Source organism: Podarcis tiliguerta, assembly GCF_965153285.1.
Source record: "Podarcis tiliguerta genome assembly, chromosome: 2".
NCBI lineage: Eukaryota > Metazoa > Chordata > Lepidosauria > Squamata > Lacertidae > Podarcis > Podarcis tiliguerta.
The window spans coordinates 118,894,918-119,036,798 of NC_139535.1; the positions used below are offsets into that span (position 1 = coordinate 118,894,918).

General features: G+C 45.6%; 3 protein-coding genes and 4 long non-coding RNA genes across 19 annotated transcripts; 3 read left to right on the forward strand and 4 right to left on the reverse strand.

Annotated features, from left to right (window-relative positions):
• The first annotated feature begins 8,943 nt into the window (after nt 1-8,943).
• LOC310671954 lies at nt 8,944-11,412 on the forward strand. The gene is made up of 2 exons (XR_014508313.1): nt 8,944-9,167; nt 9,535-11,412. It is a non-coding gene; the product is annotated as an uncharacterized lncRNA (long non-coding RNA).
• On the reverse strand, nt 11,132-27,505 carry LOC310671906 (gametocyte-specific factor 1-like). Of its 3 annotated transcripts, none has more exons than XR_014508272.1 (8): nt 27,272-27,392; nt 24,662-24,737; nt 23,555-23,655; nt 18,848-18,974; nt 18,031-18,114; nt 17,648-17,711; nt 15,324-15,540; nt 11,132-15,265 (listed from the first exon to the last, which is right to left on the reverse strand). XR_014508272.1 is itself a non-coding variant. In XM_083428347.1 (8 exons), the coding sequence occupies exons 1-8, from the start codon at nt 27,281-27,283 to the stop codon at nt 11,518-11,520; spliced, it is 573 nt and encodes a 190-aa protein (XP_083284473.1). In that variant the 5' UTR covers nt 27,284-27,505; the 3' UTR covers nt 11,132-11,517. The 3 variants fall into 3 exon arrangements, 2 of the variants coding, with proteins under 2 accessions (XP_083284473.1, XP_083284474.1); XM_083428347.1 differs by having other exon boundaries at nt 11,132-11,531; nt 15,446-15,540; nt 27,272-27,505; XM_083428348.1 differs by having other exon boundaries at nt 13,116-13,138; nt 15,446-15,540.
• A 10,981-nt stretch (nt 27,506-38,486) lies between these two features.
• LOC310671911 (gametocyte-specific factor 1-like) lies at nt 38,487-70,753 on the reverse strand. Of its 7 annotated transcripts, none has more exons than XM_083428363.1 (8): nt 70,619-70,753; nt 66,603-66,718; nt 48,357-48,483; nt 46,620-46,746; nt 44,615-44,701; nt 43,298-43,340; nt 39,210-39,264; nt 38,487-38,703 (listed from the first exon to the last, which is right to left on the reverse strand). In XM_083428363.1, the coding sequence occupies exons 2-7, from the start codon at nt 66,635-66,637 to the stop codon at nt 39,243-39,245; spliced, it is 441 nt and encodes a 146-aa protein (XP_083284489.1). In that variant the 5' UTR covers nt 66,638-66,718; nt 70,619-70,753; the 3' UTR covers nt 38,487-38,703; nt 39,210-39,242. The 7 variants fall into 7 exon arrangements, with proteins under 7 accessions (XP_083284489.1, XP_083284485.1, XP_083284488.1 ...); XM_083428359.1 differs by lacking the exon at nt 39,210-39,264 and having other exon boundaries at nt 38,487-38,605; nt 38,636-38,703; nt 70,517-70,753; XM_083428362.1 differs by having other exon boundaries at nt 70,517-70,753.
• Nucleotides 43,348-47,777, forward strand: LOC310671957. 2 transcript variants are annotated; one of them, XR_014508316.1, is made up of 2 exons: nt 43,348-44,014; nt 47,456-47,777. It is a non-coding gene; the product is annotated as an uncharacterized lncRNA (long non-coding RNA). The 2 variants fall into 2 exon arrangements; XR_014508317.1 differs by lacking the exon at nt 43,348-44,014 and adding an exon at nt 46,761-46,975.
• Nucleotides 52,725-121,295, forward strand: NCKAP1L (NCK associated protein 1 like). 4 transcript variants are annotated; one of them, XM_083428192.1, is made up of 31 exons: nt 52,725-52,856; nt 61,259-61,369; nt 61,996-62,088; nt 64,535-64,591; nt 67,432-67,574; nt 68,697-68,787; nt 70,749-70,886; nt 71,997-72,045; nt 72,444-72,600; nt 73,376-73,432; nt 75,058-75,154; nt 76,555-76,664; nt 77,732-77,864; nt 78,928-79,009; nt 79,850-79,908; nt 82,559-82,704; nt 84,989-85,121; nt 85,950-86,069; nt 88,305-88,444; nt 90,151-90,282; nt 91,516-91,734; nt 92,172-92,302; nt 93,184-93,281; nt 94,211-94,304; nt 94,698-94,780; nt 94,998-95,078; nt 104,425-104,518; nt 107,797-107,913; nt 108,615-108,724; nt 112,482-112,571; nt 119,950-121,295. In XM_083428192.1, the coding sequence occupies exons 2-31, from the start codon at nt 61,265-61,267 to the stop codon at nt 120,073-120,075; spliced, it is 3,285 nt and encodes a 1,094-aa protein (XP_083284318.1). In that variant the 5' UTR covers nt 52,725-52,856; nt 61,259-61,264; the 3' UTR covers nt 120,076-121,295. The 4 variants fall into 4 exon arrangements, with proteins under 4 accessions (XP_083284318.1, XP_083284320.1, XP_083284319.1 ...); XM_083428194.1 differs by lacking the exon at nt 52,725-52,856 and adding an exon at nt 53,776-53,798; XM_083428193.1 differs by lacking the exon at nt 52,725-52,856 and adding an exon at nt 53,878-53,988.
• On the reverse strand, nt 72,479-75,079 carry LOC310671942. The gene is made up of 3 exons (XR_014508300.1): nt 74,949-75,079; nt 72,980-73,159; nt 72,479-72,609 (listed from the first exon to the last, which is right to left on the reverse strand). It is a non-coding gene; the product is annotated as an uncharacterized lncRNA (long non-coding RNA).
• LOC310671927 lies at nt 75,805-78,963 on the reverse strand. Its single transcript, XR_014508279.1, has 3 exons — nt 78,898-78,963; nt 77,736-77,873; nt 75,805-76,252 (listed from the first exon to the last, which is right to left on the reverse strand). It is a non-coding gene; the product is annotated as an uncharacterized lncRNA (long non-coding RNA).
• Nucleotides 121,296-141,881: the final 20,586 nt, after the last annotated feature.

Sequence of the window (141,881 nt, forward strand, 5' to 3'; positions counted from 1 at the left end):
ACAAAATGCACTGACCTTGTGCCTGCCATTCTTTTCCACCCTAAACTGCTGCGCTGGATTGTTGTGGGAAGAAAATAGGGAAGGGACCACACAGGCTGCCTTGAGCCTTACGGAGGAAACGTGGGAGAAGCACATAATGAATAAAGCATGTGGAAATGTTAGCTCCAAAAATATAAATACCCACCCCATTCCCGTGTACTAATAGTGAAATCAGCCCCTAAGTGTGGATCTCTGTATGTAGCCAAAACAGCAACATCCATGCACAAAAGACAGGTACCACTAGGCTTGGAGGAACACCCAGGTTTGCAGATTGTGGTTAAAAAACACCGGGGGGGGGGGGAACCCTACCGAGGGAAGGATCCCCACCATAGCAGTCCAGTGAGGAATGAGTATGTTCAGTGGTCACTGAATGCCGACTGAGGAGGTAGACAGAAAATGGAATGGAATATCCTTGGAAGGGCTTGGCTGGCCTCAAATGACCTCTATATTAGATATAGCAATGTTGCTCCTTCTTCTTTGTTGATCACCCATCGCTGAGTTAAGACTGTCTTCCATGAATATCCACACATCCTTCTACAATGGGGACATAGGTTTCTAGGTAGGAACTGATCACGGTGCGGATCTGCAAACATGCCTTCCTCTCAGCTCCTTTTCCCTTTCGTACAATGTATTTACGGTAATATTATGTCTGCATAGTGCAGCTCTTAAGGGAAAACGGAGTGGAGGTGGCTGGGGAAACATTTATCCCACTGTGGCTCCCTAATGCCAACTGACCTCTCTGACTCACTGATGGCAGGAGCAGCAGAAATGCTCCCAGAAGATCAGCTCAGTTTCGCGGCCAAACACAAGATGTATCCGTCTGCCAAAGGCAGCAACACATGAAAATGCTCCTTGCAATAGCACCAATTGTTCAAGGGTACTCCAGATGCAGCTCCCAGCATCCACAGTGATAGAAGAGGAGCATCAGCAGAGCAGAGACACCCCCCCCCCAATGCCAACTGATTATTCTTTGTTGAAATCAAAGCACAATTCTTAAATACTTTGGAGGAGGAGGGCAGTGCCACTACCAAGGAAAAGGCTCTTTGCAAAAACAGGGTGGAATTATTCTGCTGCTGAAACCCTGCTCACCCACCCCAGCCAGTCTTTCTTAGATGCCTGGGTGAAGGAAACAGGGAAGCAGGAAAGGGAATCAAAGAACAGATCCAGAAAGGTAGGGTTGCCATATTTTGAAGAGCAAAAAAGAGGATGCTATGATGACTCTCATAGCGCAATTCAAAGTGTTGGTGCTGACCTTTAAAGCCCTAAATGGCCTCAGCCCAGTAGACCTGAAGGAGCGTCTCCACCTCCATCTTTCAACCTGGACACTCAGGTCCTCCTCCGAGGGTCTTCTGCTGTTTCCCTCACTGTGAGAAGGGAAGTTACAGGGAACCAGGCAGAGGGCCTTCTCGGTAGTGGTGCTCTCCCTGTGGAATGGCCTCAGATGTCAAGGAAATGAACAACTATCTGACTTTTAGAAGACATCTGAAGGCAGCCCTGTTTAGGGAAGTTTTTAATGTTTGATGATTGATTGTGTTTTTAATATTCTGTTGGGAGCTGCCCAGAGTAGCTGGGGAATCTCAGCCAGATGGGTGGGGTATAAATAATATATTATTATTATTATTATTATTATTATTATTATTATTATTATTCCCCTACTATACATAGGCTATAAAAGCTGTGATATATTACTGAGGGGGGCAGGAGAAGAGAAGAGGAAAGCAAGTCTTCAGCCACTTGTTATGGCTATGTCTCATCCAGAAAGTACAGCCAAAGACATTTAGGTAAAGTTAAATAATCCACCCAGACAGAGATTTTACCCCTGAAAAAGAGAATGTGTCCTGGGAAAAGAGGACACATGGCAACCCCACTTAGGACTCTGTGGCTGTTCCCATCTCATCTTTCATCACACCTCCCTGCACCAACTGAGAGAAAGAGAAGTGCCCAGTGCAGCTGCTGTGCCTCAGGTCTGTTGCAGAATGTTAGCAGGTGGATGTACCAGCTCAGAAAGCTACAAGCTCCAATCTCTCTCCATGTGCTACATTACTGAAGACTTCAAAGTGAGACTGTGACAAACAGCTGTTTCAGAAACATGCATATCATTCAGGTATATGCCTAAAAGTCAGAAATGGCTGCCAGCATGATTTGCTATGCAATCCTATTTATGGACACTCAAAAGCAGAAGTCAGTCCCAGGAAGTTCAATACAATTTACTGATAGGGGGACACGGGTGGCACTGTGGTCTAAACCAGAGCCTAGGACTTGCCCATCAGAAGGCCGGCTGTTCAAATCCCCGCGATGGGGTGAGCTCGTGTTGTTCGGTCCCTGCTCCTGCCAACCTAGCAGTTCGAAAACACGTCAAGGTGCAAGTAGATAAATAGGTACCAGTCCGGTAGGAAGGTAAACAGCGTTTCCGTGCACTGCTCTGGTTCACCAGAAGCGGCTTAGTCATGCTGGTCACATGACCCGGAAGCTGTCTGTGGACAAATGCCGGCTTTCTCGGCCTATGGAGCGAGATGAGCGTGCAACCCCAGAGTTGTCCGCGACTGGACATAATGGTCAGGGGTATGTTGTAAACAAAATTGCCCTTTTCCCTTACGGGGTATCCAAGAGCCCATATAGAGTCCTTACACAGGTTCCCTATTGGTAGGAGAAAATAACAGAGGCCAACCAGAGAATATTGAGAAGCAAAGCAGCTAGCAAGCCTGATCTTTATTGATCTTTTGCAACAGGGTCCTCACAGGTACCTTTACCTTTAAGCAATGCATAGGATTGAAGTCGTGATGCATTATTGTTTTTTTGGGGGGGGGCAATGTTAATTTGTTTTAATATTTTTTCAGTAACACTGATCCATGAGATTGTAAAAATGGGAAAGAAAATCTTGAGGCAATCAAACAATTTATTATCATCACCACTATTTCCCACTGGATTTAACATTTCCAGAATATCTGATTGGGCATTAGTTGTAAGAGGGATTCTGATAGTTAACGTAATTCATCCAACATTTGCTTTTATTTCTCCTTATGCGCCAGACTAAAAATGTCACTGAAGTCTGCAAGCCAATATTCCATAACCTTCTCACCAGCTGTCCAAAAATACAGTCCCTTCTTTCTCCATTTAGAAGAGCTTCCCTTCTGGCTATTAATCCAGTTCTAAACTTTGTTTCCAGAAAAACTCAACACAACTATTGGGAGCTCAAATAGAAGTTGAACTTTCCCCCAATATTTGTTCATTGTGGGATGTGCCTACGATATGCAAGACAATTATCAGCCCTGTTTCTGTGTGATCATGGTTCTCACCTTGACAGGCAACCACTATTATTGATGGTTATTTTATAAACTGGGAGAAATTGAGGTGAAGTCATAGCCATACGCGCAGGACCACACACGAGGCCAGTAACTCTGCAGACTTGAGATGGAGTCTGGAAGTCTGCCAGACGACAAGGACAGACATTTCAAGAAAGGAGGTGATGGTTCTTCCTTTGTGTTATTGCTGAACTTTTCTTCATTTAAATGTACACTGGGCTGGGCTCTCATTATTTATCTAGAGGATTTATATCCCACCTTTCAGTCAAATGACCTTCAATGTCGATTAGAATGGATTATAATAATTCTGGAAACCAAGTCTTATGAGGAATGCTTGAGAGAGCTGAGTATGTTTAGCCTGGATAAGAGGCGATTGAGAGGAGAGCCATCTTCAAAGGGCTGCCACTTGGGGGTGGGAAGCAAGCTTGTTTTCTGCTGCTCGGAAGGCTAGGAACCAATGGATTTCAGTCACAAGAAAGGAGATTCTGCCTAAGCATCAGGAAGAGCTTTCTGACAGTAAGAGCTGTTTGACAGTGGAACGCTCTCTGTCGGGAGGTGGTGGACTCTCCTTCCTTTTTTAAAAAAATAATTTTTATTAACCGACCAATCAAATCAAATCAAATCAAATCACATCACATAAGTTCCGAATTACAAAGCCGAATTATATATTTTTTTGTTGGGGGGAACCATATTTCAAGTTCCAAAGGGGATTCCAATCATCTTCTTGCTGCTGCGTTAATATCCATAAAGGTAAAGGTAAAGGTACCCCTGCCCGTAGAGGCCAGTCTTGCCAGACTCTAGGGTTGTGCGCTCATCTCACTCTAAAGGCCGGGAGCCTTTATCCATAAATCTGTCCAAATAATGTTCACAATTCTATCCAATCCTATCTTGCTGTTCTCACGTCTCATCTTGTTCGTATATTTTTCTTTTTTTCTTTATGATCTCTTCTGATAATCTCCTTAAGCAGGTAAACACCAGTTATAATCCTGTGTGAATTTTCCGTTCGTCCAATCATCATGTCGAGATGGTATCCATATATCATCACTTTCATAAATAAAAGCACTCTTTCCATCATCAGTCTCGCTATTCTGTCGCCTTCTTTAGTCCCTCTGAGGAGGCTCACCCACGGTATGAAAACAAAACTATTCCTCCTCCCAGACATGAGTCTTTCAACAGAACTTGCCAAAATGGCGACACAATTTTTTGCTGCGTCATTCCAAAGCTCTTATACTTTCCACGGTCTCCTTAAAACATGCTTTGGTTAGAAAATTATCTCCACACAGTCTTAAATCCTCAGCTTAAGTCATTTAAACGGCATTTCTGACTTGTGACTTGGGGGGGGGGTCTTGGTTAATCACATGGTGGACTCTCCTTCCTTGGAGGTTTTAAAGCAGAGCCTGGATGGCCACCTGAGATTCCTGCATCCCAAGGGGTTGGACTAGATGACCCTTGGGGTCCCTTCCAATTCCACAGTTCTATGAGTCTGTCATAGTGTCTTTGGACTCATTGGCACGAAAAAACAGCTCCTTTTCCCTTATGGGATATCCAGGAGCCCGTATGTAGTCTTCCTATCGGTAGGAGAAAATAACAGAGGCCCACCAGAGAATATTGAGAAGCAAAACAGCTAATAAGCCTGATCTTTATTAAACTGTTGCAACAGGGTTCCCTGCTTACCCCACGCAGGGAGGGAGGGAGAAGAACCCCGAACAACAGTGCATAAGCCCTTATATAGACTTTTGAAACTGCCCACCCTGTAGCTCAAGACCACCCCCCAAAACATCATACATACATCACCGAAGGAGGTGGGCTACAGCAGAAATACACCAAAGGGGGTGGTCTACAACAGAAATCCTGTTTTGTCAGGATACCTGATCATGGTCACTGACTGCTCCACCTGGGTTGCCTGGCCATTCCCTTTGAGATGCTAAATACTTAGTTCCTGAATCCAAGTCCCAGCTCACCCTATTCATACACAAATACGCCCTTAAGATAGGATTTGAGCAAAGAGACAATAGGCTTTCCCATTTCCTTCCTCACTGCAGAGGAATATCTGAGGTCACTGGGAGAGTCAAAATGGCTTCAGGATTGCTCTCTTGTACTATTTCAAACACATGGTTTATATACTTATGTATGCATTGGCCTTGTACATTTATGAACATTTATTTTATATTTGGGACCTTAGAATTCTTATAACAAGTGGAAAATAAGAGCAAGTTTACGGTACCTCATTGCTCAGAAACAGTACGTTTTGCACCATTATCCTTCACTGCCAATAAGCAGGCTTTCTAAAATAATAATAATAATGGAAAATTGGAAAAGGGGCAAAATATTTCAAAGGGTAATTCCCCCCCCCCACACACACACCGTGGGTTGGCTGCGGCTGCTTTCTTGGCGCTGCTCCACTTCCAGCAGAATGGCCTTCATTGTAAACATGACCTTCAAACTAAACATCCAAAGACTTACACCCGATCCCACCAGGTGCTTGGGAAGAAGTGTGAATTCCTCCTGTGCAATTACCTCATGCTGTTTGGCATGGCAAGGTGTGCGAGAGAGTGTAAGAAACTGTCAGTCACATCCCACAGGTGAGACCTGTAAACATGCAGAACCACCAGTATTAAAGCAGCGTCATCTGGTGAAGTCATGGCCAAAGCATCTGTGCCGGGGGATTCACCGGCCGGGGGTGGGAGGGGGGACACTGCAAATAGGAGGCCGTGATGTTCCAGAAACTGCCAGTAGTCAAGGCCTGGCTACAGTCTGCTTAATGCTTTTTATACCCAACTCCCCTTGGAGGAAAGGCTGCAACATTTGGGGGCTTAAATCTAGAGAAAAGGTGATGAGAGGACGACATGATTTAGGTGTATAAAACTGTGCAAAATGTGGAGAAAATGGACAGGAACTTTTTCTCCCTGTCTCATGACTCAAGGACATCCAACAAAGGTGAATGTGGGAAGGTTCAGGGCAGACAGAGGCCCTTTTTCATGCAGCATGTGGTTGAGCTATGGTGGCTACTAACCCAAGAAGTGGTGGCGGCTATCATTATAATAATAATACCTTTATTGTCAATGTACAACCTGTGTAAAATGAAATTAACCAAGCCTCCCCACCCCCATTGCACTCTGTGTGCTTGTTGCACAACACACCAACCCTGAAAGTCAGTTGCACTATATTATTTTCCGTTCAGCAGGATGGCTCCAAAAGAGAGTGGGACCAATTCATGGGAGATAAGGCCATCGCTAGCTATGAGCCACAATGGCTGTGTTCTGCCTCCGCTGTCAGAGTGCTGCTGGGCTCAGGCCTTCCCACAGGCAGCTGACTGGCCCTGCTGAGAGCAAATGTTAAACATGACCTCCGTTTATGGGCTGCTCATTTCTGGAAGCCGTCAATGAGTTTTGGAGCATGTTATGTTAAACAAACATCCTGTATGTACTATACAAATATGGAAGCCTCATTAAGTGCAATAAACTTTTAGTTAAACCAGAATAACATGTTCCAGTATCACATACCCACCAAGTGTCCCAATTTTCCAGGGACAGACCCAGAATTATGGAAGACACCCCGGCTTCTGATTTGATCCCGGATTCCCCCCCCCCCAGTGCAGCCGAGCTCAGGGAGGAACCTGAGCCAGGGATGGTCCTGAGCGACGGCTGGCGGCTGCGAGGGAGCCCCCCGCTGCCTTTCCCTGGTCTCTCCTTGGCTGCCACCGCCGGCCTCCTCCCTTGGGCAACTCGCAGCAGCTGCTAGAGAGCAGGCAAGGGGTAGGAAATGCTCTGCAGGGGGATGGCAAAAAATGTGGGGGGATCAAGGAGGGTCAGTGGGGGGGGGAGTGAGAAATTTTCATCTGAGGAATGTTGGGGAAAATGGCAACCAAAACATGTGGACTGTAGGTGACTCTATGTTCAAAAATAATAACCAGCAACATTGTATCTGGGGGGCTTATCTTTCTCTGTCTGAAATCATGCATGGTCAGAATCTATAATACTTTGAACAAAAGCACCCAGACTTAAACGTTTTTTCTTTCTTTCCCAATGAACTCCTTAACTAACTAACTAACTAACTAACTAACTAACTAACTAACTGACTAACCACTTCTGCTGCCTGAAGTGACTTTTATCTAGTACAAGGTAAACACAACAGAAAGTCAATCACATTGTAGGGGCCAAGAAAGGGGAGCTAAAGATAACAAAAAGATTAGCACATCCTACTTTATGCAAACAGGAGAGGGTTTTGCATTGAAAAAGCAGGCCAACTCCCTCAGAAATTGTCACAACATTCCTCTTGAATGCTTCCCGGCAAATTACAAGCATTTCTAAGTGGAATTTCTTAGAGAGGCTTTGAAGGAGGCTCTTGCAATCTGATTTGTCTCAGAAATCACAACCAAACTCCGGACTGGCAGTTACAAAACTGTGGCAAAGAGCAGTGCGGCAAACTGAGGTCACATCTACACCATGCATTTAAAGCACAGTATTTATTTATGAATCTATAAGCCACACTTTCATAAAAATATACCTTTGCAACATGCAAAGATAAGATCAACCAAGATTTCATAAAAGCTGCATTAATACCAACAATGAATTCTAACTGGCTCTACCGCTTTAACAGTCAACCCCCCCCCCCCCCCCCACCGAGAATCCTGGAAACTGTAGTCTATCCCTCACAGGGACTTTCCATTCCTAGACAGCATTCCAAGGTTCCTTAGGGGAAGCCATACACTTTAAATGTATGGTCTAGATGTGGCCTGAATGCACTGAGCAAGCAAAGGAGGGTTGCTTTGCAGGTTAAGATTTCATTCTAACCACCAAGGATATTGGTGAAATCTGTATGCGTATAAAGGTGCCAAAGCACACACCTGCCTTAAAGACAAAACACAGAATGTCTCTGGAAGTCCCTGTGGTCTTTCCAGACATCTAAGCCTCTCCCTGTGTGACATGTTCACTTTGGAGTGCTCCACATAGCTGCTCTGGTAGCACTAAAGGAATTCCAAGTGAATACAGACAGCTACTGCTGACCTCTCTTTGATCAGGTCAACGTCTATCTAAGAAAAGCCACAGATTCAACTTTAAAAGACCATGCTCTTCATCAGCTTGATGAGCAGCTCTGCACTACATCAAAACCTTGCAACTATTTAACACACCAACAGATTCGGAAGGGCCCATTAACTACAAACCCCAACATCTGGGATCCTCTCCAAACCTGTGCCAAACTGTTGCAGTTGTTTTGTAACTTTTTGCAGTGAGACCCCCCCACGCTTTGCAGCACCCAACAAACGGGGTCCGTACTTAACATTAACTCTGAACCCCAAAATATGGGGTCCCCTCTGATGTAGAAAAAACCTGCTCTTTATGGGGTATCCAAGAGCCCATACAGAGTCCTTAAGTGGGTTCCCTATCAGAAGGAGAAAATAACAGAGGCCAACCACAGAATATTGAGAAGCCGCCCATGGCGGGCTGCTTCCTGGGAGGGTGGGGGGAGGGAGCTGTGCTGCTTTGCCAGCAGCCTTCCTCCCTTCTCTCTTCCTTTTGACAGCTCAGAGAGGCTCCCCCCCCCCAGAAGCAGCCCGTGAGTGGGGGGCAATGGTGCACTGCCCGCCCGTGACTCCCAAGCCTCCCCTCAGCTGTCAAAACAAAGGGGGAAGGTCGCTGGCAAGGTGGTGCAGCTCTGCCCCTTCCCCCGACAGCTCAGGGTAGGATTGGGAGTCGCAGGCGGGTGGCACGCTGAATATCACCCCCCTCAGTGATGACACCCAGGGCGGACCCTTCCTCCACCCCTGGCAACAGGGTCCACACTCACCACATGCAGGAAGGAAGAGGAACCCAGAACAACGGTAAGGTAAAGTAAAGGTAAAGGTACCACTGCCCGTACGGGCCAGTCGTGTCCGACTCTAGGGGTGTGCGCTCATCTCACTTAAGAGGCCGGAAGCCAGCGCTGTCCGAAGACACTTCCGAGTCACGTGGCCAGCGTGACGAAGCTGCAGCTGGCGAGCCAGCACAGCACACGGAAACGCTGTTTACCTTCCCACTATAAAGCGGTACCTATTTATCTACTTGCACTTAGGGGTGCTTTCGAACTCCTAGGTGGGCAGGAGCTGGGACCGAAAGACGGGCGCTCACCCCGCCGCGGGGATTCAAACCGCCGACCATACGATCGGCAAGTCCTAGGCGCTGAGGTTTTACCCACAGCGCCACCCAACGGTAAGCAAGCCCTTATATAGACTTTTGAAACTGCCCACCCTGTAGCTCAAGACCATCCCCCAAAACATCATACATACATCACAGAAGGAGGCGGGCTACAGCAGAAATACATCACTACACAGAAATCCTGTCTGGCAGGATACTGATAATGGTCACTTGATTGCTTTACCTGGGCAGCCTGGCCATTCCTTTTGAGGTGCTAAATGCTTAGTTCCTGAATCCAGGTCACAGGCTCACCCTGTTCATACACAAATACTCCCTTAAGACAGGTAAGCACAAGACAATGGAGAGGCTTTCCCATTTCCTTCCTCCTTGCACAGAAACATTTGGGAGAGTCAAAATGGTTTCAGGATTGCTCTCCTGCACCATTTCAGACATGTGGTTTATATACTTATCTATGTGTTTGCCTTGTAAATTTATGAACATTTAATGTATATGAGACCTTAAATTGTTATAACACCGCCAAACCTGTGTCAAACTTTTTTGCTGCAAAAAATCTGCCAAGCTTTGGCACCAGTCTGGAAAGGATTCCAAATTTGGGGGTTTGTAGTTAATTTTCCTGATTTGGACCTAGTAAGAGCATCTCAACTCCTTCATCCAAGTAATTTATAAAGTCGTGGAACAACAGGAAAACACCTCTCATTTTTTTCGCGTTCATCTTTGGTCTGTCCCCCCCAGCTGATAAAATCAATTAAAGACAACAACTTGGAATAGCTGTGCAATTTCCCAGATGCAGGGGATACAACAATACTCTGCTTGGTATTGATTGCTCTAGCTTCCTTCTCTATGGTTTGTCTCTCCTCTCACTTTTAGCATTCCCCAACAGCGACAGTGTTAAGAGGTCTGGGAGCCAAGCTGCCATTCTATGTCTGACTTGTAGCTGAACAATAATTGGGGGCTGCTGAACTGTTCCTGTCTGGAGGCACATGCTGCTCTTTTTGTCCCTCCCCCACCTCACAATTTCCCTTTCCCAAACAAACAGCTAAACCTACTACAGGCTGTCAAGATATAATGGGCTGGAAGCTTGAATGACGACCCATTTAGGTACCAAGCAAACAGAGGGTGCCTGGGCAAGATGCCCTCGGTGGGCTTACCACCTTCCCACCTCTGTTGCTCGCTGGTTGGCCCATTTTCTCTGGCCGTTAGTGCTGCTTGCTTCTGTGACTCCCTGCCTGCTCACTCAGGGGAGGGAAGAAGCACTTACAACAAGGAAGAACATGAGGGTCAGGAGGCACCGTGGGTTGGCAGCCCTCCTCTCTCTGCTAAGGCTCCACATCACCAACTCCCCAAAGTGCCAGTCCTGGAAACATTTGAAAGAGGGCTATAGGATACCACCCTGCGGGGCAGTCAGAGCAGGACTTTGGGGCAAAGGTCTGTCCAGGGCCCAACTCAGAAAAATGAACAAGAGGGTCTTCCCAATGCAGCAGGGCCTGCTTGCCAAATTTTGAATTTTAACGAAGCAATACATGTTAACACTAAAATAAAAGTGGGGGCAGTCCAAACTCTAAAATGTCCTAATAGCAACACTGATCCCACTAGCCTTTACCAGTTTTCAGAGTAAGCGGTCTTTCTTGAATTAGAGATCAATGAGGCAACAACATATTATTAACAAGCATTCTTTTAATAATTGCTGCTTTTAAATTATTTACAGCCAGTTTCTTTTTGCAGAAACGCAGTCAGAAAAAAGGGATAAATTTAACTATTCAACAGAAATCAAAGTAACCATTTCCTCAGGATCTAGAATTACCACGCCAACAGAAAAAAAATCTACAAAGGTAGCTGGGAAGTATTTTGGGGCTTAAACTTGACAACGCAACTGTTTGGGGTGAATGTTTAAATTCTCCAAATAAACCTCTAATTTTTATTCAGCAACTAAACATGCCCCTTCTATTGAAGTAACCCTGACTGAAGGAACTATCTGTGGCCAAACTGTGTATTTGCCAAAATTCTTGATAATTCATTGGAAGGGACAGCTTCTGCCACAGTCCTCAATTTGCGGCATCTGCAATTAAATAAAAAGCAAGCAATTTTAGGCCCTAAAATAGAAGCCATGATAATCCACGCACAATGTGTCAGGCAAAATGGCTTTGTGATCCCACTAACATAAAGGCCATTATCTCAAAACAGCACCACCAATCCTTCCCATAGTTTATTTGCTCACAGAGATATGAAGGGTGGGCAAAAATATCACAACAGGTTAAACACTCAAATTGCAAGCAAACAGAATCTGTACCACTCTTTGTTGATATGCATTACAAGAAAACAGAGTTTATACCTTCTTACAGCCATATGAGGAGCTGGGGAAGCTGGGGAAGGGTTTTGCTGTTTACTTGAACAAAATGAGCTGTCACACTCTTCCTGTATTTAACTTCAGGCAAAGAATGCATTCTCTGAGTTCTTGCTAAACTGAAATTGCAGTAGCAGTTCTGGAGTAATTCAAGAAAAGAGCCATATGATGGTAGCAAGGCTATCAAACTGAGACAGGTACTAAACAACATGTGAGGAGTGAAATCCAGTGGCAAATTCATCTTCTTGGGTCAAAAACAAGCACATCACAATATATTTAACTGCTTTATCTCTGAGCACCAATGATTTATCCTGAACAAGGTATTCAGACTACCTAAATGACCATTTACAAAGTTGGGATTCTGAAAGTTTGATATTGAATTACTGAATTTTCCACTGTGTTTGAGGTATCTTCCTTTCAAAGCCATCTATTTTAAGAGATTTAACTCTGCCAATCACTCATCAAGCTTAGAGTATCAGCAGGCCAATGGGATTTATCAGTGCAGAGTAGAGGTTATTGATATTTTCCATCCTCTGAATCTGGGACCAAGTTGACAATCCTCTGAACACATGGAAATCTTTATTATTTCCATCCTTCAAGAAAATGCAGAATTAGTGACAGCCAAAAGTTGACAATAGCTTAGAGGTTTAAAATTTTATATAATGTACTCTACAGTACTGAGTTTTGCTTTCCTAAAGAATGTGGACAAAATGTGTTACAAACACGAGTTCTGCTAGGCAATTCTTTTCTAGATGATTAAATTTTATGAACTGAAAAAGGGGAAAAGGAGAAAAAGAAGGGATGTTTGAATTGCTGTTCTAAAAACAGTGTGCCTAATGGGGCATTTTAAAATGCAGAACTACTCTAGTCTAAGGTACTTTCAACTGCACCATGACTCAACCCAGCTGCTTATGTTATCTCCTTGATTAACTTAAGACTACATTAATGCCTCTCACTTCCTTTCACTTAACTTGGCTCCACACAACCAGAGCAGAAGGTGATTTGTGTGCACACACCACAAGACAAGCTAAAGGGCACTTTGCAGAATTTGAAACTAGTTATACAAATGTGGAGAGGTTTTAAGAGGTCTTATGAATCAACAAGTAGGTCAGGCTGGCTCTGATTTCACCTTTACCCAGCTTCAGATCAGAGGTGTCTCCCTCTAGTCTTTCTGTATGTTTTAAAAGCCACTTCTCACCCTCAGGAAGGTAGTCCAAGGAAAACTGTTTCCTATTTATGCCAAGCTCCTGCTCCTTTCTCTGACCACACCTGCATATACCTCAAATATTTGCTCATAGCATTTCCCAGTTCTTCCTATAAAGCTATTGTCAAGAAAGATGGGATAATTTCATATTAGAAAGCAGAACTCATGTTCTTCCACCTCTTCATTGCCATAATCCCCTCCAGGTGGACATGGAAAGGATTGTGTCCCTTAAATGAAGCGTGTTCAGAATTAGTCATTGGCCTGGGGCAAATAAAAAATATTTCCAGGCTCCATTGTTATCAGCTGCTCCAACAGAGTCGAAGGAAAAAGGCAAGGAAGCATTAAAGAAGCTGCAACATGGAGTTCCATCTCTCAATAACCTAGAGTGACAAATTTAGAGAGGGCACACCTCTAAATTTCAAATTAAAACCTTTGGGCAGCTGCAGATCCTTCCTATCCCCTTAGCCTTAAGGAAAAGCTTAGATTAAGTAGAGCAGGAGTACTTAACTCCCACATTTTTTATTATAAAAAGTGAATGTACCCCCAGAGGTATTTTTAACATGAATGTTGCTGAGCAACTTAAAAAGTAGTAGCCTATTCATATTTGCCAGCTGGCTGCATTTCCAGCCTGCAATTTGTTTATTTTCGCCAGCCTGTTTTATTACTTATGTAAGCTGGATAGATGGGAGTGCTCTGCTTCTTAGGGCCAATAGCTTTTGACATTAGCAAGACTGGGTTTCAAGTGCAGTACTGCAGATTCTCTTGGGTAGTTCAACACTCTGGACCGTAATGGTAATTAGCACCAGGGGAGCTGCCAACACCTGGAGGGCCACACTTCCCCATCCCTGTCTTCATCAGGCAAAATGGGGCCAGGGAAGGGAGGAGGAACTAAGCATTTTTTCTTTATTTCAGCTGAAGGCAACCATGTTGGGGAAGGCTAGAGTGCATGATAATTAAAGGGTAATGTATCCATATTACGTGATAGCCATTTTTTCAAAGCAGGAAGTCTTGCATAAGGAATTATTATAGATAGATGTACACACACACACACAAGAATTAATTTCTCTGTTTTTTTCTGTCATTTATGGAGCACTGCCTCTACTCTCACCTCTACTCTCAGCACAGAGAGGGCACAGCTGGGGAAAGCTCACTAGTCACTGCAGAAAGCTACAGCATGTTGCCACCAATTTAGTTACTGCAGCTGTTAGCATAGGAGCTGCCACCATATTTATTAGTCCTGCATGAAAAATAGTACATTCACACATATCGTATTTTTCGCTCTGTAAGACACACTTTTCCCCTACTAAAAAGTAGCCCTCTTGCTGTTCTGGCTTCTGGGATTCAGAATATTTTTTTTCTTGTTTTCCTCCTCCAAAAACTAGGTGCGTCTTATGGTCTGGTGGATCTTATAGAGCGAAAAATACGGTATTCCATGGGAAGAAGCTGAAGTCCGGAAACAGAAGAATGGAAAGACCTTCACACTTCTCCTTGTATCCACAACCCTTAAGAGGGAAGGGGCATTTTGTCACCACAGGGATAGGACAAGGGGTGGGGGAGAGGAATGCTGAGCTGCTCAGCCACTTCACCCGGGAAGGGGACAAAAATAATTCCATGCAAACACATTCCTGGTTGTTACTGCACATGAGATCTAAAGAGGAGACTTTGTAAACCTAATGCAGCTGTTCACCACAAAGCTGCCACTGAATTTAGCAGGAGGGGATACTGAAAACCCCCACAACTGTTTTGGGCTCACTTAAATACCAGATACTATTTATGCTCCCAGACGGGCTTCTTCCAAAGCACTCCTAAACTTGTATTTCAAGGCAGCTGCTTGTCAGGAGGCAGAGGCAAACAGTGCCCTCTCTTGTCCAGTTTGACTAGCAAAACTAAAACTCTTCATTCAACATTCCCATTCATATATACAATCAATGGGCAAAAAGCAGCTGAACTAACAGGGGCCACGCCATGGTGCTGTCTTAGTTATGTGTGAACCTGGCCTCATGGTTTGTCTTACCCAAAACTCACAAGCCTGTGTTCTGTTTCTTCTATGACATCACTTGCTGCTTGACTGGGGGAGATAAGCCTGATTTTAGATTTAACACTAAGCCAGGGTGGGAAACCTCAGACCACTCTCCAGACCACTCTGGCCCTCAGAATTCTTCCCTTCATTGACCCTGCTTTGCACCTGGAGTGATTTTGCCAGGCTGGAATATGATACTGAGCTGTGATGATGCCTCTTGCTTGTCTGCATGGAAGACAGAGAGGGTGTGCAAGGGGGTATAGAAAGTAGCTTACTGTACTACGGTCAAATTTACATCTATTGCTCTGGCTCCACCCACCTAGCAAGAGTCAAGGGGCCACACTAAAGTGGCAGGGGACCTCATGGTCCAATGTAGACTATGGATACAGTTCCAGCATCACTTACTGTTCTTCCATGGTAGTACATGTGGCAGGGACCTTGGAGCTCGTAGTCCTGAAGCTAGCTGGTTCTTAAGTCCCACGGCTGGGCTTGATCCAGAACTGTGGGGCAGGGGAGGGGAAGGAATGAAAAATTAATGTGGGGCCTTTTCACTCTTCAGGCTAAGATAAAGTGCAGTAAACAAAGTAAAAGCTCTGGTCACTGAAATAACAAGGTTTAAAACAGTGAAAAGCAACTTGTTAATTAGTCTTGAAACACATTCATGCTGAGTGTTTGTTATGTGCTTAAAAGGGACAAAGATAAAAACCATTTGCTGCTTATCTCCAGTTAATACAATGGAAGCAGCCAATTTATAAGGCTGAGACAGACCAGATATTACTCCTGGTTTTCCACCTTTAAACTGTGATTATACTTTGCAGGTGACAATATTATTTCCAACTCTGAGCACTAATAGTCTACAGATTCCCAGTTGCTAAAAGGATTATTTGTGATGGGTCATGACAAACTAAACATGTTGCCAGGAGTTTTTTTTATACAGCTGCCTGGCAGTAGGTCTTTTAGCACTGCAACTGAAACAATGCTAGGGAGGAGATACATGGAACCGCCTACCTACCACAGTCCATTATGACTAGGGACTGTCAGACTCAGAAGATGGAGAGTAATGCCACTATAAGGTACTGGATCTACAACATAATGCAGTTCTCATGCCAAGGAGGAGCATCCCCCAAGGCTCATTGCTAGGAAACAGTAGAAAGTTTTCCCAGGGATCGAAAAATTGTCTGACAGTGGTTATCAAGCAAGACTTCTGGTTGTTGTTAGGACTGCTCTCTCAAAAGGTGCAGTGTCTTGTCTCAGAGACTATACTCCCATGGGTCCAAATTGGGGGTGTTGTTCCAGCAATTGTGCTGCGCTTCTGTGGTGATTGGAGTGCAGCACCAAAAACAAGGACCAGTCCCCAGCTCAAAGCTGTAGAGGGGGGCAGATCATCCCTAGTGGGGCTTGTTAGCTGAATCCCACCCTGGATTCCAATCTGTCTCAAGTAGCTGCTTTAGCTAGGAGTGCTTATGTCCAAGCTTAGGTTAGTTCACTAGCTGTGGCTGTTCCTGGGTCAATATAGCATGGCCTCAGCAGTCCATGTTCCAATGCCCTCTCGCTTGGACAGTTGGTGCTCAGAGGGCATTGCCCTCTGAGCACCAACAGTGTGATTGGAAGGCAGCTATTGTAACACTAATTGGATTGGAGGGTGAGGATTCCTGGGAGTTTATAACTCACCCACTGGGAAGAACCTTGAGGCTACGTCATGGCTCACTGCAAGTTCCTGGTTGGATTTGGTTCCTGCTATGCAATTGTGCTGCTTGTGAGTGTGCATGACGTCCAGAAGCTTCCACAGTAATCCAGTTTGCTATACAGTGGTACTTCGGGTTACAACGCTTCAGGTTACATACGCTTCAGGTTACAGAATCCACTAACCCAGAAATAGTACCTTGGGTTAAGAACATTGCTTCAGGATGACAACAGAAATCGTGCAGTGGCGGCGCGAGGCCCCATTAGCTAAAGTGGTGCTTCGGGTTAAGAACAGTTTCAGGTTAAGAACGGACCTTTGGAACAAATTAAGTACGTAACCAGAGGTACCACTGTAATCCAGTATTCCCCAATCCAGTATTCCTGGCACCCCCCAGAAACTTTGGACTACAACTCCCATCTGACCCAGGTTGGGGAAGGTTGAACTGTGTGTGTGAGTGTTTGGGGGACAGGGGCAGACAGCAAGAAAAGCTTACATGAAACAAGCCTCAGTATCATGAGAGCTGTCATCCTGCCAACCCACACAATGGAGAAAAGACAAGCTTGTCCTTCCTGAGTAGTGAAAGAAATCACTATCATTTGTGCCTCCAAAAAAGGAGAGAAGCCATCCTGCACAGAGCAAGAGGAGTGCAACTTACTGTTAGGTTGTACTGCACACTGCCATTCTCAATATAGAAAAAGAGACACAACACTCATCAAAACTCTCCCTCATGTGTTAGACCTATGCAAAGATCTGAAGGAGGCATATCCCCCACAAGCGTAAGCAAAAGCTTACATTGTTCATGATAACTCCCCAAATAATTTTTTTAAAAAAGAATTACTTCTCTGTCCACAACAAACAAGAGCAAAGGAAGGAAAAGATGAAGATGACCTTCATCTTCGCAGTGCCGGATAACCCAACTTTACCTGCTTGCCTCACCATGGTGGCTTGTGCCCCAAATGAAGACAGAGTTCGATTGGCCTGCTACGTCTGTCAAGTAAAACAAAAATATTACTGAAGCCACATATGAGAAGAATGGAATAAACACCAGACTTTACTAAGGAGAATACAACTGATGCAGTTCTGCCTTAGCAAACACAGCCATTTAATAAAGTAATTTACCTCAAGTTGTACAACATATCATTTTCTTCCCAGACCAGGTGATGGAAAATAATGGCTCGGGCAGAACAGGTGTTTGAAAAAAGCATTCCTTCTTACTAAGATCATTACAGTTTCAGGAGGGGACAGACCCTTGGTCTTGCAGATGTTCTAGCAAAGTATCAGAAGTATCAGAAACACAGAGTCTCACCTCTGTCCCAGTCTTCTTCGCATGGAGGAGATTGCCAGGAGCTTACCACACTAACCTCTCTTCTGCGGCTATCCCCATGGATTGCTAAAGGAAAGAAGTTTATTTGTGAGAAAAAGCATTGTATGAAGTGCCTAACGCAGTGCTGGGCACCAAGCCTGCCTTTTCTAGAACAGCACAGCCCTTCCTTGGCTATGGGTGTGACAGAAAAATGGACTTAATTTCCTAATGCCCTCATCTTAATCTGCCCAATTCTTTAATGACCAAGCACAGGTAACATTTTTGTAAACTGAGCAGCAAAGCTGTGGTGGGCAGCAGGAGTCTAACAAGAGGTCGGCCAGAATTATGCCTGTGCTGTCCCTGTAATTACAAGTTTTCTTCATGGCTGTGATTAGGGGTTTGAACCCATCTTTGTGTTCAAAGCTGTCCAAGCTGTATTGGTTATTTTATATCTTGTCCATCTTTGCATAGCCAAACTTACCTGCTGGAGAAGAGACCTCAAACATCTAGTGAACAGGAGGCGTGAGTTACCCACAATTTTTATGACCCTGGCCCTTCTTGTCTTGTATTAACTCAAATGCCAAGTAGGTTTCATCTTAATGTGAGTAATTTTTGATACAATATTCAACAATAAAAGTCACTAGCCTGATGAAGCCAGGTGCTGGAAAAACTACCACGCTCAGCAAGAAAAAAAAAATATTCTATCCATACTACTTCAAATCACAATCAAACAGGCACCACAAACATTCAAAAAGGAATTATAGAAGACTGAGAGCAATCCTAGCTGCCAGCCATTAATTTATACTGAAAAATTTCTTACCAATGTCTTGCTCAATGCACCTTTTGTCATCACAGCTTGATATGTGTTGACTGATCTCTTCTCTGGGCACCTGATGACGGGCATTAAATGGGCATGTGACCAGTTGCTGCACTTTATCAGGATGGTTCTAGAAAACAAAGACATGGCTATCTTATTTTAAAGCTATGGAATACAAAACTATCAAACTGTATACTGTACATATATTTCAGACCACCCTGATTATGTGCATGGCAAAAGTTATTAGCTGTAGAACAAGTACACAACACACCAACAGGCTCACAAACATGCAAATCAACTAGGAAATCAGGAGTTCTGTCCCAGCACCTTGAATTCTTGATTTGTGTATGCATGCTGTGAAAGGTCAGTGGTGTTTTTTCCCCCATGAAGTGTTAATTATTTTATTGTAAAGAGATTAAACAATCTGGCTAGCTGGGTATCAGTTCACCAATGCCTTAACTAACAGCATACAGTGGTACCTCAGGTTAAGTACTTAATTCGTTCTGGAAGTCTGTACTTAACCTGAAACTGTTCTTAACCTGAAGCACCACTTTAGCTAATGGGGCCTCGTGCTGCCGCCAGAGCCCGATTTCTGTTCTTATCCTGAAGCGAAGTTCTTAACCTGAAGCACTATTTCTGGGTTAGTGGAGTCTGTAACCTGAAGCGTATGTAACCTGAAGCATATGTAACCCGAGGTACCACTGTATATGTTACTTAAAGACAGCAGCATGGTCCATTGCAGTTTTTCTCTTCACAAAGCAGGTGGCTTTGTCTAGCTTGTAAGCAAGGGCTTCCCCTGGAGGAATGGGGTGGGAGAAGAGCCTGCTTTCAGGCAAAGTTAGAAACAAGGGCTTTTTCAGAAAAAGAGTCAGGAAGAGTTGCTTAGACATGCAAGCACTCTCATGGTTAGTCTGCTGGGCTGGGTTTGGACATTCAAAGAAAACACTGCTTTGTATTATGCACAAACCAGGCCTTTATGGCTGAGAAATATCTACCTTTCCACTGGGCCTGACCAAAACGTCCTTCACAGAATCACAGAACTGTATAGTTGGAACAGATGCTGAAGATCATCTAGTCCAAAACCCCTGCAATGCAGGAATCTTGATTAAAGCATTTATGACAGTTGGCCATACAATCTCTGCTTAAAATCCTCCAAGGATGGAGAGTCCACCTTGCAATTGGAAGGTTTATATATCCTAATACCAAGTATTGTATTTTTATTTTATAAATATTTTATTGGATTTTACAATAAGTATAAAACAACAAAAAGTAGAACACAACACAACAAAAAATAGAAAAATACAATGACATAACATATAAACACAAAGCAACAAAAAAAAAATAAGAGAGAAAAATAGAAAAAATAAAAACAATCTTTATCCTCATTATATTCTTAGCATTAACTTGTGTCTCCGACCTCCCCAGACCTTCCTTCTCTGTATTCCACATCATATATTCTATCAGCAAATTCCTTCCCTCTGTCTTAATTTAATTTTGTCATAATTTTAATATCTTAATATAATCACATTTCCTTATATCTTAAAATATTTAATCTTTCTTAATCTTTAAACTTTTTACTAATAACCTTTTGCATTCAATCTGATGTCATCAGACATTCATTATCTTATAGTGTTTCTGTAAGTAGTCTTTAAATTTCCTCCAATCTTCCTTCACCGTCTCTTCTCCCTGGTCTCTGATTCTGCCGGTCATTTCTGCCAATTCCATATAGTCGATGACTTTCATCTGCCATTCTTCCAGCGTGGGTAGTTCCTGTGTCTTCCAATACTGTGCGATGAGTATTCTTGCTGCTGTTGTAGCGTACATAAAGAATGTCCTATCCTTCTTATGTACCTGTTGGTTGACCATACCCAGGAGAAAGGCCTCTGGTTTCTTCGGGAAGGTGTATTTAAACACTTTTTTCAGTTCATTATAAATCATCTCCCAGAAGGTCTTAATCCTTGGGCACGTCCACCAAAGGTGAAAGAATGTACCTTCAGTTTTTTTACATTTCCAGCATTTATTATCGGGCAAGTGATAAATTTTTGCTAGCTTGACTGGTGTCATGTACCATCTGTATATCATTTTCATAATATTCTCTCTTAAGGCATTACATGCCGTAAATTTCATACCAGTGGTCCATAACCGTTCCCAGTCCGCTAGCATTATATTATGCCCAACATCTTATGCCCACTTAATCATTACTGATTTCACTTCCTCATCCTGTGTATTCCATTTCAACAGCAAATTATACATTCTTGACAAAATCTTAGTTTTGGGTTCTAACAGTTCTGTTTCCAATTTTGATTTTTCCATCTGGAAACCAATTTTTCTGTCCAATTTGTATGCCTCCATTGTCTGATGGTAATGAAGCCAATCACGAACTCTGCTTTTTAATTTGTCAAAGCTCTGCAATTTCAGTTTATCTCCATCTTGTTCTAAAATCTCCCAATATTTTGGCCAATTGGCCTCCATATTGGGTCTTTTTAAAGCTTTGGCTTCCATTGGAGACAACCACCTTGGGGTCTTATTTTCAAGTAAGTCTTTATATCTAGTCCATACATTAAACAATGCTTTCCTGACAATGTGAATCTTAAACATTCTGTGCACTTTAACTTTATCATACCATAAGTATGCATGCCAACCAAACACATTATTAAATCCTTCTAAATCCAGTATATCTGTATTTTCAAGAAGTAGCCATTCCTTCAGCCAGCAACAAGCTGCTGCTTCATAATAAAGTTTTAAGTTTGGCAGGGCAAAGCCTCCTCTTTCCTTTGCATTGGTTAATAATTTAAATTTTATTCTTGGCTTTTTGCCCTGCCAGACAAATCTAGATATATCTTCCTGCCACTTCTTGAAACAGTCGGTTTTATCAATAATTTGCAATGTCTGGAATAGAAACAACATTCTTGGCAATACATTCATTTTTATCACAGCAATACGACCCAATAGTGAGAGTTTCAAATTAGACCATATTTCTAAATCTTTTTTTATCTCCATCCAACATTTATCATAATTGTCTTTATATAAATTCCCATTCTTTGCGGTCATAGTAATTCCCAAATATTTTACTTTTTTCACCACTGTCAAGCCTGTCTCATTCTGAAACCTTTCTTTCTCAATTTCTGTTAAGTTCTTTTCCAAGACCTTTGTCTTTGTCTTATTCAATTTAAAACCCGCCAATCGACCAAACTCCTGAATCAGTTCCAAAACTCTTTTCACACTAGATTCTGGCTCCTGTAATGTGAAAACTAGGTCATCTGCAAATGCTCTTAATTTATATTGTTTAGCTCCGACCTGTACCTAATACCAAGTATTGTAGGGCTAACATTTCTCTACCCATTATGTAGTTCTGGAGATAAATTGAAAAAAATGAGCATCAGGTCAGATGGCTGGTGTGCACTTAATTGGAGGGAGGTTTCACTTTATCTCCACACTGTCTTTTTTTTTAATGTCCTTTAGTTGATAAAATTCATCTCACACAAACTGCAAAGAGTAACAGCACTGACACATCCCAAGCGTCAACAAGCGTATAGACACAGGTGATCCAGCTGACACAGTATACACAGTATGACTTCCAAAAAGCTTTTCAACAAAGCTTTCAAAGACTCATGAGTCCGCTTAGCTCAATCAGAAACTGGTTAGATAACAGGAAGCAGAGAGGAGGAATAAATGGACATTTCTTCCAAAAGAGGAATGTGGAAAGCAGAAGTGCCCCAAGTAGGGCTGGATGATATCTGGTTTTCCAATGTTGTAAAACCATATTTACTCGAGTCTAATGTGCCATTGAATCTAATGCGCACCTTAATTTTTGCAATGTAATTTGGCCAAAAAAGGTGAGAAGTAGATTTGAGTAAATATGGCGTATCACCAGCTACCCATTGAAATACAGTGGTACCTCAGGTTACATACGCTTCAGGTTACAGACTCCGCTAACGCAGAAATAGTGCTTCAGGTTAAGAACTATCCCTCAGGATGAGAACAGAAATCATGCTCCGGCGGCACAGCAGCAGCGAGAGGCCCCATTAGCTAAAGTGGTGCTTCAGGTTAAGAACAGTTTCAGGTTAAGTGAACCTGATGTACCACTCTACAGTGATGCATCATGATGTCTGAAATAACCCTGAAAAAGGTTGAAAAAGTGGTTGAGCTGTGGAGGGAGGGAGGGACCAGGAAGAAGGGGAGGTGGCTGCCCACTTGCTTGGGCGAAGGAGCTCCTGCCCACTCCCTCCACAGCCCAGCCCTGGCCCTGGCAGAGGGAGCCTGAGAAAGTGCTCTGTCTTCTCCTTGCCTCCACAGCCCAGCCCTGGCCCTGGCAGAGGGAGCCTGAGAAAGTGCTCTGTCTTCTCCTTGCCTGCACATCTGAGCAAGTGGGGTGGGCTGCCTCTTTCCAGGGGTGTAGCAAGCCCTGCTGGCACCTGGGGTGTGTGTGCGTGTGCATGCTAGGGTGCGGGGCACACTGTGGGGCGGGGTGCACGCCAGAGCTACTGTGTCCCGGGGGCGCCTGAGAGGAACGCGGCTGGCATGCACAGGCCCAGTACTACCTGAAAAAGCAGTGTGGGGTTTGCTGCCGGAGCAGCTGTGTCCCTCCCGGACACCCTCCAGCTAGATTGGCTATTGGCCTGATTCAGCAAGCTCTTATGTTCTTAAGTCAACTATAAAGCCACAAGATACAGGCTCGACACAGTCAATAATAGAATCTACATTTCCTACCTTACGACACTTGACAAGGTGGTAGGGGAACCTACATGCCCTGATTTTATGATTCTTGTCATATGGACACTGCATTAGTTTATCAGGATCTGAAGGATCAACTAGAAAAAAACAAAGATGGAAGCATGCTTTGTGGTCTAAAAGATGTATCACAGTTAAAAAGTGGGAACACACTAATATATTGAAATTAATCAGATAACTGAAAAAAGCTATTGGTTCTCAGTATTCCATAACCGCAGAATTACTTCAGGTTTAGTGGCTAAATATACCCACTTGTAAGATTTAGGTGATTAGGGTACTAAACAAAGAAAATGTAGTCAGTGGTGCAAGACTGCTGCAAATGTTAATGAGCACATTTATGAAATAAAGCACAAGTTCCAAGGAACTGAATCCCTGAAGCTACTCAATTAGGCAGTCCAATTAAAAGAATTCTTCAAGGAAATTGAAGAGGTATGGCTACATTTTCCCCAATGGACTCATAAGACAAGTGGGTCTTGGTTTGAGTGCCTTTGTATTAAGACTTTGCTACAGAGCATCATATTACAGATTTAGCAGGTTCCTCTGTGCTTTTACTTCAGAAAACATGAAAATCCTATTTCTGGTCTTCACAGTTATGAAAGAAACCCACATGGAGTTTGGCAATAGTCTTACATTTGTCAAAACCAGAAGGGGTGGAGAAGCCTCTTAGTAGGTCTGGAGTTGGTCTGTTAGTCATCAGGTGTAAACTGCTTTCCTTTCCTTCTATATCATTATTACCAGCAATATGCTCTATGAACTAAATCTCACCGGTGGCCGAAGTGCTCCCCTCCAGCCTCCGTGGAACCCAGTGCTGAATCTCCCCAGCTGCACTGAGAAATAACTAACTACCAAATCTAGTAATAAAACATGCTCATAACATATTGTATATTGCTAAGTAAATGTATGCTGTGCTTAAGTATAAATCATTTATCTAACGACAGAGTTTTGTATGGATCACAATGTTTTATTGCCTCATTTTCTCCTCTAGTGAGCTTCACAGCTGAATATTTGAAACAGTCTCCCACACAGAGTCAAAACTGTGGAATGGTTATCAGCACAAAAATAAGAAAGAAAAAAATTGGTACTTGCCATAGTTGTCTTCCATCTCCAGATTAGAGAAGCTATGGTAACTATGCTGCTGAGCCTCCGAGATATAATATCTGCCCTAAAGACCAGAACCCAGAAGGTAACAAAAACCAATTCGGTTAAAAGCAAACTCAGTCATACAGAGATTAGATGTACATAAACTAGTCTCATATATATGGAGCAGTTATTCCCCCTCAATTTCCCCTCTCGATTCTAAAAGCTCATGAATGACTGTACCAAAAAGCAAACGTATAATCTCCTACCTGCATACACACTTTTATAGCACATTCCCATCAGAGACACAAAAGCACCTGGCTAATGCTACGAAAAAACAGGGGAAACTTAAAAAACAACAACATACACCTTATTGCTTTATTGAGTTTTCATAATGGGTAATACAGAAACCCAATAATGAACCCCGTCTTCCCTACAAATAACAAAAATAATTAGTATTTCCTTCCTAATGGGCTTACTTGTTTTTCTTCACTTTGCACAAAAGCTGCTATTTTTGAGGCAATTATTTTAAACAGTTTTATACTTTTGCCAAAGCTGGCATTACAGGCCACCAGTCTTCCCTAAAATAACGGGATTTTTAGATTTCCTGTGTAATAATAATTTAAATGCTGCCTACCTGGCTGGGCTACTCCAGGCACTCTGAGCAGCTTCCAAAGAATTACAACACAGTAAGATATTAAAAATTAATTAAAACGTTTTAAAATTTCCCTATTCATGGCTGCCTTCAGATGTCTTCTAAAAGTCAGATAGTGGTTTGTTTCCTTAACACCTGATGGGAGGTCATTGCACAGGGCAGGTGCAACCACTGGGAAGGCTGTGTTTATTTGTGTATATGAGGGCTTGTGTACACATCAGATTTCACCTTGTTTCTCCCCATCACACCACCATCTGTTTTTCAATCCAGTGGAGTTTGCAATGGGGACATGACGGTGTAGGGCTGTAGCAATGGAAGACACAGAAGACCCACTTCCTAGGAGCTAAACGTGTTTGAAACAAAAACAAAAAACCCCCAAAACTGCAGCTTTTGTAAAGCTTCCCTACCTGGTAGCAAGTCTTACTTGTCATGCAATAATATGATCAACTACTACAAAAGACAGCTTAAATGCGGTGGGTGTTTACACTGAATGCACAGCCAATGTCTGCAGCACACTTACCAAGATTGGGTTGCAAATTCAGTTAGTGCGGAAAACCTCACTTTCATACCACTTTCATGAACAGACACTTCTCACCCACATGGTTTAACAATTAAGCCATATGAACAAGGAGTATAGAAAAGTGCAACTCTTCTGTGTTCTGCAATTTTTCAGGGTGGGGACAGCAAGTGGGATGCTTATGTAAAGTATAGATTTTCTAGCAACCTTAAAGGTAAACCTTAGGCCTCAGCAAAGAAGGTACCGTAGATGCTGGCATATTAGGCGACTGGGCGTATAAGACGACCCCCAAACTTTTGCTGTTAAATTATAGTTTGGCCACCCGCCAAGCGCTCAGTGACAGAACAACAGGGCTGAGCTGGTGCTGCCCAGGGCGGGGAGAAGGAGGCAGCAGAGCTCTCTGCGTCCCCCGCCACCCTGGAGGCGAGCGAAGGGTAAGGACGAGCGGGAGGCAGAGATGGAAGAGGAAGACTGTGGGCACAGCGTAGGGGCCAGGAGCTGGCAGCCATGATCATGCCAGCATGGGGGAGAGAAGGCACAAAGTTAGGGAATGCCCAGGAATGGGCAACAAACAACTCCTGCCTTTAGGCTGCGGGGGTTCAGCACCTTTGCATTTTGTTTCCGCAGGCAGATGGACACATACACAAAATCAGGATTCCATAAATAGGTGTGGAAAGAAAGGCAGGCAGACCTATTCCCACCCCCAGGATCTATCCCATATTGAGATGGCCTCCTTGCACAGCTGTTTCCTGTCCCCAGTGTGCAAGGGTGCCAAGCGCCGCCAGGGGGAGAGCGTGCACCCCTCCGCTGCCTCTGCCGTCGCAGCAGCAGCACCCGAGGCAAGGTGTTTGGTGCGTGGAACTCTCTCCCTCCCCCCGGGAATCCGGTGGTCCCCATGGTGGCAGGGCGGATGAGCCCTGGATGAAGCCGTGCACCACCTCACCGCGGGAAGGGGAGGTTGCTGCAGTTGCTGCTGCTTCGGAAGGCGGCTCTTACCATCCTTCTGCCCGTCGCTGTTCCAAGCCAGCCGCCGCCACCACCTGCCACAACCATACCCAGCATATAAGACGATCCCCGACTTTGGAGAAGATTTTCTGGGGTTCAAAAGTCGTCTAATATGCGGGAATCTACGGTAACATCCTACTGGAGAATGTGTGAGTCGTCACACATTGTGCTCAAGTTCCTCAACTCATTAAGCCCAATACAACTAGCACTGTGGAAAGTCTGGACATCTAAATATAAGTGGCATTGGAATGTGCACATTTTTAATGATCATCAAAACCAAAATGCTAGTACCAAAGATTTTTAAGCTACCTCAGTTATGTAAACTCAACATACAACTTAGAGAAAGCTGGAAAATTTGATCAAAGAGGAACTAAGCTGCCAAAGTCCTGCTCTGCCCTGGCAGAATAATCACCAATATTCTTTAAAACTGTTTAAAATATACCTTGTGACTCATTGTTGGTCTCTGTTTTCTTCTCAGTCTGAATTCGGAGTATTATTCTATTCCTAGCACAGCTGGGACGATCAGGAACAGCAAGAAAAGAACCAAACATGTACGTTCATCTATTAACTTTTTAAAAACTGACAATGAACAGAGGGAGAACCCAGTTTGAGGCACACAATTTCTGTTTCTATTCAAGACCATTATTACAGGTGTGTTGCTGAACTACAACTCCTAACAGCCTGATCAAGTATGGGCAATGGCCAGGGTAATAGGAAGGCCTAAGAGCCCATTCCTAGGGTAGGGGCTGAGATCCCTTTGTACCAATAAAATCTTTGAGGGGGCTGGGACCCACAAAGTTGAAGAACATACCTATTCATATGGGGTGCGCGCGCCACGTCATGTGATTGTTTATGCAGAGTCCCAATATTTTATTCAAGTAGGCATCCCAGTCTGGAGGACCCAATGTTGCGCAGTCTTTTTTTTTTTTTACTTTATCACGTCCTGACAAGAATCCTGTGTGATCTATATAGCAACTTAAAACATAAGATACTTGCTGGATTCGCCCCTGCCTGGAAAAGTCTTGCACATTACAGAAGTTCACTTCGATTTTTTTTTGAAACGTTTGAGGTATCACCACAGCTTATTCTAGAGTTAGCAACTACAGTGGTACCTCGGGTTAAGTACTTAATTCGTTCCAGAGGTCCGTTCTTAACCTGAAACTGTTCTTAACTTGAGGCACCACTTTACCTAATGGGGCCTCCCGCTGCCGCTGCGCCGCCGGTGTAGCACGATTTCTGTTCTCATCATGAGGTAAAGTTCTTAACCCGAGGTAATATTTCTGAGTCTGTAACCTGAAGCGTCTGTAACCTGAGGTACCACTGTACAGAAATTCTACCCGGCCCTTTTAGCGCCCTTGCACCTCTTTGCAGGGTCTCCCTCCCAAGCCCCCCCCCCCCCCCCGGCCTGCAGGCCTCGGAAGAGGCGCCTTACCCGCCTCTGGGAAATGGCGCTCTCCGCCCAGGCGCGCGCCTCCTCTCCCGCGCCTCTCCCGCCCCACCGCGCGTGCGCACTCGCTTCTCTGCCTTCGGCCGCTGCCTTCGAACGCGCGCCTCGCGGCGCCAGCTGGGCTCCGCCCCCCCCCGGCGTAAGGGGGCGCCGGAGGCGAAGGGAGCCTTGGAGCGGGCTGCTCCCGCTGATGCCCAGAAGGGGTGTTAGGTGAGCAGGGCTAGTTGTTCAGTTAGCTGTTGGGCTTAAATCCTTTCTGCTGAGGCAATTTTACAAATTTAAAATACTTAAATGATACAGAGTTAGCCCAGGGGTGGGGAAGGAAAGGAGACCACCAGATTAGCATTTTTCTAATATTTTGGTTAGGGAGGCAACCTAAGATTTGTCTCGGGTATAACTTGACCAGCCTTGGGTGCAAAATGTGCCTGGCTGGCCTTCATTTGCACTCGAGACTCCATAGCAGGGGTATGGCCAAGAGTGTGGGTGAAGAGGAGCATTTTAGGAACATGGTCAAGGGATCCAGAAAACAGAAGTAAGTTGGGTCAGTCTGGGAATACAGGCAAAAGGTTTAAAAAATGGAGCATAATGGAGACTGAAAAGGAGGTAAGGTCACTCCTAGGAGTCCAAGTGGGGTGATCTGAATGTGTCGAGTGAGGCATAAAGACATTTTCCTGAGGATATGGACAAGGGTGTCAAGGGTTTGTTGGAACAGCCTTACACATGTTTATCAGGAATAAATTGCATTGAAGACTTAGAATTCTCAGGAAACGGGCATAGAATTGTTCTGTAAGTGGAGAAAAGCCTTGGCCATAAGTAAAATGTAAGAGCCACACATATATAGAAGAGTTCTTTTGTACAGTACACTTCTTGGAACAGCTGCCTCTGTCTTCTCACCTGCACCTTTTTTTCTTTAAACTTCTGTGTGTGTGAAGCTGTCTTTTTAGTTTACTGCATGCCCATTCTCTGATTGCTTTGTATAAGAGTATCCTTGCCTCCCATTTGTTTCAGACACGTCAAAATGCCCGATCCATTTTAAAGCTGTAGTAATCACAGTAAAATTGCTTGCACTGTTACTCAATGGCCCGTAAATATCATTAACTCACATCTCAAATAGATAGAATTTTCAATCAAAGACTCGATAGAGCTTTTCAAGAGAACAGCTCTAACTCAGCCTTCATTCATTACTTTCATTTATTGTGAGGAGGGGCTGTTGGTGTGTAAACTGTTCTGTTTGGTCCTTTGAAAACCTGTCAGTTGAAGGTGAAACTAGCTCAGACACAGTTCACAAGTCTTTGCCTCCATTAAAATAAGTGGCTTATTTCCTGCTCCTTTTTAGGCTAGTCTCCATCAGTAGAAACTAGCTACAATGATGTAACCATACATTCTATTCAGAATTCTAGCTGTCAGGTCCCACGATTATTATTATTGTAGTGGAGTATTGTGCGTTTGACAGCTTCATTGCACAAAAGACATTCAATGGGTGAATGTTTTACAGGTCCCTTCATCTCAGTATTGGCAAAACAGCTGCTCTTGAATTTTTGCCTGCTTTGCTGCTGTTGAACAACCTTTCTAGAGGAAAGAGTAGTAACCATAGTGCCAACATTAGATGACTTGGTAAAATACTCATTTTTGGCGGATTTTACACAGCTGGGGGGGGCAGGTTCGGGTGAGCAGTGAAGGCATAGGCGAGTGATTGAGTGAGATAGGGTTGCCAAGCTTCAAACAGTGAAACTACAGACAGAAAAGTTGTTGAGCTTTTATTAGTTTTCCCCAAAGTTAGAATAACAGAATCTGAGAGTTGGAAAGGGATCTAGTCCAACCCCCTGCAATGCAGGAATCTTTGCTAAAGCATCTGTGACAGATGGCCATCCAACTCTGATTGAAAACCCCCAAGGAAGGAGTCCACCAGCTTCCGAGGGAGTCTGTTTTACTGTCATTTCACAGCTCTCGCCATCGCAAAGTTCTTCGTGATGTTTAGTCAGAATCTCCTTTCCTGTAACTTGAATCCATGGGTTCGGATCCTGCCCTCAAGAGCAGGAGAAAACAAGCATGCTCCCTCCTCCATGTGACAGCCCTTAAGATGTTTGAAGATGGCTGTCATATCTCCTCTCAGTCTCTTCTTTCCCAGGCTAAACATACCCAGCTCTTTCAACCGTTCCTCATAAGGATTAGTTTCCAGACCCTTGATCATTTTGTTTGCCCTCCTCCGCACATCTTCCAGCTTGTCAACATTCATCATAAATTGTGGTGCCCAGAATTGGACATAGTATTCCAAGTGTGGTCTGACGAAGGCAGAATAGAGTGGTACTATGACTTCCCTTGATCTGGACACTATACTTCTGTTGATGCAGCCTAGAATAGCATTAGTTTTTTTGCTGCTGCATCGCACTCTTTTTGAGCAAAATTGCTTTTTAAAAATACGGTTTTTGATCTATTTTTATGGGGAAATGGTATAAGCAGCACTACCTACATGGACTGCCATACGCTTGGATTTTTCCGGACATTTTCCTGATTTCCACCCAGACACTGCTGCCAACTGTGGTATTCCGGATATATCCGGGAAAATCTGGATGTATGGCAACCTTAAGTGAGATGTAAATAAGCAGGGGTTGGCAAAGTGGTTGCCAAGTAGGCAAGCTGAGGGAGCAGGGGTGGCAGCCCCTAGTTTGGAAAAAACCAAACAAAATGCCATGCATCATTCCTTGGCCTGTCTTTGCACTTTGTACCTTACGTAAGGATAAGGAGCAATCTCTTTTTTGTGGTAACACCTGTGCTGTGGAACATCTCATCTCTTAAGTATGCTAACTGACCAGAGGAGGCAAGAATGAAACTGATGGCTTGCTCTGCCATCTGTACATTAGGCCAGGCTTGCTAATTAGGCCATAAGGTGCCACAATCCTCATTTGATGGCTTTTGCTGCAAGAGAGTAAGATGGCTGCCCTTTGGGAAAACCTCTGCTTTTGTGGTTCTGGGCTTTCAAGTGCTCTGTGCTGTAACGGTCCTGGAGAGGAGCTGCTTTGCAGCCCCTAGCCTAGGCTGTAGGCTGTAGGATGTGCCTTCTGGCCCTGAGTCTTCACAAAAGAAACAGGTCATGAGGAGATATGCCTAATAATTGAAGCCTGGATCATGCTTACCTAATTATATCCATGTTTTCTCACCTTAGGGTTTGTTGCCATCTCCTAAAATAATAGATATAGCAAAGTCTAAAGAATGTGAAAAACAAAACTAGGTGAAAACATTTAGTCCTGGGTTTCCTAAGGAAAAGAGCATTGGCCCTGGCCAAGTTTCACTGTATGTAAAATAAGGATTAGGTTAAGGCTGCATGTTACTGACTAATGTCTATTGTAAAGACCATGGAGGGTTTTCTATTTATTTTGAGCTGAAATAGTATTTAATGTGTTAAAGATCCATGTTGTTCCCACAGCAACCCTATGTCAGGTTTCTAGCCTGTGTCCGGAGATACATTTTATGCCTTTAAATTATGTGATGGTAGGGACTAGGGAGACAAGACAACCATCTGTTCTGGGTAAAACAAGGGCTGCCAACATGGTGCCTGGGGGCATACAGAGGCCTTTCCTTGCACCCCAGGGTCTCCTAAAATCAAGCTTGAAAGAATCATTTTAGCCAATAAAATAGGGGTGCAATGTGTAATTGTGTGTGCGATGTCCATGCCAGTTTCTTCAGTTTGCAAATGCTCAGAGGTCCAAAAATGCTGGCTTCCCTGGCTAGGAAGTCTCCAGTTTATCCTGCACAAGTGGTGAAATTCCTTGTGCCCTGCTGCACAAAAAAACTTAAATGCACAGTGCAGATACCTGGATAAAAACTCTTAATTATATGAGAAACTGCTATTATATCTAGTGCTCACATCTGATAGCAAGGATGCAAAATGGTGGCTACTAAAGGCTACTTAATGAATTCATGGCTTTGCTGGAAGTTGAAGCTTGCCTTCTTTAGGCAAAAATGATTGGGAAAATAATTTTGCTGAAAAGGCAATAGACTACCCAGCTGCAAAAGAGGAAGACTCTTACACTTTTTATAATTTGTATGACAGAAGTAGCACCTGCTGAAATCCCCTTTGACACAACTATAGCAAAGGTGTAAGAGCCGCCTCTCTTGCATCTCGCTACCCTTGCTGGTTGTTTACAACCACACAAGCGGTACAATTTGTTGTTTAGTCGTTTAGTTGTGTCCGACTCTTCGTGACCCCATGGACCAGAGCACGCTAGGCACTCCTGTCTTCCACTGCCTCCCGCAGTTTGGTCAAACTCATGCTGGTAGCTTCGAGACCAATGTCCCACCATCTCGTCCTCTGTCGTCCCCTTCTCCTTGTGCCCTCCATCTTTCCCAACATCAGGGTCTTTTCCAGGGAGTCTTCTCTTCTCATGGGGTGGCCAAAGTATTGAAGCCTCAGCTTCAGGATCTGTCCTTCCAGGGAGCACTTAGGGCTGATTTCCTTCAGAATGAATGCGTTTGATCTTCTTGCAGTCCATAGGACTCTCAAGAGTCTCCTCCAGCACCATAATTCAAAAGCATCAATTCTTCGGCGATCAGCCTTCTTTATGGTCCAGCTCTCACTTCCATACATCACTACTGGGAAAACCATAGCTTTTGCCATACGGACCTTTGTTGGCAAGGTGATGTCTCTACTTTTTAAGATGCTGTCTAGGTTTGTCATTGCTTTTCTCACAATACAATACAATACAAGCGGTACAATAGCCACCCCATAAACATTATGAGCGGAATTCAACTAATGAGTCCTGTTAGTAGAAGCCCTGTGCAAGGGCTTTTGCTGGCACATTGAGGCTTCCTTCCACGCCTCGTGAAATTGGCTCTGAGGGGGTCAGGAGAGTCCCCAGAACAGCAGGCAGGGGAAGGATGTTTCCATCTGGTAAGCTGAAATGCCTGTCCGGAGAGAAAAATTGCCTTAGGGTGGTGTTGAGTGCCTTTCTATATTTCAGATTTCTTAAGGTGCTGTTACCAATGAAGGAGCGTGTGAGAGATGTTTAATCTGAGCAGAAATACAGCCATGAGATTTGGTCATTGGAGGGTAGGTAAGAAAATGAGGTACTTCAGCAGCCCTAAAAAAAGTGAAAATGCTTTTGCTGTTCTGGAGCTATTGTTTTGACCTTCTCAAGGTTACAGATAAATCCCCTGAGCAAATGAAAAGATCGGCCGTGGAGAGTGAATTGCTCTCTTGCTGTGGTGCACTTTCTCTCAGGCTTGTGTTGCAATTCAATAAAATCTGAAACAGGGGGAAAGAACCTTGACAGGCGTATGTCAAAGTAAAATTACAGGGGGGTTGCTGTCTGCATTCAGTAATTTTCCTCTTTTCCACTTCACTGGTTTTAAGAATGCTCACTCTCTCTTGCAGAGAGCCTGCTGGTGGTGCAATTTAAAAATGCAAATGCCTCATAGACAGGAGGACTTTGTAAGAAGAATCACATTTAAACAAAAGTCTTTTACTTTAGAGAGTTGTTGTATTAGATTGACCACTCACATTTGATTAATCAATGACAAACAGTTTCCTCTGGCCACATGGTGGGAGTGTTGTCTAGAGGTTTGGCAGATTCTCACCCAGTTTCTAAATTCTCAGATAGCCAAGAACTGGACGCAAGACCTAACACAATTTTGGATGGGAAGTAGTTGGGACTTGCAGCTAAAAAGGCAGCTTGGAACAAGCTGCTGGGATTTTTGTTGTGCTTTTGAGTCTAAAAAAGTGACTGGTTCAAAGACAAAAGCGTGATGTTAGAAGGTAGTTTTTATGTGATAAATGGAAGCAGCAACAGCAGCAGAATTGGGGCTGTAGGTGCGATGGGGGTGTGACAGGGAAGAATTTGGTGGCTGAGTCTGGTGAAAGTCTTCTGTTCTCAAGATTGAATGGGTGAATTTAGACTTAATTAATTCTTAATTAAGAGTATGTTCATGTTAGCGGCTTAGATGCATCAAAGTCACATACTCCCACAGTGCATTTCATGCTGTCTTTGCATGGTGGGGAATGTCTTCATCTAACACAAATGAACTTTTTGATCCTTCCCCCTGCAACCATCCCAACTTCTATTGTTACCTGCTCATGTGTGTTCACCTGGGCATGTGCTGCAGCTGTCTCAAACATTTGTGAAGTGAATACAGTTTAATGTTACATTGAGGCTGGTTTGAGAAATGGCAGTATTGGTCAAATTATAGGATCAATATGGATAACGGCTAAAGTTGTGTGAATGTAGCTTCCAAAACTAGCACTGGGCACAGAGTAGGTGGTAATGTGAACATATCTGAAGTCCTACTGAATACAGTACATACAATCTCTCCTAAACATCTTCATTTCAACACGAATATTTCGAATGAGTTAAAAGCTAAATAATTCTAAGCACTCATCCTCAATGCAGTTTAATGTGGATTTGAAGCTGCTAGTCTTTTTGCAGCACCCATATGACACCCTCATCCGATTGACAGTCTGCACTTCCCTCCTCATTAAATTCAGGTTTTACTGATCCACAAATAATCATGTAAGGGAAGAAAATCCAATATAAAATTGCATGTTACATGACTGTGGATGCACGGAAGCAAATTGTGTGGGTGACTCCCCGCCCCCCATGTGGTGACATTTTTCTGGGTGCCTTCTGAGTGTAATATCCCCTATTTCTATTTTGTTTCCATCAGCCCAAAAGAAAGGATGCAGCCTGCCCTTTTCTCACCTGCTGTTGCTGAAGGTACATTCTTACTATTTTTATTTGTAAAGCATCTATTTTGTGCAGAACTTCTTTTTCACAAAACAGTTGTATTGAAAATTAAAATTTGCCCTTGCAAGTGCAGCAGGCAGGAAAGGAAGCAGCAGGTTTTTGACTGCCTTAAGGCCCAAATACATGCCCACAATGGACCTCAGGTTTCCTGGTTTGAGGTATACATAGCTTTAAAGGTTTTTTACTGTGCAAATCTGGTATATGAACAGGTAAACAAATGCCTATGCACATAATGGACTTTGGGTTTCTGGAACGTATGTTGAGCAGGAAAGTACTTTTACTAAAGCCTGCCCCTTTCTCCCCCAAGCAGTGGCCAGATTTCATGAGGCCACAGGTACACACACACACAGTTTGTGTCCTTTGGAGAACAGAAGACATGTCTGAGACTGGCGTGCTTTAAGAAATAGGGTTTAGTCACCTATTTACAGTCTGCATGGATGGAGTCCATAGGGACGCGGGTGGCGCTGTGGGTAAAAGCCTCAGCGCCTAGGACTTGCCGATCGAAGGTCGGCAGTTCGAATCCCCGCGGCGGGGTGCGCTCCCGTTGTTCGGTCCCAGCGCCTGCCAACCTAGCAGTTCGAAAGCACCCCTGGGTGCAAGTAGATAAATAGGGACCGCTTACTAGCGGGAAGGTAAACGGCGTTTCCGTGTGCGGCTCTGGCTCGCCAGAGCAGCGATGTCACGCTGGCCACGTGACCCGGAAGTGTCTTCGGACAGCGCTGGCCCTTGGCCTCTTTGAGTGAGATGGGCGCACAACCCTAGAGTCTGTCAAGACTGGCCCGTACGGGCAGGGGTACCTTTACCTTATGGATGGAGTCCAGATCTTACAGAATGGCTCACAGAAGTGCAGGGAACTTTCCTCCAAAATGGATCTCCCCCTTACTTCCTCCTTCTTCTGTCCAGAAACCCTTGTTTCAAATCTCCCTTTTCCTGTCCCTCAAACATAGTTACCCCAGCAACCTTTGTGACATCTGACTCCCCAGGCCAAAGAATCCTTCTATGGCCCATCAACACCTTTTTGTAATGCTAACAGGTCTGCTCTTCCCCTAAGCAGCCAGGCTGGTTTGCATACAGCAGCCCAGGAATATCCTGAATTCCCTGTCTGACACAGTTTTGTACTTTAATCCATATCACAATCAACAAAATCCTAGTATTTATTCGGTCTTAGTGTTTAGGTGGATCCCCCCTATTTCTATAACACCATTCATTGAGGGGTGAAGAACAAATGCATCCCATAATGCACTGCAGTGGGATATTGGGAAACATATTTTGGTGGCGCACAGTTGAAGGCACTCGTGTGTGAAGGTCCACAAGCATGCACACTGAAACAGTGACCCATGCACACATTAATGTCTCAGCGTGGACACAGCTTCAGTTGCAAAGCACTTCATCACTACCAGGATCCAGTGGTCCTTTCTCTTACATTATCTTGGGATGGAGATTGGGGATGAGCATTGTGTGCGCTATTTAGGTTTTCAGGGTGAAGAAATTTCATACACTTGCTTCCTCTGTTTTTCTAAGGGACAGCACAAATTGGTGCCCTTACAAGTTCCACTTGTCTCAATCAGATACCACCTCCCAACTTCATTACACCTTCATCATCAGCTAAATTATCCAGACAGATGTCTCCCTTATCCTCTTGTGGTTAGCACCTCAGTGTTTGTGTTATGAAAAAGGTTAGTTATACAGACCCAAGCTTTTCATCTGCGATCACCCATCATGGCTGGATTAGATTAACAGAAACATATTGGGAGGAATTCAGTGTTGCACTAACACAAATTTTCCATTAGCACAAGCATTTTTGCTTGCCTGACAAAATGATCCCCCCTTTCCCCTTATCTGGACCCCCAGAAGTGATTTGGAAAGCAAGTCTTATTAAGCTAGCAGGTTCGGTGCTGGTTCCTGCTAGTGCAACTACTTAGCTGAATCTGATCCATTGTATATTCCAGGGCTGCTTGCCCCATGTATGTCTTTCCTTTGGTCCTTACGCAGCTTGTCATGACAGTCTGACTCTTTCTAGATACCAAGAATTTAAAGGTACTAGGTCACTGCAAACTATCACAGATCTCTAAAATGTGTCTTGGCTTACTCTTGATTGCACATAATGAAAGAGGCAGGAGTTCTCTAGCCTGCCTCAAGCAATTCTTGCAAATCTTTTAGGCAAGACATGTCCAACCCGTGGATCCTGATTGATCAGTCGATCAGGGGGTTGATCTTGCCCAAGGCACCCCGAGCACAGCACGCTCCTCAGGAAGCAGAAAGACAGCGGCTCCAAAGCACAAAAAGAGCTCTGCAGCCCAGCTGGTTTGAGGAGAGAGGCAGGATCGGCATCGCCTGCCCACCTGCACCCATCCCTGCCCCTTCGGGGGAAGCAGCCAGCGCCCACCTGCCCACCCTGTACCCATACCTGCACCCATTGGGAGCAGCTGGTGGTGTGCACCCGCCCACCCTACACCCATCCCTGGGTGATAGATCACTGCCAGTTTTTATATTGGATCGTAGATCACACCCTACTTGTTGGACATGCCTGTTTTAGGTCATTCTCATACTGCTTCCTGCTGTTGGGGATTACCACTTTGAGAATTCATTCCACTTTGTGAAATACATAGACCTCTATTGGAAAGTGAGTGATCAGAAGGTCGCAGTTCGAATCCCCACGATGGGGTGAGCTCCCGTTGCTCAATCCCTGCTCCTGCCAACCTAGCAGTTCGAAAGCACGTCAAAGTGCAAGTAGATAAATAGGTACCGCTCCGGTGGGAAGGTAAGCGGCGTTTCCGTGCGCTGCTCTGGTTCGCCAGAAGCGGCTTAGTCATGCTGGCCACATGACCAGCTGTACGCCGGCTCCCTCGGCCAGTAAAGCAAGATGAGCGCAGCAACCCCAGAGTCGGTCATGACTGGACCTAATGGTCAGGGGTCCCTTTACCTTTACCTAAGTAAGGGAGTGCCAGAATAATGTGGCATATTGGTTAGAGTATGGGTAGGCAAACTAAGGCCCTGGGGGCCAGATCCAGCCCAATCACCTTGTAAATTCGGCCCGCGGATGGTCTGGGAATCAGCATGTTTTCACATGAATAGAAGGTGTCCCTTTGTTTAAAATGCATCTCTGGGTTGTTTGTGGGGCCTGCCTGGTGTTTTTACATGAGTAGAAGGTGTGCTTTTATTTAAAATCCATCCCTGGGTTATTTGTGGGGCATAGGAATTCGTTCATCCCCCCGCCCCAATTTAGTCTGGCCCCCCACAAGGTCTGAGGGACAGTGGACCGGCCCCCTGCTGAAAAAGTTTGCTGACCCCTGGGTTAAAGTGTTGAACTTAAGACCAGTGAGAAAAGTTCAAATCTCATGCATATATGAAGCTCACTAGATGGCCTTGGGCCAGTCACTCCAAATATCATGGAGCCATTGTGAGGATAAAAGGACCATGCTTGCATGCTTAGCCACTTGGAGGAAGAGAATAAGGGGGAAATTGCAGGCAACTGGATTTATAGAAATTTTATTGGAAAAGTATTTTTAAAAGCATTTCTGCGTTTTAAAAAAGTTTTGTATTCTGTTGCTCCTTCTGGAGAATCCCTGTGGTGATCTTGCAGTGACATTTTGAGTATTTTTTTGCCATTGGTAGCCTGACAGAGTAGATTAGGATGGTCCCCAAACCTTTGCAGTAGATCTCCAGAGCTGATAAAATATAGGAGAGCCTCTGGAGAGAAGGACAAAAAAAAATATTTCATAAAATGTAATTGTAAGCACCTCAAAATGGTTCACAACAAGAATAAAGTCACATCATTAAAAGCAGTTAACAGCTATTTAAAACATTCAAATAATAATTAAAATCAGTGATAAGCTAAAAACAGATCAAAGCACCTTGCAAACATTCCACCTAGCTGGGTAGGCTTATCTGAACAAAAAACTGCAGATCAAAGCAGTTGATTAGGCACATATGGGATGAGACGATCTCACAAGTAAGCTGGTTATAGTACCCAAAGACATTCTCGAATCCATGTAGCATCAGTTGTGCCAAGTTTGATGAAGTTGGAAGGGAGAAGGGGCCCATAAGAGCAAGATATTAATACAAGGATTTCTCATCCGGGCACAGCAAGGGCTAATCAACTGTTCTCACTCTCCAAATTGAACAGGTTTAACACTCCAGAAGATGAGTTCCTCAAAGTTTTACTTGTTTTCTACTGTACTTAAAAAAATACTTACAGTTCAAAAAAGGAAAAAGGAAGATGTAAATTTCTAGCTCCTCTCACCAGAGTAGCTATATTAAAGAAAAAGAAAATGAAAGGACATACCCATTATAAACAAATCCTGCAGCTTTCAAAGAGGACTTTTCTTTATTTAGCTGACCAAACAGGTGTACTTAGCTCAAGGCAAGGGTGGCTAACACTTGGTCTGGATACCAGATCAGCCGCTGCCCCTGCAAATATTTCTGCAGTGGCAGCAAGAAAAAAGGTTGACACAGCTCTGTTGGGAATGCTAATTGTTTCCTCCTTGGTAATCAGATTTTCCTATTTGATGGTCATGGAGGGACAATAAACTCCATCCTGATCTGTCATGGCCTGGTTGGACTCAGAGGAATGGTGTGAGGCACCAGCTGGGGAACCCCCTAAGGGAGGAAGGCTCAGAGCCCAGGGTTTTGGTGGTGGGACAATGAGTGGTCAGGTGAAGAAGACTGGAAGTGGTGGTGTCGGAAGCTGAAGAGGTAACAGGCTCTAGTGAGCAGGGAGAGTCTGTGGCAGAGAGAAGTCCAGAAGCAGGAGAGGAGTGAGGCCAAGAGGCAGAGATGAGTCAGGCTGGTGAGGAAGCCAGGGTGCCTCCACCTCCTGCTGCAACAAGCTCCCCTCCCCCCTGGTTTCCCAGATCAGTTCTCTTCCACCACCACTTCCTCCCCCCCCCCCAAAGCTGCCATGACCACCCGGGTTTAGGGTTGCTTGGGGGAAGACCAATCAATAAACCCCAATTATCAGGAGATTCCAGGGTTGGAGCCAAGAATTCATTCTTCACCACCAGGATCCTCTGTTAATCCCCATATATTCCAAGTGTCTCAGGCACTACATTCAGATCAAGGCAAATCCCCCCAAATACCCACCCCATAATGCAGGCATCATAAAAGAATAAATCTGCCTTACCTAATCTTAATACTTTACCACCATCCCCCCCCCCCCCGAGAAACAGCTAAGGAGTCCAACTCCAAATATCAGAGAAGCAAACGAAAGCAGTAGGAGTTAGCAAGGGGGCTTGATGGATTGAGGCAAATGGGTTTTTTATCCTTCTGGGGCCTGGCAGCACCGTTGTCTCAGGCCAGCCACTCCTTAGCTGTAACCAGTGCTTTTTCTTCTTCTAAAAAAAGATGTTTAGGGGTACTCTCATTTTGACTCAAGAAAACCACCATTTTATAGTTCAAATTGGGAAAAATAAATACAATAAATGAACAAAAGTACAAAGATTATTAAAATGTTTAGGGGTATGCGTCCCCCCAGAAAAAAAGTTCTGGTTGGGTGATGGTAATAGGGGGTGGAGAGTAGGGCTGTGTGATAAATCGCTATACTGGTATTGAAATAACATTGTGCTAAGTGTTTCAACAAGGCAATATAGAGGGAACAAAAGTTCTGTTTGAGGATAAACCCTCACACAAAGCAGTGAACTCTTTCGTTTTCAGGGTATCTTTCCATTTAGAGCTCAGCTAATTATGCAGAGCCTGCTGACAATCCAGGAGGGACCTCCCACAGAACTAAACAAAGAAAAGGAAAGCACGTCTTTCTTTCCTCACACTCACCCCCCCCCCCAGTGAAAAAAGAGGGGGAAGAGTTTTCTGGTGCTGTTTATGTTGTTGGTTCCCCTTAAATAGGTTTCCTCCATATTAAAAGGGAAGGCTTTTTTATTATTTAAAGGAAACTATCCTTTTGCCTGCTTGCCCTCCCTCCCTTTGATAAAAAGGGAGAGATTGGTGGGATGGGGCCCTTCGGGGGGGGGGGGTGGAGGGGAGAAGATTTAGCAGGCTACTTTATGCTGAAATGGGAGGTTGGCTGCTATGTGAGATGATGGGAGAGGGTGTTTTTCAGTAAGCAGTGCAAGCAAATGTGTTTCTACTCACAAGCAAGCCCTACTGAATTCAATGAGGCTTGCTCCCAGGAAAGTAGAAGTAAGTTTAGTTGAACTCAGTGGGGCTTTTAAATTAGTTGAAAATATTAAATTTATTATATAGAAGTTTATTTAATATTTTTATTAAATCTACTACTTCCTGACATTTTAAGGCCCTCCCCCACTGCAGGGAGCCTCGGGTAGGCCCTTGGCCGCTGTGAGGAGGTACGGCAGGACCCTCTGCCATTGCGGGGAGGCACAGCAAGGCCCTCTGTCGCTGCAAATACATATTGTGAGATATTGGGATATTTAGCTGGTGATATATTGTGATGTTGAAAACCAGATATCGCCCAGCCCTAGTGGAGAGTCTTATGAAGGCACAGCTGAACAATGTTACTTTAACTGCTGGAGTTTTAGACTGGCCTTGGACAATGGTGTGAACTAGATAAGCAGGTGCTGTAAATTTGCCAGCTCATTGGGAGGGGGAGAGGTTAGGAGTCGCAGCATTCTCATAAATCCAAGTCTCTCAAAATAGATCCAAAGTTCTATTTCTGCAATCACCCCCAGGGTTAGCGGCACGCAATTCCTAGATTCTGACACCTCCTGCAAGCTTAGGTGGTTAGAATTTGGGGTGAGCAGGATAAGAGTTGGGGCATTATTTATTTCCCTTGCATAAAAAAGTCTTACACTCCTCCTGCATAAACAGGAATTGACATTTGGGGTACTGAGAATCATTCTACCTGTAATCCTCCAGGCTGTGGGAGGAGGAAGCAATGAAATGGCCAGAACTTACAAAGCAGCAGCTTTCAGATAAAGGCACTGTGGACTGGGAAACCCTTAACTTTACCCGTCCACACTGCAACACTAGCTAATCCAACTACCATAAAAAGTGACCACAAATCAGGTTTGAGAGATGGAGGAGCCATGCAGGGGACAACAAAAGAACACTGGGATGCAACTACAGTCATACCTCGGGTTGAATGTGCTTCGGGATGAGCGCGTTCAAGTTGCGCTCCGTGGCAACCCGGAAGTAACAGAGCGCTTTACTTCCGGGTTTCGCCACTTGCGCATGTGCAGACACTCAAAATGATGTCAGGTGCATGTGCAGAAGCGCCCGAAACGTGGCACGCGCAAACGCGCGTACATGGGTTAAGTTTGCTTCTAGATGCGAACGGGGCTCTGGAACGGATCCCGTTCGCATCTAGATGTACCACTGTACAATTGGTGAAGTACATACTCTGTTCAAAAAAGTAAACAAAAGGCAGCAGTTCAGGGATTACTATGGAAGCACCTCTAGTTGCAGAGCTGGAAAGGGGTAAAAACATACTGATTGTTGCTGTTTTCTGTAGATGAAATTCTGTGTTTATGTGTCTAAACATCTGTTTACGAGTCTGTGTTCAGTAACTAACGCTGTCAAAGTTCCCCAGCTAACCATTTAAACCTTTCCATGGCTTATGTATATAGTGTCCTTATTTATTTTAAAAGAACGAGTGTTCTTCATCTTAAAATAACAAGTCCTCTTCAGTGTATGGAGAGGCAAGATAAGTGTTAAATATAGTCACAAAAGCCAGTTCTGTCAGAGAGCAAAGCCTGCTTTTAAACTGATAAATTTCCAGTAATAAATGTTTTTTAGGTTTGTACTACAGCCTGACAGTGTGTAAAAAGTAACATCAGCCCATCTATGTGTTAAACCAGATGTAGCCAATGTGGTGTCCTCCAAATTGTTGTAGTACTAGAACTCACATCACCCTTGACCTTTGGTTATGTTGGCTGGGACCAATGCGAGTTGAAGTCTAACAGGCTTCCTCAACCTCGGCCCTCCAGATGTTTTGGCCTACAACTCCCATGATCCCTAGCTAGCAGGACCAGTGGTCAGGGATGATGGGAATTGTAGTCTCAAAACATCTGGAAGGCCGAGGATGAGGAAGCTTGTCCAAGAACATACAATGGTTACTACATTGACTTTCCCTATGCTACCAAGTGGGAAATAGGCACAACAGCAAAGTTACTTGAGTAGATTCCTATTTTATTAATAGCAAAAGTGAGTGGTGATTATTTACTCTTGGAAGTGAATGCGTCTTAAGAAGTGCCTCCAGAGGTTAGAGGGGGATATCCTTTTCGTTGGCATTTTTGCTCCATGGTGTTTGCTAGCCAGGCTCTGAATACAATTAGATTTTCATGAGGCTACAAAGGAACCTGTGTAGTCTTACCTGGTGCCAAAAACAAAAGGAGGAGCAGGATATTCAGCAGCATCTTAGGAGAGAGTAACAAAATCATTAGGCAGAGTTCTCATAATGGGGCACTTCATCCCCCTTGCCATAGTCACTCGCATATTACAGGAGTACTCAGACTCCAGATTGGATGGGCTTTCAGGAGAGGCTAAATTGGATCAAGTGACACTTCAGCACAGTGGGGTTTTCCTGATGTTCTTTGGAATACCCGTATGAATTGTTTCCTTGAAGAAAAGTTACAGATTTGCTCTGGGACTGCAAATAGTTGTAACACCATCATTTGCCCTTAATACAGCATTATTCTATTTATAAATCAGCTACATTTTTGCAGGTACTATAGTGCGATTAACAAGGTAATGGGGAGGACAGAAGAAAACAAAATTAGACTTCAGTTCTTAGGCTGTACTAGAGCAGACATTGGAAACAGGGCTACTCCTATTAAGCTTTTTGGGGAGACAAGCCCTGTTGAGACCCTCTTTCCAATAACCATTTTGATTCCAGCTGGTCATTTAATAATTACGATGTGTTTCCGTACGCTGCTCTGGTTCGCCAGAAGCTGCTTAGCCATGCTGGCAACATGACCCGGAAGCTGTACGCCGGCTCCCTCGGCCAGTAAAGTGAGATGAGTGCCGCAACCCCAGAGTCGTCCGTGACTGGACCTAACGGTCAGGGGTCCCTTTACCTTTATGCTATACGGTAAAAATTTAAGCCTGAGATTATATTATTTGTTTTCCTCTGGAGTCCACATGTATTTCCTTATAACTTGTGTCATTTTGATTGCAGCCCATGGACCAGGGGCTGTCTTGTTATAGTATTGCCTTTATGTAATAAACTGCTCCGATGCTTTAATAAAAGTTAAAAGAAGCTGTGCATTGTGCCTCCTCAGCAGCAGGTCACTAGAATAATTCGGAACAATCTGAACAGGACAATGAACTTTGCAATTTCTTCCTCTGGTAAACTTGCATGTACTGAGGCAGAACATGGGACAGACACTGGATGAGGTGCCATTGTCATAATTTCTGGCAGCATCTAGCAGGCCGCTGTTTGAAATAGGATGCTAGACACTTTGTCCGATTCAGCAGGGCTTCTTCATGCATGATAATTCTGCCAAAGAGGCCCAGTTCCTTACAAAAGTGCCAAGCTGGTGCCTCCAGGTTAAGCATGTTAGAAGGTTGGAGGGGATATTCTAAATGCAGCTTTTTTTTAGTAAGCCAAGCACACTCAAATTCAGCCAGGGTGTGGTGCAATCCGGAAAGTGTGTTTTTCACAAGTGGAAGAAAAACAACAACAACTCACCAGCCTCCCAGTCTTCTTCTGGAGGGGGGCACTGCCAGGCTGTCACCTCTTTGATTCTGTTCTTTGGATCACTTCTGCTTGAAGTGACTGTCAAAGTATTAAGAAAAGTTAAGGCATCTTGGTTTTGGAAGTTAGTTCTAGTTTCAGAGATGGCTGCTCCATGCTTTGATATTGTATTTGTGTGTTCACGTCAGGTGCATCTTTTCAGACTTTCCTGCTTAAACATGGGGAGGCCAGGGGTGGAGTGAGCATACCTGGGGTCAGGGTTGCCAACAGGGTTGCCACTGGAAGTCAGGTTCCCAGGCCAGGGTGTGCGCATGTAACGTCATGACATCACGCTGCACGTGATGTCATGACGTCATGCACACTGGGCACCCATAACCGAGGGCCCAAGCCGAGGGTAAAGACGCCTGGTGCCCCTCCCCAAGTTAAACCCTCACCGGCTCTTTTGAATGCATGAACAGGGCTACAGCGAGTTATGGCTATACCAGTGGTTTGTGTGTATAGCTATCACCACCAAAATATCCCAGTTTTCATATATGAAGTTTTATTTTAGGCTATCAAGTATAACCAACCATTTTTAGTGAATGGTTTACATTGTATACTAGAGTTTTAAGCTGGAACATACCTGTTCCCCACATTCACAAAGGCTTCTCCTTCTGGCTAGGGAACGGTGATAAATTCAATTCAGTTTGAATTTCAAGGCATATCTACCCAATTTGCACTTTCAAAAATGCTACATGAACTGAAACACAGACATCCTTCAATATTCATTCTTTTTCAATTTTGTAATGTAGTTCTACATGCCTGCCTTTACTTCATATAGATTGCAGCCTCCTGTTTTATAGTTTGTAACATAATGCCTAGATCCTTACCTTACAGCACTTCTCCCCTCACTTGTTTGACCAGTAAGTACCGTATTTTTTGCCCTATAGGACACACTTTTTCCCCTCCAAAAATGAAGGGGAAATGTGTGTGCGTCCTATGGGGTGAATGCAGGCTCCTTTGCTTCAGCGATAGCAACGCGAAGCCTCCGAAGCCTGCACTCTGGAGACTTCGCGTTGCTTTCGCTGAAGCCAGGAGAGTCTGCTCTTTGAGGCTGGCGGTGGGGGAAAGCAGCGCTTCCCCCCATCACCAGCCCCAGAGGATCGGGGGCAGCGGGAAGGCCCGCGACGCCTTCGCGCTGCTCCCCGACCCTGCTTTGAGGCTGGCGGTGGGGGACAGCAGCGCTTCCCCCCATCGCCAGCCCCACAAGCTGGGTCGAAAAGCCCGCAGGAGCCGCACGCTCTTTAAAGGGTGCGCGGCTTCTGCGGGCTTTTCTATGAGGTGGGGGAATTCCTTACACCTAGCAGAAGCCCGCAGAAGCTGTGCAACCCCTTTAAAGAGTATGCGGCTTCTGCTGGCTTTTCTGGGAGGTGGGGGAATTCCCCCACCTCGCAGAAAAGCCCGCAGGAGCCGCACACCCTTTAAAGAGCGCACAGCTCTTGGGGGCTTTTCCCCAAGGAGGGAGAAGGGACTGACTGGCCGAGTCCGTCCCTTCTCCCTCCTGTGGGCTTTTGCGGGAGATGGGGGAATTCCTCCACCTTCCGCAAAAGCAGGGAGAAGGTCTTGAAAACTAGGTGCGTCCTATGAGCCGGTACGCCTTATAGGGCGAAAAATACGGTACTTCAATCAAGTTAGTTTTGAATTTTAATCCCATCTTCCATTACATCACACACTTCAGAAAAATGGACTGGCACTCAGCCAAGTCACTCCCCTCACCTGAATGCTGCTTGTTATACCCACCCTGCTCAGTATAATCAATTCATTACTTCTTTCAGCCCAGCTTTTACAACCAGTTGAATGCTCAGTATGCAGTGCAATCAGAGCATGTATCTCCAGCCTAGAGTGCCCAGAGCTTTACTACAGATAGCAAGTTATTAAGTTTTCTTACACCAGCAGCATCAATATTATACACACAGCATGCTCTACTGGGTTTTAGAGCAGACAGGAGCAATTCTCTTACCCTCCAAGACCTCTGGAGAAACTTTGTTCTCACAAGTTGCAATGTGCAATTTTAACTCCTGCTTTGGAACTCTGTGACGGGCGTTGTAGGGGCACGTTGCGAGCTCTCTGGCGATCTTCTGGTTGTTCTGGAAAAAAGACGTTAACAGTGCAGAGCTAGGCCTCCATCAAACCCACCCAGCACTCAGGAATGAAAGGGGATGTTCTCTACTATGATAACATGCCCACTTAATCCATGTTGGCTTCATATGGGATGATTATAGATTCTATTCCTCTCTAGGGAAGAGTAGTAGAATAACTGAACCCAGCATTCTTCACTGGATCCACCATGGCTTTCCTAGAAGACCTCGCTACCTGGTCAGTCCTATTCACAGAGAGGAGACAGAGGGGTGAAGAACCTGTGGCTGTTCAGATGTGGCAGGACTTCAACTCCCATCAGCCCCAGCCACTGGTCAGTGTGCAGGAATGGTGGGAGTTGGAGTCCAGCAACATCTAGAGGGTCACAGGTTCCCCGCTCCTGGATTAAATGAAGGGTGTATATTTGGGGGGGGGGGGAACAGTTAATGATTCTTTCCTCCACATCCTACTTGGACAAGTCCTTTCACTATGAACAGATGTGCCAGTTAGTAAGCCCCCACCCCAGAAAAACCATTGTGGACTTCGTGAAGAATAGTTCCTTTTTTATTTTTAGGACTGCTTTTCTCTAGAGGGCTAGAATATCTAAATCTGTATTGACTTTACTTAGGAGAGGATTCATGCTGGTGTAATTTGCAAATATGTGCAGAATTGCACTAACTGCTTGGTTTGCATCTTCCTCCATGTCTGATTTCTGTTCAGAGTCAGGATGCCAGCTGTGGTGGGCCTCTGGAAACAGTTCAAGGCCACAGGCCTTTGGCAGGACTCATCCATCTACCTTTCTCCAAAGAATGTGTGTCTGTGCATTGCCAGCTATAAAGCCAAGGCTGCATTCAGCAGCAAAAGGCAGTGGTGCATCTCTCCTCAAATGTGGACATCGTTGTATATTTGAATCTCTTCAGTTTAATTTCTAAGACCAACTTACTATAGCATAGTTTATGATGCACGAGCATCTCTTAACTTTATGTATATAGTGTGTTTGAATTGTCTTGTATCTTGAAGCAATAAAACACTTTACACTGAACTGTGTTGTGGTCAAGGAGTTTCCTTCACTGTTGACTCTGGAAAGACTGACAGCTCGAAAGGGAGAAGACTCTGAAGCTTTGCTAGACTACTCTGCTGGTGCTGTGCAACTCTGCTGGTCACACTGATATAGGTGTGATACCAAGATGCTATCACGGAGCATGTTATCAGAATTAAAAACCACACAGTATCTCGCTGCAAGGTCACAAAAACAAAATTGTTAAAATTAAGAGTCCTTCCAATAAAAAACATGTGTACCAAACAGGAGACTCTAGACTCGCTCAAATGGCTTCATTGTGCAATTTTGTTTGAACTTGTTTACATCTGTTTGGATGTTCAACATGTCACATAACCTCAGATCAGAGCCAACTTACTCTGCTTTTGAAAAGGGAGCCAATGAACAAAGTGGTAATTAGATTTCTGCTTGCTTTCACCCATAGGAGCCAGGGTAGCTCATTCTTCTGTGGTGAATTAACACACTTCAACCATTTCCTACAAATCCAAGATGTGCAAGGCCATTTTAAGAAGAGAAGTTATTTGTGGTACCCTACCAGTATCCTTCTTTTCCCCCTCCTCTTACCTTTCTGCATTTCACCAAGTGGTAAGGTAACCTGCAGGCTCTGATCTGGTGGTTCTTATCATAAGGGCATTGGACAAGCCGTTCAGGATCCATGGAATTAATATAGGACTGGCTGCGTACTGTGCTCCTAGCCGTGTTTAAGAATGAGATGTTACAAAGCATCAGGGCAAAACAATACAAGAGAGACACATGGTCTGAAGCCTAAGAATCTGACCCTCTGCTGAGATAGTTTATTTGCTCAGAAGTGCTGCAGACGTTAGTTTAGAGCACAAGAGCCCTGGTTATCAAACAACATGTCAACCTAGTCTAGCCCATTTATACCAGATGGATGGGATATAAATAAATTTATTATTATTATTAGCATCCCATTTCTAGCAGTTGATAGCCAGATTCAAAATCAACCGCCAGGAAATGAAGGCAAACAAACAGCCCTCCCTTGTTAGCTGCCCCTTCCCCTCAAAGTTTTCGGAGGAACCATTGTTTAAAAGATTTGGAGATTACATTTATATTGATGCCAATGCTGTTGACCCACTAGTCCTCTGTAAGAGTGTACAGAGGTGTACCTAGTGGGTGGATAAACTGGCTTCTGCTGGGGGCACAGGCTGGGGGGGGGGGCACCACAAAATTCATCTATCACTATGGAGTGTATGACATATATGGCAACATGCCACTGCTATCATGGGGAGATCAAATGCAGAAGCAGCTTCCCATCCTTGCACCACAGCACAAAGGCATACAGTAAAGGTTTTTTTTTGGGGGGGGGGGTATTGATACAGCTCTTTACCAAGGGCACAAGGGACCCTAGGTACACTTCTGTTTGTCTAGTCCCATTTATAAAACCATCACATCACCACATTTGGCAATGATATCCTTGTTCATTATGTGTTGTGAAAAATACCTTCATCACTCCTATATTTATGCCAGTTTAATTGGGCAACTTCTGGTGTTATGCAAGGGAATACGTTTGCCAACCATTCTGTTACCATTCATAACTCAAGCCTCCACTATATGTCCTATTTTCTAAAGAAAGTATCTTCAAACAATATAGCCTTTCCCCATAAGCATCTGCACTATCATTTTGATTGGCCCCTTTCTTGCATTTTTTCCAGCTGTATTGTGCCCTTTTGGGGATGCACCAACCTCACAGTACAGAGCAATACAATAATAATTATCATATTTTAGCATAGTAGGCATTACAGTCCCGTCAGATTTATTTTCAATACTTTTCCCATTACTCCCCCTCACAAAGCATGGATTCTGCTTTTGCCATTGCAGTACACAGTGTTGATAGCTCAATGCTGACCCCTTGTTCTAAGGTCCGTGTCATTGCTGTTACAAGGAAATTTGGGGTTGCCTTTTAAAGAGTAAAGTGACATCGTGGTAAGTGACACGCAACAGCCTCCTCTGCCATTTTATGTCCCCTTCACCTAGCTGGAAGAAATTACTTTGGAGCTGCTCACAGTCTGCTTTAGCTTTCACCATCCTGGTGACATGGGCTTCCTCTTTATGCTTTTCAGCAAGGAGGTAGACAGGCTATGGGAGGGAGTTGTACCCAAGAGCCCCCCCCCCAATAGGAATTTTGAGGTCTTAGATATATGGTAATGTTCATAACCACATGTACATAGATCAGCACAGGAAGACCAACCTGGAACCATTTTGATTCCTAAACTGGCCAAATGTTTTCTCTGCAAAGTCAAAGTGGGAAACCTCCCTATTGTCTCTTTCCTCACAAATCCTGTCTTAAGAACACATTTAAGATATGAATAGGGTGAGAGCCTGTGACCTGGCCCAGGAACTAAGTATTTATCATTACAAAAGACTGGCCAGGCTACCCAGGAAATCCAATCAAGTAACCTGCCACACAGGAGATAAACAAGGACAAGAGATAAACAACATTTAAATTTCTGTTTAGACCGCCTTTTCTGTGATGTAGGTATGATGTATCTGAGGGGTGGTCGTAGGTTACACCCCTTCTGTGATGTATGTATGATGTTTCTGGGGGTGGTCTTGATCTAAAGGTAAAGGTACCCCTGCCCGTACGGGCCAGTCTTGACAGACTCTAGGGTTGTGCGCCCATCTCACTCAAGAGGCCGGGGGCCAGCGCTGTCCGGAGACACTTCCGGGTCAAGGGGCCAGCGTAACATCGCTGCTCTGGCAAGCCAGAGCCGCACACGGAACGCCGTTTACCTTCCCGCTAATAAGCGGTCCCTATTTATCTACTTGCCCCCGGGGGTGCTTTCGAACTGCTAGGTTGGCAGGCGCTGGGACCGAGCAACGGGAGCGCACCCCGCCGCGGGGATTCGAACCGCCGACCTTTCGATCGGCAAGCCCTAGGCGCTGAGGCTTTTACCCACAGCGCCACCTGCGTCCCGGGTCTTGATCTACAGGGTGGCAATTTCAAAGGTCTTTATAAGGCCTTGCACACTATTTTTCTGGGTCCTCCTCCTTTCCTGCGTGTGAGGGGAGCACCTTGTTGCAACAGATCAATAAAGATCAAGCTTACTAGCTGCTTTCCTTCTCAATATTCTCTGGTTGGCCTCTGTTATTTCCTCCTACCAATAGGGAACCTATGTAAGGACTCTATATGGGCTCTTGGATACCCCACAAGGGAAAAGGGTAGTTTTTGTTTACAACACCCCCCCCCCCCCAACCTGGCACCAACACACTCAGCCGTACCTACTCTCACAGGATTACTGCAGGGGGTGTGGGGGAGAAGAATGTGTGCTGCCTCACTGTCTATGGAGGGATGTCAGGACTACAATGCAGTAACTAGAAATAAATGTTTGTGTGTGTGTGTGTGTGTGTGTGTGTGTGTGAGAGAGAGAGAGAGAGAGAGAGAGAGAATGAGAATGACTATATAAGGCCTGTTGGAGTTATACTAATGTGACAGGAGGACCCAGCATTACTTTCAGTAGCAAAAGTCAGCTATCCTTGCTGCGTGTAGAGATCACACAGTTGGGGCAGCAATCTCTAGATAACAAAGTATTTGCTAATTACTTGTCCTTGGACAAGGAGGATTTATAAGTTACTCTGAAAACACAGTCTGGGCCTCCCACTGGGCAGGACAATTCTGCTCAGCAGGAAACATTCTCACGCAATAGTGGCAGAGAAATCCTGATTAGAATTCCCCTCCCAGACTACTGGAAAGCCAACTTCAGAAGGCAGCCAAGATCTTTTGAAGTCACTGAGGCGACTTACAGCAAAACACAACAAAACAAAATAAGGAGTTCTGTGGCACCTTAAAGACTAACAAATTTATTACGGCGTAACTTCCATGGACTACAGCCTACTTCCTCAGATGCATCAAGGCAAGAACCACATCAAATATTCAGAGCCTATACCCCAATGACTTTTGTGGGATGTTTCTTCAGTAAATATTAATCGTGGCTTTCCAGCACTAGTGCCCCAAAGTGTACAAATAAGGAACTGCTAACCAGTTTCAGAATTGCACTTTGGGCCCCTTAACTCACCTAGAAACTTGCCTGGCTCCTTCAGCAGTGGAATCCCCCAACTCAGCAGCAGGAATAATAATGCTAGCAATCCTCTCCGCACTATCAAACATCCTGCCATCATCTCTGGTTAAACACTAACCATAGTAATAAATTACTTTTCTTCCCTATATGAAGATTTTAAACTCATGGGGTTGTCTCCAAATTAAGGTTAGACCCACTGAAGGCCCATGTTAGTCATGTCCTTGAAGCTCAATGCATTTCCACAGGCTGGAATTAACCCTTGATTCACCCCATCAGGTCCCCTCACAGTCCCAGGATAATCTCCCACAATTAAAATTATACAAAATTAAACACAACCAGAAAGCCTGACCACATACAGTGTCCCAAGGTGCAGTTTGAAAGCAACTCCTTGGTAAAGCTAAGCAATGCTGCATCAAGTCATTCCCTAGGTAAGAGAGGGTATACCATAGGAACCACATGCACAGCACTTTTGGGTTCCAGGATAGAAGATAAAGGGAAGACGACAATAATACCAAGTCCTTCAGCCTACCTCCACAAACACAAATTAAGAGCACCTTACTTTCAACTTAGATTCGTTGATAGCCTTTTCTACACCCCAATCCCATTATCTGATAATACATGGAAGCACTTGCCTTGTCTGCAGCTGGCTGGCTTTGAGATAAGGGGCTGACCAGATCAAAGAGGCTGGCTTCAACAGCTGCTGAATCCAAAGTGACTCAGGTTTTAACTTACCCTGCTGTTTAACTGTAAATCCAGCCAATGGGATGGTGGCTTTCTGAAGAACTTTGTGACATCATTGTAACTAAGGCACCTATTAAAGCCATAGATACCTGATAGGCAAGTCTTGTCAGCATGGGAGGGAATTTGCATGGCCTTGGCCCTCTCCTCTCATTAAGAAAGAGCAGCAGTTTGTGCGCATGGATCTGCATACTTGCCATTCCAAGCTACAACCTTGGGCAGCCGTGCCTTGCCAGTTGCTGGGAACTGGCACATTAGCCAGATAGAGGACTTCTGTACTTTTCCATGTGTAAGACTATTCTTTTAATTCAAAAATCATGTTCAAAATTTGGGGTCATCATATATGGGTAGTGCATTGTGGGAACATGGGATTGGTTGCTGCTGTGAGGTGGAGAATGTTATTGGTAGCTGTGGCAGGGGCTGGTGTTGATTTGCTGTTCTTGCGGCAATTCAGTGGGCGATTTGCTGCTTTTGTCGGGGAGGGGACAGAGGATAGTGTGCTTTGTTGATGTGTGTGAGTGGCATTGTTGGTCTGTCGTGGGAGCGATTTTTGGCATTTCTCCCCTAAAAAAAGCTCAACAACTTTGGAGGCATTTCTCCCCTAAAAAAAGCCCCCCGCTTTCTTAAATTTATACATGGAAAAATATGGTATACATGGAAAAATATGGTATATTTCCTCAGAAAACAAACCACCATGCTTGATAGCAGAAATATGAGTTCTTTCCGCCTTCCCCAACAGTTACCATGTTATTTGCCGTTTGAAACGGTGGATTTGATTTAAATAAAATCTATTTAAATCACTAGTCAGTAAGACTTGATGTAATTTTTTTTTTAAACAGAAAGACTTATTCTTGCTGGTATAAGGTTTCATTTTTGGAATAATAAATTTCAGAGTAGTTTTTACAGTTATATCAAAAATTACTGATTTGGTTTTACCATTAGAAATACATTATTGCAAGGCTTAATAAGTTAACTGTTTACAGTCGTACCTTGTTTTGCAGCAGGATCTGTTCCGGAGCCCCAGCTGCTAGCCAAAAAGGACGCAGGGCAATGCGCTGTGCCTGTGGACGTGCATGGAGCGGTTTGCGCGTCTGCACATGCGCAAAGCGCAATTTAGCGTGTTTGTGCATGTGTGAGCTGCAAACCTGGAAGTAACCTGTAACCCGGTACTTCTGGGTTTGCTGTGGACATTTGCTGGAATGGACGCTAGACAAGGCGGACATTTGCAGAGGTATTACTGTATATTTGGACTGCTTTTCTGCTGTACTTTTTCTGGAGGGGCGGGGGGGGGGAGATACAGTTGGTAGGCCTGGGCTGGAAGAGGCTTGCCGAAAGAGCAGGCTGAGGAGAATCAGGCTGGTGGAAAGCTGGAAAAGGGGAACCAAGGACTGGAGCAGAGAACGTCAAGACTGAAGTTCCAGGTAGAGACTTTATCGTTTGGACAACCTCAGGCGAGCTCTGGGAAGAAGCGCCTGGAACCAGTGAACTTGACTGGCAAGCACTTCAAGGTCTTACAGATCTCTGTTACTAATTCCTCCTCCACCACCCCTCTTTGGATTTGCTTTGGATTCAGGTGTGTATGCTGTACAGTTAAGTGTCAGTGCAGTTGTTGGGACCCGGTGGGATTGGGAAGAGGTTGCCAGCCCTGAAGTGCCTTCAGCACTTGCCTCAAGTCCGAGTTGCACAGACATGCCACTGACTTGCACAATCACTACACAAAGATCACAAGACTTGTGGAGTATTCTGCTCACAAGGTTTGCACTTTCATTTTTACTGCTTCACACTTACTGGTAACTTAAATAGAAAACTATCTTTAGAAAGATTTCCCCCCCCCCCCCATATATATATAATTTTTAAAAAATCATTGATTTTTATTCACCCTGGTGTTACAGAAATTACCGGGGGGGGGGCACATCTTTAAAGTTAAATATTACAAATATTATGCCTGAATGTATCCTTTCAACTTGACAGCTCAGGGAAGTTACCAAGCTTTAAAAACAATATAAAATCATCTCCTTTCCCAGTTTCCTCCATTCCAAAGCTATTTTTCCCTAGAAAAGGGACTCCAGGAAGTTTCCAGAGGTGACAATTACTGGGCTCATTGTTAGCCATGGGAAGCCAAATCTCATCACCTGACTCGCCTCAGGCTCCAGACATGCAAAGGAACTTCTATTGTACTTTTGGGTGGTGGGTACTTAGGACATATTTGTCTATGCTAATCTTATACCTGAGTCTTGCCCTGCCATGTCTGCTTATGCTAATCTGGTACCAAGGACTTGTCTGGACATGTTTGCCAAGGCTAACCCCTCCCCTTTTGTGGCATGTCAGTGATGTAGCAATGATGCTGTACGAACTGTATTCTGGGATATGGTGGGAAAGTTTTAAAAGTCTTTGTCACCCCATCCTCAGGGTTTAAATTTGCTCTTTGAACCTATTGCGTAATAAACTTTGGTCTGCAGCTATTTGCTCCGGTTGGCTGGAGTCCTTCCTTTATTCCGCAGGGACCCATGGGCTCTGCCCCACGAGCTGGGGGACTGAGCAGCCTCGCACCTAGATTTTTCCTTAACACTGATTTGAAATGCCAGATGGAACCCATTAGCTAATGTTTGTGACCTGGTGATAAAAGGCAATCTTTTATTGTTTCCTGTTTGACTAGTGTGTGTGGTGTAACGAAATTCATTAATTTATTTTTACCTTTATATACCACCTTTTCCTCCAGGGAGCTCCAGGTGGTGTGCATGGTTCTCCTAGCTAGTTCATCCTCAAAACAACCCTGCGAGGTAGGTGAGGCTGAGATGGTGACTGGCCCAAGGTCACCCTGGGAGCTTTGTGGATGAGTGGGGAGTTGGACCTTGGTCTCCCAGGTCATAGGCTAACAGTCTAATGCCACACGAGCAAGTATTGTGGGAAAATATTTGGAAGTGTCTCTTCTGAAGTGCACCATGTAGGTTTGTGTTGGCTTGCAGTCTTGGGCCGAGGGAGACCTAAAGTCAAATCCCAGTATAGCCATGATGCTTGCTGACAGCTTTTGTACCAATTACTGCCTCTCAGCCACTTAACAGGCTTGTTGTGGAGTGTTACATAGCGGCTAGAGTGTTGGACCAGGACCTTGGAAGACCAGGGTTCAAATCCTCACTTAGCCATGAAACTTACTGAGCGACCTTGGGCTGGTCACTCTTGGCCTAACCTGCCTCAGTGTTGTTGTGAGGATGAATCAGAGAGAGGAGAAGCTTTTATCAATGAATCAATCTTTTCTTTCCAAAGCTGAAACCATGCTCAAGGCAGCTTACAACATGTAAAAAATTACATAATTACAGACTTAACAAAAGTAGCCATCAACAATAAATAAAACATCAAAAAGTACACATTGGACAATTTCAACACAAATCCTGAGATCTAAAAAAAGATACAAAAATAATATACTGTAATGGTCTGAATACAAGCCTCACTCCCCCCCCCCCCCCCCAATTCTGACCGTGAAAAGTTCAAGCGCGGCTTAAATTTGCGACCTTACAAAAATGGGCTTTTACGATATCGCGGCCGAACCAGACATATGGTAAAATGGAACGGGTGTGAGTGTCTGCAGAATTTTAAGAGAGCAGCTTATATTCGGGTATTGTATTTTTTTCTCTCCCCCCCCCCCTTTGAATTTTAAAGGTGTGGCTTATATTTGGGTGTGGCTTATATTCGGGCCAATACGGTAAATAATAGCAACAACTGCCCACCCTTGAGTGCCTTGGAGGAAAGGTGGAATACAAATCTAAACGTAAAATGGTGTAACTCTCATAGTGAGTGCCCTTATCTGCTTCCCAAAAAGGTGGTGGGTGTGGGTGGGTGTGAGACCCATTGCTGTTCTGTTTTTTTTTTGACTGGTGGTATTTAACAGCTACTCAATGGACAGAAGTTCAGCAGCTTGTTGCAGGAACTCACCCCCAATCATTTAGTTTGTACAAACTCGACACACACACACTCACACACGACATACGCGATGTTTCTGTTATAAATTCATAGAAAATCAACCATACATCGGATCTACACCATTCCACTTTTATTTTGCCCCATGAAGAAGAAGAAGAGGAGTTTGGATTTGATACCCCGCTTTATCACTACCTGAAGGAGTCTCAAAGCGGCTAACATTCTCCTTTCCCTTCCTCCCCCACAACAAAAACTCTGTGAGGTGAGTGGGGCTGAGAGACTTCAGAGAAGTGTGACTGGCCCAAGGTCACCCAGCAGCTGCATGTGGAGGAGCGAATGCCAACCTAGATGGTCCTAGACAGAAGACCATCAAGGACGCAAAGAACTTGCATATGGGAGTGGATTCAACTGGAACAAAGGACAATGATCAGCTCTTCCCTCTGGGGGCAGGAAACTGCCACCTCCCTTTGTCCTCCGGAAAGTACTCCACAAACTCCTCCTGCTACCCCTCTTTTTTGTGATGTATCAGTGATGTAGTTGTGTAGTTTTAGGGGTGTAGTTTGGGGGATTAGCAACTAATAAAAGTTGGGGTATTCTTTTGTTCAGGGCTTCCATCTTGTTTCACCTGGTGGCAGGTGGTAGTCCAGTCGCGACAGTCTTCAAGAAAGACCAAGCCTACTGGCTGCTGTTTTGCTCTGGTATTCCTGGCTGGTGTCCTTGTTTTTTTGTCCAAGGGAGCCCTCAGATTTCTCCGTTAACAAGCTTCACCTCCATAATTTCTATCTGCTGTCCAGTTTGAAAAAGGCACCAGGAGAAAATAGGGTAGTTCTAATTTTACAATAGGTGTGGTTTGGCAGAAGCAGCAGAGTTAGCTGTCTAGCAGGAAGAGGTTTGCTTCCGCAGAACAAAACTAGCATGATCTGCAGATCTGCTTTGCAACAGAGCTGCTGTGCTTCTTAAGCGCTCCAGCCACAGGAAGTCTCAGCCCCCAAAGGGAAGCAGCGTTCATCGCTTCTCAAGGGGGAAGTGTCAGGAGACAAGCTTGTGTGCAGCTGCCAGTGCGAAAGCAGCAACGCAGGCCCTCTGCAGCTTGTGTTGTTGGGTGTGGCCACTGCATGGCACCCAGATATCTTGCCCCCCTTTTAAATTTCCCCCTTGAAGAGATCACAGCACTGTATAGTGCCTCTGGTTTTGAGGTCTTGCTTCAAGTGAAGACTGAGAGGGCACTGAGAATTCAACAGGGAGATGTCTCTGCCCTCCGTGTATCAGCACAAGTTTGCGGAGAAGCTGACCATCCTCAATGAGAGGGGCAAGGGGGTCCTTGTTCGCATGTACAACATCAAGAAGGTAGGAGCTGATGTGACCAGTGGCAGGTCTTCGTGTTCCCTGCAGGGAAACGGTTCTGCGCCCAACTTTGAGAAGGAAGTCATAGGGTCTAGTGGTTTGGAAAAGGGGTGGTGAGGTCCTCTGCCGTGCTCTGCTCTTGGCTTGGTGCAAGAGGAGAGAATGGCTCTTACAGCCATGGGTGCAGGTAGCTAGAGATCAGGGCTGCTAGTTACTTTTATTGGGTTGAGGAAGTCCTAGGCTTCATTGATAGTAGACACAGCTCCTATTTTGATCCCAGTTGTGAAAGCACGATGCTCACCCCCCAACGAATATGAACTAGGAAAGGTCCAAGGAAGAGTTCATGGCTCTTCAGTCAACTGCTGATGCCTTCTTAGAAGCAGCTGGCAGTGGATCTAGTGGGTTAATGGAGGAAACTAGGGATTCTTGCATACTGCTGCTCTGAAAGAAAATACTTATTTTCTGGATCTGCAATCGGTCCCAATTTTCTCTAGTTCCCAGTCCTACTTCCTTGCTTTCATCAGTGCTAATCAAGCCGTTTCTTCGACTCCCAGCAGAAAGAGTTTTCTTTATTTGTCCAGCCAATTCCTTCCTCTCTTCAAGACTCCTTTTTGACCAGCACAAACCTTTCCTGAGCCACCTTAGTGTTCACATATCTACTGCAACCTTGGGTGCTCCTGACTATCCCCCCTTGGTCCATCTCCTGTCTGCCCATCTTAGTCTTGTCCATCGAATACATATCACCAGCGGTTGGAGTGGCAACTGCTCCGTATCTGTGATCTTGATCACTGTTGCATTAATGCTGTAGAAAGGTTCAGCAGGCAGAGGAAGATGTGGGAGCGGATATAAATTGCATAGGTCTGCCCTCCTCCCTTCTGTGGAGCTCAGGGAAGCTTACATTTTATCATCACAACCAGAGGTATGTTAGACCTGGGTGTGTGAGAAACTGGCCCAAAGTCATGCAGTGATCTTCATGGGGCTTTGAACCCAGGTGTGCTAATCTAACTTTTTGAACTGAGCCATTTGTTTGGCTCCTCTTTATCTTGTCTCAGTAGAAGACCTGAAAAGACGTAAATAGATCTTCCACTAGCTGAAACCTTGGAGCTATTCTAAGCTTTTTAGCAGACAAGGAGATACCACACGCATGTGGTTCCTCTTCCTGTTGCATGTGAGTGTTGGCTGAGAACTTTCTGAAGCTTCCTCTTTCTGTAGGGGCAACAGCAGATCCGATCACAGCTTACAACAGAATTGTCTTGTTGGCGGCACCTCCTTTCCCCTTCCGGTTTTGATCATGATCTCTACTGCAAACTGTCGCAGGTTCCACCACATGCACATCACTTACATTTTACCTTAGGGAGTGATTTGAGCTTGCTATCTGATTACTGTGCATGGATGGGCCTGTGTTTTTTTCTTTAAAGTGCCTCTTGAATTAGAATCTTGGATTTGACAAAACAATGTTATTTTCTTAAATGGCTGTGAATGGTCCTTTGAATGCGTGGTTCACTGACAAGGTTGGGATGGTATGATCCGAGAGGTGAATGACTGACCTTGGCAGATTCAGTATGACAGTGACTAGCTAAGCTGCTATTACTATTACGACTACAGAGAGAGTTGAGAGTTGACTGTATGGCTGTATGCTCTGTATGGTTTGTATGGGATTTGGAGTCTCTGTGGGGATCTGATGTTTTGTTCTGATCTGCTGATTTGTAGGAGTGCCTGTTGTTTACCTCCACTTATTAATAAAGTGACTGTTGCTATTGGTTATGATCTTGCCATATTAAATATCTGGTCTTATTAGAGGAAAGGGAAATGGGTACAGCTTTTAATGCAGCTGCTCATAGGATAATACCGTATTTTTCGGCCCATAGGGCGCACCTATTTTTTTTGGGGGGGGGGAATAAAGAAAAAAAATTATTCCCCCCCCCAGGCGTGGGGCTGGGGCGGGGAAAGCCCGAGCTTCCCCTGACCCCAGCCCCCAGAACAGGCAGCTCCCCGCAAGCCGTGGGAGAGCCACGTGAAGCCCGAAGCCTGGGGCGTGCTGAGCTCAGCACGCCCCAGGCTTCTGGGTGCAGGCAGCTCTCCGTAAGTCGTGGGAGGGCTGTGCGAAGTCGCGCAGCTCTCCCACGGCTTGTGGATAGCTTCCTGAAGCCTGGAGAGCGAGAGGGGTCGGTGCGCACCGACCCCTCTTGCTCTCCAGGCTTCAGCGAAAGCCTGCATTCGCCCCATAGGACGCACACACATTTCCCCTTCATTTTTGGAGGGGAAAAAGTGTGTTCTATAGGGCGAAAAAATACGGTAATCTGTAATTGGAAAAAATGTGTCAACTGGAGGATTGGACATGAATGCTGAGCCTTCTTACATGTAAAGAGCTAGGAATCCCAAACCAACATCATGAAAGCAATGATCAACCAGTCAAACTGAATCAAATTGAATTCTCTTCCTACAACTATGTTTCCTAAAGTGGTTTAACAATCTCTTCCCAGGGAACATGGGGAATTATAGCTATGTAAGGAGAACAGGGGTCTCCCAACAACTCTAAGCTTCTTAACAAACTGCTTTCCAGGGTTCTTTGCAGGAAGCCATGACTGCTTCAAGTGGCATGATGCTGCTTTAACTGTGCTGTGCAGATGGGGCCTTGCTTAAGTTTAGTGAAGTCAGAAATTACCGTATTTTTCGCCCTATAGGACGCACTTTTTCCCCTCCAAAAATGAAGGGGAAATCTGGGTGCGTCCTATGGGGCGAATGCAGGCTTCGCGGACCTCTCCGCAAACAGCAGGAGCGCTCCCGCTGCTGGCGGAGAGGTGCCTGCATGCTGAAGCCTGCGCGCGCTGAGCTCAGCGCGCCCAGGCTTCGCGGACCTCTCCGCTACCAGCGGGAACGCTCCCGCTGCTGGCGGAGAGGTGCCTGCATGCGGAAGCCTGCGCGCGCTGAGCTCAGCGCGTCCAGGCTTCGCGGACCTCTCCGCTAGCAGCGGGAGCCAGCACTGGGCTCCCACGGCTTGCAGAGAGCTGCCTGTTTGGGGGCTGGGGTCGGGGGAAGCTCGGGCTTCCCCAACCCCGCGCCTGGGGGGGAAATAATTTTTTTCCTTTATTTCCCCCCCAAAAAACTAGGTGCGCCTTATGGGACGGTGCGTCCTATAGGGCGAAAAATACGGTAGATATTCTGGGAGACTGCCGTGTTCACAGGTGGCGTCCAACTTTTGTAACATCTCCCTTGCTCTGCTGTTATTCTTATAGGCAGGTCCTATTGGCACTAAAAGGCACTCTGTGTGTGTGTTGCAACCAGAGTAGGGTAAAGGGTTAAACTTTCTTCTCCCTGGATGCTGTGTTCCTGATGAACAGTGCTACCCGCTTCCCCTAGAAATTAAACAGAGCAGCACAATTGGCATTGCACGTTGCTCAGTTCTGAGTGCAGCTTTGTTGACTTTTGCAGACATGTATGGATTCCCGGACCAAGCCAAGCTTCTTCACCGAGAAGACCATGGAATCCTCTATCAAATACATCAACAAGAAGTTTCCCAACTTGGACACACGGAGCGGCACGGTGAGACCCCATGTCAGAGCGGGAGTGGGGAGTTGGAGGGATTGTACTCTCTGGGAACAGAAAGTGGCCATTGCTATTCTCCTGGCTTAAACAAGAGTAACTTTTGCATGAGAAGAACTGCTGCCATCCTGGGAAGCATTTTCTTGATGGCCCCAAATTCCAATTACATTATATTAACTAGGATAGAGCATAGGGAGAAACATGTTCTATCCCTGAGTAGTAGGAAGCTGACTTTTACTGACCCACACCACCAACCCATTTATTTAGCCTAGTATTGTCCATGCGGACTGGCAGCAGCTGTGCATGTTTCAGGTAATGGCTTTTAACAACCCTATCTTGAAATGCAGAGAATTGAAACTGGGACCTTCTTCATACAGAGTGTGTGTTTGACCATGGAGCTCCAGCCCTTCATAATCCACATGAACGTATGAATCTAGTCAAGGGCTGTTTTCCAATTGCTCTCCAAGGAGACCTTTCCTTTTCTAGCCCTGGTACCTCCTGAGGTCCTTTCAGCTGGAGCCTAGCAAGGGAGCCACTACTGAAAAAGCTCTGCTCTGTTTCCCAGAGGAATGAGGTTGCTGGTGATCAGTCATACTTGTCCATGCTTTATTTGCTTTTCTTTACAGCAACATTTGGGACCAGTATACAAGGAGAAAGCAGATATTTTCCGGGTACTCACTTCCTATTATCAAACCTTTGTGGATGTAATGGAATTCCGGGTGAGTGTTAGTAGGGATTTGAGATGTTGCTTTTGAGGCTTCTATTGATTTGCCCTGGTCTGACTCGAAAAGCCTTCTACCTTTTTGAAAGAGGAGAGCAGTTGTTCTGCAGTTTTTCTTGACCTCTTTGTGTGAATGACAGGGATGACTGCAACTGTTGAGTGCTAAGCCTTTGTGGAGTCTTTACTAGGCCAGAAGTCTTCTCCTTGCATATAATAACTTGGCTGACCAGATGAAAAAGAAGACCAGACTCCTACACCTTTAATAGCTGTGCAAAAGTGGTCATTTCAGCTGACGGGTAAGTTATAATAAAGTGAAATAATAGTCATAATGCCAAAAAGGTCATCAGCGCATTTCCCACTTTGGCATTGCAGAATTTGGGACATGGCTGTTGTCAGAGCAAGTGGTTTCTGCATTATTACATTCTTATTCTTATTATTTATTATCATCATCATCACATTTGTATCTTACTACATTTATATCTCACCTTTCCTCCAAGGAGATCAAGGCGTGGTACACTGTTCTCCTCCTCCCCATTTTATCCTTACACCCTACCCTGTGGGATAGGTTAGGCTGAGAGACAGTGGCTGGCGAAGGTTATCCAGTGAGCTTCACAACTGAATCCTGGTCTCATGTCTCAGCCCAGCCCTCTAACTGCTATGCCACACTATCTCTAGGTGGATTTTAACTTGGACACTTTATTTATTTTTATATTAGCAGTCTCATACTTGCTATTGCTTGGGAATTCTAAGAAACCAAAAAAACCATGCAGATTTTAAATCAGTGGCTAAAATCAGTGCAGTTTTGAAAGGTTCAGTTGCCATCTTGATTTGAAAGGGCATCCAGTTGCCTCCAAACATAAATGAAAATCTGTTCCTTGATCCCAAGAACCATCGTGCAAAATTTTGTTATGATAACTTAAATGTATGGTGAACAACCAACTTTTCAAAATATATAGTAGATACAGTATTTTATCCCGTTCTCCTTCCAAATACATTTTATTCCCCAATCCTTCCTCACAATAACACTGGAATGTAGGCTAGGCATGACTACCCAGTTAGACCAATCAAGGGGTGGGGGGGGGGGTGCAGGTACAGCAACACCCCCTGGCAATGTAAAACCTGTTCAGAATAAAACCAGAAAACAGATTCTACTGTACAAAAATAGAATTAAAATGAAAAAGCAGTCACATCCGTGGACAGAGGACATTTGCTAAATAAGCAAAGCTAGCAGCCAAATAAATAATCCTGACACATCTGTGCTTAATAAGAAAGCCAGCCTCTCAAGAATGGAAGCAACAATTTTTTAAAAAAGAAAGATGAAGTGTTCATGTCTCTTTTAATGCTACACAGAGTTTATGGTTGAATTCATAATCAGGTAGATCTTTAATGTCCAAGGACAGAAACACAAACATCTGTCAGTGTCATCAGCCGCAGTCTCGAGCAAAGTCTGAGATGATTCATACAGCTTTGCGGGGGCATGGAGTGGGGAAAGGTAAATGGTTTCATGCTGGGTTGATCTTTGCAACCAGACTGTTTTAAATTGGTGTGGGTGACTGTTGTATAAAATTGGAGGTTGGCTTTTGCTGCCCAACTCCCCAAAGGACTCTGAGTCCCCTGTATCAGTTAGAGAAGAATGGATGGAAACAGGATCCAGTGAAAGCAAGGCAGATCTTTATTTTTCTGTTGCAACAGAGTCCCACCCCCCTCCTTCCAAGGAGGTGAGAGAACCCAAGAACAAAGTGTGCAGGAACCTTTAAAGACTTCAGACATTTCCCAATCCCTTAGCCAAAGAAGACCCTAAAAGCACCACACATACATCACAGAAATTTGAGAGTATGGGTTCTCCTGTCTGCCAAGATACCTGATAATGTTTTACTGATTGTATTACCTGGGCAGTCTGGCCTTTTTACCTTAGTTCTCGAATTCTGGTCATAAGCCCACCCTATCCATACATCAAATATACCCTTAAGACAGGATTTGTAAGTGAAAGAACTACTGGGAAAGGTGTCACCAAGTTATTTCCTTCTGTAGAGGAAATTATTTATAGTCATTAGGAGAACCAAGATGGCCTTTTTGATTGTTCTGTGTGCTAAAATAATGTGTACTTTTCTCAGGGAATATTTCCTACATTTTGAAGGCTAAAGATTGGCTTTATGTGAAGTGTGTGTCTGCTATGTGTGTGTCCCCTAAAATTTTATAATGGCGACCTTGGGCCAGTCAGTCTCTCCCTCTCTCTCCTCCCACCCTCTCTCTGTTTCTCTGAGTTTAATTCACCTCACTGAGTTGCTGTATTAATGTGGGGAGGGGAAGAACCAAGTACAGGCCCTTGCAGGAAAGGTGGGCTATAAATGCAATAATAAAAATGAATGATATGCAGCAATGGAGTGTGTGGAGTCCAGTTCTCTACCCCAATAGCTTCATTAATGCTAATATTTCTTCTTTAGGACCATGTCTATGAGCTGCTGAACACTATGGACGCCACCCTGTGCCACTTTGACATTGTGAGTATCTTTTGAATAAAGTATGGATGTGTTGGCTTCTGAGAATTAAAGGCAGATGGGCATTACTTTTAGTTTAATGCAGAGAGGGTATGCAACTGTGGACATTATGCCTTATATTTTTATCTTGATGCTGGGCCATTGGCAGCTTAGAAAGTCAGTTGGGGCTTCCGGTTCCTGTCTGCCTTAATGGAGTTACCTCCCACGACAACGGGAGTTCGTTGGCAAAGGTTAATCAAGGATGATTGAGGATAATTATCCCTGGAAATTCCCCCCAGGGATGGTGGGAACGGGCTACACTCGCAGATCATCTCGGTGCCTGGCTCCCACTCTGGCATAGAATGTGGGAGGCAGGGAGGCACTGAGTGCAAAAGCACTTTGCCTCTTGGTAACCCTCCAATGTCGCCATTAAGAGCAGAGGTTCTTCTGTTCGTTAAAGATTATTTGGGATTAATGTACAGATGCGTGCTGGAAATGATGGGACAAGATCAAAAACTGCCGAATTGAAACAGCTACAAGGTTGTAAAGATATGAATTGGAAAGAAGACTTCATTCAATCTAAAAAAACAGTATGTGGAGTGGGGGGGTGGAGCCAACGGCTTCATTATAAATCCTTTGTTACAAAAATGACTTGGCAAACCCCCTGAGAATGCAATAAATAAATAAACTCATATAGCAGGTGAAGATGAAGGGAGACGCGAGTATAGATATGGATTACAATAACAAACTGAACTGTGTGAGGAAAACATAATAGTATGGAATAATTTTTAAAAGACTTGGAATCTCTATGAAGATAAATCCCCCCCCCCCCCGTCTGAGGGGAGGACGGATTGGACTTTGAGGACTTGCCAGGGATTTGGCAGGGTGCCAGGCGACTCCCCTCCTGGGATTGGAAGTAATGGCAATGGAATTTTGCAGCTGCAATTGGAGGGGCTGGAGAACAAAAGAGGAGAGATCTATCTAGCGTGACACCAAGTCAGCAGCGCCACAAGGCACGACAGAGATCGGGAATAACCAAGATGGACATAATATTTGACAAAGACGTAAAGGAACAATGGATTAAGATTAATACCTCACACAGGAAGAAGAAAGGAGAACTTGACTAGTGAACTTATAAATTACTAAATGTGTTAATATGAATTGAAGTTAAAACATTGTAGCTGTGGTATAAGGGATTTTATCAGGACTGGATTGTAATTGGATTGAGCAGTAGTGTGTAAGCAGAATTAAAGGAAACTAGTAGACCTTGAAGTCCAGCATGCGGGGAGCCACCTAAATTTTATAATTGGCCATGTGATTGCTTTGTATTTGAATTGTAATTGTATTTTGGTATTGATATTATAAAGCTTATATTGGATTTTTGTAATTCAAAATTAATAAAAATTATTTAAAAAAAGAAAAAGTAAGTCAGTTGGGTGGGAATAAGGAGGCAGCAAGGCAGTAAGGAGTTGAGCGGATAGGAACCAGCTATAGCAGAAATCGTCACTGCTCCTGCTACCCAAGCAAAACTCAAACCTGACCTGAAAGCTTTGATAGATCCCTATCAGGTGAGGATAAATCAGTGGGCTGCCTGGCTGGGCAAAGTCTTACCAGAGCCTAGAAGGAAGTTAGAGCCCTTTTCCTGAGTGACTTACCACAAGGGGCAGCCAGGCATGGATCCTTAAATTCCCAGCTCTAGCTCTGGACAGGAAGTGAATGTCCTCAGTATGTGGAGAGGAAAATGGAACCTTTCTTCCCATTCCTTTTCCTGATGAAAACCCCACTTCCTGAAAGCTGCTGCTGGACTTCGTAGGGAAGCTGTTATAGGTGCAAATGGACCACAATTCAAACTTTTTGGCTATTGACAGTTTGCTAACTGAACTGTCAGTATGATTCATCCAACACATGAATGCTTGAGGAACGGTGTCTTTTTTCCATGAATCATAGGTTTGGAAGGGCTGGGCAAGGAGATGAATAAATGTTCTGTAGTACATTTTTTTAAAATGTCCAAGTAAGGAGATTTTCATTTCGTTACCTCTCAAGTCTGTTGCTGAACTGATCTTGCAGCATAGAAGTTAGACTTAGCAGAGCTCCACCTTCCTCTTTCAGCTAGTCTTGCACTCATTGGGAGGGATTGATCTCTTCTTCCTTCTGCCATTAAAAGAAAAGTATTTTGAATTCACAACTAACTAACTTTTGTAGCCCTCAAAGTAGCACTTAATTCATCAGCCGGAAGCAAGACTCCACCTAGTGTCTGTTTAGTGCTAACCATAGTTTGCCCCAATGTCTGAACTGGCAAATTATGGCTTAGTGTTTTTCCTCCGGAAAGAATTGGAAACTAGAATTTAAATGCATTTTTTATTCTGGCAGTGGAAGGCAAATACTAAATGTGGTTGACACTTGGTACATTGTGGCAAACTATGGCTACTGCTAAAACAGGAAAGTAAGAGAGAAGCTGTGTGTCAGAGCGGAGGGGGCTTCATGCAGCCTTTAGGCTCATTCACAATCCTCCAACATGGCTTGGAGACTCACACAAAGTGAGCCATTGTCTAAGGCAGGGAATGAGGAATGCCTTACAATCCCATCACAATCTGCTTAGATAAGGGATGTGGAGCCTGTGAACTTCCAGGTGTTGTTGAGACTATAACTCCATATTGCCAGTAGCTGGGAATGATGGGAATTATAGTCCCAATAACATCTTGAGAGCCACAGGTCCACCATTCCTTATCTGAGCAGATTGTGCTGAGATTCTAAGAAAAGTGCTGCTGCCAGGAGCCAGAATCTGCCCAGAGTTGATGAAGATGTCAATACATTTCCCTTTTTATCAGATAAATAAAACTGACTTTTTTTCTTTCCTTCTGCAGCATCTAAACTATGACTTCACCAAGAATTACCTTGACCTGATTGTCACCTACGCATCTGCCATCTTACTCCTCTCTCGTATTGATGACCGCAAAGGCCTGATTGGCCTGTACCAGTGTACCCATGAGATGATCCATGGATCAGGGTCAGTGTCCATATATTCCACTCCCTTGGCCCAATAGTGCATTCCTAATGCCTATAGCACCCTAGCAGGTGGATGTCTGGCCTTCTCTGGACAAGTATGGAGGAGGAGGTCACACTTCCCCCACCCCAACAGCTATTTTGCTATTGTATGCTATTATAGTTAAAAGGCCATTCCTAACTTTTAAGCTAAATATGCCATCTGTAGCTGAAACCTACCATTTTCTCAAAGATATGGGCCTTTCCAGATGTTCTGTTGTTTGGCTTTTGTGGGAGATTCAAATGCAAATTATTTCTTTTATTCTGTATTAGTATTGTTTTTGCTTTGTAAAGTGTTATGGGAGCTTTGGTTAAAGAGCCGCTAATAAGGAGTGTAAATAAACAAATTACTCCCCCCCCCCACTCCTATGCCCCCCAAGCTGGCCCATCTATTGAAAGGTAATTGCATTAAACACTAGTATTTTGATATGGAAAACACAGTTCCTCCCTCTGCTTTCCTCCTTAACAAAAGGATTGCATGGAATGTCCTTGTGCAAATGTCACAGATACCTGTGACACCGTTGGTGGTGGTGACCCACACATTTCATTCTGCCATGCCTTCACCCTTTTGAGAAATTTACAAAACAATGCTTTTGATTTGTTTCTGCAAATTTTCTAGAAACAGGGCACTCCATGATGCCCCTTTCCACCAGCAGCACTCAAGTCGTCTCTTATCCTGGAGGAGAAACACCAGCCAGGCTTCCACCTCCTCCTCAGCAATCCCCTTGCTTTTCTTTATTCCCCTCACCCCACCACCAGCATGGGAGCACACATCTTCTTCAAGAAGGAAAGAAAGAAAAAAGCAGTGAAATAGGCCAATCCCACCCCATAATCCTGTCATCACCACAGCATGAGAATCCCTTCTCCTGCAAGGCCACCCTCCCACACTTTTGGAGACCAGGTGTTGCATTCTCCTGTGTTTTGTGTTGTTGCCTGGATTGTTCCCATAAGGTTCTCTGGAGCCCAGGGCTTCTGTCATTGGAGCACTTGTCATGCTCTTGCAGTGAAATGGGTGGGCACTGTCAGTGATGGAGGAGGGCTTCTGTTGCTGGCAAACACCTCTGACTCATTCCTTATCTGGCTATAGTGATGCCAGTTTCCCTCGGTTGGGTCAGATGATACTGGAGTATGAGAATCCCTTGCGCAAGCTGATGGAAGAGTTTGGGCCCCATACCAAGGTGAGATTAAAATAAAGAATGAAGTGGGAGGCTTGGGAGGCACCAAAGGAAAGTGTATGAGGACAGTGTGGTGCCCACAGGCCTGGCGTTGGGGTTTCAGCATTAGACTCTATCTCCATTAACTTCTTAGCACATCTAGATTCACATTATGATTTTGTAACATGCATTCTTCCTGCGTGTGTTGCTGTGTTCTCAAGAATGAGAGTGTTGGTTTTTATGCAGTATCATTAAGCTTTGTCCTGAATCAGACCAGTGGCTCATCTAGTCTTGTCAAATTGTAGAGTCTGACTGGCAGTGGCTCTCCAACATCTTTCCCAGTGCTTGGTCCTGTGAGATCCCTTTTGTTAGAGATGTGAGGAATTGAACATACAAGGTGTGACTGGAAAGTTCGGTGAGTGGTCACAGAAATTGGACAGCAAGAAATATTCGAACATACAGTCGGCATCAGAAACCCACGAAATGCTCACAATTGTGTACGGAGATGAAGCTGTAACTCAAAAGCCAGTGTGTGAGTGGTTTAAGCGTTTCCATGAAGGGAGGCAACCATTGAAGATGACCCTCGGTCTGGCAGACGGTTGATGAGCAGAACGACGGCAAATGTCGACAGAGTTCATGAGTTACTGAAGTGGGATCAGCGTTTGTCCATCCGAATGATGATGGAAGAATTGCATATTCCATGTGAAATGGTTACTGAGTTGTCCCACCCTTCAAATTCTCCCCATCTGGCCCTATCAGATTTCTTTCTTTTTCCAAAACCGAAATCTGCTATGAAAGGGCACAGATTTTCCAACATTTCACATGTCCAAGCTGCTGTGACCAGGGAACTGAAAGCAGTACGAAAAGAGGACTTCTCCAGAAGTTTCTAACAGTTCTACGCATGTTGTCAATGGTGCATTGTATCAAAAGGCCTGTAACATATGTATGTTCAAATATTTCTCGCTGTCCGATTTCTGTGACCATTCACCAAACTTTCCGGTCACACCTTGTAGAATCATAGAATGGTAGAGTTGGAAGGGACGTATTCCAAACCCCTGCAATGCAGGATCTCAACTAAAGCACCCATGACAAAGGGCCATCCAACCTCTGCTTAAAAATCCCCAAGGAAGGAGAGCCCACCACCTCAGAACCTGGGAACTGATGTGTGCAAAGCATGTGTTGTATCTCTGAATTGTGGTTCCATGGAGGTGAATGTGGTTCTGTAGTTGGTCGGAGAGAATGAACATTCTTTGCTCCAATTTCTCATGGTGTTGGCTGAAGGTAGCCCAATTACAGTTCTTATTGTGAGCTTCTTCCCTTTTCTTTTGCTGCTTCACAAGTGTATACAAATAACATTTTGAGAAATGTGTGGGGAGTTTTGGTGGCAGCCATGACTGGAACAGGAAGTAAAAAAGAGGGAAGTAGGTAAACTGCAAAACCAGAAAAGCTAATAATTAAGTCACCCACATTCTGGAGGGGGGCGGGGCAGGGTAGAGAAGGGATAGGGGAGGAAGGAGGACAAATTTATTCAGCTTTTCAGCAAACACTGGATGATCCCAAATCAAGCAGGAGTTAGGTGAATGTGTCTGTGTTGCAGAATTGGTCAATCCAGTTAAAAATTTCGGTTAATATTTGGATGATAGTTTGCCATCTGTGGGTAGAGTACAAGTTGAGGAAAACACATAAGTGTGGGGCACTTGTAGGGGAGAAGTAGTGGGTGACCAGTGGATACTTAACTTTCCCTGGTAAATACCTGTAAATCTGGCTGAAGCTGAGCTGTGGGGGAAATTCCTCCAGGGGAGCATTTGCAAGAGAGAACAAAGCAAGTATGGGAAGATTTAAGTGCTCCTCCCACCTGGTTGATGCTTCTTCATGTCATGTGTGCCAAGGGTAACATGTAGTTCTGCTTTCTTCTCTCTCTCTCTCTCTCTCTCTGTCTCTCTGCGTTTTGTCATTTCCTGCTGCTAACAGAGTTCTCTTTCCAGGCTGTGAGCAATGCACTTCTTTCGCTGCACTTCCTCTTCGCCCGTAGAAACCACTCAGCTGATCAGTGGCGAAGTGACCAACTCTTCAGTCTGATCAGCAACCCCGCGAACATGCTAGCTCCTGCCAGTTCAGACACGGTGAGCGTGTCCGTGTATAGAGACAGTGACACTTTTGCTACCTCTCCAGCACAGCCCAAACTCAGGCTTTCTGGACCATCTTAAAATCAGAGGCCTGCATTTTGGATCAGCAGTGCTGCCTTTTACAGAGCTCATATATGCAGGCTCTGCCCTCTTGTAGATGTTTCTTGAGTTTCAACGGACTTCAGTGAGATAAGCCACTGTTTCCCAGCATGCAGTGCAAGCTGATTGTGATGTCATTGAGGCTATAATGCTAACAAGTTCTGTTACTATTGGCAGTTGAGCTAGAGCAGGGATGCGGAACCAGTTTGATGGCAGTGCTTTGTGGGCACCTGCAGGGTGGGGGTGAGCACATGCCACCCAGGCGCACCAAGTGATTTTCAATGAAGGGGCTGGGCCCCTCAGCGTTCTGCAGCAGCCGTGCAGACAACTGTGGGATGTGCTCATGTCACAGGAGTAAGCCGCGGGGTGTCCCCACGACACATCATCACTTGTGCAGGCTGCAGGAGGGCACTGGTGTCATGTGTGCATGTTGTAGGGTGCGCTGATGTTGCATGGCCCTGGCCCTCTCAGTCACGGCCCCGGCCCCCTCAATCATGATGCCACCAGAGGGTGAGGCTACAGAGACAGAAAAGAGAGCAGGGTAATGGATGTGAATCTTCAGTTTGTAGAGTGGGCTACTTTCCACCTATAGACAAGTTAAGGTTCTATGTGGGCAAGCAAGAGGCATTACCATGGTTCCGGGCACTTGAAAGAGGCCTGAAGCAGGGCCAGTGAAGGAGGTGACCTAGAGAGAAGGGGTTTGGCCTTGGGAAGAGATAGGGCTTGGGGAGAGTCCCAGAGGCTGCAAAAAGGGAGTCTGGAGCGCTGCAGGCCTGAGTTCCCCCCACCTCTAAGCAAGAGAGTGAACTGCTGCAGCAGACTGTAATGCTGGCTGTTCTACCAAATGGTTCCCCTGGTCACCCAGTGAGGCCTTGCTACTCCAGACCTCGTAGAAAATTATGCTGCACACGTTAAAAAACCTTAGTAGAGGCACTGAGTATTTAGGAAGGAAGATGATGATACCAGATTTCTGTAGGCAGAAAACTCATATTTCTTTCCTGTTCCCAGATGGCCTGTGAATACCTTTCTCTGGAGGTTCTTGAGCGATGGATTGTGAGTAAGTTGACACATTGTTCTTTGCTGATCTGGTAGGCTGGGGAGGATCCAGGCTGGATGGTCAACCTGGAATCTTGACTCAGTATAGCAAGAAATCTTATCCAGAGCTGGATAATCATAGCCAAAAGGTGCAGAAATTGTCCAAGATCATCTCCATTGGCCGCAGTGGGCATAGGTAGACATATGCTTGCGCTCTGGGTTCCCCACCCCCTGCCTCACAAACTTAGCACCCAGGTAAATTCTAGGGCAAGAAACGCTATGGTTTGTAATGCATTGCTTGATTTGCACAATTCATTTTGCTCCTGGAAGTGGGTGGCAGGGAGGGGCTAGCTGCTGTACGGAGCAGGGAGGGTCCATTGCTTCCTTATCCTTGCCTTTGACCATCTTCTACCCCTGCAGTTGGGTTCTTGCTGTGCCACAGCTGCCTGGGCTCTACCCAAAGCTGTCTGGATCTGTGGCGGGCAGCTCTCCGTGGCTCTCTCTACATTGCTCTAGTACGGGATGAAGTGCTTTCTATTCACAAAGTGGCGGAGGAGGCCTTCAGCAGCATCAAAGGGTAAGAGACCTGTAGAGGTGAGATAGACCCACAGGCAAATTTTGGCAGGTTTGAATTCCCTCTTTTACACTAATGTTAGAAGCACAGGAGTGGTACAGTTGTGAAGACTATGACTGGGAAGACCTGGATCCAAATTCCCACTTGACTATGAAGCTCACTTGGGTGAGGCTTGGGTAAATTGCCAACTCTTAGACTAACCTACCTGACAGGGTTGTTGTGAGGATAAAATGGGGGTGAGGGTTGATGAAGGGCTGTGCATACCCCCTTGAGCTCCTTGGAGGAAAGGCAAGTTATAAATGTGCTTATGAGTGGGAGCGTCCTCCTGTTTTGTATTTGTTCACCCTCTGTATACATGAAACTGTCACCCACTGAGTCACACCTTCTGTCCTTCACGGCCAGGACTGCTGATTGTGACTGGCAGTTGCTGTCCAGAGAGTCAAGTGCAGGCCTTTCCATACTTTCTTCCTGAAAGTACTTTCTTTATCTGCAAATGCCCTGGATTGAACTTTTGACCTTCTGCACGTACAGTATGTTCTCTGCTCCTGAGCTGTAGCTTGTCCTGGAAAACATCACAAGAGACAAGAAAGCTTTGGTGTAGCCATTTTAAAGTGAAGGGTTTGCCAGTGTGCCACTGGATTTTTAAAATCATTCAATTTTTTAGAAAACTTGTCCTTGCACAAAGTTGGCTCTGCTTGGATGGACGAAGCAACAGAACACAACATAATGTTTTGGAGGGGTTTGGCTGTGATCTCAGTGTCTCTCTCTCTCTGCACAGTTATGGAAAACGCATAGCTGATATCAAAGAATGCAAAGAGCACGCTGTAGCAAACAGGTAGGAACGACCCTTTGCATTCTTGCTCATTGCTTTGTCTGCCGTGCTACTGCCTAAGTCTGCACTTTGTCTGCTCCAGGGTTTTCCTAGTAGATAACCAGGTCTCTTCTGCTTAATACTTTGCCTCACTAGCTTTACCTTTCCCCTCATGTCTGAAATTTGTTTCTCAGCCCCATTTGACCGATATCCCCATCATCCCTATTTCTTCATTATATTCCTTTTTTAAATTTTTTTTAAAAATAATATTTATTAAGTGTTTAATAGTTACAAAAAGAAACAGAATAAAAAAGAAAAGAAGAAACAATAAAAAATTTAACAGACAATACATCAAAAAGAAAAAGAAAAAACAATGTCACAGAACAACAAGAAAAAACTAAAACATTTAAAAACACATCCAAATTTCATTTCTTTATCTTTCATATGCTTGTTTCCTTGACTTCCTCGCACCTCCCTTTTTTGTATTCTAGTTCAAATTAGCTGGTTCAACAAATCCTTTCCCTCTTTCTCAATTTTTGTTCTATAATTTATCCTAACACAGTTTAACTTTAAATTTTCTACTTTAACGCATTAACAATTAATTTTTGTATAATTCTTAATAACACTTTTGCTAAAACCATGTAACTTCATCCCAATATTCTTCTAACATTCATTAATTTTCTTCATTGTATTCCACCAGCTGCCCTTTGTTACTGAAGTTGCCACCATTTGCCTTATAAACTAGATGTCCTCCGTTAAGTCTGTGGTCCTGTACATCAGGGGTTACTAACCCTTTTTGGCATCTCGCTGCTTTCAGCCATGGCCAACCTTCTGGGTGGGGGAGCAGGCCAGGGGCAGGGGTGGCTAAAACTGGGTGTATCCATCCCACATGCTCAGGCACACACAGACACTTGACCTCATTAGCTATCTGTGCAAAGAAGCTGTTAAGACACAAGCTCCCTCTCTGCTCACCTCATCCAGTGATGGGTCTAGTGGCCAGGAAGGGGACAGTTTGACTCCCCATTGGAAAAACTGAACTCTGCCCACCCTCTAGCTGTGTCTGCTTTGTTATATATGTTTCTGCCACCACTACCAAAATCAGTCGGTTCTTGGAGGGCTTGTAAAATCTGCTTGGAGGACTGGATCAGACTTCCAAAACAGGGGTTAGCCATCACTGTCGTATGCACTTTCTCCCACTTTGAAGCCCCACTGAAGTTAGTGGGACTAATTCCTGAATAGACATGTAAAGGATTGCACCATAAATCTCCTTTGGAGAAGGGGGAAAGGTAGCCACACTTTTCTGCAGCTCCTCCTGCATGTTCCCTCTGAGGTCCTGCCATCCACCTGCTCCCTCATCTATTGCACAGCACATCTAGGAGTCTGCCCAGCCTGAGCATTTGGTGGACCATTCTAGGCCTCATGCGAGGGCATCCAGTTGTTTGTCATTTAATAATAAAAGCACCATTTAATGATGGTGCTTTTATTTCAATTTTCTGCCTGTAGTTCCAAAATAACTTGACCAGCTTTGGGTACTATGTACCTTGACTAAGTAGCTGGGCATTGTCATTTGCTGCTGCTTGTGGTGTGTCAGATGGGGCATGGGACAGCTGTCATCTTCATGTGTGAACCTTCCAGCGGTGTCTTGACAGTGGGCAGCTGCATCGAGGTCGGCGCCATTTCCTGAGGAATGCTGTACGGGAAATGGAGACCATTCTGGCCAACGAGCCAGGGCTTTTGGGGCCAAAGGCAAGTAGACAAGAGCTGGGAATGTGGGAGAAGACAGTCTTGCATGCATGATGTGTTTGAGTTGGGCAAGTGGGCAAACAGACGTGTGTGTGTGTGCGCACGCCTTTATGCATTTGCCTGTGTAAGTGCGCCTGGGAAGAGGAAGCCAAATGTAAGGGTGTGTATACATATTTACCTGTTAATTGAAAACAAGCAATTATAGATCGATTTTCAAATTAAAATAATGAAACGTTAACATAAAACCGCAGCATAAAAACAGTGCAGAACCAGAAGAAGGTGAATTTCAATCTGAATAATCACAACCATGCACCTGACGTTAAACTCCAACAAAGCCTGGGTGAACAGCCAAGTCTTCAGCCGATGCTGACAACTCATCAGTCTTAGCAGGGAAACTGTCCCAAAGCTGGGGCACCAGCACTGAGGACCCTTTACCCCATGTTGCTGCCAAATGCTGTGTTGACCTTGTATTCGAGTCTGACTTGATACGAATGTGGTCCTTACCTATAGTGGCTTATTTTTTGACATCATACAAAACCACAGTAGAAAGGGGTAGGGCAAGAAGGGTTGTCCAAAAAGCAGTGCCTGTTTTTATCCTGAAATTCATGTAGTTTCTTGAGAATCAAAGCTTTTACTAAAAACAAACCATCATATTTCCAGCTTTCCTGGTTGCTTTATCTTTATAATGTATCTGAGCAGTCCCAAGGGCATCTGCAGCAGTCACTACAAGCCAAACTGTATGCAGCGGGTTGCATCTTTTAACCACCGGGTGCTCCAGTCATGAGCAAAGTGAAAAGTGCGATTTAGATGGCAAAGGCAGCTGCCCTCCCCAGTGCTTCTCTTCCTTCCAGCAGGTTTTCTTCCAGTCAGGCAGAGCGTGAGGGAAAATGGCACTGAGAGTTTCCAGGAGGGGGGGTGTGTGTTGCGTGTGTGAGGAAAGAAATCCTGTATAGGAACATTTATGTATTTATAGATCTATGTAGATCTATTCCATGCATAAGTATTTATGTTTCCAGTTTTTACCCTTCTGCTTTTCTCATCTTCACATATTGATGATCCTCTCAGGTCTCTCCTATTCCATGTTCCCTTTCTCCTTCATCACTACAGTAGCAAAAGGAAAATTTGAAGCACAGGAAAACATAAGCCAGAACAAGCTGCAATCAACAAATGTCATTAATTTGCATGATGGATCTCCCCGCGCCCGCCCCGCCCCCGTTTTAGGCTTCTCATTATGCAATACACAATTAAAGGACATCGGCTAAGTAGAATAGAATAGCTTTTTAAAAAGTTAATGTGCAGTGTTGGGCCATATTGAACGTCCCTTTCTTGAGCTGACCTTACTGATTTGAAGGGAGGGAATATTTTTCTCATAAAGTCCCTTCTCCCTCTTTCCCCCACAACAGGCTGTTTATGTCTTCATGGCCTTGTCCTTCTGCCGTGATGAGGTAACCTGGCTTTGCCGACACAGTGAACATGTTAGCAAGAGCAAGAACCCAGAGGAATTCACTGACAGGTACTGATTTGGGTGGTTTTTGCTTAAACTATTTATGAATAATCATCATATATACACGTGACCCTGAAACACAAAACCAATACACAAATCATAATTACATTCTGATATTAAAAAGTTCTATGTCTGCATCTATTCTAGAATTAGAGTCCAATTTTCCTGCCCCTGAAATGTCTCTTTGTGTGACGTTTTTTCTTTCCCACAAATCTTTTTATGACATGTACTGATCGGGTGGGTTCCAAGACTGGGGGTGTGGCTTGAAGATGGGGTGGAGGAGATGGATGCCAGCATGTTGAGCACAGATGGATCTTGCCCCCCTCCAGTTCTTGGCCATGTAGCGCAGAGTGAACCCCTGAAAAGGAGGATGCAGCTTCTGTACCCCTAAGAGCTGGCGAGAAGCGGGGAATACAACCGTTCTCCTTGGTCTCACATTTTGGGGCAGTGCCATGTGAGAATGGAGGGAAGGGAAGAAGCTAATGCTTGGCGGAATTAGGTAAAATTCCCCTGGCATGAACTTGGGGAGTATTGTATCCAGGCTGGCAGATCAGAGGTGTGTATTTGTAGGTGTTAACAGCCAAGGGAACCTCACACAAACAGCATACTGGGACACCTAGTTCATAGAATCACAAAATTGTTGAGTTGGAAGGGACCCTGGGGATCATTGAGTCTAACCCCCTGCAATGCAGGATTATGCAGCTGCCCATACAGAGATCAAACCTGCCACACTGCCGTTACCAGCGCCACACTCTTAACCAACTGAGCTATCCTCTCCCTATATTTCATCCAAAGTCTCATCTATCCCCCCCTTCAATGGCATTCTGAAAGTTAGTTTAATCTCCTTTTTTAAGAAAGCATTTGGATTGTAGTTAACTGCTTTATTTATTGTATTGGTTTATTAATCTGCTGAAATGATTCTGTAGGTGTACTATGGGACTGTGAATTCTTCCTTACCCCACTATTCTTTGTGTTCATTTTTTTAAAATTCGTCAGCTGCCTTTTTATAAGGAAAGGTGGGGTTCCAAATGTTTTAAATAAGCCAACAAATGTTCTGTCCTGCCTCTCACCAATAGCTACCTGGCTGAGCTGCTGTTTCTGATGGAAAAGCTCCGTCGCCTCGTCCGACGGCACCAAAATATCCTCCAGCGCTACCACGTACAGTACTTGTCACACTTCGATGCCCAGGTGCTCAGCAACATTATCCAGGTATGGGAGCTGCAAGGAAGGAGGAAGACGTGTGGTTGGTGGGATTATGTGTGGTAGTCTGTAGGAGCTCCCAATTCCAGTGAGATTCCTTAGTACCAAACAGATGTGAGAAAGGAGAGAATTGACAGAGAATGATAAAAATGCTGCAGATTAGGCATATATCAGTGTTAGGGGTGCATGCTTTGCATGAAAATAGTCCCTGGCAATCTCCAGGTTCCCAGATCGCAGATACTAGAGCAGACTGCTAGTGAGAGTCGACAAATCTAAGAATGGTAGAGTTGGAAGGGTCCAAAAGCCTCATCTAGTCGAACCTTCACAATGCAAAAAGAGCAGCTTTTCTCAACCCAGTCCCCTACAGATATTTTGAATTACAGCTCCCTTCAGCGATGATGGGTGCTATAGTCCAAGAACATCTATTCTGGAGGGCATCAGGCTGGGCAAGGCTGAAACGGACCAACAGCCTGGCGTGGTATAAAGCAGCTTGACACAGTCTGCTGTGATGCTGTAGAAGAGAATCCTGTTCACAAGGCGGGTGCTCGCATGAAGTAGGGTGAAGCAATTTGCCCTGGGTGGACAGTGCAACCCCTGCTCCTGCTGTTGCACCGCTAACAGCCACGCCACAGCTTCACCTGTGCCACTGTTGCTGCCACCACAGTGCCCTTGCCCTCAGCACTAACACACCCTCACCCCTGCCATTGCGTCATGGTGGCAGGGTGGACACAACGGTGGGGCAGGGAGAGGTACCAGATCTGCTGGGGGTGGGGGCAACACGTTTTTGCCTGCGGAGACAAAACATCCCAGGCCTCCCCTTAATTCACAAGCCAGAAATTATACAAGAGAACAAAGGGGGCACTCGGGGATTATATCCTTGTCCTGAGGCAATCATTTCTTGAGTTTATGAGTGGCCTCACTGCCCAAAGGCACTCAAGGGATGTACAGGTTTAAAACTGGCACATCAATTCATTAAATAATCACATTCACTGAAATCCATTGCAAAGAAGCTGCTGTATATAAATGCAAATAAAGCACTAGCCTCGTCTCTGAGCCCTCTTGCCTCTTGCAGGACCTGACCGTGTGCCCTGAAGAGGAGTCTGTGATTATGTCATCCTTTGTGAACTCACTCTCATCCCTAACCATCAAGCAAGGTAATTATTGTGTCAGCTGGAGGTTGCTATGGATGTATGTAGGCATTTTAACCCTTCCTGTACAAGAGTAACTCAAATTGAGTGCCAAGGGAGGGTTAGGCTTTGTGATTGGAATATATTTGGCAAGTTGTGCATAATTTGTGTGGTTTTTTTGAATCCTGCTTGTGTTAGCAGTGGGGTGGGGAAAATCTTTCTGGCTGAAGGAAGCTCTGCTGGCTTTGGCTTCTGAGAGTTGACCCCAGAGGCTGACCCACATTCAAGGCTATGACTCTGGGGTTGCGGCGCTCATCTCGCTCTACAGGCCGGGGGAGCCGGCATTTGTCTGCAGACAGCTTCCGGGCCATGTGGCCAGCATGACTAAGCCACTTCTGGCGAACCACAGCAGTGCACAGAAACGCCATTTACCTTCCCGCCAGAGGTATCTATTTATCTACTTGCACTTTGACGTGCTTTCGAACTGCTAGGTGGGCAGGAGCAGGGACCGAGCAACGGGAGCTCACCCCATTGTGGGGGATTCGAACCACCAACCTTCCGATCAGCAAGCCTTAGAGGCTCTGTGATTTAGACCACAGCACCACCTGCGTCCCATAAGGACAGGTTGTAGGTGCAAGTAAAAACGGAACCCACTGCATCCCGGAACAAAGGGATGGTACTTAAACTCCTTATAAACTCCTCTAGACAGGGCTGTCAGAAGGCAAATCATTTTTCTAGGAGGAGGCCTGTCTTCCCACTGCATTTCATCCTAAATTTTCTCATCTGTAAGGCCTTTGAATGGTGGGAGAGACCCCTGTGGCTCTTTCTAGCAGCTTTGCCTCTGTTAAATACTTTTCTTCTTTGCAGTTGAGGAGAAGAAGAAATTTGAATTTTCTGGGCTGCGGCTGGACTGGTTCAGGCTGCAGGTAAGATTCTTTGCCAGGATTTGCTCCCCTTCCTCTTCTGCCGGTGGAGACCTGTGTGTCCTGTGCAGAGGGAGACCTTGCTGCCTCTTAGGACTTGGCATGCTGCCTGCTCGGCCGAGGGGCTGGGGCATCTGGAGGGGATCACAGTCAAACACACAGGGGACCAGTGCTGGCTGGTCTTGGTTATCCCCACTTGAAATCTATTTTTCCCTAGAAGTTGGGAGGAGGAGAAGCAGGGAAAATTAGCTGCCTAAGGAGAGAGGTATGAAGAGGTAAACAACAGACAAAACAAGCTGCCCAAGTCTCCTCCTTCCCCGTGTATTTAAACCTTTTCCTGCTTTATCTGTTGTTGGTGCTGGGAGACTGCAGATGCCCCCTGGAGCCAGGCTGCTTTCATGTGGGAGGGCTCTGAATGAGGTATAACTGTGAATCACTCTGACATGACAAACCCTGTGTTGCAGTTCGCACACTGAGTAAGTAGGGGCTAAAGAGTCTTTTGCCTGTGCTGCTAGCCTGGAAATACATAATTTTATTTTTATTTATTTATTTATTTGATTGATTGATTTATATACCACCCTTTATCTAAAGAAGCCAGGGCAGTGTAGAGCATTAAGAACATAATTTACAGAGCATTTTAAAAAAAGTAATACAGAGCATAATAATAGATAGCATAATAATAACAATCCAAATAACAGCCCCCCCCATCTAACAGGCCATAGATTATTTAATGACCAAAGGCCTGTGTAAAGAGGAAGGCTTTCACCTGGGGCTAAAGACATGTAACCATGCAAAGTTTAAGTTGTTGGCCCTTCAGCCTTTGCCAGCTTCAATCCCTGTTAGGTGCATCAAGGCTGCCCAGCCTTTGTTTGAAGACCTCAGGTGGCCTTTCTATTGACAAATGCTGTTCCTGTCATCAAGAAGCATTTCTTGATGCTTTAGCTAAAGTTCTGTCTGTCTGTTTCTCTCTCTGTTTGTGTATTCTGATTTATCTGGTACATCTATGGTAGTGGATTGGCTTTCTGACTTCTGCCATTGTCTTAATAGTGGCAACAATTAAAAAACCTCCAGTCTTTCCTAAATTCAGTTGCCAAAAAAAATAAATGCTTTGGGGGATATCCAAAGGAGTGGTACAGTACAGTTCAGGTGCCCCTCAACTTACGTGCAGTCAAAGGAATGTGCGGCACCGGGAAATAAATAATTCAATTCAAACCGAAAATGGTGGAGAGTCCTCCTAACTTATGAGGAGACCCACCCCGAGGCCCAAAGAGGATGTCAGTGAGGCTGGAGGAAGCCCCGAAGAGACTGGGGGCGCAGCAGGGCTTTGCTCAGGCTGCCCACCCTCCTTGCCTGACAGCTGATGTGCAGGGTAGCGCAGCCACCACCGCGTTCCTGCATGTCCACCAGCCTCCTGCCGGCCCCAGAGCTTCAGTTCTAGTTGTGGATATTTTGGGATGCAGTATTTTTGGTATGTATTGGAGAAAGAGCGGCAGAGAGGGTGTGTAGAGGGTGCTCCCCACTTCACATGGTTCCACTTATGTATGCAGAAGCCTCCATGGAAGTGGGGAGTCCGCTGCATAGCACTTGTGAGCTTGGTTGGGGAACTGATCACAAATTCCTGGGATGAGCATGGGCTCAGAGGCATCCTGCTCTTTAACACTTAACATGTGTTTGCCTGGCTAAGTTGCTGTTTTGGACCTGCCTCTTGTTGGTGGATCTCAAGGCTCTAGTGAATAACAAAAGTAGATTCCACATTCCTGAGGTCTGAACCTGCATATTCCATAATGACTGAGTCTAGCATTAGCGTGTGTGTGTAAATGAGCCATCACAGATTAATTACTGCATGTACAATTTTACTGTTTTTTGATTAACACTCAAAATGTAATACTGCTCATTTGAGACAGTCACATGTTCAGTTGAGAAGAGTCAAGTGTGCGATCAAATGATGTACATGTGTATGTGAATTGGCCCTGTCACTCTGTAATTTAGAGCAATCTTGCTGTTGGGGCTTGTCAACCTGGGAAGGTGGCCCATCCAGGAGAAGAACAACTCTGATCCTAAACCTCTGCTGCCCAGCGGCTATCCTCATTCATGAGAAAGGCTTCGGGGGTAAACCCCAAGGAAAAATCCTGCAAGAAGATTCCCCAAGGAAAAATCTGTACCCACTGCCTTGTGGGACATGTTTGGGAGAAGCAAAGACCAAGGAGTAAACTCTACACAAATCTTGAGTCCCTAAGATGTTTGGATGGCCTTTTGTATGCCTCCTTCCAGCAACTCCTACAGTCCAGCTGGTACCAAATGTGTTACTCTGCTTTCCTTTGGACTGTGTCAGTGAGGCCAAGAGGTCTTGTTGTCTGGGCAGTCCAGGACCTCTACACACGCTGCCCAGGCTTGCACCCTGGAAAGGTCACTTCAGTGTTGCTAACGCAGCAAAAGTAATGTGGAAGGCAGCAATTACAGGTTGCTGGTCTCTACAGCCACAGCAGGTGCTGTGATTCTCCAGCAGTTTGGCTTCGCTCCTGGAAAAACACCCCATTGTCTCGAGACAGAGGGATGCCAACAACAGCAATGTGCTACTCTCAGTGTTTAGGGTGAAGTGTCAGAGAGCATGGGTTCTTTCTCCCAAGGAATATCTTTTTTCCCCTTTCACTAGGCATACACCAGCGTTAGTAAGGCTCCCTTGCAACTGCGGGAGAATCATGACATTGCCAAGGTGATGAATCTCATCGTCTTTCACACTAAGATGCTGGACTCGGTGGAGGACTTGATGGTCGAGACATCGGACCTCTCTATATTCTGGTGTGTATATGGCATGGAGGGAGGTAATAGTGACAGCAGAGCAGATTTGGGGCACACAGGGTGGAGCCTGTCGGCTACCAGAACACATGCATCCTGGCATAAAATATTTCAGTCAATGCATTTAATTTGCATAGTTGTCTGGTTTGGTTTTACATGGCAAATGTTGGGAGTTTTTTTGAAGGGAAGGTTAGAAAATAAAGGCCCCACCATAGGCAGGTTCTCTGGGTATAAGGAATGAAGAAAAGAGGGTGCCAATTCACACAACCCTCCTGGCTGCAGTGTGGTACTGTTTGTTGCCAGCTCAGATTGTGCTAAGGAGGTGATGAGCAAGTGTGTGAGATGGGTGTGTGAGTTGAGGAGAGTTGAGAAAAATAAGGAGAAGGGACTAAGAAAAAGGAGGAGATAAAGAAGAAAATGGTGGTGCAAAGGTGTTTGCAAAAAAGGAGGGAGGAGGAGGCATGGGAATGGTATTGGGGATGAAAGCAGGAATGTGAAAGGGTCTGCAGAATTGGAGAGAATGGTGGCTTCATCATTGGGCAGAAGGGGAAAAGGGTGCTTCATAGTTGCAGCACAAGGTTGTAGGTGTGTGTGGAAGAGGGGTTGCACAAAAGGAGTGGAAGGAGGAGGCATGGACATGGGGATGAAGGTGAAAACTGGTGCATAGCAGGGCTGCAGAATACGAGAGAAGAGTGGGTTCAGAAATAGGCTTGGGAAGGTGAAAAGCCAGCATGGCATGGGAAGGGGTTAATGGGGGGGTGACACAGGGGGCTTGGTGAGCAGAGCAGTGATGTGTATACTGCTTACATGTCTGGCAAACAGGTTGCAGTGTTTCAAAGCTTAGGACACGAAAACATGTGTATACTGAGAAGCAAGACTTCTCTCAAACCAGAGAACTTCCTTTAAAGTTCACACATTCATATTGGTGCCCATTGGCACATAGAAGCACCTATTCTTCTATGGGGAACAACCATAGCTCAGTGGTAGACCATCCAACTTGCTTGTCGAAGGTCTCAGGTTCAGTCTCTGGCATCTCCAGGTATGGCTGGGAATGACCTATGAAATTCTGTTGAGCTGCTCCAATCAAGGCTTATCCACACTTCCTCTTCTGCTGCTTTTCTGTGGGAAAACCCACTCTATGGCGCTCAGTTGGAGCAAAGGGCAATTTGAGTGATCTCTGGATTAACATTAAAGGGCGGATTTTCCCTGGGAAAGGAGCAGGGCCTGGGGAAAACCACTCAGACCACTTCCTAAGCATGGGTCGAGCAGAAACAGCCCAGACCCTTCCTTTCTAGGCATGGGAGAAGTGGAAGTGTGAATGAGCCCTCAGTGTAGACCATCGTGGAGTAGGAGAGCTGAAAAGAATGCCAAGATGTTTCACATCTGGCAACCAATGTGCCCCTTTGGATTCAGATAGTACTTGGGTAGACGAGTCTAAAAAGCCCAGGACACAAATTTTCACAGCCCTCTAGCGACTATGGTAGTTTATTTACCAGAAGTAATGTGTTTAGGGAAAAGCCTCCTAGAAGGCTTAGTTTGGTTAGAATTGAGTACAGTGGTACCTCGGGTTAAGTACTTAATTCATTCTGGAGGTCCGTTCTTAACCTGAAACTGTTCTTAACCTGAAGCACCACTTTAGCTAATGGGGCCTCCTGCTGCCGCCGCGCCGCCGGAGCACAATTTCTGTTCTCATCCTGAAGGAAAGTTCTTAACCCCAGGTACTATTTCTGGGTTAGCGGAGTCTGTAACCTGAAGCGTATGTAACCTGAAGTGTATGCAACCCGAGGTACCACTGTATACACTTCCAGAGTTAAATACCTTACCTCTGGTAAATGAGCCACGTATCCGCTAGAGAGCTATGAAAATTTGTGTCTTGGGCTTTTTACATTCGTCTATCCATGTGCTATCTGAAACCAAAGGTGTGCATTGGTTATCAGACATGAATTTTTTTTCCAGCTCTCCTACCCCCCCCCACCATGGTTTCTCAACTTTAAAAAACCCATGTCCCCTTTTAGCTAACTTTGACATTCCATACACACACTTTGAACCTGGCTTCCTTAATTATTTTATTTGAGTTTTCTGATGGATTGAAATTTTGTGACTTTTAATTATTTACAGTACTTACTTTGTACATAATTTTTGGAAACACTCCTTCCCCACCCCAAAATATTTATATGCAATGCTGAGCTCGATGGACTTACAGTCTTACTCTGCGTAAGGCAACTTCATGTGTGCCCTTGATTGCTCCCACTTGCCCTGGTTCATGACTTCTCACTTCCTTTAACAGTTTCTATGTGCGCCTCTTGGAGAAACTCTTTGCATCCACCATGGAGGAGCCATCAATGTTGCGCTATTCCATTGCTTTCCCGCTTCTGTGTGCTGACTTCAGCCATGCCTCCCACCCATTGTGCCCCGAGGAGGTGCGTATGCATGTGATGGGGAAGGCAAGGAGAAGCAGCTGGAGCTAAAAGAGCAAAGACGCCAAGTGTCAAATCATTGAGATGCCCTTACTGGGCTTATATGAGTTCGGCTTTCATGCCTTGTAGTCAGAGCTGGGTCTACTTTGAGATAAAAATGTCAAATCCTGCACCAAGATAACCAGAAAAACAGAACTTTGTCCATTGTATTCATTTATGTAAATGAAGCTTATTATTTGGATAATTTATTCTGTGTGGATTTGAAAATACAGGACCAGATTCAAGTAACCTGGTGTACTAGTACAAGGACTCCCATGAAAGCAATGGGACTTTCCCCGCTCTCCTCCTCCACATTTCCTCCAGAGGGTCAGGGGAACCCCCAAATAGCATGGGGAGAGGAGGGGAAATTGTTCCATCTGGCAAGCAGAAATGCTTTTGCAGACGGAAAGATCATAATAGTGTGGCGCTGAATTCCACCCTTACTTTTGTTTAATTTAAGCTGCAACTTTCTAGGAAGAAAGCCTTACTGAACACGGCAGACCTTTCTTTGGATTAAAAAATGCATAGGATTAAGCTGGTAGGCCTGCAGATTTATGCTCACTTTACTCAAGAATAAATCCCACTGTTGGTGGACAGAGAGCTTTGCACTACTGGAGGCTACAGCGACAGCAGGCCTTTGGAGCACCCTTCTTTTAACCCTGTCTTGTGACAATGAACAAGGAAAGTGCCCACTCACAGCCTCTGAGGGGGCAGCCAGCAGAGACTTGCAGCAAGCATGGCACCTACGGCTGCCTTGTAGATCTCAGGCGCTTCTTTCTTTTCCTGGTTCAGTATCCTCATCTGCAGAGCTGTGCCTTGGGTCTGTGCAACAATTTCCTGGAAGAGATGGCTAAACAGGCTTGCACTTGTATCCTGGATGCCTCTGCTGAACAGCGCAACCTGAGTGAGCAGGTAGGAAGCCAACTTCTTTATGGACGCTGGGGAATGGGCATCGGAGGCAGATCTGGGACTGGCATGAAGAGAGTGGGGAAAGTGGCACTATCCTAGTGGAGTTCTGTGCAGCATAGGATAGCGCAATCACTATTCTGTGATTGGAGCATATGGGGCAGGGGACAGGGAAAGATCGGGCAGAATGTATGACTAATTCAGCTTGCCAGACATTTCCTGGGCATGTTGAACGCAGAAATGATGTTTGGCCAAAATGGAATGAAAGAGGGAAACTCAGGTAGATAAAATCTGATTTGGAAACTTGAAGATATCTTGCACTTTGAATGACAAGTTTGAATCCTCCTGTTTTATTATTGTGTTACATTTATTCCCCACCCAATGCAGCTCACGGTAAAATCCAATGTCTCATAAAGAGGCAAAACTATAATAAAATGGTATAAAAATCATATGAGAGCAGATAAAAACAAAAAAACTGCACGGATTGTTGGCTTAATGAATCTGGTTTGTTCTTCCTCTCTGCATGAGGCCTGTGTTATGTACTTGTTCTTGGCTGATCTGCAGAATGAGCATTGATGTGCAAAGGATCTTACTGGCATAACAGGTTGATAATCCAATCTCTTCTAGAACACATTCAAATAAGCATCAAAAGGATCTTGGCATAACAGGTTGATAATCCAATCTCTTCTAGAACACATTCAAATAAGCATCAAAAGCAGAGTTAAATCTTACAATCCTGGTTGCAGTCTCTTGGGCAGGACAAAGGAATGATAGGATTTGATTTGATATTCCACTTTTCCAATAACAAATGTTGAGCTTAGAGTGGCTCACAATAATCATCATAACATTGCAATCACTGTATTATCAAACACAGTTGCATATGAACGAAGCAAACAACAACAGCAACAAATTCATTAAAACAATTAATACAATTCAATACTGTCAGGGTACAGTGGTACCTCTGGTTACGTATTTAATTTGTTCTAGAGGTCCGTTCTTAACCTGAAACTATTCTTAACCTGAAGCACTACTTTAGTTAATGGGGCACGATTTCTGTTCTCACCCTGAAGCAAAGCTCTTAACCCCAGGTACTATTTCTGGGTTAGTGGAGTCTGTAACCTGAAGCGTATGTAACCTGAAGCGTATGTAACCTGAAACGTATTTAACCCGAGGTACCACTGTAAATGAAAATATCGGAAAGTGCTGCTGAGCACAAGCCCTGTGACAGATGACATCTTCTCTCTGGGAAAGTGCTTCCATCCTCTGTCAGTGCAGCAGGCAGCACTCTCCCAGGCAATAAGATCCTCCACACTTTTAATGGAATGGAACCCGGGGTGAAGTTATGCCAGTGAGGCTGTGTAGCTATGATGAAAGAGGTTCACTCAGTTCTCAGTGGCTCCTGTTAGGTCTTGGATAGTTTGGGAAGGAGCAAAAACTGCAGACTTCCCTGGCACTGAGAGAAGACTCCCACATGCAAGAGGAGTTCACTGTGGCTGGAGGCACAATGCAAAAAAGGGGGCAGCCAGAGTGAGGAGTCCACAAAGGATTTATCAGAATAACTGCCTTGTACAGATTCCTGGTGACCAGGGACTGGCTGTTGAAGCAAGGATTGCCCAGGGAATAATTTTTCTCCACCCCCACGTCACCCCTGCTACCCTTGTGTTCTGAACTACAGTCCCCAAGGAGGGCTTGTGCAAGTGATTGGGTGCAGGGTTACCAAAAATGGATGCCTAGAATGCCAGAATAGCCAGTTCTAGCACTTTATTAAGGAAAGATGTAAACTTTTATAAGTTTACAGCTTGCAGGGCCTCACTGGCTTTACAGGCATAGGAGGGGCACCACAACAGTGAGAGGTCCTCATGACATGTCTGCGCCCAAGCAAACAGGCCTTATGCGCAAAGCAGCATATGTCAGTTTCCCCAGAACTTCCCATCACACCTGGCTGGTGAGGCCGGAGATGGCAGCTATCCAAAGCTTCTCCCAAAGAGCCCAGCATCCCAAGCAAGGCCAAAGATAAGCACAGCATCAAAGCAAGCCAATTAGCATATATCAAAGCAAGGAAATGTAAATATAGACAAGCTCATTATTTCAACAATTATTTTGGGGGTCATCTTGACTACCAAGATGGTGTTTGCAGGCCTCCCAGAACATTTCCCCTTTGGTTCAACACACCTTGTGATTTGCAGCAGACCCTTTCTTAATACCCACACAAAGCCCCCTCACCTCTTTTATGTTTCCCAGCTCTTACCCAAGCACTGTGCTGCCACCATCAGCAAGGCTCGGAACAAGAGGACCCAAAAAGCATCGTCCAAGAAGGGAGAGCCAGAGAGGGACAAGCCTGGTGCAGAGAGCCACCGGAAAGACCGCAGCCTGGTCACCAAGTAAGGCCACAATGAACCCATGCAGCACGTCATGGGCAACGTCAATGCTTAAACTTCTTCATACCAGCACGATTGAAGCCTTACGGCAGTGTTTCTCATACTTGGGTCTCCAACTGTTGTTGGACTACAACTTCCATCATCCCTGACCACTGGTCCTGCTAGCTAGGGATGATGGGAGCTGTAGTTCAAGAACAGCTAGAGACCCAAGTTTGAGAAACACTTCCATACGGTTAAAACAGGACCGAGGGTGCACTTAAAATGATACCACCCCACCAGTCAAGCATGCAAAGATCTGTCTGGTGGTGAGCATGGAAAATGCCATTAATCCTAGGTGTTTTGCAAGGTGTTTCTATGCTCTGGCTCCAACTAGGGGGTGGGTCAAAACAAATGTTGTGTGGAAGGTGCATGCTCTCACATCTCCTTACGTTCTGGAGTTTTAACTTAGAAAGCAGTCGTGGCAGTTCCATTTTTTATTGAAGCAAGGGCTGCAAGAGAGGGGATGTTTAAACTTCCCACCATTTTTCCCTGGCTGAAATTGCTCGCTGACCCGAAGCTATTCATAATTTCAGAAATAGAAGACAGGCATAATATGGTATGTGTATTTCCTGCCCAGCAGGGCTAATAGCAGCTTTGGAGAGGGGACGCTTGGTCAGGAAAACAGTACCGGGGGAAGGGTTATTTTTCTGCAGTGGAGGAGGGATCCTCGAATGGGTTGTTGCAGTTCTCTGCAAATTAGGCTACTGTTTCCACCCAGGGTGAGAGGATGACATCCCTAGTTCCTTCCTGTCCTCCTTCCTATGCAGGGCATGTGGGAGGGTCCTCCAAAACTGCTGCTCCAATCAAAATTGGAGCATTCCTGGCCCCCACCCCAGCTTCTTTTTGAAGTTTGTTTTAAAGTCAGAAGATCAGTCACGTCTTATTTTGCCCTTTAGTTGTAGTGGTAAATAAGGCTAAAGCAGCCAGAGGTGGACAATGTTTCCCCTGCACATGGCAGAAAGCTTGCCTATAGCTATCGTGCCCCCCACCCAAAAAATGTGGAATATTCTCCCACAAAACACTGCACAGTGGTGCCATTGCAGGGTCTCTCAAACTAGAGACTTGCCAGTCAGAGGTGGAATGAATGAGCTCCAATTTTCCCAGCAGTGAGGTGCAAGTCTGACACTGGGAGCATCCATAGTTCCTAATGTGTATTTGTGGGGTGGGGAGCTTCCCTGAAGGGAGAACTAGAATGGCGGCAGCAAGATGTGATTTTGGTGTCCTTAGGGAACCAGAGGACGGAATGAATGGGAGGACCCAAACCAGCTACAATCTGTGTTTTTGGGGTGGAATGTAGGCTTGGGAGAGTGGGTGATCGATAAACTAAAGGCATTTTATGCTTTAAATGACTTGCTGCATGTTGAATATTCAATATAATTGGGCCTGTTTGAGCAGAGATAGGGCATTTTGGTTAAAATAGGTTGCATTTTCATATATATTGTGTGTGTGTGTAAACAGACATGATCAGAAGAGCAGGGGATGGGAAGACAGCGTATCCTACTGCCCCTCCTTCTGTCCTTGGCTCTTACATCTGACCTGTGAAGTGCTTCTGGAGTTGGACTGATGAGGTTCTCGCCTGGCCAGTACTTCTCTGCCTCCTGCAATCCAGGCAGTCGGTATCAATTGCTCTAACCCACTATCATCTTCTCTCCACCCACCCCCACGTCCAGTCTGGACAAGCTGCACCTGACACTGACTGAGATCTGCTGGAGCCTGAACAACGTGACCAGTTTTGCTGTCTTTGAGCACACTGTGACTCCAGCAGAGTACCTCAGCAGCCAGCTGGAGACACGCCTTAGCAGGTACAGGACGTGAGGGGCGCAGCAGGAAGTGATGTGGCACTATTCATTATGGGTCTGTTCTCGAGAGAAGCCATAGTAGTACACAGCTATGGTGCATGTGCTACAGCTTTTGCTCAGTAGTGCCGATTATGTGGGATAGGCAGGAAGGTGGCAGTGGGTGGATTTGTTAGATATGAACACCTGAGTCTTGCTTAATTACACTGAAGTGCTGCCCAAAGTGCTGCCGCTGTCCTCTGTCCCACGCACTTGCTTCTGTTGGCTTGGTTCTTCTTCAGTCCTGGTGACTGCATCTCCTGAACATGAGCTGGTAAGATTTCACAATTTGAGCTAGCTGACCCCGTATTTAGCAAAACTTAACTTAATCGGCAAAGCTGTTGAGGTTAGGTTTTGCAGCAGGTTCTGACAGCAAGCTTTGACTGCCATGCCAGAGGCGAGAATTTTTGCCATTTACCATCTAAGCCAAAGGGACTGCCTTCTGCTCTTTTAAAATGCCCATTCAGTTACCAACACCTACTAGGTTGCTCTCTTCCCCTTAGTAATGACATAGTTATTTTGATAGTGAGGGCTTTTTAAAAGAAGCATGCATCTGTTGTGAAACTCTTTTGATTTGTCTTTGTGGAAATATTATGGATAACAATGTATTGTAGGTGTTTACATATTTTAATTTTTGTTTCATCATTCTTTGTGGCAAAGTGCAATCAGCAAATCAAGTGATTGCTGCAAAGATTAAAGTCCCAGAACAGAGCTGGCAGGATCACAGCGAAGCACTTGATATTCTCATCCCCCTGACAGGAGCTGGGCTGGGCTCAGTGCTGGCTAATTAGTTGAGCAATGGGGAGCAGATGCTCAAACTTCACTAATTTTCAAAGGACCACTATTTCCCCCAAAGCAACAGCATTCAGTCCTTGCAGTTCTCCCCATGGCTGCTTCTTGGCAGCCAGCTGGAAAACTCAGGCTTGTGTCTCCTTCACTGGCTACACTTATGTTTTTCTCGTACTGCCATCTACCTCACTCCCCGCCGCTGCCAGTAGAGCACAGATTTCAGTCCCAAACATCCAAGTAGATATGACCTGTCTTCCTTAAGAAAACAAGCTATTCAACATGGCACTACATATTGGGAAACTTTAGCTTGAGAGGTAGGCAGAGTGATGAACATCAAGGGGCTGTGGTGTTTGGGTGCTTTTTTCTTTTGGCCAATGTACATCCAATAACCATTCACATCCCCACCCCCAGGTCTTTGGTGCGGCTGGCAAAGCCAAACCCAAGCTCCCCAGAACTGGCACGTCCCTCAGAAGCGCTGGCAGGTGTGCAGGCCTATACCACTTTCCTGGTTTCACTGATGCATCGCATAGGTCTGGATACTGGGCGCCTCCTCCGCAACGTGCTTCTGCAGCAGACCCAGCCCCTGGATGCAAGTGGGGAACAGACCCTCACCACACTCTATACCAACTGGTATGTGGCTGGGAAAATGGAGGGGCTGGTTGGGGCATTGCACTGTCATAGTAGGCAGGACATAATTTGTTTCAAGACCCCCTAGGATGAGCCCCTGAATCTGCTTTAAATGCCAATATTTCAGATATTAATGAAGAGAGTTCTCCTAAGTATATGCAGAGAGCTTTCCCTAAGCACTGAGCAGCCTCACTCATGCATATGGAAACAAAGGACCAGCAGATATGGCTCAGCTCTGTCATCTCTGTCTCTCTCCTTTAAAAAAAGGTCAGTAGCAGTGGTAAGAGAGGCAGGTAGAGGTTGTTGCTCTGGCCCAAAGTCCTGTTTAAGGAGGTTTTCCCATAGGCATGGCTCCCCTCCCCCACTCCTAATCAGCTGACTCCTCCAACAGCATTTTGTTGAGCTAAATTATATCATGTTTCCTTTGCTGTCACTCCCAGGTACCTGGAGTCACTCTTGCGCCAGGCCAGCATGGGCTCCATTGTCCTTTCCCCATCAATGCAGACCTTTGTCAGTATACCCAAAGAAGGGGAACAGACCTTCAGTGCTGAAGAGTTTTCTGATGTTTCAGGTAGGTGCTCACACACCCAGTTTGGGGCACCCAAGGCTTAGTTGCAGTAGCGGTTATTGAGCTGAATTTGGCAACAAGACTGACCACAGTGATGCCACGATGAGTGGCTATTCGTCCAGGAATGGAGAGGGTGGGGTCATGATCTCACTCTTCAAATACCCAAGTGCCTGTCACATAGCAAAGACTTGTTCTTTCCCGCTCTAGCCATCAGGACTAATGTTATTTTAGGAAAAACCTTAATGGTAAGAGCTATTTGACAGTGGAACCATTGGTGATAGGCTCTCCCTTGCTCCTTTGGACAGGCATCTGTTTATGATGCTCTTGCATTGTGCAGTCCTGCATTGTGACAGTGGTTGGACTGAACTGAGTGCCCCTCCAATTGTATGGTTCTGTGACTTTGCTACTCAGTAGAAGTCACAAAATCCATTAGCAAGCCCATTTTTTTATCTTGGGCAAACAGTCAGGTGGATTATAGTGGATGTTTAAAACTGAAGAAGCAATCCATAGTAAGGTGTGGAGAAGCAAGTAAAGGAGGATAGAAGCTGGAGCTCAGGAAGTTGGAGGAAGCAGAGAGTAATCCTTATCTGGCTGCCAAAATATTCATGGTTAGGATTTGACCTGTCCTGAAAGGAGTGTTCAGCCAAACGGAAGACGGGGCTTCGAGGAGCCAATGAGAGCTTGAGATGTCCTGCACAATGCAGAGAAAGGTGGGCAAGGCCTCTCAGTTTGTCTAGCTGGCGTAGGCCTCTGTTGCTGCCTGCATAATCAAGAGAGGAACCAGCACTTGGCAGACATCCACAGGGAACAGCAATAAAGAATTGGCCACACTGTGGCTGCTGCTAGTCTGCAAAGTATGCGGTTACCTTTTCCTCCCTCTGCAGAGATGCGAGCCCTGGCAGAACTCCTTGGGCCCTACGGAATGAAGTTCCTAAGTGATAACCTCATGTGGCACATCACCTCGCAAATGGTGGAGCTGAAGGTATGAAGCCAGGAGGAGAAGAAGGGAGCTTGCTGCAATTTGCTGTCCTGCAACTCAGCTCTGCCATATCGTGTGAACAGTGGTTCAGGGGCACTGATTAAAACAGAGCATCTGAGTGTTATAAATGTCCTTTTGTTTTATGGGAAGGAATGGGCAGGTTGGAGCTGGACTGCTTTTGTCAAAAGGAGCTTCCGTATGTCTGTGCCTCTGTTGATTCACATGCATCAGTGGAACCAACTGATTTGCTCTTTGCTGTGCTACTGCTGGGTTCTCCTGTGCGACTGATCCACAGGGTTGAGGGAGTTGGTCACCCACTGATGAGAGTACAATCCTGGTGTGCAGGGTGGCGCATCAGGCACCACTCAGTTGAACACTCAAGGCTATCCTTTGTTGTCAACCAATTGCTCAAGGCCTCAGAAGGAAGAAAAGAGAGTTGTCTATCAACCATGTGCCTTCTCATCCTAGTTTCTGACTCTGAAACAAGCTCTGGAGATCCTTCTTCCTCAGCATGTCATTCTCTTGTATAGCCACACCCATTTCCTGTTTCCTGTGAGTGGGCCTTTACAGCCAAGCAGACCATAGTCCCTTCTCTTGGCTGGGGAGTGTTTGGGGCCAGAAGGGTGGCAGCATCAAGCTCCTTCCCTCTGGGTTGACAGCCAGGGAAGACACAGGTGTCCATCACCTCTCTGACTGGGCTGCTGTTCCTTCATGGTTGGCCCCTTGGACTCAGCCCCTATCTCCTTCCCCTTCCACCCTCTCTCAGCATCTTGCCACCTCTCACCACCACCTTAGTGTGGGGTGGTGGGGTATTTCTTAAACTCATGCACAACATCAGGACCGTGGTTGGTGCTGAGCTGCCCTGTCAGGACATCATCTATATGGCCAGTTTTCAACGTCTGTGTGATAGAACTTTATTTTCTTCTTTTTAGAAACTAGTGACAGAGAATATGGATGTACTGGTTCAGATCCGATCTAACTTCTACCAGCCAGAGCAGATGGCAGCACTGCTACCCCGCCTAACTGGTAGGTGACAGGCAAAGGTTACGCACGGCCTCAGTTCTTCTGTTCTCTGCTCCAGAAGCCACCAAGCAGCCACCTGAATGGCTAAATTTGGAGTGAAGCAACAGCTGAAATAGTCCTTTGCTGCTTGTGAGCAGTGATTTTTAAAAAGCCATTGCAAATAGGCAAAGGAATTCTCATGAATGTAGGTTTGTATAACTCAGTAAAGTTCAGAAAACACTCCAGAAGATGTAGCGCTGTAAGAATGCCTGCTCAAAGATCCAAATAATGGAACCACATTACACCTCCCTACTGGGGTTTCTGTCCTAAAGTGGGTTGGACTGTTTTCCATAGAATTAACCAAGCAAGTTATACACATCCAGAAAATTGGGACCAATAACCATGTGTTCTCCACAGCTGCCGAAAATGTTCTGAAGAGGATGACCATAATTGGGGAGATTCTGTGGTTCAGGTCTCTGGCGCAAGAGGGCCTTCAAGAGGTGAGTGATCGCAAATCTGTGTATGTATTCCCAGCCACACCCAGAGCAAAAGCATTCATTCCTGCTCCTTGATTTCCTTTTGATCATGCTGGATGATAAAGTATAATGGTTTTATGTGGTAGGACTTATGGGGGGGGCAGACAATACAGCATTATAGCAAGCAAGAAGAATCAGCACTTCTCTGTTGCATCACTTCTTGCATTCTGACTCTTGACAGGTGTTCACCAGTCACTGCCCTTTTCTGATGGGCCCCATCGAGTGCCTGAAGGAATTTGTCAATCCTGACATGGACATAAAGGTGAATTTAACTCTATTTGGTATTAAAAATGCCTGGGAAGAGTCTGCTATATAACTTAGCTTCTGCCAGGTGAGTCAGTTCCCCTGCGTGCTTCCAGAATGCTACTGTGACAGTAGCCTTGGTTCTTTGAATCCCACATTCCCGGGCTTCGCATGTCTAAACTGTTTCTCTTCAGCCTCTACCCTGCCCCAAACGGTGTTCAGATGGTGGGTTCACATGTGGCATTATCTTGGGTGGAGGTAGGGAACCATTATCACCCCTAGGGCTGCATTCCTTTTTGGTGAGCCTTCGGGGGCCCACATGGCAGTGGAACAATAAATGTATTTTTTTACCACTTTTTGGGAGGCTTGTGTCTATGCCCACTCGCCCATTCCTCTCTATCCTCCACCCAGGCAAGCAAGAAGCATGAAGCCAGGCATAAACACCCAAGGAAGATGCAGAAGAGGGCTGATAAGGGGTGTGGCCTCAGGAGTGTCCCGAGAGCCAGATAAAGAAGCTTTGGGAGCCACAGTTGGGGTCTGAAGCTCCCCCTTCCCAATCTAAGAAGGGACAGCGAAAATTAATGTGTGGATTGAAGGACTAAATGAAGTAAAGTCATTGCTGAGTACGATGGGAAAAGCTGCTTGCTGCCAAAACAGACTTGATAAAGAGACAGACATAGCATTCTATTTTCCTGCCTGGCACATGTGCTAAAGCACGCAACTAAGGTGCAGCTGGGCTGCTCGGCATGCTCTCTTTCCTTACAAACTTAAATGTGCTCTAGTTACAAAATGATGGAAGTTCCTAAATTATGCTGAGTCCCCAGACTTTCTTCCTTGGTCTGTGACACCTCCCTCCTCCTCCTCCTCAATAAAAAGGGGTAGAGTGTGAATTGTAATTTGTTTAAAAAGTGGCACAGCGTTACAGGCCTCCTAATCAAAATGTAATAATGCTGGCATGAAGTGAATGGCACTGGGAAGCGCTATGGTGTGGAGCTTGCCAATTAAGCTTGGGTGACCTAATATGATTCCATTGGAGGCCCTGCACAGGAGTCCGGTGGATCCATCGCCTTAGGTAATTTCAGCCCAGTTCTGAAGGCTCAAGGTTTAGGATTCATGCTGTGCCATCATTCCGGTTCCATGTACTCTGCATGGCTGAACAGTTTACATTGAAAGCCATTGCTGCAAATAGTAGGGAGGGGTTGGGGAGCAGAGGACATAAGCTCATCTCTCTGCATTAGTCAAACTGTTTGAGTCCTCCTCTGGCTCCATTTGAGGCAAGGATGTATCTCTGTTCCATTTCATTTATCTATATGCCACTGTGGGGACTGGTTGTCCTCCCCTCCTAGAAGCTCTGATCTCCCATGGTACGGAGTATCCTTTGACATGTCCTAAGCGTCTCATTCATTGTTGATTGCGTCATGGCATTGAGGTTGCAACCTTGAGAGGCTCCCACAGAGAGTGTCATCTTGGTGTGTGATACGTCAGTTGCAGACCCCTCCACCCCACTGCAGAGCAGGGGTACTTGTGGAGGTCTTTGGGCGTCGGATGAGCAAATTGGTCTGCTTGCGGCCCAGCTGCAGGGTTGGGGCTGCAAGAATAGCCAGTATCCTCCCTTCTGGCTGGTTCTGCTGTTATTATGCTTCTAGCAGTTGCAAGGTGCAAGTGGAACAAAGGAACATAGGTGAGTGTCATATGCCAATGCTTGTCAATCCTAGTTCAGGATTGTCTTCTCTGACTCTTGAAGGCCGCAGGCAGAGGTCTCTCTCTGCCTGATACCTGCTATAACTTGATGACAGTGGTGTTGTCTATGAGCCAGTTTACAACAATAGGAGCTGTGTAAGGCAGCCTTCACAAACCAGGTGCCTTCAGGATGCTTTGGACTGCAGCTCTCATTGTTGAACTTGCCCTGTTTCTCCAAGGGGTGGGAAGGTCAAGGAGCACAACATTTACCAAGGTTGGATTTCCTTTGCTCAGTGCAAACTGTGCTTGAGTAAACCAGTTTAAATTAATGGGCATGACTAACAGGTGGGTCTACTCAGAGTATAAGTTGGTTGGATACAACTCCAGGAAAACAAGGACTGAGTAAAAGGCCTAGGTTTAGGGCAATCCAGGTTGCAAAACTGCAGTTCCTTTCATGGGTGACAATTTCATGGGTAGCTTTATCTGGGCTGCTTCATGAAATTCTAGAGGTAATTGGAACCTCTGGAAATCGCAAGGAGCATTGAAGTATGTACTAAAGCTGGAGTGGGGAGCCTCACCTGTGCTCCTCTAGATGTTGTTGGACAGCATTTCCCATCAACCCTGGCCGTTGGTCATGTGGGCTCAGGAGGATGAGATTTGGACTATAGCATGCATGCTGCTGCATGCTCCTGCTAAAGGCCATGCAGCTCATGTTTTATGGAGGTACTAGATGCAGAAAAGCAACGGTATGGTTGAAAACTACTTCTTAATCATTTGCTTACGAACTTTCTACCCAGATTTCTCTTGCTGCCTTGTGTCTCGGTGTACAGGTGACCACGCCAGGAGTTCTGGCAGTTTGAGTTCCCCTACTGTGGAATTGCTGAACTTAATGAATTCCACAAACATGCCTGCCTGCATTGAATATGACATTTGCTCTGGGTCCTGCCACTAGGGGCATCTGTTCACCAGAGTATTTGGCTCCTGTGCCATCCCTGTCCCTAAGGTCCATGAATAATCATAGTTTAGAGGTCTCGGGCCCTACGGAAGTCAGATTATCCTCCACGAGGCCAGGGCCTTCTCAGTGATGGCTCCAACCTGGTGGAGTGCTCTATCCCATGAGACTCGGGCCCTGCAGGATTTAATCTCCTTCCACAGGGCCTGTAAGACAGCTATTCCGCCTGGCTTTCAATTTGAATTTAGCCTGCTCTTTTATTCCCCTCCCCCTCCCCTCCCCCTCCCCTCTTTATGAAGATTACTTGCTCTGGAATCCCACAGCTAATTCTCTCCTGGCCTCCTCGCTGGCCCAAATAGGGCTAATTTAGCCAGCTAGCCCTGGTGATCACCTGATTTTTCTTGGATGGATTTTCCCCTAAATTGATTTTTGAACTTTGAATTTATTGTTATTCATGCTTTTATATTGTCTTTTATGCTGATTTTTGTTGTATCACAATTCAGTTTTTTTAATTTGTTGTTAGCTGCCCTGAGCCTGGTTTTCTGAAATGGGAATGGTGGGGTATAAATAAAATATTATTATTATTATTATTATTATTATTATTATTATTATTATTATTATGTTACTCAACAAGAGCAACAGTGAGGCCAGGATGTGTGTGGAGAATGTCCATGAGGAGGCTGATGAATTCCTAGGCGGTTAGGGCTCTCTACCTACCCAACATTCTTCCTAATGTTTAGGTGGAATCTTCTTTCTTGTAGTTTGGATCCATTGTTCCGTGTCCGCTTCTCTGGAGCAGCAGAAAACAACCTTTCTCCCTCCTCTATGTGACATCCTTTTATATATTTGAACATGGCTATCATATTCCCCCTTAACCTCCTCTTCTCCAGGCTAAACATGCCCAGCTCCCTTAGCCGTTCCTCATAAGGCATCGTTTCCAGGCCTTTGACCATTTTGGTTGCCCTCCTCTGGACACGTTCCAGTTTGTCAGTGTCCTTCTTGAACTGTGGTGCCCAGAACTGGACACAGTACTCCAGGTGAGGTCTGACCAGAGCAGAATACAGTGGCACTATTACTTCCCTTGATCTAGATGCTATACTCCTATTGATGCAGCCCAGAATTGCATTGGCTTTTTTAGCTGCCGCGTCACACTGTTGGCTCATGTCAAGTTTGTGGTCAACCAATAGAGAAGACTGATTTGCATCCCCAGCCACTTGCAGGGGAAATGGTATTTTGGATTGTATCAGAGATGGTGAACATCTCTCCTGAGCAGAATGACAGCGGGGGCACCAATCAGTCTCTGTCTGGAGCCATCCAGAACAAGAGAGACACAGGCTTGTGGGAAACCAGAATCATGATCAGGTTGTTTCCTTAGGAGTTGGTTCCAGCAGACAAGGAAGGCCCTTTATGCAAGACCAGGGCCAACTATTACAGGCTGGGGGGTGGTTTGGTGGGAAGCTGGGGAGCGGCAGCTGTTAGATTGGAAGCCTCCACTGATTCCAAGCTGACTAGTGTGAGAAGGACATGGCCAAGTGACTGGAAAGAATGGGGAAGTGGAGAGCCTGTGTGCTGCTGTGCAGTACTTGAATTGTGAGAGCAGGGCAATGGAGTCTTAGCCCCCCTTGGGAGGGCATGATTGGCTAAAACTGGAGGGAGGGAGGCAAAGGGACTTCATTAATACACGCACACACCCCAAGTTCAAGCACTGGTGATGTGAAAAGCTCCAGGAAAAGGACAAACACAAAGTGATTAATTTCCTGTGGTTCTTAATCACTCCTGCACATGCACAAGCCACAGCTTGGTCATCACGATTATGTATCTACAGATGTGTGCTCTCTCTCTTTGCAAGGTCTGCAGTGTGCTGTGTTTAGATTAAAAAACATGGCTTCTAATGCCAGGACTCAATCCGGGGCTGTGCAAAGGAATTTTAAATAAGATATTACCTCTTTCCTTGCCCCTAAGTAACTGACCTGTAGGAACCATACATGTGCCACACGCGTATGTATGCATGCAAGGGCTTCCATGCCAAAGGGGTGTTACTTCAGGTGGGCTTGATCTTGAGGGCTACCTTCTCAGAGATTAGGCATCCCAGTGTTGTATCTAGCCTAGGGGACTTTTGGGGTATCCTGCTTTTGTTGCCCCCTGCCCAGTTTTTAACTTCCATTATTCCTCCTGTCCAGTACATAGCTCCTTCCTCCTTTACAAATTCTTCTCCCAAGAGCCTGCACAAAGTTCCATTACCCAAATACAGCACCACAAGCATGAGGGTGTCTGATTTCTATTGCATGTTTTGTGTTTGTGCTGGAATTAAAAGAGGGTTTTTTTGGAACTTGCAGTTCTGCACACCTGCTGACTTTGGGCAGCCTGCAACTGCCTAAATTTAGAATGGACTACTTGGCAATGGCTATGCTGCTTTAACTTAGAGGTGTGTGTGTTTTGCTGTTACTGACAAGGACCAGCTCCGTAGTGGTGGTGCCACATCAGCATCATCTGAGGCTTCCAGGAGGCTGCATCCTTGCTGCTGTTGCAGCCTCAGGTGTCCCCAAGGCAGCCTTCGCTGGCTGAGTGCAGGAATCCAGCTGAAAGGAACTGCTGCCCTTGTTGCATAGCTACATGTAGCCCTGCTTAGCTTCCCTGCAGTTCTGCTGCCACCGTCCTCTTTTCAACTGCTTAGAGACATCAGCTCTTCTCTGGGTTTCTTTCAAAGCAGCACTTCTCCAGGGGAGGTGGGCAGAGCTGGCACTGTAGGTTTCTCTTTCCCTTTGAAGAGTAAGCTTTTTCTAATGTTCCTTCCCTCCTCCACCTTTTTTGATAAAGAAAAAGCAATGGCAGCAGAGTCTCAACTGTTGCACTAATGAAAAAGGCCACGTCCCACAGAGCTTTTTAAAAGCCGTTTGTGTGCATCTTAAAGGAGTATTTCCTGGCTTATCCTGGTGTCACTAGGTGGTGCTGTTTCACACACCTCTCTTAATTCCTCATTACCATCCACACAAGCAAATGCCTTTGGGAGCAAAGACATGGGGGCTCTCACCTTTTTTCCCTTGCCAGGCCTTAAGAAGAAGTAGGAACAGGCAAGTTCCCTCAAATGGGCTCTGGATCAAATTGGAAGGGAGCCCAAGCTACTTTTTGGTGGGAGGATCTGGGGGTTGGGGAATGACCAGTGGGAGATCTGCCCATGTAATGCCTCCTGGTTGCTTACGTGTGTGTGTGTGTGTGTGTGTGCGCGTGCGCGCGCGTGCTGTTTGTATACAAATAGCTTTGAGATGGACCAGCAGCGAGGGTAATGGCACTGACACTATGCAGGTTGTTGTTGCTGTTGTTAATTTGCCATGTCCTCAGACACATTTGCTGCCACACATAGGTGAAAAGTGACAGTTCAGGCCAAGCCATGCGGCATGTTCTTTGGGGGATGCCTGCTGCATATGCATGAGATCGGAACACTGGGGCCAATGCAGGTAATCGGCCACTGAGCATCTATATGGAACTGGAGCTTGTAAAGGTCTGATTTACAATGCCCAGCAGGAAGAAGACAGTGTCTCTCCTTTCTCAGTCCCCATTTTGTTTGGCTGATTCCAAAACCAAACGTGGCTAGAAGGACTTGGCCAGTCGCACATTTTGTAACCCTGCTGTGTAGGGCTAGCCTTGCTCCCCAGAAATTTGTCTTCCAGGAGGATGAAGGGACACCCAGATAGACTTGTTTTCAAGCCTCGGCAGTGAGTTTCCTTTTCACTCGGCAGAGTTCTCTGATCTTTCACTAACTGGAGAAGACAGAATGTGAAGCAACAGCCAGGAATTAAGAGTTAGAAAAATATTTAGAAATAAGTTGCAGTGTTTAACCACAAGGGTAATTAATTGGCACAGGCTGCCCAAGGAGGCGGGTGGGTGCTCTGTCATTCACAGCCTCTTGAATCAAGATGAGAAGTGTGTTTCATAGAGATGCTTCAGATAGCGCACAAGAGTGGGCTCGAGGCAGCTGTAGCTGGTCGCTTCTGCTTTTAACAACTATAAATGTTTTAAAACTTTTTCCAACCCCCAACTGCCTACTGTGCCAACTTACATGAAATCTGCAGAAGCCTTTCACGTTTGGTTAATTTCTCTTCTCTCTCTCTCCCCACAACTCCCTCTCTTCTGGAAGCAGCTAGAAATGCAATTCCATTTCATAAGTTTACAGGGCTAGTACTGCGGCCCAATTTATGTGATACGGGAGCAGTCATGGGCCCCACCTCCCCTGTCTCCACACATGAAGTGTGCCTGCCATGCAGCAACCGATACACAAGGAGGACTGATTCACATGGTTCTTCCTCCTTATAGAAAGGAGGTCATGCAACTTGGGTTTACACACTTGAGGGCTTCTGCATGAAGCACCTTGCATTGCATGTTACATTATGTCAGTGTGCCTGCTGTAAAACATGCAAAGACTCACCAGCCAAATAATTCAGCAGAATACTATTCACATCTGCAAACGTTTTGGAGCCGTCATACTGCTTAATTTCTAACTAGAGCATATCCTGTAACTTCCTGCTGAAATCGTGTAACTTTTCATACCACAGACATTCTTTCCCCCCTCTTGGTGTGCTGCTATAGCTCCTGAAGACAGCCATGATGTGGTAGCATTGGGGAAGCACCGTAGAACAGCTAATAAAGCAAAACAAATCCACCACTGGTACACTGTTAATGTGTGAAAAACATATTGCAGGATACACTTGCCTAAAAACACCAGTCTAGCGGTTCCCTTCGTGCCAGTGGTGCAGTAGGTGTTGTTGATGCATCCCACCTCCATGCCCAGAGGACTTATAAGCTATACAAAATGATTCACAGGAAAGGAGAGAGAGTAGGGTTTTTCAGTGAACAGTAGAGATGTGCTAGAGAGAGTGATGATGGCAAAGGGAGTAAAGGTTGTTTCAGGAAGGTGAATTAAAATTCCTGAAAGGGGGATTCAGAGATTGTAGTAAAATCAAGGACCTAAGCCTTTGGTTGTCTCGTTTCATGTCTCTTGTGATTTGAGTGTCAGTTCCCCAGCTTTCATATCGATCGTATTCATTGCTGCTGCTGCTGCTGCCTCTGCCAGGGAGAGGGAACACGAGGGAGATTTCTCTGACTGCTCAGATCCAGGGAAGCATGATAGGGTGAAGAGCTGTCAAAAAGATCCTAGCGTGGGAGGAAGGGAGTGTCAACATGCCCGCTTCCCTAGCATTTTTCTCAGCTAGATTTTCATGTCAGCACATTTGCCTAGTGCAAGGAATTGGAGGATCCTAAATTAAGTGCCTTCTGGACAAGATCGCACCTGGCAGCCTTCTCTGACCACTGTTCGAGGCCTCTAGATCTACTTATTCTTTTTACTCTTGTCCCTGGTACTTGCAGTGACTGCTGGATCCCAGTCGCCATTTTTCCTTGCAATATTGCATATGCATACATAGGCAGACTTCAAAAGAAAAGTCCCAGAATAACACAAGGAGCATCTCCTCTCTTATGAACCACTCCATAATACAGACACTCTAGGTCTCTTCTCTTTAAGAGGTTATTCTATCTGTGACTCAGAGTGTAGCCTTCTCAGTGGTGACACCCCAACTTTGTAAGGAGTCCTCTAAGAAGGCTTGCCTGTGCCTGACCCTGGGGAGTTTCTCAGCCCTTGAATGGATACTTACTTAGCTTTTGAACTCTCGGGACAGCTTTTCAGCTGCCAGTGCTATTCATATTGGGTATGGTTTTTCTTAAGATGATCCTTTATGGTCATATTGGACTGTTGTTTTATTGTGGATCTGTGTTCTGCCTTGAACAGCTTTATGGTTGGAAAAGCAGCTGACCATTGTGAAGGACCAAATCAAATAAATACATGGGTAAATAAAAGGGAGCATAGTAGCTAGGCTCAAAACTGGGGGTCCCCAAGAGGTTTCCCTCCCCCGACCTCATTAATAAACCAGGACTTGTGTTTCCTTGCTCCACAGTTCGTTTGATTCTTCTCAGTGGGACTGATTCCTGGCACATGATATTACTTGGTGTTCCCATTCTAGAAGCCCTGATTTGGTTGTTTATGCTGGGTACTTCTGGGCTTAGTAGGATTGGTCTCCATGTCTGTATATGCCATTGAGGCAGCAGGATGGAGCAAATGTTCTGATGGGCCTCTCATGTCATGTATTTACCATATCTGAAATTCTGTTAAATAGCGCAGTTTTTTTTCAGCTTGAAATTAGGTGAAATGCCATGTCTTAGCTAGTTTTGTCTCTTGCGTGAGTCCTCCTGTAAGATTTTTTGTTTGCCCTCCTTAGTAAACTAGTATAGCAGGAAAGTACAGTGGTACCTCGGGTTTAGAACTTAATTCGTTCCGGAGGTCCGTTCTTAACCTGAAACTGGTCTTAACCTGAGACACCACTTTAACTAATGGGGCCTCCCGTTGCTGCACAATTTCTGTTCTCATCCTGAAGCAAAGTTCTTAACCTGAAGTACTATTTCTGGTTAGCGGAGTCTGTAACCTGAAGCGTCTGTAACCCGAGGTACCACGGTACTACCCTTTCTCCATGATGTGGGCTGCCTCCTTTTTTTAAGTGCACAGTTTTGTTTTATAAAACATGGAGAGCAGTAAAAGGATATATTCCCCACCTGCAGAATCCCACCACCTTATTTTTGTGCATGTGCCAACCAGGCCCGATATGTTGCAGTGAGACCAAGAGACCGAGGCCCAGCAGCAGCAGCAGCATTACTAACACCTGGTCCTGCCCTTCATCCTTCTCTTTAGGTGACCTTGAGCATCTTTGAACTAGCCACAGCTGCCGGGGTCCCTTGCGACATTGACCCAGCCTTAGTATCCGCCCTTTCCAGCCTCAAGAAAGGTAAGAGCCAAGGCTTGCCCATGTTTCCATGTACTGTTGCGATAAGACTGAGCTGGGGGGCTGTGAAATGTCTTCCCTTTATCTACTAGGCAAGAGATCCCAGAAGGCAAACATTCCTGGTATCAGGAAAGCTCCGCTTTCAAAGGAGCTGCACAGGGAATCTTGCCAGGTGGTACATCATCTCAGCACTGATAAATATTTAACTCTGTCTCTAGGAGGCTGTCACTGCTTGGATGCTGTCACGGGTTTGTTTGTGTTTTAAAAGGCCCACTCCCAGGCTTCAGCCAAGAATCTCAGCTTTCCTGAATTTTGCTTTGTGCCTTTCCCAGTTGGCAGTGGCAAGCTTTTGATCTTCCAGTACACGCACAGCCATTTGCACACCTGCATCTCACCAGTGGGCTGAATGCTATCCCCCTACCTGGAAAACACTCATGTATTTAATAGTTTCAGGCCACAGACACAATTGATGCAATTTGTCTTCCTCCAGAGCTTTGCTTCTCTGTGCTGCTGATTCCTTTTCATCACATTGGACCCGAAATCCAGGTAGTTGAGGCCTAGGGTGGGCTGTGGCCCTCCACACTTGGCCTGCCAGGCCATTTCCCCCAAACCACACCAACCTGCCCAACACCTAATATCATATGTGATGTCTAGTATGCAGCAGGTAGAGATGCAGTTGGGCAAAGCAGGATTGAACTCACTGCGTGTCAGCTGATGCACAGGAAGTTCAATCTTGCTTAGCCGCTCTCTCCCCAGTGACCTCGTGCCTGGGATTACTCAAGGCCTGCACAAGGATAACGTCACGCTGGTACCATCTGCCAAAACCCAGGGGTGGCCTATTGGGTAATTGGCAGGTGGGTGGCCCTGCCCATCTATCAAAATTGGCCTATGAGGTGAAGGTGGGAGAATCTGGCTCACTGGGCCAAATAAGTGTCTCAGCCCTGGTTTTGGCAGATGGCACCTGTGTGTGACATTGTCCTCCTAAAGGTATTGAGGCCTTGAATAATCCCAAGTGACTGTAGTAGCTAAAGCTCCCCTTCTGGAACCTAGAAATCTGTCCTTCTCTTAAAATAGCAGACTAGAATCAGAGGAAGCCTTCTTATACTGAGTCAGACCATTAGCCTGTCTAGCTCAGTACTGTCTGCAGTCATTGTGCAGGGGCCTCCAGGTTTCAGACCAAAGTCTTTGCCAGACTTACTTAGAGATGCCAAGTATTGAACTCGAGACCTTCTGCAGGTGAAGTGTGACCCTTTCCTGAGCTTCTCTGATGAGATAGCCTGTGCTTCATTGCCTTCAGGGCAACCCTCTCTTCTTCCTTCACCACAGCATGGACAAGAGACATAGAAACCCAGAGTGGAGCTCAGACAAGGACTTGGGAGACCAGTGTTCAAATACCCACTTGGCCATGAAGCTCATTGGGTAACCTTGGACCTGTTCCCGGCTTGTAAGCGGGTTGTTGTGAGGATAGAATGGAGAGGGAGAGAGCCATCTAAGACACCTTGAGCTCCTTGGAGAAAAGGTGGGAATATGAATGCAGGAATAAACAAACAAGCTTGCCACCTCACCACCTTCACCAGTGCAGATTGCCAGAGCCCTAGGAGCACTAGAGCACAGCTAGCCAGTCATAGCTTTGCTGGGGTTATATTGACAGCAGCAATAATAGTGGCCCATGTGCCCCAGTCTAGCCCTCTCTACCCTTTTGAGACCCTTGTTGGTACTTGAGCCTCTTAAAAAATTTCTCCAGCCCCTGCCCCATAACTTTCTTGTCTAAATCTGTGCCATTTTTCATGCATCAGAATGCAGCTGTGTTTCTTCCCAGCATGGTGGCAAAGCAAAGAACAGCAGTAGCTTAATTTCCCTGTTTTAACTGACGCAGGGACTTGAGATCATGGGGGTTTGAGGCTTCCATTCTGTAGTTCTCTCTCAACTCCAGTCTTTGGTTTCTTGTAGTTTCTGCTTTCACTCCTCTTCTCTTCCCAGCTTTGCATCTACAATCACTAAGGATCAAAGAATTGTAGAGTTGGAAGGGACCCTGAGACCATCTAGTTCAACCCCCTGCGATGCAGGAATCTCAACTAGATCATCCATGACAGATGGCCATTCAACCCCTGCTTAAAAACCTTCAAGGAAAGAGAGTCCCCACCTCTCATGGGAGTCTGTTCCAGAGTTTTGTTTTTAGCTGGGGCAAAACCAACCAAGCAATTGCCTCCCTGCAGTGCTGGCCTCAAACTGAGCCTGTGCTATTCCCTAACATGCTCTAGGACCAGGCTGGGGGGGGGGGCACATATCCTTGTATGAATCCTTTTGAGAGCTGCAGGCCTGCTATGAGTGGGGCTACAATCAAAAGTAATGGATATGACCTGTAACTTTTTGCAGCCAGGGAAAAGGCAGAGTCCACAAATAGGAACATCTCTCCATCCAGGCAAGGGAGAAGCATTTTCACAGCTCAAGGAGCCATTCCAAGAAGGCAAAAGTACTCAAGGAGGACTGGTGGGAGGGGCGGGGCCTGGGGGAGAGTCTGGAGGGCTGAATAGAGATGCCAGGAGGGGGCACATTTCTAACCTTGGCCTGAGTCTCCCTTCTGTAGAACCTGTCTTGGTAAAAGAGGTTTTTCACAAGGCTGGCCAGCCTCTCAGAAATCTTGCTTACTATTTTTCTTGCTGCCTTGGGAGGCCATAGTTCTGTGGCTGCAGCTAGTCTACCTCTTAGTCACTGGCAATTGTTGTACAATATCTGCCCCCGCCACTCCTGCCCCGCCAGTCCAAGGCTTCTCTCCCTGTGAGAGGGCTGCTGTCAAAGAGTAGTGCTGTCCTGATCCTCCCTGGCTGGAAGAGGGGTGGGCTGGCGTTTCTTAGGCTCTGAATCCAAGCAAGTCAGACGCGGATGCTCAATGGTCCATGCTGCTGGGAGCGCCTGGCTGTCTAAGGTGCAGCAGTCCAGAGTCCCTGCACACACCCACACCCACACACCACTGCCAGTGCTGAACTTTTTCTCTTAGTTTCTTCTTCCATGTCTCACCGACACACACGTGTCGATTCAAGCGGAGCCAAGCCGTGTCAGTTCTGTTCAGCTCACCAGCTCCATCCATCAGATAATTTATTGGCCTGTCACAGCTGCTACAATTCTAAAAAACCACCACCCTTTTTTCTGCTAGGGTTTTTTGTTTTTTTTTGTCAAGTCTGTTGAGCAGCCGAGCTGGGGGGAGAGAGGAACCAACAGTGTAAATCAGGCTTATTACTGAAATCTCTTCCTATACATCATTCCTTTTGCCTCCCTGATAGACAGCTCTTCCACAGAGGAGGACTACAAGGCTGCCTGCTTGCTGCTGGTCTTTGTAGCCGTGTCTCTGCCGCTGCTGGCCACGGACCCTTCCTCAGTCTACACCACCGAGATAGACGGTAAGAAGCAAGGTGCAGGCTTACAGCTCCCTCCCCAAACCTCCTGTATTGATCCACTCACTCATGGAAAATCTTCAAGGCTGAGATGCCTGCCAAGTATTAGTCACAGTGACTGCAGGCGGTGATAGCTTCCTGATCAGCACCTCCTTTTGCTTAGTGATTTGCGATATAAGGCTATCATTGTCTGTATCTCTAAGGAGGCCGGCATTTCATCACAAAGAAGAACTCAGGATAAGGCTATGCAAGATAAAAGGGCAGGAAGTAGGTGTGTCCCTCATCCTAATGCAGGGGTAGCCCACGAGTGAACTTCAGACAGCTCTGGGCCACAGCTCCAATCAGCCAGCAGGGCTACATTTTGCACCACTTTACGTTTCTGGACCATCCTTAAAGATAGCTCCACACACTACAGTTTATAGCAGCCCAGACTGATGTTTCAAAAACATAGGTACCAGGAACATTTAATAGGAGCCACACAGGAAAGTGGGAGAGGTGGAGACCTGAATGTAACAGGGAGAAAAGGGATCTGGTTTGCACCAGTCCATTCTGTTGTGTGTCCACGTTCAAGGCAGTGCTTAACTGAGAGGGGCAAGGATCGCACTTACCTCCATAGACAAGTGCCAGTCTCCAGGTCCATTTAGCTGCTCAAAAAGTTTGGAATTGGTGTAAGTTTCTCTCCCCCCCCCCCCCGTGTGTGTGCATAGGCTTCATCAACAACATCCACTGCCTAGCCAAAGCCATCATCCAAGTATCGGCTGCCCTCTTTACAATCTACAACAAGAACATTGAGACTCATCTCAAGGAATTCCTGATGGTAAGTGAAGCTCTTGATTTTCTCTGGGCGATAAGATGCATTGAACACCACCATGTAGAGCTTTGGGGGCCCAGCATAGCTGGGGTTATCTATCCACAGACAACAAACCCTTCAACCTTGATCAGTATAATACTGCTTGTAATTATGAAACGTGCTGTATAAACAAAGACAAAAGTAGTAAGCCTGGAGAGAAGCTTGTGTAGCATAACAGTTAAAAGAATGGACTATGTTAGAAGCTGCTGATTCGAGTCTCAGCTTAATTGCAGACTCCTTTGCAGTACCATCCTATAACATGTCTACACAGAAGTAAGGCCCATTGTGCTCAATGGCACACACTCCCAGGGAAGTGGATATGAGATTGCAGTCTTAAACAAGCCTCAGCATTCTCATCTGCAGTATTAAAGGGGCAATACTGGCACGCGGGTGGTGCTGTGGGTTAAACCACAGAGCCTAGGACTTGCCGATCAGAAGGTCAGTGGTTCGAATCCCTGTGACGGGGTGAGCGCCAGTTGCTCGGTCCCTGCTCCTGCCAACCTAGCAGTTTGAAAGCACATCAAAGTGCAAGTAGATAAATAGGTACCACTCTGGCGGGAAGGTAAACGGCGTTTCCGTGTGCTGCTCTGGTTCGACAGAAGCGGCTTAGTCATGCTGGTCACATGACCCGGAAGCTGTACACCGGCTCCCTCGGCCAATAAAGCGAGATGAGTGCCGCAACCCCAGAGTCGGCCATGACTGGACCTAATGGTCAGGGGTCCCTTTACCTCTACCTTTATTCATACTGGACTACCTCACAGCGCTGTTGTAAGGATTAATATGGTAATACAGGTGAAATGCTTTGAACACTGAACATCTGAATGTGTTCTATCATTGCCTGTTTGTTGTTATTAACAAAAGCTGCCGTCTTCCTCTCCAGCGGCATGCTCCTGTGCAAGCTGGAACTCTGTGTCATGTGAACTAAACTTAAAAATCAGATGCAAGGATTTCTTTCATACTGTAAGATCTGTCTCTTTTTTATCAGGCTTTGAAAAGCACTCACCCTGGGACTGCATGATAAAAATGTTGCTTGCCTGGTTTTTGAGAGTCCTGATAAGGGGAGCATTTGCAACAGATGCCTTCTGCTGTTCTGAACAAATGCTCAGGAATGTGCCATTCAGCTAAATATGCTGCATTTGTGGTACAGGTGGTATTCTAGATGATCCCCCCACCTGTCTTTTTCAATGCCCTAATAATAAGACAAAAATATTTCCTTGCTTTTGCTGTTCAGCCTACTGAAAATTGAAATTTTGCTTGCTAGTGAGGAGTTGTTGATTACTGAGAAGCAGTTTCTTTTTAATTTCGTTTTCATTTGCTGAAAAAACACTGAGACTATGTGGACTTATACATGGTGGGCAGATCTGAAGTCTCCTGGTTGATTTTAATTATACAGTATTCTTCCAGTGTGGTCACCATGGAAATGTTACATATGGGTCTGATTGTGGTGTGTGTGTCTGAAAATCCATTGCCCCACTCACCTGTCACATCTGCTGGGGTCTTGAGAGATCATTCTTCGCTTCCCCTTTGGCCTGCTCAAAACCCCACTTGGGCATTGCCACAGCCAGACACAAAGCTTGTTGCCTTCTCAAGCCTCTTGCCTCCTACTGGCCAGAAACAGAGAATGCCCATAATCTGGGCTGCCACTTGGTGCAAAAGGAAAAAGGGAAAAAGCAGCCTGCGAATTCACAGGTGTGACCAAATTATCTACTTAGGATTTTTCCAGAGTTGGCAGACAACACATACATTGCTCCCAGGAGCACTGAGACGCCAGATTGAATATGATTGCAATTTACTGCTGGCTCCTCCATGGACTTTAACTGCCTGTGTGCTCAATTGGGGACGGATCCCAAGGCCTTGCAGATGCCAACAGATAGCTTTCTTCCTGCTAACATTTAAGGCTGCTCGTGTATCACGCAACTGTATTATCCCATGGCTGGCAGTATGAGAAGAGTCAATCCCGCTGGCTGTGGGTGATGGATAGAGGGACTGCTAAGCGTGATCACTTTCTTATTTCTGGCCTGTAGGAGTTGGTATGATTTATCTGTTGATTAGCTGCAATGGCAGTTCATGTTTCCGGCACCATCACACCAGGTGAAACGTTTCCTTTCAGCTCATTTCAGCAGAGATCCCATAGTAGGCAGTCAGGTGCATTGGAAGTTAGTGGACTGGCACCTGGATAATGTCACCTCCCCTCTCCTCCAGCAAGCAGAAATTCAGCAAGGATAGCTTTTCCCATGGCCTGGAGGTGAAAAGATGGAGAAGCGTTTCGCTGTTTGAATTTCTGCCTGTTGTGTAGGAGATCTATCAGAACAGGAATGGCAAAAAAACACCTGGAAGAGATGTTCTTTTTGCAACTATCTCTGGCATGTAGAATTAGATGTGCTCCTGCTGAGATTGTGAACCAATTAAAGATACCCTAGCTTTTAACTTGAGCTGATTAAATTTACATATTGCACAAAAGAAAGGTGCTTTTATGAAGATTCTGAAGAAAAACGACAGTTTCTGTTTGGCATGTAATACAGTGGGGTTTTTTTAAGGGTTCTTTGTTTTAAAGAAAGAAAAGCCATTTTCATTATTTTAATCACATCTGGTGGGATGGGGAGGCATATGCACCTTGACCCTCTTTGGTTGCTGCATTTGACTGCTGTTTGTTTTAAATCTGTTTTTTAAATCAGCCCTGTATTTAACAACTCATCTGGTAGTCATAGGTGACCCAGAATTGCATGCAGGCAAGAGAGAGGGCTGGCACAAGACAGGTCTGCCAGACTGTTTGGTTTCCATCTTATCTGTGGAGGAAGAAAAGTCTCTTCCACCACCACAAGCATGGAAAGCCCAATGTGCTATCAGAGGCAGAACGGAGTGATCCATTCCTCACCCACCAACCCCCTTGGCTAGGAGTAAGCACCCACTCTTTTTACTTGCTTAGAAGGCTAGCGACCTGTGCTTTCATGCTGGCTGTAGAGGAGGGAGGGGCCTTTGCAAAGCTAAGCATGCTACTAGCAGCTGCCCCCCATCAAGTAAAACAATAGAAATACTTAACTACCGGTAATTGACCAGTTACGTGGGTTCTGGCCCCCCCCCCCGAAAAGTCCTGCTCCCACCCTAACAAAAACTCTGGCTGTGCCCATGCTCTCTCCCAAGTTGCTTTACCACATGTGGAATTAATTTTTTTCCTAGTGGGGAGAAAAACAGATTGAGGAAGGCAATTTTGAGCAGAAAAAAATGGCTCCAGGGTTTAAGCATCTAATCTCAATACCTTTGGTCTTCCTCTTTTTTGAATGCAGCCTCCCCCACTGCTTTTCATTAAAATATTTTTTTTTAAAAGTGGTTGCCTGCAACTGTGGTAGCTTATGTTAGAGAACACAAACATTTCTTCCTTTGGACCCTGTATTCCTTTGTTTAAGCAAGGGTTGTTGGAAGGGCACAAAGCCTGGAGACTTCCCCAATTTCACCAGTATGCTTCTTCACCCTACAAGTAACTCTGATTAATTGTACCCGTTAAATTTATTATGTATTATTTATGTATTATATGTATTATATGCCACTCTTCCTCCCAAAGGAGCCCAGGGCAGCAAACATCAGTGATAAAACAGTAAAAAAAAAATATCAAAAACATCTTTAAAGTGATTCCAGTGCAGATGCAAACTGGAAAGATTTTCCATCTCTAGCTGCTGTTTGACTTGGCGGTTTGACGGCTTTTATTGTCTTTTTCCTGTCTTCCTAGCTGGCCTCTGTTAGCCTCTTACAGCTGGGACAAGAAGCTGACCGGCTGAAAACCAAGAACAGGGAATCCATTTCACTCCTCATGCACTTGGTCAGTATCCTAGAGGGGAAGGAGTTTGAACAGGAGGGGGGCTTCCTCTGAACACTGGCGGAGGAAGGCAGGTGCGGGGGGTGCGGTGCGCACTGGGTGTCAGCCGTGAGGGCAGGTGACATCGCCACATTATCCCCCCACTCGCTGTGCAGGTGGTGGGCCGCTAGGGACGATGCAGCCGCGGGTGGCTAGCGGGGCCCCTCCCCGTGCGGGCAGCAGGCGGCTAGGGAAGCTCACTGCACCTCACGGCAGGTGACTAAGGACACTTTCCATGCAGGTGACTAGCCCTGCCCCCACACTGCTCTGGGTGCCGAGGCAGGTAGCTCCGCCCCTGCCTCTGAATTGCACTCCTATGAGAAAAAAGGGAGCCTCCTATGAGAATACTCATATATAATTTTTCAGTTCCAGCTCCTTTAGAGTTCAAAGTAAGGCAGATGTATGTCCAGCAACAGAAGCTTCAAAGAGCACAGACTTGTTGGACAAGCAAGCAAAGCCTGATGATGATCTAGAAACTATTATAAGGATCAGGGAGCACCAGCTAGCCCACTCTGTCCTATTTTCCCTCTTCCTCATTCCTTTTCCCTTCTGAATTGTGTCCCTTACATTGTGAGCCAATGGGTACTAACAGCCTTGGTTTTTCATTTCTGCACAACACTTAAAGCTCTTTAGAAATGGCCCCAGAGTTCCCTCCTTTGGCTGGAGGTGGGCAGGAGCAAACCACCCGAATGCCCGCCTGGCAATCCTGGGGTCCTGGATTGAAGGGCCTGCAGCAGCAGCTTCAAATCCCTGCATCTTTCCATATAGGAATCAACATGCAAATCTTTTTTGGTGTGTGTGTGTGTTCTTGCTCATTCTGCTTCATAGTCCCGCCCTGACAACACCTCAGTCCTCTCCTTCTCTACCTTTAAAATGGAATTAATTATCAGTGAATGTTGCAAAAAACAATAATAGCTTTATTTTTAAACACTTCATGTTTAAAAAATGCTTTATAGACATTGGTGCCTGTGCTTTTTTTCTGGTGGTACACAACAGTACACAGTACAGCACCTTTTTTCTAGGAAGAAACTCTCTCCCCATATATATATATTTGTGTGTGTGTGTGTGTGTGTGTGTGTTTGTCTCTTTGCCAGCTGTCAGGTTGGCTATTAGGCCTTCAGCTGCCACCGCCTCTCCTGTCCAGGTTTGCTGCCTGCCCTCGCATCCTTCCATCTTGCTGCTCACCTCCCTCCCCCCCCCCCCGTCTGCCTGTCTCCCTTCCTCTCCGCCCCCCCCCCCCCAGGATCTGCTGCTCACTTGTGTCTTAAGGTGTTGGCCAATGTGGGATTGATGCTTCAATATTGGAAGGGCTTTGATTTACAGTAGCTGCAGCTCAGGCTCCAGAATCCACTTCGGGGGGGGGGGGGTTCCTGTCCATACGCCCCACCCTCGTCGCCCACTTGCCTTCTCCTTCCGTCCCCTTTATTTTCCTGCTTTCCCCTGAGGTGTGTGTCTGTGTGTCCCCTTTCCCCTCACACCCTTCGCCTTAAAAAACAACTGCCACCCTGCTTTAAAAATAAAATAATAATGTCCTGGCAGAAACAGTGGCTTCTCCATCTCTCCCTTGCTCCTGGCTCCCCTGCTTTTTCTGCCCCCCTCAGGCTGGCTGGCTCTTCGGTAGCAAAGCGACAGGCAAGGGCTGCCTAGGCTGAGCTCTCTTTTTACCTTGCATCTCTGTCATCACTGTGCTTTGCTGCTTTGAGGGGTGGAAGATAAGTATTTTCTTGATTGAAGCTTATTTTATCAGTCTGCAGGAAGTCGTCCGGATGCATAAATGGGGCCCCAGAAGCAGGAAAGTCAGACTGTCCTCTAGGCTCCCTTCTCCAGCCTGTGAGGAGGAGCTGCTTTGCAAAGAGGCAGCGGATCAGGGCTTGCCATGCTTCCAAGGCTGGCTAGGAACAGAGCTGTTTTGATAAAAGGACAAAATTAAACTGCGTTATAAGTAGGGTTTTAAAACGTCTTAAATGATACATAAATGAGGAGGATCATAGAATCATAGAATCATAGAGTTGGAAGAGACCACAAGGGCCATCGAGTCCAACCCCCTGCCAAGCAGGAAACACCATCAGAGCACTCCTGACATATGGTTGTCAAGCCTCTGCTTAAAGACCTCCAAAGAAGGAGACTCCACCACACTCCTTGGCAGCAAATTCCACTGTCGAACAGCTCTTACTGTCAGGAAGTTCTTCCTAATGTTTAGGTGGAATCTTCTTTCTTGTAGTTTGGATCCATTGCTCCGTGTCCGCTTCTCTGGAGCAGCAGAAAACAACCTTTCTCCCTCCTCCATGTGACATCCCTTCATATATTTGAACATGGCTATCATATCACCCCTTAACCTCCTCTTCTCCAGGCTAAACATGCCCAGCTCCCTTAGCCGTTCCTCATAAGGCATCGTTTCCAGGCCTTTGACCATTTTGGTTGCCCTCCTCTGGACACGTTCCAGTTTGTCAGTGTCCTTCTTGAACTGTGGTGCCCAGAACTGGACACAGTACTCCAGGTGAGGTCTGACCAGAGCAGAATACAGTGGCACTATTACTTCCCTTGATCTAGATGCTATACTCCTATTGATGCAGCCCAGAATTGCATTGGCTTTTTTAGCTGCCGCGTCACACTGTTGGCTCATGTCAAGTTTGTGGTCAACCAAGACTCCTAGATCCTTTTCACATGTACTGCTCTCAAGCCAGGTGTCACCCATCTTGTATTTGTGCCTCTCATTTTTTTTGCCCAAGTGCAATACTTTACATTTCTCCCTGTTAAAATTCATCTTGTTTGTTTTGGCCCAGTTCTCTAATCTGTCAAGGTCGTTTTGAAGTGTGATCCTGTCCTCTGGGGTGTTAGCCACCCCTCCCAGTTTGGTGTCATCTGCAAATTTGATCAGGATGCCCTTGAGTCCATCCTCCAAGTCGTTGATAAAGATGTTGAATAAGACCGGGCCCAAGACAGAACCCTGTGGCACCCCACTAGTCACTCTTCTCCAGGATGAAGAGGAACCATTGATGAGCACCCTTTGGGTCCGGTCAGTCAGCCAGTTACAAATCCACTGAGTGGTAGCATAGTCAAGACCGCATTTTACCAGCTTCTTTACAAGAATATCATGGGGCACCTTGTCAAATGCCTTGCTGAAATCAAGGTAGGCTACATCCACTGCGTTCCCTTCATCTACCAGGCTTGTAATTCTGTCATAAAACGAGATCAGGTTAGTCTGACATGACTTATTTTTCAGAAATCCATGCTGACTATTGGTGATCACAGCATTCCTTTCTAGGTGCTCACAGACTGTTTGCTTAATGATCTGCTCCAGAATCTTCCCTGGTATTGATGTCAGACTGACTGGGCGGTAATTATTTGGGTCCTCTCTTTTCCCCTTTTTGAAAATAGGGACAACATTTGCCCTCCTCCAGTCTGCCGGGACTTCGCCTGTTCTCCAGGAATTCTCAAAGATGACTGCCAGTGGTTCTGAGATCACATCTGCCAGTTCTTTTAATACTCTTGGATGCAGTTCATCTGGCCCTGGAGACTTGAATACATCTAAACTAGCCAAGTATTCTTGTACTATCTCCTTAGTTATTCTGGGCTGTGTTTCCTCTGCTGAATCATTTCCTCCAAATTCTTCAGGTCGGGCATTGTTTTCTTTATCGGAGAAGACTGAGGCAAAGAAGGCATTGAGGAGTTCAGCCCTTTCTGTGTCCCCTGTTTGCATTTCTCCATCTTCTCCTCTGAGTGACCCCACTGTTTCTTTGTTCCTCCTTTTGCTACGAACATATCCATAAAAGCCTTTTTTGTTGCTTTTAACCTCTCTAGCAAGCCTGAGTTCATTCTGTGCCTTAGCTTTTCTGACTTTGTGTCTACATGTGCTGGCTATTTGTTTGAATTCCTCTTTGGTGGTTTCCCCCCTTTTCCATTTTTTGTACACATCCTTTTTTAATCTTAACTCAGTTAGAAGTTCTTTAGATAGCCACCCTGGCTTCTTTAGGCACCTTCCATGTTTCCGTCTCATTGGTATTGCCTGAAGTTGTGCTTTTACTATCTCCCTCTTAACAAACTCCCAGCCATCATGAACTCCCTTTCCTTTTAGTATTACTGTCCATGGGATCTCACCCAGCACTTCCCTAAGTTTTATGAAGTCGGCTTTCTTAAAGTCAAGAAATTGAGTCCTAGTATGCTTGGCTGCTCCTTTCCGCTGTACAGTAAACTTCAGAAGAGCATGATCACTCGCGCCTAATGATCCTTCCACTTCTACCCCACTAACCAGGTCATCAGCATTGGTTAGGACCAGATCTAAAATGGCTGTTCCTCTTGTTGCTTCTCCCACTTTCTGGACAATGAAGTTGTCTGCAAGGCCAGTGAGGAATCTGTTTGACCTTATGCTCTTGGCTGAGTTTGACATCCAACAAATATCCGGGTAATTGAAGTCCCCCATTACTACTATCTCCCTTCCTTTTGCATGTTTGGCCATCTGTTCAAGGAAGGAATCATCTATGTCCTCCGTTTGGTTTGGGGATCTATAGTAAACTCCCACAATGAGGTCTCTGTTATTCTTCTCTCCCTTAATTTTGACCCAAATGCTCTCACTTTGGCTTTGAGGTTCTAAATCTTGGATCTCTTCACAGGTATACACATCCCTGACATATAATGCCACTCCTCCTCCTTTCTTGTCTGGTCTGTTTCTCTGAAATAGATTGTATCCCTCCATTATTACATTCCAATCGTGGGACTTATCCCACCAGGTTTCAGTGATGCCTATTATGTCATATTTAGTTTGCTGTACCAAGAGCTCAAGCTCATCTTGTTTATTTCCCATGCTTTGTGCATTAGTGTACAGACATTGAAGTCCATTAATCATTCCCCCGTGTTTCTTATTTAAGGATTTTTTTAAGGATTTTTTTTCTCCCACCACCAGGTCTGCGTGCTGTTTGCTCCATTTGGTCTATGACATTTGGATGATCATCTTCAGGATGACACACACAAGATTTTAACACGCACAAGCAGAAATCATGATACCTACTCTGGATTTAGCCTCAATGCTTGAAATATGCTTCTTTCTCTCATTATGGAGCCCCATGATTTCCACCTCTCTTGCTTATGTGCATGTGCAAAGTGTCTTCTGAGCCAGCCTTATCCTCCATAATGCTCACAACACATCCTGTTATAACCATCTAGTGGGAACATTAAGCCTCCTTGGTGCAAACTTTCTGTTCCTTTTTCTTCTGTATTTCCTTCTCTTTTGCACAACGCTCCAAACTACATTTTAAAGAACTAGATAGACAAGTCTGCTGCTCAGGAGGGGCGATGGAAAGGTGAAGGCCCTGGTTATATAGCGGAGACTGCGGAGAAGGACTATGCTGTAGGTAACCTATCTGGCGTGCTCAGGTGTAGGTGAGGCAATGTAGGCCTGGTAATATTCTCTGGAAGCCAGACTCCTCCAAGCAGAGGGGGCAAGCTGAGGCTACAGCTGGATGAGGACCATGGTGGAGGTGAAGGAGCAGATCCAGTATATGCCTTGCTAGTTTGCCAACTGCCATGGCTCAAGCAAGGGAGCCAAGCCATGTGGCATGGGTGGGGTGCAGTTTTGAAAGTGGCTGATAGATGTAGGACCCTCAAGATTTTGCGGAGAACAGGTTGCAAACTGGCAGCACAGATGTAGTCCTTTGAAGGGGAGCCTCCAGTGAGGAGAGAGCCTAGTGGTTTCAGGCCAGGTGAAGAGATCCAATCTGTAGAAGCAAGAGGACACACAGGTACCTGAAGCAGCGCAGGTGATGCATCTCCATTAGGAGCTCCCGTGGCAGCAGGAGATGGTTATTGATTCTTCTACTGATGGTAGGAGACGTCTCAGCCAGGGAGTGCCTGGATTCCCCGGAGGGATTGATATTCGCCAGGCGAACTGCTTTTGCGGCAAAGCAATTTAAATGCAAATGTTTCAATCTGGAGCTTGCGAAGGAGCTGGCCAGCATGGCGTTCACTCTCTGTCCCAATTGGAGGGCTGGGATGGCTGCTCCTCTGACACTGGCTTAGGCAGAACCTTGCTGCCTTTTGGCTTGCTAGCAGGATGGGGGGGGGGGGATGCGGCTCTTGGCTGATAGCTGGGATGTGTTGGAAATGCAGGTCAGTGGTGTCCCAGCTTCTGACCTGTTCAAAGTGGGGGAAGCGATTCCACAGAGCACAGACCTGCTTGGCCTTTTTGTGAAAAGCTCCAGGGAAAACAGATTCCCCAACCTCCCATCGCAGGCAGATAGCTATTGCAATACGTATCTGCCTGCCATGGAAGGGTTTGGCATCTGTTTTCCCTGGAGCTTTTCACAAAAAGGCCAGACAGGCCTCGATCAGGATGCCTTGAGGTGTGGAGTTAGATGATCTGACATGCATGAGCACTTCTAGTTATCTGATACCTTCATTGCTTTATTCCCACATGCAAAGGGCTCTCTACGTGCCCTGATTTTCTGTTCTCCACCTATCACAAAGAGTTGAGAGGTTGCAACTTACCACTCTGGATTCTCAAAGCAGCCAGACCTGAGGTTTGACATTCTGTCCAAACTAAGAGCACCTTTTTTTTGTAATATCAGTGAGAGGTGGGAATGTAAACATTGTGTTATTTATTTGGAATTCAGAACCTGAACATCCTGGGCTAAAGGCAGATCATATTATAGTGGTTTCCCTTCTCTCCAGAGTTGAAGGCAGGTTTGAAAGAGGACTTTCTGCTTGTGGTGTATATACACTCTTACCACTTTTTCCTCTGATAAACCAGCATTGTAATCTGTACAAGGAGAGAAGAAAGTGCGTCAGAAGAAACGTGTGTGCGCATCATGGGACGTGATGTCTCTCCCCACCCACTTTGCCTCTCTCAGAAACTTGCCTCCTTGGTGTCAAGCTGCAGTATGTCGGCCGGCCGGCCCCCAGCCAAGGCTCCGGGGTTTTTCCATTGGACCTGTGGAATTGTCATAGAAACAGATATCATAACACAGCAAGACTGCAGAGTTTACCATAGTTTTTAGGGCTGTTGAAAGTGGTTTGACACAGGTTTCGTTTCCCTTTTGCTACATTTTTTGCCCTACTGTGTCAACTCTGAGGTGAAACAGGTTTTGATACCATGTTTTTAAAAACTGCCAAAGCCTGTTCAGCAGACCGTGAAAGCAGGAAGAGTGTGCATATCACACGCCCTCCTTTAAACTGCCTTCTGCTCTCTGGGGTGGGGTGGTATCATTGGTGCCATCAGGCAACATCCAAAATATATTTGGGGGTGCAGAATCTGGATGTTTTCTGCACCCAGTATGCATCATGCCGTGGCCCTTAAGCGAGCTGGCAGTACGAGGTAACCACGTACACATTTTCCCTGCCTCTTTTTCAGCTTGTGGAGGAGTCGTCCTTCTTGACCACTGATATGCTGGAGACCTGCTTCCCTTACGTGCTGCTGCGCAATGCGTACCGAGAGATCTCCAGGAGCTCAGCCTTGAGCCGGCTTCCTACACATTGACAAACTTTTCCCTTCACCGATAACTCAGAAGGTCACAAGCTGCAGCTACCCACCACCACATAAATGCAGAACTACCTTAGAGAAGATAAACCAGGTAGCAGAGGATAGCTAGAATTGGTGCTTCTCTTACATGTCTTAAGTTACGATCTAATGGCAAGAGTGTCAAACTTCTAGATGTTTCTGCAAAAGAGCTGCTGGTGAGCTTGCTTTGCCTTAGATAATTGCTTGTTCACAAAGCTGAGCAGTGGGCAGCAACATGCTAATTTTGTGTGCCACTTCCATGACAGTTGCCAGCCCCTGTCAGGCTGCTTATTAGCGCCAGAGATGCCACAGGCTCTGCCATTTGCAGCTTTCATGGTTTTATTAAAAATATGCCACATTTCATTTGCCAGTGTTGAGATCCCATTTAACCCAGGAGTGCTCATGCCATCACTTTTGGCTTAGTAGTTGCCCCTGCAACAAAGCCTAAGTAAAGATATCTGCTCACATTCTTCCTATCTTCCTCTTGCTTCTGTCTTCCTCCTGTCAAAATTTAGATTGTAAGCTCCTTAGCAGCAGAAAAGCAACTTTAAAACATAAATTAAAGCTTACATTCTGCAAAGTGTCACAAACTTCAGTAGCTCTATGTCAATAAACAATAACAACAACTCCTCAAAAACGTCTTGAGACATACACATGCCAGATATTTAAGCTGGCTTTCCGGTCATGCCTTCCTTATGAAAAATCCTGGGAATTGCAACTTTGTGAAAGCTGGAAAATACTCTTCTTCTGCTGCACACATGCTTTTCATGGGGACAGTTCAGTGGCAATGAGGTGAGATGGAGCCCAATAAGCAACCCCACCAGGGGAAGTGTGGCTGACAGGTAAGGCCTGCGTTTTTGTGAGTAGCAGGGCTTACTCAGGTGCCACGCTGAGCCCTGCAGGGTGAGGCAAACAGTGGCTCCACTCTCCTTATCGCCAGGCCAGGTGGCAGCGGTGTGAGAGAGTTGTATAACTTAGAATCCTCGAGCCTTTGAGTTGGAAGGGTCCTTGCTCATCAAGCCCAGCCCGATTCTTTTGGGCAAAAATAAACGAATGGTCCTTGTCTAAACCCTTTTGTATCTTTTTTTCTGAAATACCTTTATCATATATGATTTTATTTTTTGCTTTGGACATTTTCAGATATGAAAATGCATTTAAAGTCACTTGGTTTTAAGAAATAATAAATACTTTTAATGGAACCAATTTATCTCACTTGCTCTGTTTTCTCAGTGCTTCATTGTGCTTTACATGTAAACAGTTTATGACAAATCCCTTTTTAATGTTTTATTTGCACATTTAACAAGAAAAAGGGGAAAGCTAACAAAGAGGAGGGAAGTGAAGGGTGGGATTCGACTGAGCTTGTGTGCACAGACTGAGGTTTGCGTGTGCAATGAGACTCATTCTCAGCTTGAGAACACACAGGTGCTGATATTGTTAACAGCTTTTTTAAGACAAAGAAACAAGTGCTTTTTTACAGAATGCATGATGAACTATGCAACTCATTTTGCCAGCTATTTGTAACAACTACTAGCATATAATTTTTAAAACTTAGTATGTATGACTTATTGGCAGCTGAACACAATGGCTGGGTTAGCTCAGTTGGTAGAGAATGAGACTCTTATTCTCAGGGTTGTGGGTTTGAACCCCACGTTTGGCAAAGGATTCCTGCATTGCAGGGGGTTGGACTAGATGACCCTCGTGGTCCCTTCCAACACTACAATTCTATGATTCTACATCCTCACTGTTCGAATGTCACCTGTGTCTGACGACCAGATGCTGAGTTAGGTGTGAACATCACCATTGTGTGTTTCTTGTGAACCTGCCTCCTCCAGCATCTGCCTGGCCTTTGGGGGAAGAGGAGGCCTAAACAGACTGTTGGTCCAACTCCAGATGCGCTTATGAGTCCTGAATCCCCAGAAGAGCAGTTGGAGCATGATATTGCTGCAAGTATGAACTAGAGCAGGAGCCCTTGATTGAAGAAGTAAAGAGGACATATCTCAGTTCTTTCGGTCCATCTTAAGGAGTCCAGATCTGCCCTGGGTGGCTTCTCTTCCTCCTCATGCCAAGTAGCTGAGGAGAAGATTAGTTTCTTCCTCAGGCATAGCAACCATATTTTGTGCTTCAGAGGGGCCAGACAAGCTGTAAAACGTAAGTTGTAAACCTGCCTATTCCAGAGCTGACTCATTCCTGAGAAACTGCAGGCAGCCAAGCAGAGACGGACCTGGCGCATGCAAAAGTGTCAGCAAGACCCTTCTTCGTGTAGTTGACTGGAGTCAGAGGGGGGGGGGGATAATCAGGAATCATCAGATGTAGAGGTGTGTGTCCACAGGAGTGCACCAGCCTCAGGACCCATGTCCAGCCTGTAATGCCTTAAAAGAGAATTTAATGAAAATGATTTATAGGTGGTACATAACACCAGTCAAGCTTGCAAAAATTTACCACCTGCCCGATAATAAATGCTGGAAATGTAAAGAAACTGAAGGTACCTTCTTTCATCTTTGGTGAATGTGCCCAAGGATTAAGACCTTCTGGGAAATGATATATAATGAAATGAAAAAGGTATTTAAATATACCTTTTTGAAAAAACCAGAGGCCTTTCTCCTGGGCATGGCCGGCCAATTGGTTTAAAGAAAGATAGAACCTTTTTTTAGGTATGCTACAACAGCAGCAAGAATACTCATCGCAAAGTATTGGAAGACACAAGAATTACCCACCCGGAAAGAATGGCAGATGAAACTGATGGACTACATGGAAATGGCGGAAATGACCGGCAGAATCCGAGACCAGGGAGAAGAGTTGATGGAAGAGGATTGGAAAAAGTTTAAAGTATATTTACAGAAATATTGCAAAATTAATGAATGTTAGAAGAATATTGGAAGGAAGCTATATGGTTTTAGCAGAAGTGTTATTAAGAATTATATGAATATTACCGTAAGTGTTAATGTGATAAAGTGGAAAATTTAAAGCTAAATTGTGTTAGGATAAATTATAGAACAAAAATTGAAGAAGAGGGAAAGGATTTGTTGAACCAGTTAATTTGAACTAGAATACAAAAAAGGGAGGTGCGAGGAAGTCGAGGAAATAAGCTAATGAAAGATATAGATATAAAATTTGGAGGTGTGTTTTTGTTTTTTGTCTTCTTTTTATTTTTATGTGGTATTGTTGTATTCTTTTTATTGTTGATGTATTGTTTGTTGAATTCATGTATTGTTTTTCTTGATTGTTTTTTCTCTTTATAATTATAAAATATCTAATAAATATTATTAAAACAAAACAAAACAGAGGGGCCAGACAAGCTGTAAAACGTAGGTTGTAAACCTGCCTATTCCAGGGCTGACTCATTCCTGAGAAACTGCAGGCAGCCAAGCAGAGCCGGACCTGGCACACGCAAAAGTGTCAGCAAGACCCTTCTTCGTGTAGAGTTGACTGGAGTCGGGGGGGGGGGGGAATCATCAGGAATCATCAGATGTAGAGGTGTGTGTCCACAGGAGTGCACCAGCCTCAGGATCCATGTCCAGCCTGGTGACTGCTCCCCTATGCATACTACATAGAACTAAGGGCTTAAGGCTGCAATCCTTTGCCCTCTTTTCTAGGAGAAAGCCCCTTTGGCCAGACCTTCCACTTTGAGGAGGCAGATACAGGATTGTACCGCAATCTCTTTCAAAAGAGGGTAGTTCCCCAGGGGCAAAACTACTTGCCCATCAATAAGGTTTGCAGCAACACAATAAAGAGCATCGTCTCCTAGGAGCAAATTAATGAGATGATATACCTGCCACAATTTGTGAGCTACAGTCGCAGGACGAGGGGTGGGGGAAGGGAGGGACGCAAGCAAAGTGCCTCTGATGATGAACATTACGCACAGAGCCTTTTCTTGTAAGCATTCATTTCCAGGCACTCAAGCAGAGCTTCCTATATTCTTTTGAAAGATGGCAAGCGGCACTTCCTGGCTGCCAGATACACCAAGATATCTTTATATTAGAAATGTTTTAGAAAGGAAATTTACAGTGAAGTCTCTGCCTGTGCTTGGACTTCCATGTTGCTTTTCACTTTGCTTCGATGCTGCCTGGTTTTGTTAAGAATCCTGCCCCCTGGCCAGAAAATAAAGGAACGGAACACAGTGAGAATAGCACATTGCACCTGCTTGCCGAGAGGGGAGTGCTGATGGTTTTCTGGGCTGAATCCTGGCAATGAGCCTCTCGGCAGGGGTGCATTCACTCCTGCTAGCGCCCTGCAGGGCTAGAGCACTCTGGGGTCACTTTAACTGCCATGGCTTCCCTTAAGGCTTCCTGAGAACCATAGTTTGTTAAGGGTGTTGGGAATCGTAGCTTGGGCAGGTGGGTCACCTGATGAGGGTGCTGAAAGTTAACAAACTACAGTTCCCAGGATTCTTTGGAGGAAGCTTAAAGTGCCTTGAATGCATGGTGTGAATGTGGTCTGTATTAGCTCACGGCCCTTGGTACATGTTAGGCTAGGATGTGACAGAGCTACTAGATTATTTTACAAGACAGGCTTTTTAATGGACTAAACTGGCAGCTGCCTCAAGTGTTGAAAAACTAGGTTAGGCTGGTACAATTGTTTTTTTTAATATAATTTTTTATTGTTAAAATAATTCAACATTAATACACATACAAACATACATTTCATACAACATACCTACACACATACAACATACCTACAACATACCTACACTCAATCCCACAGATAATTCCCATCACCATCCACCACCCCTCACCCTTTGTGTTAGACTTCCAATCTAGGTAAAGGTAAAGGTACCCCTGCCCGTACGGGCCAGTCTTGACAGACTCTAGGGTTGTGCGCCCATCTCACTCAAGAGGCCGGGGGCCAGCGCTGTCCGCAGACACTTCCGGGTCACGTGGCCAGCGTGACAAGCTGCATCTGGCGAGCCAGCGCAGCACACTGAACGCCGTTTACCTTCCCGCTGGTAAGCGGTCCCTATTTATCTACTTGCACCTGGGGGTGCTTTCGAACTGCTAGGTTGGCAGGCGCTGGGACCGAACGATGGGAGCGCACCCCACCGCGGGGATTCGAACCACCGACCATGCGATCGGCAAGTCCTAGGTGCTGAGGTTTTACCCACAGCGCCACCCGCGTCCCGTGACTTCCAATCTACTCAATTGCAATTTCTTTCTACTTCTATTACTTTCTTTCACACACCTTTAACCTAATTTCATATTTCTTTTTCTATTAGACATTGTTATCCATCTTATTTAGTATTCCAATATTTGAAACAAAACTTGTTTATTCTAATAGGAGTTCTGATTTTTTCGGTATAGTTTTACAAGTATCTTTTAAACACCTTCTAGTCCCCGTCTGCCTTCTCTTTTGAGATCCTTCCAATTTCTCCCATTGTTTTGAATATATTGTAGTACTCCAATAATTTGGCAAGCCACTCTATCTTTGTTGGTAGAGTACCACTTTTCGAATTCTTCGCAATCAATAGCCTTGTGGCTACTGTTGCATATAAATATAAGGTCTTGTCTTCTTCCTTTAGGCTTCCTGGTACTATTCCCAATAAAAAACCTTCTGGTGTTTTCCTAAATGAATATCTGAACATTTTTTTTCATTTCGTTATATACTGTTTCCCAAAATTGTTTGATGTTTAAAACAATTCCACCATATATGTATCATAGTACCTTTTCCAGTGTTGCACCGCCAGCAGACATCGCTACAATTTTTATTCATTTTTGCTATTCTTTCAGGTGTTAAATACCATCTGTGTTGCGTTTTGAGATAATTTTCTTTCAATATATAACACATAGTGAATTTCATATCTTCCTTCCACAATTTTCCCCATTGTTCAAACATAATATTTTTCCCAATATCTTGCGCCCATTTGATCATTGATGCTTTAACCAATTCATCCTTTGTTTCCCACTCTAAGATCAAATTATACAATTTAGATATATTTTTTTGATTTTTCTTGTATTAAGTATTTATCGAATTTTGATATTTCTTTTTCAAATCCTAACTTTTTGAATTTCGCTTTTTGTACTTAATTTGAATATATTGAAACCAATCACTAATATGAGCTTTAATTTCTGTATAATCCTTTAATTCCAATTCTCCGTTTTCTTCCTTTAATACCATTTTATAGGTAGCCCAGTTTTCTTTCATATTTAATTTTTTCACTGCGACAATTTCTGCTGGCGATGCCCACCAAGGAGTTTTCGGTTCTAGGAGTCTTTTATATTTCTCCCATATTTTATATATAGACTTTCTAACTCTATGCCCTAGGAAGCCTTTATGCACTTTGACTTTTTCATCTATTAGATAGGCATGCCATCCAAATCTCGTCTCTACTCCCTCTAAATCCAATACATCTGAGTCATCTAATTTGATCCATTCTTTTAGCCAGGTCAGACCCACCGCATCATGATATAACTCCATGTCAGGCTGGTACAAATTAAGCAAATGCCAAACTGGCAACCCCAGGGCCTGTGCAAATGAGCCGTTTCTTTCAAAGATTGGGTGCTTTGGATTCAGCTTGCATGAGAACCATGACCTCTGAACTCTTAAGTGCTTTCTTTCCTCAATTGCAGGGATATGGACAGTCATTACTCAGGCAGCATGCAGGCTGTTTAGTCGATTAGTCGTGTCCGACTCTTTGTGACCCCATGGACCAGAGCACGCCAGGCCTCCTGGAGTTTCATCAAATTCATGTTGGTCGCTTCTGTAACACTGCCCAACCATCTCGTCCTCTGTCGTCCCCTTCTCCTTGGGCCCTCCATCTTTCCCAACATCAGGGTCTTTTCCAGGGAGTCTTCTCTTCTCATGAGGTGGCTAAAGTATTGGAGCCTCAGCTTCAGGATCTGTCCTTCCAGTGAGCACTCAGGGCTGATTTCCTTCAGAATGGATAGGTTTGATCTTCTTGCAGTCCATGGGACTCTCAAGAGTCTCTTCCAGAAACATAATTCAAAAGCATCCATTCTTGATGCCTTCTTTATGGTCCAGCTCTCACTTCCATACATCACTACTGGGGAAACCATAGCTTTAACTAAACGGATCTTTGTCGACAAGGCAGCACCCACAGTGCCTCTCCTCAAAGGTGATCAAAACTAGTTACTGTCTCCTTGGCTCTGTTACTGCCTCGATGGTCTCTTCTGTTGCAACGGAAGCCATCCTCTTTCAACAAACATCACTCTCCCTGTCATATATATAAGACAAGAGACATTTCCCAACTGAAGCCATGAGCAGGAGCACACTGATGGGATCGTTGGGGCAGGGACAAGGCCCACGGGAGAAGCATGAAGGATGGGCAGGCAGGGAAGGGCGTTCAAGAGTCTTGCATTGAGGGATCCAGGAGGTCATCCACTACTTATCCTAACCCTACCCGTGTAACCCTACTACTGAGGGCTTGTCCACACTTCTGCTTGTCCTGGGCCTGGAAAGCCTGGGGCTGAGGAGTTTTCTGCTTATCCTGTGCTTTCCAGGCACAGGTCTGAATGGCTTTGCCCTTGCCCCACCATGTTCCCCAGGAAAACCCAATTGCCATTTTTTTCGATTGAGCACAGAAGAGTGGGTTTTCCTGGGTGAAAACTGCAGGGCAAAGTAGGTGTGGATGAACTCTATGCCAGAGAGTGGCTTAGGACTGTTTAGTTTTGGGGATGTTTCAGCCAGTTTCCAAAGAACCATGCATTTGCCATGTGCCAAATTAAATATTCAAAAGAGACACCTACAAAACTGGAGTGTTTGGCTTGACGATGATCCACAGCCCCCAGCCCGTCATGCTCTGACTGGAAACCGCTGTGATCCAGACACAGGCAACCGATGCCAGGAACGATTGATGGCTTTAATTACTGTGTGTGTTTGTTTATCAGCCACCATCTGAGCTCAGAGGGGGTTGCATTCTGTCTTAGTATACATCCACATATAAATATCAGGGCTGTCTTTCGCATCCCGATTTCCAGAGATGTGCTTTGTGAGAAACACACTTTTCAAAATGGGCAGAGACCGCAAAGCCCTCTGTGGCCAGTATTGAAATATCTTTGCCTGTTACGGTAAATGTCAGAAATCTGGGGAATGTTAACTTTTACCAATAATATTTAACATTTTAGGAGGCCACTGATACTGTTGGAAAATTCTGACATTTACAATTCAGTCTCAAGGACAACCATCATCTCTAGGCTAATAACTGAAAAGCAGTTTCTAAGCTTTGTGACACACAATGATTTCTGACATTCAAAAACAATGATATTTAAGCTACAGTTCTATCCCCGAGTTCCTGGGAGTAAGTCCCATTGAACTCAGTGGGATGTTTTTACGAGGCAAAAGTCAGCACAGCAATGAATGTAATTTTTACCTTTAGTCAGTAGGCCAGTTATTGTGCTCACTTCTCATCCTTATCCAGCCAAGCAAGAGACATTTTCCGACACAGTCCAGCCAGGCGGAAACACTCCAGGAAGGTGTATCTGGGAAGGTTCCAAGGGCCAGAGAAAGAGGTATGGAGGGCCACAATTGGCCCTGCACCTCAGCTTCCCAGCTGTGTCCCCAGCAACAGCACCTTGAACAATGCCTCAGCTTTCCCTAGCTCTGACGAAGACAACAAGAAGACTGAGCAAGCGTTTGCAAAAGGAGAGCCCATGTTGCCTTACAAGGGCTGAAGCAGGGGCAAAACTAGTCATTTTCACCAGGGTCAAAGACCCTATTTGGTACCCCCATGCGCATTTGCCTACACACACGCCAGGAGCCTCAATGGTGCCCCTCTGGAGGCTTCACCCGGGGCAACAAAACTGGCTAGCGCCCCACCCCCCACCCCAGACTCTGGCTTAAGGCATATCAAAGAGGCTGATAACATCCAGGCTGTCCACTGACTTCAACCCATGGATGGAAGGAAAGGGAGGGCAACAAAGAAAAGCCAACTTTACTGACTGCCATGGCCCCCATTCTGCTCTCCAGGGCATTCCTGGCCTTCGCAAGGAACAGCGTGTTGTTGTCACAAGCGTCCAAACACGTGCCAATGTTTCCTGGCCAAGGACCCTGTAAATCACAGCCCCACAGACAGGTTGCAACACAGACACTGTGACCTTATTTCTCTCCTTGAAAAGTGAATGAGTCATTGTGGATAATGTGTCAGCTGAGCCGTGACAAGGTGGCTTCAGTGCTCCAGCTCCTCTCGTGAGGGAGTGCTGCTAAAGATGCATCTCTGGAGAACAGCTGTCATCTGTGTCATTTGCCCCAGAAAAGTCCACTCCTTGTGTCAAGAGTGGGGAACGTTTTTTCTGCACATGTCCTCCTTGGCAACTTCTGGAGGGGGGGGGGGTCAGAGGCAAAAGTGGGTGGGGCAGCAGGTGTGACTCTATACCACAGGCTACGCTCCAGCCAAGCAAAAGGCAGAGGTATACATTGGAACATAAGAAGCCGCCTTATGCTGAATCAGACCTCTTGGTCCATCTATCGAAGCAGAGTCTACAGTGACTGGCAGTGGCCCTCCAGGGTTTCAGACAGGTGTGCGTGCGCATGCGCAAATGCGCAAATGCACTTGGGTGTGTGCCTGGGTGAAATGAAGCCTGGAAGAAAGCGGTCAAGCTGGCTCTCCTGCTCCACCGTCTCCCAGGACCAGAAGAGGATTGAATGGGCAGGTGTAGCCTCTGCCTACTTTGGTGCAGCTCAGGTGCAGGAGATACATAAGCTGAGCTCGGGGGTGGGCCCTCTCTGCTGTGGCAACTGCCTCATCAGGTGTGCACCTAGGAGTAGCTGAGTGATGTAGGGATGATAGACTTGTCTTTTCCTAACACTTCCTGTAAGTGCTCCTTTGACAATACAGTGTTAATTCCTCTTGCTGGACATTCCTTCCCTGGTAGCGCCATGAGAAAAGGTAAGTGTGGATAAGCCCTTAGATATGCCCTGTGTCCTCCAGTGCCATCCAATGTATCTTAATGCTTCCTAGTGGAAGAACCATTAAGGCTGGGATTCTGCACACCGAATTTACCTGGGATAAGTCCCATTGAATGCAGAGGGACCCTACTTCCAGGTAAACATGCCATGGATCAGGGCAAACAGAAGAGATAAGAGATTCCACCCCTCACTGATATTACAAAAAAGGTGCTCTTAGTTTGGATGGATCATGTCAAACCTCAGGTTTGGTTGCTTTGAGAATCTGGAATGGTGAGTTGCAGCTTCTCAATTCCTTGCGATAGGAAACAGAAAACCTTTGCACATGTGGATAAAGCTCATGCTTAAGAAACTGATTCCTCAATGATGGCTGACAGCAGCACAAAGATAGGTAAAAGGACATGGTGTGAAGCAGACAGGATACAGTGGTATATAAAGTACAGGAGTAACCTGTACTTCACAAAGAGCATAAGCAGGAGACAAGCTCCTGCCCTCCATCAAAACAGAGATGAGACACAGGAGGGAGAAACACGGTTAATAAGGGATGGATGTGAATGGGTGCAGTTACTCTAGGAAGGGTTAAGCTCCCGTCAAGGAGCAGACACAGCTACATTTGTGAAGTTTGCTGTATAAAAGCAAATAGGGTCCAGCTGTGTGCCGTTATGGTCACACCCACACACCCTACATCTAAAGTTCATGGCTTCACCCCAAGGTGCTATCTCTGCCCATTTCTGAGGCCACCTGCAAATGCTATGACTGATTCCTCGCTCTTTGCTTCTTTCTAAGTCCTATACAAACAGGGATTATCTGGGGCATTGTTGGCTGCTGGAGGATGGAGTTCGTTCCATCACACACCCTGGCATTTGTGTGCCAATATGCAGAAGCTTAATCAGACACAAAGCAGCCTTGGAAGCAGCTGGTAAGCAGCTGGAAGGTTGGGCTCCTGCATTGTCCTGAGCCAGATGGGATTTTCTGACATGCAAATGGCACTTTTCATGCTACCAGGCTCCCTCAGGAACATGGCCGTGGCAGCATCTGTGCCTCCGTTGGCAAAACACAAGCAGCAGAGCGAAAACACCTGGAATGGGAGGTGGGTAGAAGTGCTCCAGTATCAGCATGATGAATGTGTGCCGACTCAAGCCAAGGGAACTGAGAAGCTAGTGAAAATGCACAGGGCTACTGCTTTGGAACTCTTAATTGGCAAGAAAGATTTCAAGCCCCCTTCCTGAAAGTTCCTCTCTTGATTTCACAGGGTGGGGCAGAAGAGAGGAAAAGGGCAAATCTCACAAAGGCCAAGGGCAGCGGTGCAAGAAGAGAGGAGTGGGGAATTGGCAACAATTTCATCTGCCCCAGCTTCATTTGCAGACGTCCATGGCTGATAATGCTTGTCTCCACATCATGAAAGGCATCACCTGCAGATCAAGCTTCCACTGAAGGCAGCGGAGCAAGCCAGCTTGCTTTTTTGTCTTGGTCAGTTGGCAACCTCACATGTTGGCACTATCAGTGCTGAGCTTGTAACTCCACTCCTTGGAATTTACCCATTTTGCATCATCCTTCTGTGGCCACACAGAAAGAGAACCATTAACCCCAATGGAACACACTGTCATTCTTCTTCCATATTTTTTGCATTGTTACAACCCCTGCAGAGTCTACCTAGTAGTAAGCTGCACTGCAGGGTTAGGGAACCGCTTTGAGTCTAAGGGCCACATTACCTTCTGGGCAACCTTCTGGGAGTCACCTGTGAGCGGCATGTGAAGCCAGAGGCAAAAGGAGGCACAGGAATGGCTGCAAATGTTGCATTTGCACACTAGACTAGTTCCCAGAAATGCTCAAATGTGTTTCCCCATCCACATCTTGCCTGTTTGCCCTACACAGGGGAGGCAGAGGACCTGTTGCTGGACTACATTGCAGGCAATCCCTGGCCCTGGTAGTTGGCCACGCTGGCTGGGGAAGATGGGAGCTGGAGTTCAGCAACATCTGGAGAACTACAGGTTCCACACTCCTGCTCTTGAGAGCATTTGGCACTTGAGCCAATAGGGGCAAATAGGGGCAAACAGCATCACCTGGTATCAGGCAGCTTACTAAATCCCAACGTTCCTTGGAGATGAGCTGGGTGCTTCTGACACTGAGCCATGGAGCCTTTCACCCACAGTTGAATCCAAGAGACCTCAGAGACCCTCTTTATTGGGAATGACTGCACAGAGCCAGAAATTGACCCAACTCCCCAAACTGATTCTCCACCAGTTGGGATGCCATTTTATTGCATGACAAGGTGATCTGACAATATAAATTATATATTTCAACAAACAAACAGGAGGCAAGATTAGTTTGTGCAGAAGTGATGCACATAAATTTCTCATCTTGCAGCATGGCTGTCAAATACTGCATTTGGGGACAAAATCACAGTGGTGGGGAGTGTGCGGGGGGGGGGGGAGGTGTAGTTTAAAACCCACCAACTAGACCTGACTCTTGGTAGCCCAGCCATCACTGCCAAGGATCCAGCAGGGGGCGCACTCTGTCCCTACATGAAAAGCCCATGGGATGTGCGGCACCCACCAGGTGTCCTTGCATTAGACAAGCTGTCCTTCTGCACATGCATACCACCTGTCACAATGACAGGCATTTGGCAACAGATGTCCTTCCTTTCCTGCTGTCCACCCTCCTCGCTCATGTGTTTAAAAGGAAAAGATGGGCTCTGCTGAAAGATTTACAGCCAGTCATGGTCTACTGATTCATCGCTTCCCTACTGGGTCTTCTGGTGGGCGTTCTGTCCCCCTGACAGAAGGAGTGCAGGGCATGAAGAACCATTGCTTTTGGAATGGCAATTTGTTGCGATTTGAAGCACGTTCACACCGTGGATGTGTCTGCAATGGAAGAAAAGCTGACCCTCCCCCACCAAGCCCCTGTATGTGGGCAGAATTTAAGCTGCAGGGGTGTTGGGAAATGTGTCTTGCTCAGAGGTATCTGCAATGGAATGTTGACAGTGCCGTATGAGCGAGGGAAGTGAGAGGCCATTTTGGATGGGAGAGTAGAAAAAGCAACCCTGGGAGCAGGAAGAAGTGCTCTTGACAGAACGTAGGGGGCAGAAGTAGAATTGGGAAGACAGGCAAGGAAGCTGAGAAGGCCGAGGAATAAGAGCTAAGGGACAGGAAACTCATTGGCAGGAAGAGCTAAAGGGTGGAAGACAGAATAAGCAAAGGCCTGAGAAGCAGGGACCTGAGCCAAGTGCAGGCAGAGAAGGAAGAGGGCTGAAGGGGATTGACAAATGAAGGAACCAATGAGAAAGGAGCTCAGGAAACAACAGGGGATGGGTGGAGCCTGATATAAGGCCCAGAGTCCGGAAGTGGTGTGGGTAGCCAAGATGGTGCATTCCAGATGCTTTGGACTCCAGTTTGCATCATCCCTGACTGTTGGCCCTGATGACTGGTGTTGATGGGAGTTGGAGTCCAAACAGCTGGTGGGCACCACATTGACCACTCCTGTGTTCTGCTGGTAAGAAGCAAGAGGTTAAGAAAGGAACCTGTATCAAAAGCAAAGCAAGGTCAATGTGGGGTTGAGGTGAAGGGTTTCTTCAACTGCAACAGTTTCAGCAGCTTGTCCTACACACTGGTATCATATTCAGACTTCCTCTTCTACAAAATGAACTGGTGCTCTGGGTAGAAGAGATTTGTCTCTGAGCATTCCCTTTGCATGCTGAATCACCACAGCCCCAGTACCTCTCAGCTTAGGGTGCAGCTCTGTGAACTGAACCTTAAAAACCACCCGTGTTTGAAGAGAGGAAAATGTCAGCCTCCTCAAGTGGAACACACTCTGGCCTGCCCTCTGCTGCCCTCTGCCCTTGCCGTGCTTGCTCTCCGTTGGACGCTGCTGAAGTGAGCGTCAACGCCAGTGGGTGAGGGGAGCGCTTTTCTTTGAGGCCTTCCTGATTTCATTTTCCTCACGTTGCACACTCCAAGATTCCAGGAGGCTGACAGGCCGATGTATATAAATATGCGCACCTCCTCCTCAAAACTCAGCAAATGACTCATTGCCAGAGACCAACCAGGGGCACATGGCAAAATGTTAACTTGCCACTTCAAAGTCAAACTTGCAGCCTCCCTCCCTTATATTTCTCATGGAGCAGAACGAGTTTGATGCCTTCTGCCACACCACAGAACTGCTGTACCACTGTCTTGACAGCACCATTCAACAGTGACCTTTCCACCTGGCAACGAGGAGATAAATAAGCATTTTCCTGAATACAGGAGCCTTTATGCAACCCACATCGCGCCATTCTTCCTTATGTTTGCCAGGGCTGGTTCCAGGCTTGAGGGGCTCCTCTTGTGGGCCTCCTCCTCCACCGCCACCACCACCACCATCATCATCATCAGCAGCAGCAGCAGGGAACAGGGGCAGCAGCAATGCCTCGACCAGGCAGCTCAATCCAGGCGCCATGTTAATTTCCCACATGCAGCAATGGGGGATGTTAGACTTTTATGTGGTGGTGTTGGAAATACAATGGGACATCTAAGTATGGATTTCCTGTGTAACATGTAGTTTGGCTGTCAGTCACTACAACTTGTTTTCATGGAAGACTGAATTGTTGGTGGCTACAAGTCTTAGCAGCCAGAAGAGGAATATTTTTTGTGGTGAAATTTACTTATGAGTACCAAATGCTAGGAACTGGAAAAAAGGGGTGAACTTTACACCCTTCTGAAGAAAGTGGCTCTGACCACCATTGGAAGACAGAATACAGAGCTGGATCAACTTTTCATGAACTGATGTCCCAGTTCTTAAAAAGTACTGTAATGGATGTGAATGGGAGGTTTTTTTGTACTGCAGCAAGAGGAAGCTTCCTGAGCAAGCTGCACTGTGATAAATGATTACAGGCATCTGTGCAGGACCATCTTCAGAAGTAACAGCCCCAAGCACTATATAAGACAATTTTCTGAGCACCACCATTGTTTGTTCCTTCACCCTCCAATACTACTTACTTTCTTTTCATGGAGAAAAGTTGGCTCAGGTTAATTTTGGGTGTACAAATAAAACAAGCTAAGGCAGGGCTGGAAGTGAGGTTGCTGGATCAGAACACAGACCTATCATTCTCAAACCGTTAAGGTTTAGTCATTACAAACGTATTACCCTCCAACATTATTCTCCAGATTGCAATTTGTTCTTAGATTCTGCACACACACAGAGTCAACATGCCGGGCTGGATCATTGGTGGTCTGAGGTGAAAATCTGAACAAAAAGGTTGTTGAGCTTTCCTGCCCCCCCAGCTGTCGAGCTTTTTTTTTGCAAAATCACATTTTTAAATGTTTTTGAGCAAAAATGACACTGCCGACGTGGGTTGCCACATGTCTGGATTTTCAGGGACGTTTTGCTGATTTTCGCCCGGACACTGCTGCCAACTGCAGTATTCCGGATGTGTCTGGTAAATTCTGGATCAGGCTAGATCAGAAAGCTCTTTATGCTTCTTCCAGCCCGGGTGGGTGGAGTCAGTCCAGGGTCAGAGGCTTCTGGAGCCTTGAGGAGGCTGTTGCCCGCAGCTCACCCCATGGGGCAGCCGCACACAGGTCCCTCCACCCCCCCTCCTGACACCGGAGATCCAAAGCCACCTGCTTTGGCAAGGAAAGCGTGGTGGTTCTTTCATACCCACACCCTTGCTGAAACGTTCTTTGATGGTCGTGAAAGTATGTCAGCTACAAAGCCAGCCACTTTGTACAATGGCAGAGTTCTGTAAATTCCTCGCTCTTGCCGATTGTAGTGAACAGCGTGGGCCAGACAGCCTGATTAAGAGACCTTTTGTTTGGTGACTATATCTTCTCTATTTGGGTCAATTCTCTCAATGGTTTCTTGCAAATGCTCTTAAGTGGTTACTGTCTCCAACCTCATTCTACAACCCTCTCACGTTCCCAGGAAGGTTTGTATGGGAATGTGCAAAGGTGAATTTCCAAGTGGCTCTCTTGCATGGTTGGTGCTGGGAATGGCAAGACCAAGGGGACATCACAGGAGAAGGCAACACACACATCTTGCTACAAGCCAGAGCTTTCAAAGATCTGGCACTCTTTTTCGGAGAAAGCTTACAAATGCTGAGCTAATTCCAAGGTAAGCCAAGAAGAGGAGTTCACTCAGTGCTCATTGTAAATGCCCTGTCTTTAAATAAAATTCTGGGGAGCCCTTATCAGCCCCATGGGGTGCATTTCTTTCTGGGCAACTTGCAGGGGCCCCTCCCCAATGATGGGTGGGGGCAGAGGCAAAAGTGGGTGGAGCAATGTAGACACCTTTTAACTAGGCCAAATTTCTACACAACCCTCTCTCTATTCTGCATCCAGACAAGTGAGAGGCAACATCAGAGCTCAAGGATGCATTCTAGCCCAGCAAAATATTAAGGGCTAGTGAGGGAGAGTTCTGAGGGCCAGACAGAGAAGCCAGGAGGGCCACATTTGCTCCAGGGTCTGAGGTTTCTCTCCCAGGAACTTCACCCAGTTAACACCTGCAGCACAAAACCTCATCCCTTCAAGCATGTGTTCACTGTGCCCTCATGGATGGTTTGGCATTACCTATCCATGTTGTGAGCTGCATAGCATTTCTAGATCCTTCCAGTCCCTCCTCTCCCCGGGTCTATGTTTCCCTCCAGTTTTGCCCATGGACTTGTCTCCCGAGTGCTCTCCCTCCCGTGGGGCGCCCTCTTCCTTTCCCATCTCCACCCATCCATCCACGCTCATGAACTCTTCCCCCTGCTCTCCTGTCACCCACGCACACCCAGGAATTAGCACCAAGCAGCTCTTTATTATTCCAGATTCGTGCAACGCTCTGTTTTCGAGCTCATCAATCATGGCATTAAGCAATAATAAGCTTCCAGTGCACCCTGCTGCTGGTGCGGCGGCACACGCGTTATCTAGATTAGCTTTGCAGGTTTCCTCCTCCCTGGATTTGCTCAACAACAGCGGTAAAAAAGCCACTCAGAACAGACAGTAAACAAAACTGGTAAAGACAGCAGCCGTCTTCCCGCTCACCACCTGGGGAGGATGGGATTGTGTCCAGAATGCAGCTCCTGCCTCTTTACCTGCACACCTGAACGGTCTCTGTGCGTTAGTTAGCCAGTGCTTTTTTCCAGCCGGAGCGTGCCAGAGTGCAGTTCTGGCATCTCTCAGGAGGACGCTATTGCAGGCTGGCACTCCCCCCTCCCACTCCTTGCCTTTACGTGCTTCTGAAAGGCCCTCAAATGAACATTTCAAGTCAAAAGGGAAGCTGGCCAGTGTGTGTCAGTCTGCACTTGTCTGCCCCCAGCTCCTAGCTGTGATTAGTATTTCAATTAGTATTTCCTTTCCTTCAGTCCATCTTCCATATAGCGGCAGTGGGTTTTAAGCTTTGCAGCCAGGCCTCTACCAATGCACACATGTGCATTTGAGCAAGTTGCTCTAGCCAACCACCTGAATATAAGAGAATGAGGGAGGCAGATGTGCATTTATTTCACCTGCACCAGAACCAGGGGCAACCCCCAAACCAGCTAGGGAGACAGCTTGCCATAGTTTTCAGTGCCTCCGCAGGTGGTGAACGTGACCCTTGTGAAACCAGCATCTGTTCAGGGCTGCCCCAAGTCGCCCAGTGACTTACTGTAACAACTTAATGATGAGTTCCCACAAGTATTTTACTTGAAAAAAAGCTCTGGTTTTAGCAATCAGTGTGCATTTCCCCCTCTGGAAGGGAAGCAGCATTGGAGTGCTCAACGGCCATTGCTTCAGGACCACAGGAAGCTGAATGAGGCCCTTGTTGACAGTTCCTAAGCTAGGAGGACCAGAAACTGGCAGTGGCTCTTATTACAGTAGATTGTATTTTTCATTATGTAATCTGGTTTGGTGACTAGAAAGTCATTGTCAATATGGTTATTCTTCATTCGAATCAATTTGTTCTGCTATGTGTAGTTATTTATATACGAGCATTGATTGCAGGACTCAAAAAACAAAGTGTCTGTCGGCAGTTCCACATCTGATCACAGTTCCCCCTCTCCCCTTGGCCCTGTGCTGAGGGGGCTTCTAAACGTTGCTGGGTTTCTTTGTTTTTGGCAGGGGAAGGCCTCCAGCCGCATACCGTACCCTCCAACATCCCGCTGATCAAAATCAGGGTGCTCATTCATTGTTCCTGAGCCGTCATGGGAGCCAGTAGATTCACACCAGAATGCGAGACCAAAAACTGAGCATTTATTAAAGAGTTTTCATTGACTTTACAACATCCGCATTTCTTAGTTCCTGAGTCAGAGTGCAGATCAGTGATAAGGCCTGATACCTGAGTGCTGCTTATATTCAGGGACAATTTATATTTGGGTCAGTACAGCACCTAAAGGACTCTGGCATGACATTGTTGTTGTTGTTGTTTAGTCGTTCAGTCGTGTCCGACTCTTCGTGACCCCATGGACCAGAGCACGCCTGGCATGACATACATTTGCACAAAATTTACATGAAGTGATATGTATAAATGTATGTATAAATGCCTTTAGGCCAATCAAGGTAACTGGTTGAATGAGGCCTCATCAATAGGACTCCTTGCAGAGCACTCAGCTCTTGTATAAACAAAGTTTAAAGAATTTTTATAAAAGGGCAGATCAAGGCCCCAATCAGCCTCTAACACACTCCTATTTGAGATGAAGCGATTGTTGCTAATTTGAGCTGCTAGACTTGTCCTTCTTTTGAGTTTCAGCTGCCTCCTTGGGGTATCTGGAGGCTAAACTTCGGGGGGGGGGGAGGGGCAAATGCATTTTCACTCCAGCACCCGGGCGTGTAAAAGGCAGGGCACGTGGACCCCAATGTCTCGTGCTTCCCTGCCACCCTCCCTGCCAATAGCAACTGCTTTAGCTAAGGCTGCCAAACGTGTTTTGATCTGCAGCTGTTCTGCAAACAAGGAGAACCTGATCCGTTGGAAGATGAAACGTTCTTTTGTGGCTCACTTGGCTATGCGCTGGGCTTCAGAAGTCAGGGCAGGAGGCATTATGGGAGAGCAAATTAATACAGTTTGTATAGCAGGCAGAAGAAAGAATTCATTTATAACATACTTTTTTGAGGGGGGGGGAGTTAATTAATGATCCTTGATGTGAGAATAGGTGTTACTTTTACCTGAAGTACCTACTGTAATCTGCGGAATGTTGGAAATTAAGGCCTTGCTTATTATGCTGTGTTTTTAAGCTGCACTCTTGCTTGCCCAAACCTTCCTAAACACTTTTAAAAAGAGAGAGCGCAGTGCACACAAACCAACTGCATGGCAGCCCAGCCAAGGCTGTTTCCTTCTGCCTTTTCCAGCTTCCTGGATCCTCGTGAACAATGAGAGCTATGGACCTGCACAGCCTCTCACTCAGCATCTTCCTCTGGAAGCAGATCTCTATAGACAACAATGGGACACCCAGGACCAATGGTGAAGTTTTGCCTGTAAACCTCATGCATTCAGCTATAATTAGTTTCTTCTCTGCCTTCTTCGCTCCTTGCTGCGTTGTGGAAGGCACAGTGCTGACCTCCTGACCCAAACGGTTCAGATCAAAAATGTGCGGGGAAAATGAGGGAAAAGTGGAGGTGTGAAGCTGTGGTGTTCTAGCAATCTGTTGTCTTCTGAAAGAGATGTGTTGGTTTTGTTCTGTAGGGATGTAATATTTTCCAATAAGAGACAATTGGCTTAAGTAAGACGCAGCTGGCAGCTGTATGTGGAACAGATTGCTAAATCTCTTAGGGCTACATTCTTTTATAGCCCGATGCTTTAGATTGGCTTTTGTTGCTGTGGTAGCAACTTCCATTCTCCTCCATGGGATTCATTTCAGTAGAGCTTCTGCAGAAGAACCTTCTGGTTGATGTTGCTCTCAATCAGCCTCCTTTGTAATATATGTGTGTGTGTATCTATCTATCTATCTATCTATCTATCTATCTATCTATCTATATCTATCTATATCTATCTATCTATCTATCTATCTATCTATCTATCTATCGTAAAGGTAAAGGGACCCCTGACCATTAGGTCCAGTTGTGGCCGACTCTGGGGTTGCAGCGCTCATCTCGCTTTATTGGCTGAGGGAGCCGGTGTACAGCTTCCGGGTCATGTGGCCAGCATGACTAAGCCACTTCTGGCAAACCAGAGCAGCGCACGGAAACACCGTTTACCTTCCTACCGGAGCGGTACCTATTTATCTACTTGTACTTTGATGTGCTTTCAAACTGCTAGGTTGGCAGGAGCAGGGACCGAGCAACAGGAGCTCAGCCCGTTGTGGGGATTCGAACTGCTGACCTTCTGATCAGCAAGTCAGTGGTTTAACCCACAGCGCCACCCACGTCCCGTATCTATCTATCTATACTTATGCATATATATATATATATATATATATATATATATATATCCAACATGTCACCTTCTAGAGGTCTCTGGAGTCCAGCTCCCATCAGCCCTGGCCAGCTTGACTAATGATCAGGATTTTTTTACTTAACAAACTGTTAATACCGCTGACTCTTAGCAGCTTACAAAGGACCATTTATGATATATATTAAAAATACTGGTAAAAGGCAAGCATTAAAAACAAGGTAATGCCACATTTTAAAATAGATCAACAATTATAAATTGTACATAAAACCCATGTGCTGAAAAAGCTGCATTGGTTGTCACTTGCAGTTTGTTTCTGCGCCCAGTTTAAGGTGCCCACTTAAATGACTCAGGCCCCCCAAGTATCTGAAAAGCTGCTTCCTTTCCTACAGACCTCTTGGGTGTTTAGATCAGCAGAGACTCTTGGTAGATCTGCTGCCCTCTGGAGTTTAGGGCATTCTTTGCAGCAGCTCTCAGGCTGTGGAACTCCCTCACCCACAGAGGTGCACCTGCTACCTTCATTACACGGTTTCCATCGTATGCTGAAGATGCAGCTCTTTACCTGGGCCTTGCACACCTGAGATCTAGGTTTTCAGGAATCTCCTTATTCCTTTGACTGCAATTTGTTTGAGACTGTTTATTATATTAAATTTTAAATTGTTGTAACCTACCCTTATGGTAAAGGGGGGGGGGGTAAGAAACTGAACTATTGTACTACTACTACAACAACAACAACAACAACAACAACAACAACACTACATGGTAAAATCACAGGCCTGGATAGGCTTGCTGGAACCAAAAAAGGTGAATGCAGCAAAAGTGGCTGTCTGATGCATGCACTGCCACACTGAAGGATCAAATCCTGGCAAGTGTGGAACAAACAGTACATGGCATTTTAAAAGTACCAGTTCCATAGACTGAAGCTGTTGAGAGGGCATGTGTGGAGTTCAAGTAAATTGGTCCCAAATTGTTCTTGCATGGATCATGTGACCGCATGGGAGCACAGACAGAAAGAAGAGCGTCCCAGTTTTGGGACTCAACACATTGGAGGGTATGCCTTTCACACTAGAGCGAAACAAACGACAATCCATGGAAAACCCAGTTGTTGTTTGTTCTGATTCAATGCTAAAGGACAGATTTTCCAGGGGGCAAGTGGCTGGGCAAGTGGGAGTGTGAATGAGTCCAGGGCAAACCTCGCTGGGGCCCATGCTTTTTGTGTTCAGCTTCTGTCCCCGGGGTTCCAACTGGCAGGTCTGGGTGGGCTCTGCCACAGAGCCTTGGACTCTCCCCCCTCCCCCAGAGGTCAGAGTTTCCTTTTGCATTAGCAATTCCTGTACAGGAGCGAGCACAATTCTGTCACAAGCCCTCATGAGCAACAGATGTAGTCCGTGGTCCTGTTTGTTTTTCCTCTCCTGTTATTTCTGCAGCGGGTGGCATTCAAGCTCACACAATGCGGTTTGTTCTCCCTCTTCCCCCCAAACTCTTAGATTTTGCTTATCCCCATGATTTTTTAGTGACAGCTGTCAATCCTGGCTTTGTGGCTGTCCCCACTCTGCCACTCCCTGCTATTATTGCTGTTCCTTTTCTTCCCGCTCACTCCATCTCTCTCCCACTTGGCT

What these genes read in the sequence shown, in the direction of transcription:
- LOC310671911 (XM_083428360.1), bottom strand. Translation starts at nt 66,637, where the DNA reads ATGCTGCAAGATCAGTTCAGCAACAGACTTGAGAG. An exon ending in ACTTGGTGAAATGCAGAAAG is followed by an intron (nt 46,747 to 48,356) that starts GTAAGAGGAGGG and finishes TCTTTTTTCCAG; the next exon opens with AACAACCAGAAGATCGCCAG. An exon ending in AGAAGAAGACTGGGAGGCTG is followed by an intron (nt 43,341 to 44,614) that starts GTGAGTTGTTGT and finishes CTCTCTCCTAAG; the next exon opens with ATGCTGCTGAATATCCTGCT.
- NCKAP1L (XM_083428191.1), top strand. Translation starts at nt 57,728, where the DNA reads ATGTCTCTGCCCTCCGTGTATCAGCACAAGTTTGCGGAGAAGCTGACC. An exon ending in TGGATGTAATGGAATTCCGG is followed by an intron (nt 62,089 to 64,534) that starts GTGAGTGTTAGT and finishes TTTCTTCTTTAG; the next exon opens with GACCATGTCTATGAGCTGCT. An exon ending in AGCGCAACCTGAGTGAGCAG is followed by an intron (nt 86,070 to 88,304) that starts GTAGGAAGCCAA and finishes TATGTTTCCCAG; the next exon opens with CTCTTACCCAAGCACTGTGC.
- LOC310671906 (XM_083428347.1), bottom strand. An exon ending in CGAAGAAGACTGGGACAGAG is followed by an intron (nt 17,712 to 18,030) that starts GTGAGACTCTGT and finishes TTTACTTGACAG; the next exon opens with ACGTAGCAGGCCAATCGAAC. An exon ending in CACCATGGTGAGGCAAGCAG is followed by an intron (nt 15,541 to 17,647) that starts GTAAAGTTGGGT and finishes CCTGCCCCACAG; the next exon opens with TTCTGGATCAAGCCCAGCCG.